General features: G+C 40.7%; 1 protein-coding gene across 1 annotated transcript; it reads right to left on the bottom strand.

The window, feature by feature from the left end:
* Positions 1-51395: 51395 nt before the first annotated feature.
* LOC126092629 (dynactin subunit 5) lies at positions 51396-105661 on the bottom strand. The gene is made up of 4 exons (XM_049908354.1): positions 105491-105661; positions 99156-99343; positions 63013-63124; positions 51396-53259 (listed from the first exon to the last, which is right to left on the bottom strand). Exons 1-4 carry the CDS (start codon positions 105536-105538, stop codon positions 53065-53067), a joined length of 543 nt encoding a protein of 180 aa, XP_049764311.1. The 5' UTR covers positions 105539-105661; the 3' UTR covers positions 51396-53064.
* Positions 105662-133013: the final 27352 nt, after the last annotated feature.

The raw sequence follows: 133013 nt of genomic DNA, 5'->3' as shown, positions 1-133013 counted from the left end.
CAGCATTCTTCTGTAGCACCACATTTCAAAAGCTTCTATTCTCTTCTTGTCCAAACTAGTTATCGTCCATGTTTCACTTCCATACATGGCTACATTCCATACAAATTCTTTCAGAAACGACTTCCTGACACTAAAATCTATACTCGATGTTAACAAATTCATCTTCTTGAGAAACGCTTTCCTTGCCATTGCCAGTCTACATTTTATATCCTCTCTACTTCGACCATCATCAGTTATTTTACTCCCTAAATAGCAAAACTCCTTTACTACTTTAAGTTTCTCATTTCCTAACCTAATTCCCTCAGCATCACCCGACTTAATTTGACTACATTTCATTATCCTCGTTTTACTTTTGTTGATGTTCATCTTATATCCTCCTTTCAAGACACTGTCCATTCCGTTCAACTGCTCTTCCAAGTCCTTTGCTGTCTCTGACAGAATTACAATGTCATCGGCAAACCTCAAAGTTTTCACTTCTTCTCCATGAATTTTAATACCTACTCCGAATTTTTCTTTTGTTTCCTTTACTGCTTGCTCAATATACAGATTGAATAACATCGGGGAGAGGCTACAACCCTGTCTTACTCCTTTCCCAACCACTGCTTCCCTTTCATGCCCCTCGACTCTTATAACTGCCATCTGCTTTCTGTACAAACTGTAAATAGCCTTTCGCTCCCTGTATTTTACCCCTGCCACCTTCAGAATTTGAAAGAGAGTATTCCAGTTAACATTGTCAAAAGCTTTCTCTAAGTCTACAAATGCTAGAAACGTAGGTTTGCCTTTTCTTAATCTTTCTTCTAAGATAAGTCGTAAGGTCAGTATTGCCTCACGTGTTCCAACATTTCTACGGAATCCAAACTGATCTTCCCCGAGGTTGGCTTCTACCAGTTTTTCCATTCGTCTGTAAAGAATTCGCGTTAGGATTTTGCAGCTGTGACTTATTAAACTGATAGTTCGGTAATTTTCACATCTGTCAACACCTGCTTTCTTTGGGATTGGAATTATTATATTCTTCTTGAAGTCTGAGGGTATTTCGCCTGTCTCATACATCGTGCTCACCAGATGGTAGAGTTTTGCCATGACTGGCTCTCCCGAGGCCATCAGTAGTTCAAATGGAATGTTGTCTACTCCCGGGGCCTTGTTTCGACTCAGGTCTTTCAGTGCTCTGTCAAACTCTTCACGCAGTATCTTATCTCCCATTTCGTCTTCATCTACATCCTCTTCCATTTCCATAATATTGTCCTCAAGTACATCGCCCTTGTATAAACCCTCTATATACTCCTTCCACCTTTCTGCCTTCCCTTCTTTGCTTAGAACTGGATTGCCATCTGAGCTCTTGATATTCATACAAGTGGTTATCTTTTCTCCAAAGGTCTCTTTAATTTTCCTGTAGGCAGTATCTATCTTACCCCTAGTGAGACAAGCCTCTACTTCCTTACATTTGTCCTCTAGCCATCCCTGCTTAGCCATTTTGCACTTCCTGTCGATATCATTTTTGAGACGTTTGTATTCCTTTTTGCCTGCTTCATTTACTGCATTTTTATATTTTCTCCTTTCATCAATTAAATTCAATATTTCTTCTGTTACCCAAGGATTTCTATTAGCCCTCGTCTTTTTACCTACTTGATCCTCTGCTGTCTTCACTACTTCATCCCTCAGAGCTACCCATTCTTCTTCTACTGTATTTCTTTCCCCCATTCCTGTCAATTGTTCCCTTATGCTCTCCCTGAAACTCTCTACAACCTCTGGTTCTTTCAGTGCGGACTATGCAGCTCTAGTAGCGAACACAGAAGATGAGCTGCAGTATATAATCAACAAATTATCAAATGCCTGTGAAAAATTTGGTCTACTCATCAGCCTTCAAAAGACTAAGATCATGGCGCAGAGCACTACCAACCTTCCATCCATCAGCATTGATGGGAATCCTCTCCAGGTAGTTGATGACTTTACCTACTTGGGATCCACAATATGTAGCAACTTGTCAATGGACACTGAAATTACTAACAGAATCGCAAAGGCATCATCTGTCATGGCTAAATTGAAAAACAGAGTATGGAACAACGGACTGCTTACCACAAAAACTAAATAAAAAGTCTACAACGCTTGTGTTATAAGCACCCTTCTCTATAGCTGTGACACATGGACATCTCTTTCTAGGCATGAATCTCGACTTAACAGCTTCCATCTCCGCTGTCTCCGGAAGATCCTTCAGATCTCTTGGAGAGATACCGTATTTACTCGAATCTAAGTCGCACTTTTTTTCCGGTTTTTGTAATCCAAAAAATCGCCTGCAGCTTAGAATCGAGTGCAAAGTAACCGGAAGTTCTGTAAAATGTTGGTAGGCGCCGCCACAATTGACTTCTGCCGTCGAATATATGTAGCACTGCAGAGGCATGCTTTGCAGACACAAAGATAAATACTTGCGCCAAAACCTCTGCGTCAGTAGATAAATTAAGGTGGAAGACGAGATTTTTTCTCCGCCCCAAGTTTTTACCACTGCATTTTCATACATTATCCAATGAAGTAAATACAAATTCCTTATTGTTCATCTTCGAATGCAGCAGCCTTTCAATGTACTACGAAAATCCGAGTGGCAAGACTGTTTGGGATGTTTGTCAATATGGCCAACTCTATGTTCTGAATTTTTTCTTACTTGTGACGAGAGATGGTTGCTAATAGGAACTTTTATGAATTGTGAATCAAATGCAGTATTCTCTTCACCATCAGAATAATACGAATATAAACATTTTGCCATGTACTCTTTCGTGTTTGCTGCTATCTCATTTAAATCCTCTCTGCCTAATAAACTACGAAACTAGAGAGAGACAACAGCAAACGCAGAAGAATGTACATATCATGCCATGTTTATATTTGTATTATTCTTACACCGAATAGTGATACAGTCAGAAATGAAGCACGACAACTGACTAGATTTTTAAATCTAAGATGATTCTAATTTCTGTGTAGAATGTAATGTACTAAAGAGGTGTCTGAAAAGATTGTCAAACGAAGAAAAATTTTCGCTATACTCTCCTTCACAACACCTATCACACGCAGTCTATTATTTGGTTCTTGTTGATTATTATCAAAGAAAGCAGCAGTGTAAGTAACAACAGATTGCAGTCTCTTGCCATTGTTTCGCTAATGAGACGATTCCTCTCTCTCTCTCTCTCTCTCACACAAAAAGGCAAGACATGCCGCGAGCGGTGACAGGTCGTAAACACGCATTATAAAAATGTGACAAACAATGCATGACACAGTAAAATAATGCATTTTCAGCTTAGAGTGACGTAAACACCTATAACAAAGAGAACGGCACTTAACAGATCAAAGAAAAATAAGCAATAAATTCAAACCAGACGAAGCACGTGAAAAAGGAAGGGTACCTGTATAAATACGGACGGAGCGCCTGACGCATAGCAATGGCTACCTGGTAAAGCTTAACTGCTAAGCTTATGACTCGAACCAAACTACTGTAGCTGTATCGTCATTCATTCGACATAAATTGTGTCTCATATTACAATGGACCAACTTTGTTTAGATTTGGAGGTGCGGCCTAAAACTTTTCTCTCCCCTTGAATTTCGAGTCTCAAATTTCAGGTGCGGCTTAGATTCGGGAATTTTTTTTTCCCTTGATTTCAAGTCTCATTTTTCAGGTGCAGCTTAGATTCGAGTAAATACGGTAGAGTACCCAACACCGAAGTCTTTCATCGTGCAAGCACAACCAGCATTTTTGCACTCCTGAGTCATCAACGTCTAAGATGGTTGGGACATGCCAGGCGCATGGATCGTGAACGGATACCGAAACAACTGCAGGAGGGTGTGAGGCCAGTGGGACGACCGCATCTTTGTTTCAAGGGTGTCTGCAAGAGAGACCTGACCAAGACCAGAATCAATCCAAGTCGCTGGGAAAGCATTGCAGATGACCGTGTCAAGTGGCGAGTAACTGTGTGCAACGGCGTCAAGCTCTCAGAGGACGAACGCACACAGGAACAAATCAGGAAGAGGACAAAGCAAAGAGACAGAGCGGCTTCTGTTCGAAGTCCCTCAAATTTCACATGTCCAAACTGCAGTAGGGACTGCCACTCTCGAGTGGGACTTTTTAGCCACAGCAGACGCTGCAGACTCTGAACTAAGCATGTTACACCACCATCCCTCAAGGATGGACGGATGCCATTATATTATAATTATGTGAATGTATTTTAATTTACTTGATAGCTCCCAGCCACAGAAATCAGTTTTGTTTTCATTTGACATGAGAGCTGTAAATGAAAACGTGGGTCACGTGGAGGCTACTCCCCTCCACACTACAACTCTGCTCTACTTATGCATGAATCTGACAGCTTGGGCACATGAGAAAAATTTTTCTGGGTAGCATCTGGCTGGCTTGTTGCTACTGCTTATACAGCTAACAGCCACACTTCGAGTAGTCAGAAGTGGCAGAAGGTACTGCACATACCTAACTCAACTGAGCACGTACATGAGCGTGCTGGGAACTGCTCAGATGAACCTAATGCAAACAGTTGTGATGTCACGCTTATCAGAGGCAGTTTGTTGTTATGAAGTATTGCATGGTCTTTGTCCTAAAGCCTTTGACCCATTTTGCTGTTGACAAACACTAGCACTTTGTTTTGTTGTTGTAAATGATGCATTTGCTTTGCAACTGAAGTTTAATTTTTTTTCTCCTGTTTATGTTTTATTGATGCATTATTATTCTCTAGTAGCAGGATACAGTAAAATCCTTTGTTAGGGTATCAGTTTTTACAAGTCAGAATAACAAAAATTTAACTGAAAACAAAAACAATGAAAAATCCCTTGTTTTTGCCGATTTTTCTTTCAGATGAAAAAATTTCCAGGTTCTTCCTGGATTTCCCAGTTGTCCCAAGGCGTATACATCCTGTAATATGAATGCAAAATGAACCAAAGACTGCTAAATCCTGTACACCCTCAAAGGCGGCACCAATATGAAAACACTCTTGATTAATTGTGAGTTTTGCTTATTTCTATTGACACCCTAAATATGGAGCAGCTCAAAGTATCAGTACATATTAAATTTCTGCATCCTATTGTAATGCGTTTCACTCAAAGCCAGTGCTCAAGACACTTGTACTCAAGAAGAGGAACAGTTGACAAAGAGGCTGAAGATGGAAGATTGGGTCTTGGCAGTTGGTCAGTAGACAAGCCAGTGAAAACAGTACTGAAGTAGTGTTCCCCAAAATATCAACTCAGTTTTTAATTTAGCTTGAAAATATGAAGAGTTCAGGGTTCTTAAAACCTAACAGGCAGCACTCTGCTTTGAATTCACATATACAACATGAGTGCCAAATTTCAGATCACTTTGTATTCAAAGTCCATGTAATTTTGTTATCCTTCCAAATAAGATGACTTATGGTGCTTTCCACTTGTACTTTGGTTACACGTTTTCTTTTCAGATGTTCCTTTGTTTACTAATGTTGCACAATCACTATCAAACATTTTAATAGATTTTTTAAAATGATTGATAGTGATTTTTCATGTGAGGCAACACTGAATATTTCTTAATTTGTGGAGGTAATAGCTGGGCACAGAGGAGTCACTATGTTCAGAGAGCAGTCCAACATAGACAGCTGTAGAAAACAATGTGTAACCTTACATGCAGCTAAAAACACTTTATGAGCCTGTAGAGTGCTAAACCCGCCATGTTTGCTTGTTAACACATACACAAAATTATTTATTTTGATTGGATGTATTTCACTATGCTTTTACAGTCACAGTCAAGAGGACAGATGTTATAGCAAAAGCTCTGTAACAGTATATACTGGTAGAAGCCATGCATATAACAAGAAACTACATAGAAAATTCCGAATTTTGTTCCTCATGCCCAAAACTATATATTTGTACTATTGTGCCTGTACAGACTATGAAGATAAAATTACAATATAAAATCTTGCACAAACTGGGATAAACATTAATTTGTCCCAACGTGAAAGAAACAGGGAGACACATTGATATACGGTACCGCAAACCCAAGTAAATTTGTTATCTTGCAATGGGTTATGTACGACATCAAGTAATTTTGAGAACTGTTTCAGGCTATGTACTATTTTTTGTAGTTTATTGATGTGTGGGTTGCTTGTTGGCCAACCAAGGGTGAGGGATTGAGTTGTAATCAGACCTGATCATAGCCATCGCGTTATTGTATCCCACGGAATTCCATTTACATAAATGCAGTTCACATGGTCATATCTTATCAAAAGAGCTTCACTGTCTGCTTTGTTATCAAAATTATTTTGATATAGGAATGTTGATTGCACGGACAGAAATCTACACTACACTCTACAGATAAATGATTATAACGTCATTATTAAAGAAAATTACAAAAGTACTGTTAATACATTTTTATGGAATGTCTTACCTTTGTGCAGTTGCTTTTTCTTATGTCAAATTTGTCCAGCATAAAAGACATGGTATTGAAAGCAAGTCACTTGGAGTGGTATGCTTCTCTGGCACACATGCCTGAACTGATAACCTGCTTTATTTCATTTGCGTTGGAATGAAGCTATTAAAGATACCATCTTCTTCTTTGCTTCCTCAGACAGAATTACTAGAATCTTGGTAATTCCTTGCCAAGTATCTCTTTTTTTTGTTCAGAATTTTAAACTGCTGATACCTTGGATCCCACGGGCACCTCTGGGATCAATGTACTTCAGGGGGGAATGAAATGTGATCATCTGGCCACTCTATTTCCTGCAACAAGGAGTTTCAGTTCCACATATTGAAAAAAAGAAAAAAACTACAAAAGTGAATGCTTTCTGTGCTGTTTACACCAAAGGTAGTTTCGAAGCGGGGTGAATGCAAACTTCCTTTGATGATTCACTCCAGGACCGACAACTGGTGGAACACAAGTGAACACTTGCGAATGCTGAATGAACATGAAAGAACTCTGCTCGCTCTCTTTAATCTATCCTCTCTACAAACCCTACCACACAACCACTGTCATGTAACTCATATATGTTGACCAGCCACTTATTGGTAAGCTGAGTGTTGCTGTTGTTACTCACATTGTCTCTTACTGCAGGCTAGCTTCCAACAAGAGATGTAGGTGGAACTGCCTCTTGTGTATCCCTTGCAGGCTGAGCGGCCCATACAGATCAAAGTGCACTGGCTCTTTGGATCAACTGTTGCTCCTTCCCCTTTTACCACTTCATAGGTTGACTGGTGACAGGCATCCCTTGGTTGATGTCTAAGTTGACTTTGATGGATTCATCCATGTGGTCTTCATCATTGTTCAGGAACTGGAGAGTACTATGAATGGTGTTGGAATCCCCATGTTGTGCCTGCTACTGCCAAATAACAGCTAGTGTTCAGAAGCTCTTCACCTTCAGTGTACTGGCCACCATCCACCCCCTACCAGTGACAAGTTATCAGATCACTTTAGCAAATGTACATAAAAAATGGTGAACACACTGTTAAGTCTAGGACCAGGAAACCTAAATATCTTGAAATAAGGTAAACCCTGTAGTGTGTGGAGCAGTCATTGCTGGGCAACTGATAAAACTTTCTATACGTATAACCATATTTTCTGCTAAACTGAAGTGGGTGGCAAACATGTCAGGTTGTGTATTCACATTGCATCCTCACTGTGTTCAGCGAAAGTGTGTTTGGTGGCAGGAAACATAGTATGGAAGACTTGGGAGGAATAATACGTTCTGTGAACTGAATTTGGAAGGTAGTGCTGCTCTTCATATCTGTATCAAGATGTCACTCTCTGATTGTGACGCATTCGGGAGGACGACGGTTCAATCCCGCGTCTGGCCATCCTGATTTAGGTTTTCTGTGATTTCCCTAAATCGCTCCAGGCAAATGCCGGGATGATTCCTTTAAAAGGGCACGGCCGACTTCCTCCCCCGTACTTCCCTAATCCGATGAGACCGTTGACCTCGCAGTGTGGTCTCTTCCCCCGAAGATCCCAACCCCCATCTGATTTTGAAAGTCTAATGAATGTGGTAGAGCTATTTTTTGTAAAGAAAGAAGCCCATCAGAAAAGCAGTTCCTGTAATGCAAAGATTTGACTCTTCAATTTTTGCCAACTGGAAGTTCCTTTCAAAACTCTACATCTACATCTACTTACATACTCCATCGTATGGTACGTGGTGGAGGGTACCCTGTACCACAACTATTCATTTCCTTTCCTTTCCTTTCCTCATCCTATCGTAGATAGTGAGGCAAAAAGTTACTATCTGTATGCCTCTGTATGAGCCTTTATTTCTCATATCTTTTCTTCGTGCTCCCGACTCAAAATGTATGTTGGCGGCAGTAGGATCGCTATGTAGTCAGCATAAAATGCCAGTTCTCTAAACTTTCTCAGTAGTGTTCTTTGAAATAAAAGTCTTCATCCCTCCTTCTCTCCAGGGATTCCCACTTGACCTGCTGAAGCATATCCATAACCCTTGCAAACTGATTGAACCTGTTGGTAACAAATCTAGCAGCTCCCCTCTGAACTGCTTTGATGTCTTTTTTTCAAGCTGACCTGGTGCAGTCCCCAAGCACTCAATCAATACTCAAGAAAAGGTTGCACTAGCATCCTGTATGCGGTCTCCTTTACAGACCAACCACACTTTCCTAAAATTAACCCAATAAAGCAATATCGATCATTCACCTCCACTACCACAATCCTCACATTTTGGTCCATCTCATATCACTTCGCAATGTTACGCCCAGATATTTCAACAATGTGACTGTTGTCATTTGTGTGCCATCTCTTGAATCAAGAGTTCAACAACCTTTGGTTCCCCAGCATTTTCTGAATTTCATTTTTATACCATGGTGGGTCTTTTCTGCCCTTAATATGCTTACTAGGTACATACCTGTCAAGAGCATGATTTACAATCTCTTTAAATTTTGCCCGTAATTCCTCTATGGTCACCATTCTGGAACTAAATGATTGCAGCTCATTGTCTAAGTGAGATGCTAATAACCATTTATCTGCTCTTTCTAGCAGAAATGCTCTCCTAGCCCTTTTGACTGATTCATTAACTTTTGTAACCATAGTTGCTATGATATAATGATCATAATCCTCATCTCTACACTGACGCCATTGATAAGGTCCGGCCGGTTTGTAGCTTCAAGGTCCAAATTCTATTGCATGGCTGCCGAACTAGCTGCGCAAGACAGTTTTTGGAAAAGTTTTCAAAAGTACTTCACTAGACTGTCTGTCTGTACCCCCTGCAATGAATTCACAAACATCCCTGGCTATACTAGATGGGTTAAAGTCGTCTCCAACTATTATTGCATGATCTGGGTATTTATGCACAACTGACCATAGAATTTCTTTGAATAACTCTAGAACTGTCAAGGCAGAGTCGGGTGGCCAATAAAACATCCAACAATTAACTAGGTTTCACCTATACCTGTTATGTGTGACCATATAACTTCCCTTTCACACTCCATTTCAAACTCAATATAGACAATATTTTTCTGATTGCAATGAACACTCCCCATCCTACGGCATCTAATCTGTCAAACCTAGGTAAACAACTTGTTAACCTCCTGGTATGTAACAAAGGGATGCTGATACCTCAATGAACTATGTAGCTGGCTGTTCAGAAAAAATGACAACTGAGCTACAGACTGCTTAAATTTACACATACAGCTAACAAAAAAGCGAGGCTAAACTTCTTAAATACCAAAACACGCAAGCATTAGAATAGGCCCAAGGTATTCCTGACTGTCATACAAGGCAACTAAAAGGAGTTTCACACGTTTCAGCCTTTATGTGATGGTCCCCCGTAGGGTTTGACTCCACTCTTCAAAATTTTCCCGAAGAGCGAGCCAATTGGGGAAGGGTGCCTTACAAGGTGCATCGTGTCCATCATGCATTGAGATCTTTAGCCCACTTCCTCGTTGTCGCATTGCAGTCCTGCCCAATCTCCATCTCTTGGGCGAGGACACCTTCCTGGGTGCGTTTTCCACCATGCACTATGCAGTGTCGATTTCTGCGTCGACGATGACCATGGACTTCTTTGCACCTGATATCCAGCACTGTGACCACACAGGGACTGCTCTGCTGATGCCTGCACCGTGAACTCCACATGTATTTCAAGGGGTAGATGGACATCCCCCTGGGGCATCGGAACTCCCGGCAATGGCCACCCTGCCAGGTGGCGCCCGTGTGGAGGGCCCCTGGTCGGAGTGGGTGGCATCAGGGCGGATGACACATGATGAAGCTTAGTTCATCATCTCTTGCTGGTGGTGAAACACCAGCAGTCTCTAAGCAATCACGAGCTCAATTCAATGCACAGAAGTACGACCCCAAATCTTTCCCCTCCCTGGCCACGCCACGGGAGGAACGTCAGGCTAAGGATGGCTGCGGATCTTATTCGCCCTGGTACCTTATACGTTCGAGAGCTTATGGGGAATCTTTCATGACGATGAAGCCTCAGTTTTTTGTTGAGCATCTAGACAACAAGCTCGGGGAGGTGGAGGGCTTGTCCAAAATGAGATCTGGGTCAGTCTTGATCAAAACAGCGTCCTCCCCAGCCATGGGAATTACTCACTTGTGACAAGCTGTTCTGTAACCATCACACCCCATAAGAGGTTGAATATGGTCCAGGGTATCATGTTTCACAGAGACCTTCTTTTGCAATCCGATGATGAGCTGCGCGCCAGTTTAGAGCGGCGATGTGTACATTTCGTCCGACGTGTCCACCAAGGTCCGGAGGATAATCAGGTTGCCACCCGTGCCTTCATCTTGGCCTTTGAGGGTTTTACATTGCCCAAGGAGGTCAAGGTGATGGTCTACCGGTGTGATATAAAGCCCTATATCCCTCCCCCAATGTGGTGCTTTAAGTGCTGGAAGTTCGGCCGTATGTCTTCCTGCTGTACTTCCAGCATCACATGCTGAGGTTGCGGATGCCCATTACATCCCAATACTCAATGTGCCCCGCCTCCCACCTTTTGTCAACTGTGGAGAGCACCATTCGCCTTGCTTGCCTGACTGCAGGATTCTCCAGAAAGAAAGGAAAATCATGGAGTACAAGACCCTGGACAGACCGACCTACACTGAGGCTAAGAGAAAATTTGAACACTTGCATCCTGTGCATATTACATCATCTTACGCTGCCGCTTCAACAGTTCTGCCAACCCAGGTCACCTCTCTGAGTTGGAAGACTACACCTGCCCCCTTGATGGTGGGGGGCATTTCCCTCCCTGTTGTTCCTACACCAGCTACTTTGGAAGCAACATCCCCCAACCATTGGGGATGTCCGTCTCCACTTTTAAGCCACAGAAGCATAAGTCTTCTTCAGCTTCTCTCGCTAGGAAGGGGTCCCTTGGGTCACTCCCTTCCCAGGTTTCTTCTAGTGGGAAAGACGACACCCACCAGTGGCTGAAGAGCCCAAAAGCAGCTGGTCGTAGGACCTCACGCTCATTCTCAGTCCCGGAGACTGAGCCAGTGAAGTCCTCCCAGCCAGGGAAAACCAAGGAGCAGCGAGAGAAATCCAAAAAGAAAATTCCTAAGACCAAGGATATTGCGATGGCACCCACACCACCACTACCTACAAGCTCTGCGGCTGAAGATTTTGGTGTCCACTGAGGACCTAGATCTCGTCAGACCCTCAGACACAATGGATATAGACTGCTCAGGCAATAAATCAGTGGCAGCAGGTGACTCTGAGGCATAAACTGCCTCATTGAATGTTCCATGCCTTCCCAGTCTCACGATGTCATCCTCTAGTGGAATTGCGGCAGTTTTTTCCACTGCCTGGCTGAGCTACGGCAACTGTTAAGCTTTACGCCTGCTATCTGCATTGCCCTCCAGGAAACCTGGTTCCCAGCAATGCGGACCCCTGCCCTCCACGGCTATAAGGGATATTACAGGAACCATAGCAACTATAATCGAATGTCGGGTGGAATTTGCGTTTATGTCCTAAACTCGGTCTGTAGTGAACATATGCCCCTTCAAACCCCTCTTGAAGATGTGGCTGTCAGAATAAGGACGACACAGGAAATAACTGTCTGCAATCTATATTCCCCTCCAGATGGTGAAGTACCCCTGAATGTATTAGCTGCGCCGGCCGGTGTGGCCAAGCGGTTCTAGGCGCTTTGGTCTGGAACCGCGCGACCGCTACGGTCGCTGGTTCGAATCCTGCCCCAGGCATGGATATGTGTGATGTCCTTAGGTTAGTTAGGTTTAAGTAGTTCTAAGTTCTAGGGGACTGATGACCTCAGATGTTAAGTCCCATAGGGCTCAGAGCCATTTGAACCATTTTTGTATTAGCTGCATTTATTGATCAACTCCCTAAACCTATCCTACTTCTGGGAGATTTTAATGCCCATAACCCCTTGTGGGGTGGTACCATGCTTACTGGCCGAGGCAGAGATGTCGAAACTTTACGGTCGCAATTTGACCTCTGCCTCTTAAATACCAGGGCCTCCACACATTTCAATGTGGCTACATGCTGCAGTGAATCCTGTAACGCCCCATCTACAGAGTGGGAGCTCCTCAGTGCCCTTGCACAGTGCCCCGACACAGCTCCTGGGCCTGATCGCATCCACAGCCAGATGATTAAACATCTCTCATCTGACTACAAGCGACGTCTTCTCATCATCTTCAACCGGATCTGGTACAATGGCGTCTTTTCATCGCAATGGGGGGAAGCACCATCATTCTGGTGCTCAAACCCAGTAAAGACACGCTTGATGTGGATAGCTACCGGCCCATCAGCGTCACCAACATTCTTTGTAAGCTGCTGGAACGTATGGTATGTCGGCAGTTGTTGGGTCCTGGAGTCACGTGGCTTGATGGCTCCACGTCAGGGCTGCTTCTGCTAGGGTCACTCTACCACTGATAATCTTTTGTCCATCGAGTCTACCATCCGAACAGCCTTTTCCAGATGGCAACACCTGATTGCTGTCTTTTTTGACTTGTGTAAAGCATGGCATATCCTTGCCATATTGTATGAGTTGAGTCTCAGGGGACCACTCCTGATTTTTATCCAAAACTTCCTGTCGCTCCATACTTTCCATGTCCAAGTTGGTGACTCCCATAGTTCCATCCATATCCAGGAGAATGGAGTGCTGCAGGGCTCTGTATTGAGTGTCTCTATTTTTAGTGGCTATTAACCGTCTAGCAGCAGCTGTCGGGCCCTCCGTCTCACCTTCTCTGTATGCAGACGACTTGTGCATTTCGTACTGCTGCTCCAGTACCATTGTTGCTGAGCGGTGCCTCCATGGAGCCATTCACAAGGCGCAGTCATGGGCTCTACCCCACAGCTTCCAGTTTTCAGCCGCAAAGTCGTGTGTCATTCACTTCTGTCGGCGTTTTACCATTCATCCAGACCAAGAACTTTACCTTCATGGCGATCCATCACTGTAGTGGAGACATATAAATTCCTAGGACTGGTTTTCGATGGTCGATTGTCTTGGCTCCCTCATCTTTGTCATCTTAAGCAGAAGTGCTGGCAGCACCTCAATGCCCTCCATTGCCTGAGCAACACCAATTGGGGTGCAAATCGCTCTATGCTGCTGCAGCTCTACAGAGCCCTTGTCAAATCCCAAGTTGACTATGAGAGTGTGATTTATGGTTTGGCAGCGCCTTCAGTATTGCATTTACTCAGCCCTGTGCACCACTGTGGGGTTCGATTAGCGACAGGAGCTTTTAAGACGAGTCCGATGACCAGTGTACTGGTGGTGGCTGGTGTCCCTCCACTGCAGATCAGACATGCGCAACTGCTTGCCAGTTACACAGCACACATTCATAGTTCCCGTGAGCATCCGAATTACCGTCTCCTTTTCTCGGCCGCAGCAGTCCATCTCCCACATTGGCGGCCCAGATCGGGGCTAACGATTGCGGTTCGCGTGCTGTCCCTTCTCTCCGAACTGGAGTCCTTCCCTTTACCACCTCTACTTTCGGTCTGTTCATGTACACCTCCATGGTGTACGCTTCGGCCGCAGCTTTGTCTGGACCTTTTGCATGGCCCTAAGGACTCCGTTAACCCCGCCACTCTCTGCTGTCACTCCCTCTCGATTCTTGACATGTTCCAGGGCTCTGAAGTGGTTTACACCAACGGCTCAATGGCTGATGGTCACGTAGGTGTTTTCACTGCAGAGCTGCTGGCCATATCTCGTGCTCTTGAGTGCATCCGCTCATGCTCTGGTGAGTCATTTCTCATGAGTACTGACTCGTTGAGCAGCCTACAAGCTATCGACCAGTGTTACCCTCACCACCCTCTGGTAGTGTCCATTCAGCAGTCCATCTATGCCTTGGAAAAGTCTCGCCATTCTGTGGTGTTTGTGTGGACCCCAGGACACGTTGGAATCCATGGCAATGAACTTGCCGACAGGCTGGCCAAACAGGCGACATTGGAACCGCTGCTGGAGATAGGCATCTCCGAAGCTGACCTGCATTCTGTCTTACAATGCAGGGTTTTCTGGCTTTGGGAGACGGAATGGCATAACAGCATGCACAAGAAACTGCGTGCCGTTAAGGAGACTATGAATATGTGGAAGTCTTCCATTCAGGCCTCTCGCAGGGAATCAGTTGTCCTGTGCCGGCTCCGCATTGGCCATATGTGGCTAACGCATGGTTGCCTACTCCGTCGCGAGGACCCACCTCAGTGTCGCTGTGGCTCCCAAATGACAGTTATCCCACCTCTTGCTGGACTGCCCACTTTTAGCCGCTCTGTGGCAGACTTTTAACTTTCCCAGCACCCTGCCTTCGGTGTTGGGTGACAATGCCTCCATGGCAGCTTTAGTTTTATGTTTTATCCGTGAGAGTGGGTTTTATACTTCTATGTAGGTTTTAGCGCTTCTCATTTGTCCCTCTGTGCCCTCCATCCTAGTGTTTTTAGGGTGGAGGTTTTAATGTGTTGCAGAGTGGCTGGCTTTCCCTTTTTACTCTCGTGGTTGCCCAGCGACTGTAATCTGCTTTCGCGTTTTACTCTCTTCTTGTTCCAGTGTCTCTCTGTTGTTTTCTTGTCCTCTCTTCTTCCTTTTAGTCTTTGTTGCCTTCCCTTCAATCTTGTAGCTTTTCCTTTCTTTCCTTTTTGTGTTATATGTTTCGTCCGTTTTATTCTCACACTTGCGGCATTGTTTTATTGGGAACAAGGGACCGATGACCTCATAGTTTGGCCCCTTCTTCTGCCTTTAAACCAACCAACCTACCAACCAGCAGTCAACTAGGATGAAAAGCCACCACCAAACTGTGGCGAAGAGCAAAGTAGACCACCCTGTGGTGCAACATTCAGCTGAACATAACACACTTGATTTCAATGGCTGCTTCACTACCTGAGCAATCTGGATCCTTCCCTCCCCCACCAGCTCCTGAACTGCACAGATGTGAGTTATCCTTACAACACATTCTCCCTCCGTAATTATCCGAGCCTCAAACTACAGTAACATACTGCCCCCCCCCCCCCCCCCACCCACCACCAAACAGTTTCCATTCCCTCTCTCTGTCATCTCCCCCCCATTCTCATCCTTCACCCTGTTTATTTGCAGTCCTTTGCCAATGCGTCTAGCCATCTTTCCCTGCTCCTCTCCTTCCCCCCCCCCCCCTCCTACCTCCCTGCCCCAAAACATCGTTATGCTGCTCCTGTTGGCAGTCTAGTCCCTGCTCCTCCACCAGACAGCCTTCGTCTCTTTTCCAACCCGCATGCTACTGTCTGTTCCCATTCCCTGACCCCTCCAGATTACTATTTGTATCCCACGTGATGTTGCATTACGGTCCGAGATGCTGAGTTGAAGGTCGTGTTGGGGGGGGGGGGGGGGGGGGGAGGCGGAAGATATATGTGAATGTCTTTTAATTGTGCTGTCTGCAACTTGACGTGTCTTCCTTACAATAATTATTTAGAGATGCAGACCACTAAAGAGGACTATCTTGTACAAGCAAGTGTTTTCAGCTGGTTACTCCAAGTCTCCCATTGTGTGGGAGTAATTGATGGGAACTATACTGTCCTCCCCCCATGAACCATGGACCTTGCCGTTGGTGGGGAGGCTTGCGTGCCTCAACTATACAGATAGCTGTACCGTAGCTGCAACCACAATGGAGGGGTATCTGTTGAGAGGCCAGACAAACGTGTGGTTCCTGAAGAGGGGCAGCAGCCTTTTCAGCAGTTGCAGGGGCAGCAGTCTGGATGATAGACTGATCTGGCCTTGTAACATTAACCAAAACGGCCTTGCTGTTGTGGTACTGCGAACGGCTGAAAGCAAGGGGAAACTACAGCCGTAATTTTTCCTGAGGGCATGCAGCTTTACTGTATGATTAAATGATGATGGCGTCCTCTTGGGTAAAATATTCCGGAGGTAAAATAGTCCCCCATTCGGATCACCAGGCGGGGACTACTCAAGGGGACGTCGTTATCAGGAGAAAGAAAACTGGCATTCCACAGATCGGAGCATGGAATGTCAGATCCCTTAATCGGGCAGGTAGGTTAGAAAATTTAAAAAGGGAAATGGATAGGTTAAAGTTAGATATAGTGGGAATTAGTGAAGTTCGGTGGCAGGAGGAACAAGACTTCTGGTCAGGTGAATACAGGATTATAAATACAAAATCAAATAGGGGTAATGCAGGAGTAGGTTTAATAATGAATAAAAAAATAGGAGTGCGGGTAAGCTACTACAAACAGCATAGTGAACGTATTATAGTGGCCCAGATAGACATGAAGCCCATGCCTACTACAGTAGTACAAGTTTATATGCCAACTAGCTCTGCAGATGACGAAGAAATTGAAGAAATGTATGATGAGATAAAAGAAATTATTCAGGTAGTGAAGGGAGATGAAAATTTAATAGTCATGGGTGACTGGAATTTGACAGTAGGAAAAGGGAGAGAAGGAAACAAAGTAGGTGAATATGGATTGGGACTAAGAAATGAAAGAGGAAGCCGTCTGGTAGAATTTTGCACAGAGCATAACTTAATCACAGCTAACACTTGGTTCAAGAATCATAAAAGAAGGTCGTATACCTGGAAGAATCCTGGATATACTAAAAGGTATCAGATAGATTATATAATGGTAAGACAGAGATTTAGGAACCAGGTTTTAAATTGTAGGACGTTTCCAGGGGCAGATGTGGACCCTGACCACAATCTATTGGTTATGAACTACAGATTAAAACTGAAGAAATTGCAAAAAGGTGGGAATTTAAGGAGATGGGACCTGGATAAACTGACTAAACCAGAGGTTGTACAGAGTTTCAGGAAGAGCATAAGGGAACAGTTGACAGGAATGGGGGAAAGAAATACAGTAGAAGACGAATGGGTAGCTCTGAGGGATGAAGTAGTGAAGGCAGCAGAGGATCAAGTAGGTAAAATGACGAGGGCTAGTAGAAATCCTTGGGGAACAGAAGAAATATTGAATTTAATTGATGAAAGGAGAAAATATAAAAATACAGTAAATGAAGCAGGCAAAAAGGAATACAAACGTCTCAAAAATGAGATTGACAGGAAGTGCAAAATGGCTAAGCAAGCATGGCTAGAGGACAAATGTAAGGATGTGGAGGCTTATCCCACTAGGGGTGAGATAGACACAGCCTACAGGAAAATTAAAGAGACCTTTGGAGAAAAGAGAGCCACCTGTATGAATATCAAGAGCTCCGATGGAAACCCAGTTCTAAACAAAGAGGGGAAAGCAGAAAGGTGGAAGGAGTATATAGAGGGTATATACAAGGGCGATGTACTTGAGGACAATATTATGGAAATGGAAGAGGATGTAGATGAAGATGAAATGGGAGATATGATACTACGTGAAGAGTTTGACAGAACACTGAAAGACCTGAGTCGAAATAAGACCCCGGGAATAGACAACATTCCATTAGAACTAATGACGGCATTGGGAGAGCCAGTCCTGACAAAACTCTACCATCTAGTGAGCAAGATGTATGAGACAGGGAATTAGATTAGGAAATGAGACACTTAAAGTAGTAAAGGAGTTCTGCTATTTGCGGAGCAAAATAACTGATGATGGTCGAAGTAGAGAGGATATAAAATGTAGACTGGCAATGGCAAGGAAAGCGTTTCTGAAGAAGAGAAATTTGTTAACATCGAATATAGATTTAAGTGTCAGGAAGTAGTTTCTGAAAGTATTTGTATGGAGTGTAGCCATGTATGGAAGTGAAACATGGACAATAAATAGTTTGGACAAGAAGAGAATAGAAGCTTTCGAAATGTGGTGCTACAGAAGAATGTTGAAGATTAAGTGGGTAGATCACGTAACTAATGGGGAGGTATTGAATAGGATTGGGGAGAAGAGAAGTTTGTGGCACAACTTGACTAGAAGAAGGGATCGGTTGGTAGGACATGTCCTGAGGCATCAAGGGATCACAAATTTAGCATTGGAGGGCAGCGTGGAGGGTAAAAATCATAGAGGGAGACCAATAGATGAATACACTAAGCAGATTCAGAAGGATGTAGGTTGTAGTAGGTACTTGGAGATGGATCTTGCACAGGATAGAGTAGCATGGAGAGCTGCATCAAACCAGTCTCAGGACTGAAGACCACAACAACAACATATACTGTCCTACGCTCTGTTGTTAGTAGGAGTGGATTTTACAATTGCATAGGGTCATTTAACATTGTGCTGTATGCTTTGTTGACATTAACTAAAACTTTTTGTACGATGATGTTTCCTACCGAGGAACAATTTCATGTGTATTTGATGATGCTTCTGTAAGTGAACTAATTCAGAAAAATGAGAATCCTGAACCAGTTGCCTAATTGATTTTTACCATGAGGGACAAAGACACTATTGTATGTATTCCTGTGAGATGACGCTTTTCCATCATGAATCCATATCCACTAAGGTACAATTCTGAATGAGAAAAATAATTTTTAGCCACTGATTGTCGAGGGGGCTGTGATCTGCTCATGTGAACTGTCTTGTGTTCGCGCCATAGCAGTGAACAGCCAGACAGTTGCTGATGACTAACAGTGGGGGAAGGGAAAGGAGGAGGAGGACTCAGAACGAGTAAGCTCGGCACAAAAAATTGTTGTCAATGAGTCTATATTCTGCAGCCACTACAGTCAGTTCTGCAGGGGAGTATCTCTTCTTGGTGGCTAATTAATACCTTCTGTGCTAAATTTATGGTGTAGGACTGTTGAATTGATGAAAGTGACAAATGAAACATACATTTCTTTTAATTGATGAAGCAAAGAATATGGGTCAGCCTAAGCTTGGCATTTCTTACTGCTGATACTGCCTCATGGTGAATGTCCTCTTCAGACGAAGTTTAAACAGACATAAGCTTTTATTTTGTAAATATTTTATTCTTACAGTATACATAAAACGTAGAATACTATTTATCTTGCCTTTCATTAAAGTGTCAGTTTCTGGTACAATTTTCTGAGCGCTACTTATTTGAAGATAACCTTTCAGGTTGAAGCCTGTCTGTGAGATTCTGTAGGTAGATTTTGTTCTCTTCAATGTGGAAAAATTTATGTAGGGCCAAAGATTGACAGATTCGTAACTGCAAACTTGTAAAGTCGTGCAGATTTAGTTGGGGTAAATTTTTATACCAGTTTATGAAACCGACTTTATTGTGAAACTTACCAGACAACTGTCTGTCACACTTTAGATCTATAAATTCTAACTGCAGCAGCTAGGCATCCTACACTGACAGACTGTAAATTTATGTTTGTTTGCCAGGCATTCACTTTGAGGTTCGTAATCCAGCCATCATACTGCTTTACATTGATTTAAAATGAGTTACTCTCCACTTTAAGTATTGCGCCATAAGTATATTTGCTTGCATGTACAGCTACAGGATCCTAACACATGATCGTTCCTCTGAAGAATGTGCACAGTTTGCACATTCCCTGCACTACATAATGATGTCTTACTGTCCCATTCTTATCACAAGCACTCACTTCCCGTGTGGCAAGCTTGCCTAGCTGCCTCACGAACAGGCCTGGGCTAGGATGGTTGTAGAAAATACCTTGGGTATTATGACCTGGGCAATTCATGTCTTTAAAAATAAAAAAAAATAACAGATACCTCAGTTTCTTTTCTGGAGTTAAGCACAACAGCTATGTTCTGGATGGTGTCATGCTTTAACTTTTATTTTTTATAGCCTGAACTTTGTACATTACAGAGGCACTCCTTGGCCAGATAGTGTGTGATACATGTTGCCTTGCCCACTGTATTAGGCAATATACCCTGCGACACAAAAATGTCCGAACATGAACAAACACTAACACCATATAGTGACATTTAATGGTAGCAGACCATAAACAATGTTTCCATTGATCTTTACCAACACAACTGTGGATAGCAGTTCTTGTGTTTGCAACATGTTGCAAACATTGAAAAAGTCCACCCATTCTTTTAAGTTAGATTTAAAACTTTCATTCTTTTTGGTGAATAAGTGTTACATTACAAAGTTAATAAATACGTGATTCATATGCTTTTGTGTAATATTAAGTCTATGTAGTTATTGTTTGCAATCCTTTTTTTTCTTTTACCTTTCTTTGATTTCTGATTTGTGTATTATCATTGATTGAAGGTAATTAAGTTTTTCTGTTTCACTGTAGTCTGTACTGTGATCTGTTGTAAAAGTTAGTTATCAAAGTTCTGTGTTTCCATGTCTTGTGTGAACCACCAATGCATACTTTTACACCAGCTTTTGGACAACACTTATTTAATATGTTTAAAAGTTGACAAAACTGTTAAATATTAATGAAGCTTTCAACAGTTTTGGAAATAGTACATAGGAAGTAAGGACACTTTTATTGTATATAGCTGTGATACGAGATCTTTAATAACTTTACCATTAACAATCCATGTGTATATGAGTGATTCATGTTTCTACGTGGGATTTGTTGGCAATGATTTTAGACTAGTCTCTCATGATTTGATAGTAAGTGATCTGAGGTCATCTAGCATGAGCATGTGCTTTGTGGTTACAATCTTTATGTCCATATTGAAATGTCAAAAAAATGAAAATCGTATTTGCTTCGTTTTTCTAAATGAAAAATATTTTCTGGGAGCTCTCACATTACCACCAGTTTGAAGACTACCAGTACTCGTATTAAAGCAGTTAACTCATATACACTTTCAGTGCAGTTACTATCATTAAGGATAGTACATTTTGTTTCAAGATCACTACTGAAATAAACGGAGGTACCTCCACAAAAACCTCTACAAAAACATGATAGGCTTACTAATCAATAGCCAGATAAATCTGTAGTCTGTTCTCATTTAACCAGTGTTCATTAACACAAAACAATATTTTCTCTTAGTGAGACACAAGCTCACGTACCTAATTTTTTTAAAATCGAACATTGAAATACAAGAATAATATAAAACTATTACACAATAGGAGGAGACCTGTTCAGTTAGCAAGGTATTACAAATTTGCATTGTGTTGGCTTTAGTAAATTATTTACTAACCTCTTCATGGAGGCATGAGCCACGCCGATGGATCCTTGATTGGTTTGATGTCGCTTGTAAAAATCTTGTCGGCATCTATTTTGGGTTTTCTGACAGTTTGACAGATTTGTCTTCGGAATTTTCTTGCAAGTTCTGAGTGGGAGGTGTAGAAACCTGCAATAAGATACAGGTTGTAGCAGATAAATATGTCTTAGCACAATCCAAACTGGAAGGTAAATTTGAGTTTGAGTTGTTATTCTTATGGCGCATGGAGTTGTGCAGCATGATGAGACTATTCCGTTGGCTTCATAGACGCTGGTGTCTTTCACTACAGATATTTTAATATGGCAGTGATCACCATTGGATATGGAAGAGAAGATGGGTTTCCACAGCTTTTCTCTTTGAAAGCATTGTAACTATGGACTCATTGTTTCTGCTTTAATTTATTCTTTCCTTTTCTACTGTGGTATAGTCCCCGACCTTTACAAAAAAGACTGTTTACAACAGTAACATGAACATTTTTTGTAATGAATCTATAACAAACCTATTAACTTTATATATAAGTTTCTTATTTTGCAGTTCATCATGTCATTATGACGTGATGCACATAATTAGTTTTACATGATGTATCACTGATGGCAGCTTATCCACAGCAGCCTTGAATTTAATTATATTTTGGTCAGTGTAATTAGTTTCAACTAGGATAATGATAGTGTCTTTGAGATTGAATTTCTGACATGGTTATTAACTTCTTTGGGAACCTCTTCTAGAGGCAAATTGGCTTCATGGTTGATGAGTTACATATGTTAAAAGTGACACCCGTGGCTGTTGGACAATAATATACTTTCCTTTTTTAGTTTTCTTATTAAGTCTAAATGGCTTTTCTGTAACACATATGTCACTTAATGTCTTATTGCATCTTTCAGGGAAGCAGAGTGAGTGATTTGCAGAAGTTTGTTTTGCCAGGAATATTAGTATTTTTTGTCTGATTATGTTCACTTTTCTCTGGAAAATTAGTGGAATAGACTTTACTTACAGTTAGTGTTATTTTGCCTATTCTGATGACTTAAATTCTCACATTTCGTTTTCCATGGTTGTATTTCCTGTACTAATAACGCATTTTGTAGATGTTTCTTACAGTAATTTTGCTTTGAGACCATAATTGCTTTTAATGTACTCTTAATTTTCTTTGTTTTAGCAACATACGTGAAGTTGTATATACACTTCTTTTACATAGGCTGTTTATTACCATCTTAGTGGTATGGCAGTACATAATACAATAAAAATTCTGGTAAACATTGCAGACCTCACATGTTGAACATTTTTCTTCGCAATTTTAATATTATTTTTGGTGCTTATACGGGTTACAACATTAAGCTCTGTAAACTGGGGTTACATTGGCCCAATTTTTACCTGCCTGTTTACATGTGGCAAGAACACAAAGGATAGTGGCAGAGAAAAATTTCGAGTACATTTTTGTAGTGTTGTCAAAGACGTGTGCCATCAAAAACAATCTGGAACGGTCTTCCTCTTTTTCTTTTGATGGTATCAGCTACATCTCTGCTATGACAGGGCTGTACTATGTCTTCTGGTGTGATACTTTTCCCTGTAGTTGCATCAGTTTTGCTTCTGTAATTTCTTATTGATGCGCCCCCCAATACACTTTTATGTTTACTGTTAAATGTCTTAAAAAATGTGTCTCCCACAATAAAACTGTCAACAATATGAAATCTTGGTACTCAGGACTAAAACTTAATATTGTCAACGGCATGGATGAGCAACCAGGCCTGCAGGCCGCAGGGTGAAACATAAAATTAATGTACTTGTAAAAACTTGTGTTTTGAGACATGACTTGTTAGTGTGGCATGTCAGGGAAGGGGGTTCTATTCATATTGGTGGGTTACCCCACAAAAATTAACACCACGGCTACTATTGTTTTGACTTTATACAATTGGAACACTGGTATCACATCAAATGATGAGGTGCCCCGTGAGCTTAAGTATGTGAATCAGACCTGTGGGGCACCAAAGGTTACCCGCACCGGGTCTAAGGAATAAATTTTACATTTCTTACAACCAGCTTTCAAATTTTCTTCAGCTGCAGATACCAGGTTTGATAGCACAGAAATAAACACATCTTTCGTAAGAACTGAGAAGGAACATTGTCGCAGGAGTCTTTCCATGACCTGAGAATCTTTCTTATTCCCGCTTCATGGAAGAAAAGAATACAGCATCAAGTTGCTGTGTCAGGTGAGTAGAATTTGACGGAAGACAAATTTGATGTTAATGTACTTGACACAAATTTGTTACTGATACACTTACATGAGATGAAAAGTTATCTCCAGTTGAAACCTTCGTCCTTGTAAACAACGTAACCAAGGCAGTGCAAGTGATTTAAACCAGTCTTCAAACACTACACTATCAACCGTCCATATCTGGTACAATTATACCGCACTTCCCGGGGTCCGTGTTCCATCCAGGTACTCTACAAATGTTCAGCTTTGTAGAAGACAAAGCTTTTCTCCAACTGCACTGCCACCAAACGTGATAGAGATAGCAGATTTTCTATGGTTGCAGTTTCCCTTTTACATAACACTTTGAACACTTGGATTCTCACTCAGATTAGTTTCATCAAAGTTCCATATGTTGCCAGCAGGAACATCTGAAAGTGTAATTTCTAGATGGGTCAAATATTTGTTCAGGTCATTTTCATAAAATATGGCTGTAACTTTCGTAATGTTTTTGCTAAGTCTAGTGGTAAGTTCACTATGTTTTTTTCAGAAATGATTTACACTGTTCGTAACCTTGCAAATTGTTTTTAAATGGGTCAATAGTTGCACCTTTTATTCATAGTTACTCCTTCACTGTCAATCGAAAGTCAAATTTAGTAATTGGATCAGCACATTCACTTAGCTGTATCAAGTGATGGATGAAACTTTGTTCCTCTGCATCATTAAATACTGTAGGAAGTCCATTGTGTTTCTGATGAAGTCCTTTTAATTTACATTTGATTGTACTGCGTAGAACTGAGTATGCAGCAGCAGCTCTTCACTGTGCCTTGATCTTACATTTTCAAGGCATTCTTCCAAAATTTCTGGTTTATAATTCACATAGCTTCATGATCAATGGTCTTTCCATATCCTGTGGGTGAACTGCAATGTTTAAGGTCTTAAAGGAGAGGTAAACAGAACAGTATTAGCTATGAGAAATATGTAAAATAAGGGAAAGGCAACCACATCCCTATAACAGATCAATATGTGGAGCACAATAACACATATCAGAAAACAACATTCATCTTAGCTTTTGAGAACTAGCTGTTTTGCTGGCAATAGTAAACATATTCACATGCCCAACCAGATTCCCAGCCAAAAGCACACTCCTGTGTCCTTGACAAGACTAATTATTGATACTTGATTATTGAAAGCTGTTGCCTGAGCTGATGGAGGTGGCAGGGAAGGATGCAAAGAAGGGGTGGCGGGAATGAGGCATGTCTTGGGCAGATGACTTCACAGCTGTACAACAAGTTGAAAAAAAGTACAGAGGGTGCAAGAAAAGCAGATGTAAGAAAAGGCTGGAGGGGGAGGGGGAGGAGAGAAAGGTGAAGAGGGAGAGAAGGAAGAGAGTTGGAAATGGGAGGGAAGGGAGAACACCCATATCAAGGACAGGGGGCAGGAAGAGTATGGGTGAAAAAGGCGTGGTGTTATGTTTTAATTGTAATTTCTATAACTTAAACATCAAACAATGTGTAGTTTCAGTGCCTGTTATTGTGAGGATATATAAAGGCCCGATTTTTGGTCCCAAGTCAGTCAGTCCACGGCAGATTTTCAGATGGGAAGTCTATATTAGTTGAGTAACAATAATGCCTTAACTTAAAAGTGGAATTAGTGTAACATAAATAGGCTGTGTTTTAAAACAATGACAGTGTCTGTTCAGTTTATTTGAGAAATGGTGGACTGTGTGGTTAGAATTTACTTTTCATAGATATTCAACAGCAAACTATAGTAGCAGTATGCTGATGTTTGCCTGAAAACTATTAATGAGGTTATCAAAAGTTAACTAATAGTGAACTGGCCATATTAACTGTGTAATATTGGTGGGAGGGGGGGGGGGGGGGGTTGTGAAGAGTGAAAGTCATTATTTAAAGTAGTCAGCATTGAACTTCCATCCCCATTTTTCAGCCAGTATAACAACGCAGTACACCGACACCGAGGACTATCAACGAAGAAATGAAGCAGGGGAACGCCACAGCTGTCAAAATAGAGGTACTGTTGTAGGTTGGAGTGTTTGCTATGGAAAGACACAGTTACGGAACTGTCTATGAGATACACATATTTAACCACAACAATTGCTGGGGTTACTTTGGCCCAGACTAAAGTAACCTGATATTTTGCAAAAATGTGAACCATTTTACAGAATGATTAATTATGTTATCTAAATTCTATTTCACACAAATGGCAGTTTCTCAACTTATTACGTAATAAAGGCAGAATTACATTCACCTTATTTTTAGCTTCACTGGTGTGCTATCTTCATTAGATGTTTTTTTAAGACTAACAACTGCAAAAAATTTTACCGTCAACTTACAAGTCCAGCTCAGTCTCAAATCATTAAGCTCACAGCCGTCTAGATCATCCATTGCAAATTGTGAATGTGTACTATCTTGTTTATTATGTGCTAATGACTTGACTTTTGCAGGGAAAAAATTAAAACTTTTTTTGACAAGTAGGCCAAAGTTACCTGCAAAGGGCTAAAGTAACCCTGGCTTATGGTACGATCTTAAGTGGAGGAGTTGAGGGAGGAGAAAAGAGAGTGAAAATGGAGGAGTTAAGGAGCTGGAACAGGGTTGCGTTCTTACTGACACGTGATGTGAATGGGTAAACAGATTAGTCAGTTTTCTTTTATGCAAAAAGGGTGTTAAATTCGCTCATTCCATGGACGTTGAGTCATGACTTTCTCAGATTGTGATGATTTTGTAGAAGTTAAAACAGCATCTTGAAGATATAGTTAACAATTACGTGTTTTATCACATTTGGTGTATGTTAATTAAGACTGGTGTTTTAGAGTTTTTGTTCAACTTTTGTCGCCCTCGCCAAGAACCGAGAATTCATCAGTTGATCCTCTTGACCATCTCTAGTGGCTCATTCTATGTGTGGATGCATACAGCTCCAGAAAGAATACATAATTTTGATCAACATTGATTCCAAGAAAATGCCAGAAACAGAGCAAAATATGTGCTGATCCACAGTGAAAACAGTATTTAAACAACCAAAATGTGGTTTAATCTCACAAAATATGTGCTGATCCACAGTGAAAACAGTATTTAAACAACCAAAATGTGGTTTAATCTCACAAAAGTGCCAGCACTCTATAATGAAGTAAAATATAGGATCTTGTATAGTTTTAAAGATTGTGGCCCGAGGTGTTAATTCTTCTGAACTGGAAATTCATTAAAATGGTGAAATCTCAAAACACTATTTATGATAATTACTCATGAAGGAACATTTATCTTGAGCCATTAATGTTTATGGACAATGCCAGAACAATATGGGTTTCTTACTTTGTACTTAATTGTCAGACATGTTAAATTCAATAGCATTTGATATAAACTGATTTACACTGTTTTATGTCTAGCACATGTTCGTAGGTGCTAAAGTGTAGGAGATCACACTCAACTACTCCAGGAAAGTTGCAGTGTGATGTATAAAATCTACTATAGTCAGAGCACATTGGAATCTGTTGTTTAAAAATTCTAACACCATCCCTGCACAGAAATACCTTTGTGGAATTTATGGTTAATGATATCAACTCGTTAAAAGGAACTGACATAATTCATGAACACTAGATGGAGAATGTTTTGCACTTTGACAACACTTCTTTAACCATAATTACAGAAAGGTGTGAGTATTATGAGGCTTCATATACACTTCTAGCCAACTGAAAATTTTGAGTGATAGATTCCAAATTTCGAATGTGTGCTTGAAGTCTTTCTTGTGAAACGCTACTTTTATTCCGTACGTAAGTTCCTCACATTAGTTTTGAGCATAAAACTGTAACTTATAGTTCACTCTATACACTATTGTATAATCATTTGTGTGTATTTTTTGTGCCGTGTGTCAGTGATTTTAGATAGTGTCTTATTCTGTGAGCAAGTAGTTTTGGCTGACATGATCCCAAGGAAGGCCTCTGTTAAGGCGCATTTGTTTACCATCTCTTTAGCCTAAGGCTTGCTTGATATTGCCAAATTCAATGCTATTTTTGTTTCAGGTTATGTTTTCCGCCAAATAAAGTGTTAAAGATGGTGTTGCATATTTTATACTGTTTCTTTCACTTTCTCTGCTGTTGAGAAATTGAATTTCCCTCCTATCTTTGAAATTAATTTTTTTAAAAATTGTGATACATATTCCATAGATCCATTTTAGCTTGGCAGTGTATGTATGTAGATCAAGTCAAAACATTTAATTCATTATTATGTTCATATCATTAACAACCACAAACACAGATTAAGAATGCAAATTAGAAAGTAATAATCAAAAAGCACAATGAGTAAGTTCTAATTATGCTTACAAACAGGGGTTAAGATACAATATTCATACATAATCTAAAAAGCTAATTACACTCCTGGAAATGGAAAAAAGAACACATTGACACCGATGTGTCAGACCCACCATACTTGCTCCGGACACTGCGAGAGGGCTGTACAAGCAATGATCACACGCACGGCACAGCGGACACACCAGGAACCACGGTGTTGGCCGTCGAATGGCGCTAGCTGCGCAGCATTTGTGCACCGCCGCCGTCAGTGTCAGCCAGTTTGCCGTGGCATACGGAGCTCCATCGCAGTCTTTAACACTGGTAGCATGCCGCGACAGCGTGGACGTGAACCGTATGTGCAGTTGACGGACTTTGAGCGAGGGCGTATAGTGGGCATGCGGGAGGCCGGGTGGACGTACCGCCGAATTGCTCAACACGTGGGGCGTGAGGTCTCCACAGTACATCGATGTTGTCGCCAGTGGTCGGTGGAAGGTGCACGTGCCCGTCGACCTGGGACCGGACCGCAGCGACGCACGGATGCACGCCAAGACCGTAGGATCCTACGCAGTGCCGTAGGGGACCGCACCGCCACTTCCCAGCAAATTAGGGACACTGTTGCTCCTGGGGTATCGACGAGGACCATTCGCAACCGTCTCCATGAAGCTGGGCTACGGTCCCGCACACCGTTAGGCCGTCTTCCGCTCACGCCCCAACATCGTGCAGCCCGCCTCCAGTGGTGTCGCGACAGGCGTGAATGGAGGGACGAATGGAGACGTGTCGTCTTCAGCGATGATAGTCGCTTCTGCCTTGGTGCCAATGATGGTCGTATGCGTGTTTGGCGCCGTGCAGGTGAGCGCCACAATCAGGACTGCATACGACCAAGGCACACAGGGCCAACACCCGGCATCATGGTGTGGGGAGCGATCTCCTACACTGGCCGTACACCACTGGTGATCGTCGAGGGGACACTGAATAGTGCACGGTACATCCTAACCGTCATCGAACCCATCGTTCTACCATTCCTAGACCGGCAAGGGAACTTGCTGTTCCAACAGGACAATGCACGTCCGCATGTATCCCGTGCCACCCAAAGTGCTCTAGAAGGTGTAAGTCAACTACCCTGGCCAGCAAGATCTCCGGATCTGTCCCCCATTGAGCATGTTTGGGACTGTATGAAGGGTCGTCTCACGCGGTCTGCACATCCAGCACGAACGCTGGTCCAGCTGAGGCGCCAGGTGGAAATGGCATGGCAAGCCGTTCCACAGGACTACATCCAGCATCTCTACGATCGTCTCCATGGGAGAATAGCAGCCTGCATTGCTGCGAAAGGTGGATATACACTGTACTAGTGCCGACATTGTGCATGCTCTGTTGCCTGTGTCTATGTGCCTGTGGTTCTGTCAGTGTGATCATGTGATGTATCTGACCCCAGGAATGTGTCAATAAAGTTTCCCCTTCCTGGGACAATGAATTCACGGTGTTCTTATTTCAATTTCCAGGAGTGTATAAATTAAAAAAGCCCTTGAGTTATGGATCACAAGTTAATGCAGTTACAGTGGCAAGCTACATTAAAGCAGAAATACACCAAAACACATGGGAAATGTCTTCTATGCTAAAGAGTCCATCTAGAGAATAGAAACTTTTTTCAAGCAAAAACTCTTTAGCTTACTTGTAAATAGTATATCATTACCTCATAGGTGCTTAATGCTACTTGGAAGTGTGTTGAAGATTTTTGCACTTGTGTATTTTACTACTTTTTGCACCAGGGGCAAATTTTTCAGGTCACATTTCTTTCTTGTGTCATGATGATGCAGTGACTCATTTGTTTCATATTGAGGAGAAATGTGAAGCATGAATGAAATGATTGAAAGGAGGTCTTCTGATGTAGTGTTTAGTATCCCTATTTGCTCAAAAAGATTACAACATGAGGTTCTTGGAGGCACTCCACACAAAATTCGCACAATGTTTTTTGGACTTGCAAAGATTTTTTCGACAGTGGCCAATTGCATCAGAAGATTATTCCATAACACATAAGTGAATGGAAGTAGGCAGATTTTGAGACATTGATGTCTCTGGTTTTGTTGATTTTACAGATGGCAAATGCAGTTGAGGTAAGTTTTTTCAGGGTTTGCTGGATGTGATGTTCCCAGTTAAGCTTGTTATCTATATGGACGCCTAAGAATTTCGCACAATGTACCTCCTGTATCTCCTGACTCTCATGTGCGATATTTGTGTCCTGTGGGCTTTTGTGTTGAGAATGGAAATGAATTTAATTGGTTTTGCTGAGGTTTGATAGAGAATTTACTATGAACCAGTTCAGAACATCTGCAAGTAATTGGTTGGCATTTAAATCTAGGTTATTGGATGTTTTACTGCCTATATCAATACTTGGGTCATCAGCAAACACTGTAGAGTTGCTTGCTTTCTTTGAGGACAGAGGGAGGCCATTAATATACATGAGAAATGGCAGGGAACGAAGGACAGAACCTTGTGGAACTCCATATGTATTGTTCTACAGTCGGCCTTTACCCGTGCTATCTGTATGGTATAATCATCTAACACTATTTCCTGATGTTTGCCCTGAAGAAACAATTTGAACCAGTTGCCTGTTTGATCTCATATTCCATAGTATGTAAGTATTCTACAATTGACACTGTGGAAGGGTGTAGACAGGTTGTAAAATATGCCAGCAGGTAATGTTTTCTTGTCAAGACGTTCCAAAACATTATTGGTAAATGGAAATATAGCTTCGATTGCAATGATACTTCCTCTGATTCCAAACTGCTTTTTACTAATTATTGCAAAGCTTTTTAGGTGATTGACTATCATGGAATATATTAATTTTTTGATGACTTTAGAAAATGCAGTCAAAATAGAGAGAGGACTATAGTTCGTATCATCTAAGACATTGCTTGTTTGTAGAGGGGCTTTACAATGGTATTCTTCATCCTGTCAGGGAAGATAACCTAGTTTGGGAGAGGTATTTAATATATGAGTTAGGAATATCTGATTACAGGAGACTTTTAGCAGTTTGCTGGAAATGTTGTCAGCACCAGTTGCATGTTTACATCTTAAAGAAATGATGATTTTTCTTGCTTCGTGTACTGCTTAGGGGCTTCAAGTATCTGCTGTAAAGAATTTATGGCCTTTTCTAAGGAGCCATTGTGTCCTGTTATCTCAAGACCACCTAAAAAGTGCTCATTAAAAATGTGTGCCACAAGCTCTTGATTTTGTACTTGTCTACCTTCATTGTTGAGTACAATGTTTTGGGTCCTACTGGGGCAATTTGCACCAGTCTCACTCCTTATCACTTCCCATACAGTTTTGATTTTGTTACTAGATTTATTAATTTTGAAGCATACACTCCTGGAAATGGAAAAAAGAACACATTGACACCGGTGTGTCAGACCCACCATACTTGCTCCGGACACTGCGAGAGGGCTGTACAAGCAATGATCACACGCACGGCACAGCGGACACACCAGGAACCGCGGTGTTGGCCGTCGAATGGCGCTAGCTGCGCAGCATTTGTGCACCGCCGCCCTCAGTGTCAGCCAGTTTGCCGTGGCATACGGAGCTCCATCGCAGTCTTTAACACTGGTAGCATGCCGCGACAGCGTGGACGTGAACCGTATGTGCAGTTGACGGACTTTGAGCGAGGGCGTATAGTGGGCATGCGGGAGGCCGGGTGGACGTACCGCCGAATTACTCAACACGTGGGGCGTGAGGTTTCCACGGTACATCGATGTTGTCGCCAGTGGTCGGCGGAAGGTGCACGTGCCCGTCGACCTGGGACCGGACCACAGCGACGCACGGATGCACGCCAAGACCGTAGGATCCTACGCAGTGCCGTAGGGGACCGCACCACCACTTCCCAGCAAATTAGGGACACTGTTGCTCCTGGGGTATCGGCGAGGACCATTCGCAACCGTCTCCATGAAGCTGGGCTACGGTCCCGCACACCGTTAGGCCGTCTTCCGCTCACGCCCCAACATCATGCAGCCCGCCTCCAGTGGTGTCGCGACAGGCGTGAATGGAGGGACGAATGGAGACGTGTCGTCTTCAGCGATGAGAGTCGCTTCTGCCTTGGTGCCAATGATGGTCGTATGCGTGTTTGGCGCCGTGCAGGTGAGCGCCACAATCAGGACTGCATACGACCGAGGCACACAGGGCCAACACCCGGCATCATGGTGTGGGGAGCAATCTCCTACACTGGCCGTACACCACTGGTGATCGTCGAGGGGACACTGAATAGTGCACGGTACATCCAAACCATCATCGAACCCATCGTTCTACCATTCCTAGACCGGCAAGGGAACTTGCTGTTCCAACAGGACAATGCACGTCCGCATGTATCCCGTGCCACCCAACGTGCTCTAGAAGGTGTAAGTCAACTACCCTGGCCAGCAAGATCTCCGGATCTGTCCCCCATTGAGCATGTTTTCATGGTTTAACTGGCTGGGGTTGTCATAATTTTTGAGTTGATATACAGCTCTCATTTCCTTTTACATGAAATCTTAATGCCATTGGTTATCCAGGGCTTTATGGTAAGCTTTTTGGTTTGAGACTTCTGTATCCTTTTTTGGTAGATATAAGTGCCACTTCATTCTGAAAATGATTGCACTTGGAATTGGTATCATCTAATTATACACAGTCTATCTTGGAGGTGTGATTGAAAAGTCTGGATAGTTTCATCTATTTTCCAGTGGAGGCCACTTTCACTCTCATAGATACTTGTATGGGTTAGTAGTGAGTCTTTGTCTATCATGATCAGTTAGATCATTTAGGACTTGCCTGGTACTCGTATCACCTAATATGGCCAAGTCTATAAACAGGTTATCAGTTAGTATGCTTGTACATGAAGTGATTGTAGTTAGGAAGCCACCTACAGAAGCAAGATTATATGAGGACATCAATTTTTCTAGGTGTGATCTGTCTCTAGAATTTGTTAGAAACTTTACATTGAAGTCCCCAAGCAGTATCACATCTCTTCTGTGTTTGAATATGAGAGGATCTCCTCTGTGTTTGAGTATGTATATTATGAGAGCATCTAACTGCTTCAAAAAGAGACTGAAGTTCCCTCAAGGTGCTATGTGTACTGTTGCTAGTGAGATATGAAAATTATGTAAAGACAGTTCTATGGCTCACATTTCCAAATAGTATTCCAAACATTAATTCTGCACACCAGTTGCTCTACATTTGGTACTGCTTTTCACGTAGATGGCAGCACAACCTGTTTCTTTATATTTTCTACAAAATGATGATGTTAAGTAATAACTATCAAAAGTTTTTCTATACCAGAATTAGTAAGGTGCTCAGTAAAGCACAAAACATGGGCACACTCTATACCCTGTGGAAACAGATTATAGGTTCAAGGTTCATTGGCCTTTGGTGTCACAGTGCCACCTGTGGGACTGACAGTATCTTAATAGGCAATTCAGGATGATAATTTGCTGTTTAAAATGGTCATTATCCACATTCCAGTATATACTGGTAAAGGATATTCATTCTGTTGAGACTCACCAACAAAGGTGGCACAGTGTTTGAAGGCAGCTGTCTTGCTTTCGCGAGGACCAGTATATAATTTCTCACACAGACAAACTGTACAGGCATAGAAGCGAAGCCTGATCAGGATGGAATAGGATAGGCATATGAAGGGAGTTTTTAAATTAAAAGAGTAAAATAATGTGAAATTTGTATATATATTTATGTACTCTGGATACACAAGGGGTCGTCTGGGCCGAACTGTAAGGGCATCAGCCAGTCTAGGTGGTCATAGAATAAGGGAATAAGAAAATGGAGAGAAGGTAGTTTGCATTTGAGTTCACTGGTGGCCAGTCTAGAAGAACAGTTATAGACATTTGGCCTAAGCCTTCTGTTCTGTAAAAAGCTAAAAGATAATAGACAGTACAAAGCAGTCCATTCTGTAGTGGATCTGGAGTACAACAGAGTGACCAGACTGTGTGCTGCACTCCAAGAAAGGGCCAGCAACCACCACATGACACATGTTTCATGCATCCAAATGGCTAGCTGTGGTGCTGCATGTAGCTGGTTTTGTCAGCAAAGTATCAGAGACAGTGGTGTGATTCTGATGCCACTTGTCTATCAGGCACTTAGACACAGTAGGAACTCAGGGTTGTAGCAGGCCAGAGTATAAATGAATTATCAATGAATACTTCTTGTAATCCAGACTATTTACGCGCCCTGTACAATATAGATTTAGGCAATCTGTGATTTCCCCTCGGTCAATTAAGGCAAATACTGAAACGGTTCCTTTGGAGAGCATACAGTCTATTCCTTCCCACCATCTCTAGTGGCCTTTCCTGTTGAGATTCAGAAACAAATCACATACTAATAATTTATTATTAGTATTTATTATCAGTTTGCATCATTCATCAGTCATGCCTGGATAGACAATGTCAAATATACAGTATTAATGAATTACAATACAAATAATAAATGACATTTAAACAAATTAAACATTTCGATCCAGAATACATTTTCTTCAACATATATTTCATTAATAGTTTCGCTAAATTTGCGGAAAGTTCAGCAGAGCCATTCACTGTGATTAGGGTCAAACATTACTATATTGAACAATGGAAGATCCAAGATGGAATAACGACAGTGTTGTGAAAAGGGCAGATTCCTGCTCACTATATAAGGACACATTGCGTTGCAGAAGGCCGCCTTCTCAAATAGAAACACACACACACTCACTCGCTTTAATACAAACACAACTCACACACACAAATTACCACTGTGTCTATCCAGACTGATGGCAGTAACTGCATAGTTATTTATTCATTGACTTTTGAGAGTTTATTAACTATTTAATCATTTTTTATGTGAAACAAATACTATCAAAGAGATAGAGGGGCTGGCCAGTACTTTCCTCAGCTCAGTACAGCCGATAGATTCACAAAACAGAACATAAAATTTACATTCCTAGCTTTCAGAACTTTGTTCCTTCATCAGGGAGGAGAGAGGTGAAAAAAGGGAAGAAGGGAAAGTGGATTCAGTTACTCACAACCCAGGTTATGAAGCAACAGGGAAAGGTAAACAGGGAGGGTAGCAAGGATGGAGGCATGGTTGTCAGAGGGAAGCCAAAGATATTCTACTGTTAAGTACTGTGCCAGCTTCAAACCAAAGAGGATGCATACAGAAGTAAAGAGGTATATAGTATAAAGATAAACACAACTATGTAGGATAAATAGATGTGTGAATGGCTAAAGAGGAGAGGGAAAAAGGAGAAGACTGAAGAGTAAATGGGAGTGAGGTTGGTTAACGTAGGTTCAGTCCAGGGGGATGGCGGGATGAAAGGATGTGTTGGAGTGCAAGTTCCCATCTCTGCAGTTCCGAGGGACTGGTGTTGGGTGGGAGAAGCCAAATGGCATGTATGTTGTAGCAGGTTCCTAGGTCCCTAGAATTAAGCTGGACGGCATGCTCTGCTACTGGGTATTGGACATCTCCTAGGCGGACAGTTCGTCTGTGCCCATTCATGCGCTCAGCCAGTTTGGTTGTCGTCATACCGATGTAAAAGGCTGTGCAGTGCAGGCATGTCAGCTGATACATAAAATGTGTGGTTTCACATGTGGCCCTGCCTTGAATTGTGTGTGTTTTACCAGTAGCGGGACTGGAGTAGGTGGTTGTGGGGGGGATGCATGGGGCAGATTTTGCAGCGGGGTCAGTTACAGGGGTAGGAACCATTGGGTAGAGAAAGTGTTCTGGGAATATTGTAGGGTTTGACAAGGATGTTACGGAGGTTAGGGGGGGCGACGAAAGGCAACTCTGGGTGGTGTGGAGAGATTATTGTCAAGGGATGATCTCATTTCAGGGCTTGACTTGAGAAAGTCATATCCCTGGCGGAGTAATTTGTTGATGTATTCGAGGCCAGGATAATACTGGGTGACAAGGGGGATGCTTTTGTGTGGTCTGGGGGTAGGACCATTGTTGTTGATGGGGAGGAATGTATTGCTCAGGAGATCTGTTTGTGTTTGTGGACAAGGTCTGCAGGATAGTTGCGGGAGAGGAAAGCACTAGTCAGGTTATTGGTGCAATTGTTGAGGGTTTTTCGTCACTGGAGCAGATACGTTTGCCATGAATACCTAGGCTGTAGGGAAGGGAGCATTTGATGTGGAATGGATGGCAGCTATCAAAGTGAAGGTACTGTTATTTGCGGGTTTGATGTGGACAGAGGTGTGGATGTGAGCTTCAACAAGATGAAGGTCAACATCCAGGAAGGTGGCTTGGGTTTAGGAGAAGGACCAGGTGAAATTCAGATTTGAAAAGGAGTTGAGGTTATGGAGGAAATTAAGGAGTGTTTTTTCACCATGAGTCCAGACCACAAAGATGTCATCTATAAACCTATATCAGGCTTGGAGAAGCAGCTGTTGGGTCTTCAGGAAAGTCTCCTCCATGCGGCCCATGAAGAGGTTGGCTTAGGATGGAGCCATCTAGGTTCCCACGGCCGTTCCCCTGATTTGTTTGTAGGTCTGGCCTTCAAAAGTGGAGTAATTATGGGTGAGGATGAAGTTGGTAAGTGTGATAATGAACAAAGTTTTTGGAAGATCTTCGGGTGGGCATTGGGAGAGATAGTGTTCAAGGGCAGAGAGACCATGGGTGTGTGGGATGTTTGTGTAAAGGGATGTAGCATCTATAGTGACAAGAAAGGTTTCAGGTGGGGGGGGAGTGGGAACGGATTTGAGGCGTTCTAGGAAATGGTTTGTTGTCTTTTATTTTGTGTTTTTTATTTTTTATTATTTTTATTTTATTTTTTTATTATGTTTTATATTTTGTGTCTTTTATTTTATGTTCTGTTTTGTGAATCTATCGGCTGTACTGAGCTGAGGTAAGTGCTGGCCAGCCCCTCTATCTCTTTGTTAGTATTTGCTTCACATCTTAATATGAGATTTTCCATTAACCATTTTTTTACAAACTCAAGTAAGTTCATATAATGTTTTGTATTATTTTCATCACGAGTAATAGTTTCACTCACTGTCTCTATTTCACATGGTTTGCAGATAGTTTTTGTGAGTTGTTCTGGTTACCATGTGCAGATTCCATTGCTGATGGTATTTCTTTTGTCAGTTCAAAACATAAGCCACACTATCATGCTTCTAAATAGAACTTTAATTATTCTTTGAGATTCTCACAATGTGGACTCTGCTGTTGCTTAGACCAACATTGTTAAGGCCTGTAGTGGGTGATGAATGCTACTAATAAACAGATGTGCCCAGTTAGCCAAAGGGCATTGAAACTAGCACAACACCTCAAGCATGTTCAACAGAAAACAGATTCCGAATTAATGCAACCAAAAGAACTACAGCTACATCTACATACATACGAGGTCTGTTAGAAAAGTATCTGACCTTTGACCGCGAAAAAAAAAAAACTGGATTATCTGGAACGTTGGACACCTAATCACCCTCAAAGTAGTTCCCTTGGGATTCCACACACTTCTCCCAGTGATTATTTCATTTTATTAGTGCTTACGGGTCTGTTAATTGATATCCCAAAACCAAGCTTGCCTCTACATTACGTAAACTTGCATATAATAGAGGTCAGACTTCCGTAGGCAAGCCAACGAAATAAGAATACACAAACAGAATAAAATACTGGCTTCGTATTTATGTTTTGTTGGTGTATTTATGTTTTGTTGGTGGGTTCACTTTTATCATACAAGGTGCCTAAACAATTTATATATTTTAAGAGTCTTTCGTTCCTAGTCAGGGCCAAAGCTGCTGTATCTAACTTGATTTAAAATATTGTAAATACTGACACTGTAATAAAATAAACTCTTTGCTATGCAAGCTATTATTAAATGAAGTGAAGTGCTTTAAAGTGCTTTGTGGCTGCTGCTGTGGAAAAAGACATATTTAAAATGGCCCATTAATGCCATCTGATTGTTGTATATCAGCGATGTTCTTGTTTTCTGGCGGCGTGGCAGCTATAAGTGTATAAAACACTGACATGAGGGATCAGAAGGTTACTTTCAATAATAACAAGGCTAACATGTTATACATATATTAACAATTACAACATACACACCTCCTCAATGTAAATGACTCTTTCTCCAAGAATAGTGAAAACAGAAGTAAGACAGAGAGAAGAATAGCGGCTATTACGACTGCTTCTTTTATAGAACAAGAAATGATATTATTATTTATAATTGCAGTTGTCAAGGATAGTAGATTGTTCAGACTATGTCTTAGATGAAAAATAATTACTGTACATTTCAGACATTTTAGTAGTAAGTTACAAAAATTACACAGTCTTTAATGTCCAGATTTGAAGACAATTTCGCCCCCTGGAAGTCCAGGAACACTCTTATTCACAGTTTGTGTGAGTGGCATTACACTTAAGCATTCAATCTCATTTTATTTCAAAAATAATATGAGTTCTTGTCTTCACAAGTTCAAAAATTCACATACATTACACATTGTTTGTACACACCTTTTGAAACATATTTGAGTTGATACTGTCTTAGAGTCTAGAGTTGATTTCATTGGTGTTATGTAGTCACAATGATTAAAAACTTTATGTATTTCTACATTGTTATTTGTTGAATGCTTTATGCTGGGGACTAATCTTCATTGTATGCTTCTCCATTTCGATGCGGGCTGACAGGAAAACCCTGGCAGACGGGACTGACAATACCACTCATTTCTTTCATTTTATGCTTTTGTTTGCCATACATCAACACAGGATAGAGTAGCATGGAGAGCTGCATCAAACCAGTCTCAGGACTGAAGACCACAACAACAACACATCAACATGAAATTAAAACAGTTTTACAGAAACAGATTGAAGATGTTACGCAAAAGATATTAACTCAACATTACATGGCACATGACAAAAAGTATTTCAGTTTACAATGTTAAGATTTAATTTTTCTTAATTTCGGTTTTTGTTCTGTGTTGGCAGTTTATTCAGAATTTATTACTGTAGGCACAAATGTGATCAATATATTTTCAAATTAAAGGTTTTTTGTTGTTATTTGTTTCCAAAAGTTCTTATATGGTGAAAGTGTCTAATTCTCTCTTTGAGCTTCTGCACATTGATGTGTTTAAATATTTTCTTGAATGGCGTTGTCTTGATGCATCACTACGGTCATTGAATGTCGTCATAAGTCTACGCTGAATTGAGTGGTGGTGCATTAGCTGGAAACCAATGTCGTCGGTGAGCCAATGTCTGGCTGGAACGCACGTTTGTGAACTCTGACATGCTGCGACTGGTCTGAAATGTTGCTCACAAATGAGTTCATGAAAATAAATTTAAAAATGGTATAGAATTATGGCCACACACAGATGTTATTTTGCTGCAGGATAGAATTTGATTAATGTACTATTTATTGTTCTGCACAGGCCCAGTTTCTGTCACTGTCTCTTACACTTGTGTGAGGATTTAGTGCCTTCATTATCTCAAATGTGGTTGTTTTAATTCATACTACATAAATCAGTTCACAAATAGGTTTTAAAACAGTTATTAATTAGTTATGTTTGTGAAATTATAATGCACATCACTATGCAGGCACTTAATAAGCGTTCCTCATATTGACGGTTTGCATCCTATATGTGGTTCCACAAACATTTCCACGTGCACCTGCTTACTGTTTATTTCAGCTAGAATCAGCAGCGAAGCAGAAATTTACATTGTTGCTGTGCTGCAACTCGCATCCATTCCAAACACACTGAATTCAATGTTTTGGTTCTACTATCATATCACCTTCTTAACATCTGACATTTTTCTGTGCATAGTATGGCTAAAGTTCAAAATTACACTCAATTTTCAATAACCATAGTTTATTCACCATCACTGTTACTACAAATGTTAGCTTTTTAATTGCTTTCACCAACATACTTTGTATTAAAGTTCATGTCAGCTTAGCATGATTGATGGCTTTGTGACGTTATGTTCCTTTATATGCCACAGCTCACACTTTTTAGTGCATCTCGTGTGTGAACATCTAGACACATACTTATTTGTATTTCCTTGTTATTACTTATAGCACACCATGTCAAGGTTTTGTGTGATCAGTTGATTATTAAGACTGGTAACAAGACTCTGGCCTGACTTTACAATATTTCTACCTTATTTTCAAACCAAGTCACATTTTTATAATTTCATTTATCCTTGTAAGACCACCTTGCTTTGTACTCAAGTAGAAAACTGAAGATCCTATCGTGAAGTTAAATTTAGATCACAGTGCCAAAAATCAGCAAATACGTGTGTGTGCAAATAGTATGACACAATTAAAATGGATGATCCTACATGTTTTATTATCATAGCATCATAGATCATTCATGGTGTTTGTTATTCCCACTGCATTATACAAGTGATCATTTCCTCCACTGATTTCATTAAAGTCTCTTTCTTAGCATGATTGCAACTTAAGGACTTATAACTGCAAGTAATGAAAATCTGACATAACTGCTATATCTACTGTTTCAAGGACTAGAATTACATTTGAATTGCAAATAATAACCAAAGAAAATTAAGAAAAAACATAAGATCCCTTTTACTCATTGACTTCTTAATCCTCAATAATAACTACTACTCTCAAAGGTAATATGTGGTTGACCAGCTGTCCATTGCAAACTTATCTGCACAAATACACTAGACAATTGATACAAAACAGTTAATGAATAATGCAATTATCAATTAGAACTTACAACTTCAGTCAAATGATGAAGATTCATTGAATACTTGTGTACTAGCACATAAAAAGAGTAGAAATTTTCTATATGTACTGTACAAAACACATTGTATATACATTTTAAGATCCTTATATGGATAGAATCCCTTTATCTTACCTGTCTCCACATAGCTACAGTTGTGTGGCATATGTACAATTTTGTAAGGTCCTGCATACAGCATTTGCCACTTCTTATTTCTCTTATCTGTTAAGGACGACATAGGGTGGCTTGTAAGTAAGAATAAGTCATCTACTTGGTAGTTAATTGTCTTTTTCACAGTCTTTTATCATATCTTGCTTTCCTCTTTTGAGGACAACTAGTCAAACTGACTAGAGCTTCTCTCACTTTTTCATCTCTTGATTTGTTTGGCCTTGGTAATTTTGGCAATGGCATTAGCCACTCCTTTGATTCAATTACATTAAAGGCGAGCTCAATGGGTGTGTAACCCATCACTGGATGTGGTAAGTTATTGTACATGCTTTCAAATAAAGGTACCAATTCAGACCACCTCATATGTTGTTTAGAAGCATAAGTGTGTACAAAACAATGTGTTCCACTGGGCTTGCTTCTGGGTGGAATCTAGCAACTAGAATGTAAAAACTTGGATTTTTCTAGATTGGCTATTAACCCAGCATCTGCAAATTTTCTGAATACTCTTTCTAAGATGTCAACATGTTCTTCACACAGAGAGACGGCCACTAACAGATCGTCCACGTACGAAGTTACTCTGTCAAGTAGATCTGGTCCTAACACTATATCCAAAGGGGTTATAACTATTCCCAAGCTCACAGTGGGGCCAAAGGGAAGCATTTAACTGATAATTTCTACCTTCAAAAATAAAGGCAGAAAGTGGGACCTGCCAGTAACTGGATTTTAAATCAAAATCGAGCTTAGATACTTAACTACAAAGAATTTATGTACAGGTACGGGTTTTGCTGGTTGATTTAGGGGAGGGGACCAAATAGCAGGGTCATCAGTCCCATCAGATTAGGGAAGGATGGAGAGGGGAGTCGTCTGTGCCCTTTCAAAAGAACTATCCTGGCATTTGCCTGAAGTGACTTAGGGTTGCCTGAAGTGACTTAGGGAAATCACGTATGGCAACAAAGAGAGTTCTATTATACCGAGTAGTATTATTATTCTTATGTCTTTGGTAACTGCATCTTTTTTCCATGAGTCAGAGGACATAACCTTTAATTACACTAGGCTTCTCAGAAAAAAAAACCATCTAAATGACGATTTAATAGCTGAGTCAATTGCTTTTATTATTCCATAGCTAAATAATACGATTGTTGCGCCTTGGACTTAATCAGATTTATCGTACCAAGAGCTTCATCTTCCACTGTGTCAGAGTAGTAAAATTCCTAACTGTTAAGTCGGTGCTAATCCGTAGTATTTGCAGCCCCCTGCACTTTACTTGGATACTCCGTAGTATTTGCCGTGTATCTCCTTGGTTCGCACAAAAAGCAAACAATTCTCCTACCTTCATTCACAATGCTGAATTATCCATTTTGCATTTCTCTCGCGTAAGAAGTCACACCACAGGTCACCATTAATCACTTAACCACAAGAAATGTGCATTTCATGGCTTCTTTACCAAATTCCTTCACCTTGATATGCTACTTAGTAGTTTGTGCCTGTGCACAAATGGCTCTAGTCAGCTTACAGTTGAACACTGGATACGTGGGCAGTTTTTCTGATTACTTATGGCTTTAAAAAAATGATAGCTCAGTACACTGGTCATTGCTCCTGCGTCAATATATTGGTCCACAGGTATGCTGCCTATACGTGCCTTGACTATTGCTTGCTTTATCTCAGCTCCAGTGCTCTTGCACCTATGTGGTTCCATTAGTACATCTTTCTGCATCTCAATACCATCATTGTATATTCTCATTATTGTCAAGAGGTGTGCCCTCTCTCTGCCCACCGACCAACAATGGGGAGCTTATTGCAGTCAATTCTAGTTTGATGGCCACGAGGGGTCCGAATAACTTTCGTTCTTCACCTCGACAATTCTTACATTATGATTTGGATCAGGCCATGGTGGTTGGTTGAGGTTTGCGTTCTGTCCTGTCCTGATTTCCTACTGTCAATACATGATTATTATTCTGTGGTGTTGGTGGTGGTCGTCCTGTGCTATGGATCCACTGTACTGGATAATTACTGTTACTGTTGTTGTTATTATTCCACAGATTTCTGTTATTTCTCTTCCACTGTTTACTATTGTTGTTGTTATAACCTGGATTAAATGTCACTACAGCACTATTTTCTGTTGAACTGCACATGACCATTTCCATTTTGCCATCCACCATTACCTTGTTGTTACTCATACTTCCTCTCATTACTATTTCCTTGGTTAGATTGAGCATGTTGGTTTTCGTGTTTGCTAAGAGATGACTGATTATTCCCATGCTCTCTGCTTGCTTTTGTGTCTTCCTGTGCCATGTCAGTGGCATCTATCACTGGAAGATACATTTCTAGATCATCTTCCAGTACATTTATTAATTTATCTTCGATGTGACTTCGTAGTCGTAATTCCAATATCCTAATCACACCTCGATTCGAAATTGGTTCGGCCCAGTACCAGTCTCATTTATATATTTCTCAAAATACTTTCATAAAATTCCCTGTTTGGGATCGTATATCTCAGGGTTGTAGACTTCCATTCTAAGTCTTTCTAGTATTGAATGCGACCAGTACTTCGCTAAAAATGCTCTTTCAAATTGGTCAACAGTGTGACACCTATCTATCATCTCCTTTTCCCATAGTACTCCATCACCTTTTATATGGGAAACAATGAACTGGATTTTTTGTTTCTCTAGCAAAGCATTAGGTAGTATATTCGTAAACCCACTGATAAATATAACACGATGGACAGACTTCTTTTCTGTATTGAACATTAGAAATTATCCATGCTTGATGAGGCTTTCTTTTATCACCATGTTAGGTACAGATGAAGCCCCCATAACATTAGCAGTTATTTGCGGTTCCCTTTGTGGGCTAAAACTCCCTGTAGTATATTCATATGGTGGTTCATGAGTGCCAAAAGCACTTGTTGCATTGCCGTAAGTATTGCTACCATTGCAGTGCTACTTTCAGGTTTCATGTTAAGTGAGCTTTTTCATTCCGAATTGGAAATATGCTGTACCACGTCACATCATTGGTGTGTTCTAAATCAGTTTTGCTCACTTCAGCTTCATTGTCGTTACTGAAAGCTATACCATTACTTGCTTGCTGTATAGCATCTTTTAACTTAATGTCAATCTGTTCCACAACTTTGTTATCATTAAATTACGTTTCTACCTTCTTTGCTTGTTGAGAAAGGTGGTTTCCCTCTCCACAAGCTCTAGATTTTCTAAACGATTAGTCAACATTTCCATGTCATCTTTAATAACTGCATGGGCAGTCTACAAATTTTGTATATCACTCACAAGGTTACTGACTAAATTTGGTAGCTCGCAATACGCTTTTTTCGTTTTAGATATCTCTATTTTAGCTTTTTCAAACTACTTGTTAATCTGTTTGGCAAGTTCCTTATCCCTTCCAGCATGCCACAGTTCTTGCAGCCTGCTACTCATTAGTGTATGTGTCGGCTGACTTATCTGATCTACATCCTTGCTAGTCATCGGTAGAGTGAATTGTAACTGATTATTGTCACTACCTCTCCACAAAGTACTAGCTGCGGTACTGACTACACTTTCGTTTCCTACATTGCTTATTTCTTGCATGTTTTCATGCATCCCTAAATCTGAAGTAAACTATAAACCCATATTCTGTCCAACCCTAACCATAACTGATCAGACTTCGGTAGGCAAGCCAATGAGATAAGAATATATAAAGAGAATAAAATACTGGCTTTGCATTTACTTTTTGCTGGTGGGTTCATTTTTATCATACAAGGCACCTAAACAATTTATATATTTTAAGATTCTTTACAAAATTGTTAATGGTTTCGTGGCCACTTGTTGACAAACTGCCTATCGGCTTCTGTCTCGGGTTCTTAGGCCAACATTCATATGATGATTTTACTGACATTTCGCCAGCACAAGTGGCTGGCATTGTCAAAGCTTCACCCTCCATTGCTGGTGGTGAACTGGAGCTGAGCTTGCGGCCGCAGACTATATGTCCCAGGTTTTCGCCATCCCTTGTGATGTGCTGGTCACAAGGGATGGCGAAAACCTGGAACAGAGTGTGTATCGAAAGCCAACACACACCTGCACAAACTATCAAACCACCATCCGAGCCAGAAAAGAGGCATGATTAATACGCTCATAATTCGAGCAGGACAAATATGTGAGCCGCAGCACCTCAGATGCAAAATGCAACACCTGGAAAGTGTTCTGAGGAGCAATGGGTACTCCAGAAATTATATTAGAAGTGTAACAGAGCCAAAAAACTCGGCAAAGTAAGAATCAGCAAAAGATATGTCAGGTACGGCCTTTCTGCCATACATCCCCAGAGTGACGGCCTTATATTGTGCAAACACGGTGTAAAGACAATTTTCAAACACAAGTAAGATCAAAGAGTGTCTTAGATTGGCAAAGGAGAAAAGGGACCCAGTTGCAATGTAGGGAATATACCGCATACCATGCACATGCAGAAAAGTTTATGTCGGAGTGACTGGACAATCAATCAACACCAGGATCAAAGAACATAAGCGACATTGCAGGTTGGGGCAGGTGAAGAAATCGGCCGTGGCAGAGCACACACTGAGAGAGACCGACCACGTAATAAAATTTGCTTACACAGAAGTTCTGGCTGTAGAGAAGCACTATCACACCCGCTTGTTCAGAGAAGCTGTAGAAATACAAAAATACCTGAATAGCTTCAACAAGAAAGAGGAAAGCCTTAAGGAAAATGCATCCTGGCTTCCTGTGCTGCAGTGAACGACCGTCGCAGATAGCAAAGGGAGAACCACACTGGAAATGACTGCGGAGAAGCCCTCGGATGTTGGCACACCAGATACATATAGTCTGCAGCTGCGAGCTCGGCTCCAGTTCACCAGCGGCAATGGAGGATTAAGCTTTGACAATACCAACCATTCATGCTGGCAAAACGTTAGTAAAATCATCACATGAACATCAGCCGAAGAACCCGAGACAGAAGCCAATAGGCAGTTTGTTAAGATTCTTTCCTTCAAGGCCAAAGCTGCTGTATCTAACTTGCATATTGTAAATATTGATAATGTAATAAAATAAACTCTTTGCTATGCATGCTATGATTAAATTAAATTCTTTAAACTGCTTTGTGGCTGCTGCTGTGGAAAAAAGACATGAAATATTTCATAATATTTGAAACTGCTGTGTAACAGTGGCTGATTGTTGCACACCAGTGGTGCTCTGAATCCTGGCGGCAGGAGGGGGAAGGTGGAAAGAAAAAATCATTGGGATAATTTCTGTATTTAAAGTAAATTCTTTAAAACTTGCTTTACAGAATATCTCTCTCTCTCTCTCTCTCTCTCTCTCTCTCTCTCTCTCTCTCTAAAACACACACACACACACACACACACACACACACACACAGAGAGAGAGAGAGAGAGAGAGAGAGAGAGAGAGAGAGAGAGAGAGAGGGGGGGGGGGGGGGTGTCAATCAGTGCTTTTTTTTCTCAAGAAAGTACAGATACTCTCCTACGTGGATCTATACTAAAGACAAAAACAACATAGATTCCAACAGAATTCCACTACAGTCGAACAAAAGAATCTGATTACCTAACGAGGCACTTGTAAGGAGTACTGCTATCTTTGATGTTAAAACCTAGTGATACTGTACTCCGTACTTATCACTGGCTTCTGGGATTTTCCACGCTGTGCACGCCTTTTCTTTGGAGGGAGCACTGTCTTGCTGTATAACACTGACAATGCCCCAGCACTACTGGTCATGAGAGAGTTGTTGAACTTCAGCATGTAGCTGTCACGCACAACCATGTCACAGATAAATACTATTAAGAATTTACTAGTAAGTACAGTTAAAAGCTGAAATTTTATGATGGTTTGTACAAAACAAGTGTTTGAGTAATAAATTTATTTCACAGAAAGGCATGTGGGATTAGTTACGAGATTTATGGTTCAAATAGTATTGTGTTTTTCTTAATCAATAACTTACATGGAAAAACATATCGATAGTGGAATGAAGATGAAAAGGCTTCCCTGATTAGTGATTACCCATTTAATTAATGTGGATATGCAACACACAAATGGTTACTTTAGAATAAATGTGAAATGAACTTAACTGATAACACAAGATTTGATGAGTTTAGCCATTGTAAGGGAAGTAAGTGTGTTATGTGTTAAAAGGCCAAGAAAACAAAGTAATATTAATTTGTTCTGTTGTTATTTCAGAGTGACATTTTTCAACTGAACAGATTTTTAATAATTGAAAAGTAGAAGAGAGAGACATGTTCGTACTAGGTACATAGTCAGGTTTCTTTCATAACGAAGCACATTCTCTATGTAAAGCTCCCATACTCGAGTCCAATAGCTGCAAAGTTAATTAAAACAGCTGAAAAGTGGAGCCTTACATCTGTCACCATGATGGGATAGTAATTTTATAATCTCATCATTTTTCCAGCTAACTGTAACACACTGACATTATCATGTAGTAGGACACTTATGGGAATGTCCTAAGCCGCCAGTACCTATATTTTTAACTACTGTCATGTTGGGTTTTACAGATGAGTGCAAATGGTCAGTTATTGATGATAAGAATGCTCACAATTCCACTATGGAGAGCCAGAACTACTTATCATGTCCTGGCAGTACAGTGGCTGCAGACAAAACTGGAAGAAAAACTAAACTAAATTAAACAGACCTTAGGGCATTAAAATGACTGTTATCTTGAATAAGATGATGTCTGCCATGAAATACACTGCTGAAATTCATGTGGACAGAGGACATAGAGGCAACAAAACCATGCCTCAGTGACAATGTAAATAAAACATTCACAGTGCAGCTGCTATATCCATATTCCTTGTAATACTTATGAACGCCAGCATAAAATGCAAGGGGTAAAAAACCTGAAGTACTGCCAGTCAAAACATGAAAAGACAGACCAATGCATTTACTTTCACACAGTTGCTTATTTCAGAATGTTTTGTGTGTAGTAGTACATACAGGCAATATACAACTGAGAATGTCTTTTTCCGGCTGTGGAAATGCAGCAGCTTTGGTATATTTTGGTTCGTAATAAGAGGTTTTCAGTGGATCCTGCAGGTGTATTGAAATGAAAGGTAATTGGTAACATCTGCAAAACTGTTTTAGATGAAAATGTTTGTCAAACAGCGCCATCAATATTTCTGCCAGGGAGTTGCTTTGCCTAATATGATAATGTCCCAAAACTTGTGGCTGAAAATGTCGTGGATTTGTTTGGTGAACGTAATGATCAGATGACTTGTATTTCCTGACCTGTACCATCACCTTAGATTATATCACTGTGGTTTGCACTTGTGCAAGGAAAAAAAAATCTATCAAGGAATCAGAAGTTAAAGAGGGATTTATAAGATCCCATTAAACAGCATTAAATTTTTACATATACATCAAACTCCAGTTTACGGTGAGTTGTAGGTGAACAGTGATTCTCATTACGTACATTTAAGTTAATATCTTGTCTGTCTGAAAAACTTAAGATCATTGCCACCTAAGTGCACTACTTGTAAAGTGCATTTTAACCAGTGCCTGTATTTTCAGTCTTGACTGCTTAAAGGATAACTGGTGCTGCAGAGGATAACAGATGTTGTCCTTAACCCACTGGGTTAAAATCTCAAATACAATTGGAACAAAAGACTTGTGAAACTATGAATGACATCACACCAAATTTCTGTGTTTGTATGTTGTGCGAAAAAAAAAAAAAAGTGAGAATTATTTATGGCAAAGTAAACACTGCACTGATAACCTAATGTTAATATCCCTGCTAGAGTTCATGTGGGCTTTGTTAAAGCCTCGCACAGGAAACAAATTCTTAAGCCTCATTTACACCAGAGTGACAACAATTTGCCAATCTCCGTAATCACTCAGTCGTATGCCTCCACCAATAATAATCATCATACTGATTTAACTCAGTATAACACTAGTCATAGCCACAATACAAAACTGAGATATTCAGACAGGATCATTGTACGCAGTGAGTGCACAGTACCTGACAAAACGAACAAAATGTCAAAGTAAAAGAAAAATGCAGTTGTTTGAACTTGTATGTAAGCATGAAATGCAAGCAGGTAGTGCACTTAACACCGAGTTTCACCTCCAGCTTTCCTTAATTTATTCTGAAACTTTACACATATGTCAGTTGATACTTTTTGCTGGCTTCTCATTAAAACTGACGAGGAAAATGTAAAAGTGGAACATCAATTACCAGTGAGCAACATAACCTGGAGAAATTACACTATTAGCAACTGGAGACATCTATGTTAGTGATTCAAATGGCTCTGAGCACTATGGGACTTAACATCTATGGTCATCAGTCCCCTAGAACTTAGAACTACTTAAACCTAACTAACCTAAGGACAGCACACAACACCCAGCCATCACGAGGCAGAGAAAATCCCTGACCCCGCCGGGAATCGAACCCGGGAACTCGGGCGTGGGAAGCGAGAACGCTACTGCACGACCACGAGATGCGGGCTGTTAGTGATTGTTTTGCATATCAGTAGTGATAGAAGATATGTATTGATACTTGTTTAATTTCAAAGAAATTCATTGTACTTATTTTTATTAAAAAGGAACAGCACAAGGTTTGCACTTATTTAGTCAGTTCCTGCCTGTAGAAGCATCTCATGCATTTATTTCTTTTCATGCAGCATGTTGCTGTGGATCTCTTCAGCCTCACAAGCTCTCATTGTATCTGTATTCTTCTGTCACCAACATAACATTCCCTTCAAACCACTCCACCACTCACGCTACACATGTCAACAATAGTAGTTCGTGCAAAAAAACAGTAGACTAATGTTCTGCATGCTGTTAGCACTGATGCGCAGAGGATGTGAACTTCCTTTGATGGTTGACAGACCGACAATCAGTGGAACATGAAACAGTGAATGCGAACTCAATACAGCTGAATGCTGTTTGTTTGCCTACAGTTTACAGCAGGTGAAATGCTCATTTGCTGACACACATTAGTCTGTGTTTACTTCAGTGCAAACCAGGCTTTAATAACACCTACAGAACACTGACAAAACAAAGAACACCTCAGTTGCCTCATACATCAAGTAGTACATAAGCATTTGTCTTAATGTTTAGTAACTCAATGCAGAATGCATGTTAATAACAAATGACCTCTACAATTACTAACTCCGCCCCCTCCCCACGCCCCATACATGCCTTTGAGCACCAGTGTAAAATATAATTGTTTTTGACAAAAGACAAGATTATAGTTGGCAGACTAAAGCCCATTAATCAATTATTTGAGTTAGCAAGCTGCTAAACTTACTCAGCACAAAGTATTTTTTTAATTTACAGACAATGTTTATATTCTTGTACCTAATTTAAATGAGAATTATGATGTGTTACATGGTATTGTTTGAGTTATGAATCAGTTTGAGACCATAACACATGAACTAAAATGTAATGTATAAAGCGGATCTCAACACACACGTCTACATACGTACGTTGCAAGCCACCACAGAGTGCATGGCGGAGAGTACTCTGTACTACTACTTGATATTTCCTTTCCTGTTCCACTAACGAAAACTGCGAGGGAAATGTGACTATCTACAGACCTCTGTATGAGCCCTAATTTCTCATATCTTATCTTCGCAGTCCTTAAGCGAAATGCATGTTGGTGGCAGTAGAATCATTCTCCAGTCAGCTTCAAATGCCGTCTCTCTGAATTTTCTCAATAGTTGCCTTCACTCTAGGAATTTCCATTTGAGTTCCCGAAGCATCTCGTATTACTAGTGTGTTGTTCACCTACTGGTAATAAATATAGCACCCAGCCTCTAAATTGGTTCAATGTCTTCCTTTAATCTGACCTGGTGCAGATCACAAACACACAAGCAGTACTCAAGAATGCATCACTGTAGTTACCTATATGTTGTCTCCCTTACAGATGAACCACACCTTCCCAAAATTCTTCCAATAAACTGAAGCTGACTGTTCACCTTCCCTACCACAATCCTCACATGCTTGTTCCATTTACTATTTCTCTGCAATGTTATGCCCAGATATTTAAACGACATAACTGTGTCAAGCAGGATACTACTAATCCCGTTTCCAAAAATTACAGAATTGTTTTTCCCACTCATCTTCATTAACAATTTTTTCTACATTTACAGATACCTGCCCTTCTTCAAACCAACTAGAAATTTTGTCTAGGTCATCTTGTCCCTCTTATAGCCACTCAACTTTAACATCTTGCCATACACCATAGTATCATCAGCAGACAACTGCAGATTGCTGCCCACTCGGTCCATCATATCATTTATGTATACAGAAAATAATAGTGGTCTATTACATTTGCCTGGGAGTGTATATAAGGCATGGATTGTTTTATATAATTTTTTTCAATCATAATCATTGTATTTGCAAAAGCCTTCAATTTTATGACTATACAGAAAAAAGTAAATAAAAGTTCAATGATCAGTGCTTACAAACACACAAAGATTGGCTGCTAAATAGTTGTCATTTGTAACATTTGAAAACTTTGTGTTCAAGCTCCTTAATATAACTTCCTTCAGTACACATCGTCCTCCACATTTTGTACACTAAGAACACACACTGTCTTCATATCATACGATTTTCTTTTACAATAGTACTGAAAGGAAAGGCTTCAGCAGGTATTTAAAAAAAAGTTTTATATGTATGCTGCAGTAAGTAGTACGAATAAAAGTAGTATAAATATCAGATGACTGTTTCATTTTATGAGATTTCTAGACCATTTGTACAATTCCTCTACTGTTACATGAGCCTCTTCACATTGATTTGTTTTACAAGATTAAATAGCGTTTTTCATTATATACTGTATGTGAATCCCCAAAGCAGCAATTTTTACCGATGCATCTGATAAATTAGTGGAATATTTAACTTTATTCAGCCCCGTACCTTTAGTTGTAACACATTCATGTCACTAAGTATATGTGTCTGAACCAGTTTTTTATTCCACTAATTGATAATAATTTATAATGGAAAAATCATTCACTAAACACTCATGAGATGTTAATGGTATGATTCTGATAGAATATTAATGATATAGTTGTTAACATTGTCAGTTTTAGATACTTAAACAGTGTTTGGTATGTAAATCAAACATAAGCTCACCAGACAAAATATTAATCACTCCAACGCACAGACACAGACGAATCGTCACACCTTTACAGGTGGTGCAGCGATTGAGTCATGTGCTCAACAGTGCAAGCACTGCCTCTCAGTGAGTTTGAGGCAGTAGTGATTAGTGAGACATTTATGTTTGAAGTGGACACTGTACATAAACATGGGTAAATGTAAGGGTATGACAGAGTGGCAAAAAGGGGCAATTGTATTTGGCCATGCCCATGGTCATATCATGTGTGAAGTTACTGAATTTGTTTGTATTTCACAGCAGACTGTTGAACATGCCTACAGGCAGTGGTGTAATGCATGTGGCCACAAAACACATCAGAGTTGTGGTCACAGAACGATCCTGACAGAGGGATCGGAGACCCGTTTCAAAGCTTGTGAATCAAAATTGCTTCCAAACCCAGCAGGAATTGCTTCAGGCAGTGAATGAAGGTCCATCCTAGTCTGTCAGTGAGAGAACCTTCTGACAAGAACTGTATGAAATCAACATTCAGAGTCTGTCACCTTACAAGATGCCACTACCCACGCAAGCACATAATAATGACAACAGCACAGCACATCAGGCTGAAAGTGTGTGCCACTGGTTTTATGAACACTCCCCCACACTATTACATCTCGTCTGTACTGTAAAGTCACCTATAACTTGCATCCCATTCAAAATCTGTGGGATATAGAACACCACGTAAAATACCGACATCAGCATCCCCACATTTGGTGGAATTGCAAGATCAAATCCTCAGCAAGTGGCTTAATCTGGACGCTGTGTACCCGCACAACCCCGTGGTCTCACTTTCTAATCAAATCCAGATAGTTTTTAGGTCCAGGTGTGGAATTAGAGGGTATTAAATTTTGCTTCTTTTGTCCAGTGAGCTTAGTAATCTGCAGATTTCTTCCTGCGGCATAAACTGCTCAAAGAAGAAAAATTTCATAACTGATTGTAGCGTTCTTTCACACACACCTTTCAGTGTAAATGGACATATGTTAACGAAAAGAACTAACATGAAACTACTATAAATAAAGGTAGAAAAACGAAATTGCTTTAACATGGCAGCAGACAAAAGTATCACAAAATTTTGGTGCAAATTCCTTGTAAGGAGAACTTGCACATCATTCCAATGTAACTGCTGTTATTTACACTTCAATTGTACACTTGAATTATATGAGTAAATATCAACTTTGAAGCAATCTTGTAACAGAAAAAGTGTCACACAGTAGGTTTACACAAATGCATGTCTTATTTTGCTGGTAGAAAATGCTGATAATAATTTCTTGTAAATTCTATCATTAGATCCTGTGTACATTCTGGCAATTCACCAACACAGACACCAGGTGATCCAGAGTAGCGCGTAAATGATGGAACAACTGTTTCTGGCGGTAGTACGGTGTCATCTTCAATCATGCAGCAGTCTTTGAGAACACATCGTCTGCCCTGTAGAACACAAACATGAACTTACTTTTCTGTCTTTCGAATTACATTTGCAAGTGAAATGATATACAGACAAAGCATACGTGTGATAGATCATATGAAAAAAAAGATGCCGACCATTGTCACTTTAATGATCATTGGACAGATGTACAGAGCTATAAGCCTAGACTTAGTATGTCAGTGTGATGTAGAATTATGGGATCACATATTACGACCTTTTTGACCTGCCATGGTAGCTGAGAGCACTAACGCGCCACTTCCTGGGCTTGGGTAGGCGCATTGACCCTAGATCAAATCTGCCTGGCGAATTACTGACGAGGGCCGGTGTGCCAGCCAGCCTGGATGTGGTTTTTAGGCGGTTTTCCACATCCTGTTAGGTGAATACCGGGCTGGTCCCCACGTTCCGCCTAAGTTCCACGGCTCACAGACATCTGCACACCTTCGCACTATTCCATGGATACACTGGACACAGACAGATGGGGTACACTAATTCCGTCCCGGGTGGTGGCAGGAAGGGCATCCAGCCACCCCTTAAAATTAACATGCCAAATCCGATTAACCATGGCCAACCCTGCATAACCGCGGAACAAGGCACAAGCGATAGATAGATAGATATTACAACCTTTTTGGAGACCAGAAATCTCATATGTGAGAATCAGCATGCAGCTACCTTCTGAAACTCAGAAAGCGATTTTCAAGGGATCCAACAATCCAGTGGATAGTGGTGCCTAGGCTAATACCACATTCCTTGAATTCTGAAAGAAGTTCCACACAATTCTAGTGAGCAACATATTATAGAACATTGGATCAACTTTGTCACTGGATTGCGGAGTTGCTAACAGATAGAACTCAGCACATTGTTCTTAAGGGGAAAATCATTTTATGTGAAACTAGCTTTGCTTTTACCCAATGGACAGTTTAAAGCCTTTATTGTACAGAATATATGTAAGTCACCTGGTGAACACAATCAGGAATTCTATGAGGTCGTTTGTGGATGCTGCTGTTGCACAGAAACTAGAAGACATGCAGAGAACAAACACTTCGTGAATGGATTGGCACTTGACCTCGAGTATTCACAAATGTAACATACCACACATAAATAGGTGCAAAGACTCATTATTGTCTGATTACGTTACTTGAGACAGTCACAATGGTACAAGGCATCTTGAGCAATTTAAACAGCTGTAGAAATATAAAACCAGTTGTAGAAAAAGCACATGACATACTGAAATTCAGATGGATTCTAAGGAAAGGTAATTCATATATCTTACAGTGCCCTTGTTTAATCAAATCTTGAATATTGCACGTCACTTCGGGACCTTTACTGGGTTGGATTAACAGCAGAGAAAGGAAATATTTGAAAAAAAACCAACACGCTTCATCATGGGTTTATTTAGGAAATGTGTTATCATTGCAAAGACACTCAAGTGGCTGGTTCTGCAAGAGAGGCACTGTGCTGCTAAAATTCTGAGAATGCATATTACAACCAAGTAACGTATTACTTTCTCCTGTATGTCTCTCACAGAAGGATCACATCAGTACCTACATAGAAATTTGCCCTCAGCCGTCTATCACAGTGACTTAGATAGAGTATGGTCAAGGCTTTGAACTGTACTTCTTCAGTATTTTAACCATAACATGTCTTGATATGGTATCTAAATTAACCATAAGAAGAGCAGTGAAATGAGGTATAAGGAATTGCTACTGATAACTGTAAATACAACAAACTAAAAGTATGTTGGAAGTGTAAGACCTGGCTGCCATGCCTTAGGTGTTACATTGCCATCCCTCTCACTATGCAATGGGTGCTGAATATTAGAAAAAAAACCTTTGCAGATTTCCCCCCCCCCCCCCCCCCTTATGGATGGACACTTTTTACTACAGTCAACACCAATACAGCAAAGCGTGAATATGTGTAATCAACAGAAATCATTTGATTAAAACATTATCTATTGAACTTATAACAAACTAAAAAGTGATGTGAAATGCTGCCTTAAGTGCCGACATTGAACTCACAATGAAATCATTTACTGACAACTGTAATGGCATATGTTAGGTTTACAGTAAACTACATAGATCAGTGTTAATCAGTCATCTACAGCACTGACATAGATCTGACAACAAAATAATCTACTGCACATTCAAAGGCCATCTTTAGGTTTACGCCAAATGATGTGGTGCAGTGAGAGTCCACCAATAGAACTACATTCAAACTGATCTTGTATTCTGCCACAGCTAAGAGGTAAACGTGCAAATGTCTTAAAACTTCAACAGCTGTCAAGCAGACTATGGGCAAGACAGTGCTGAGCTGTTCTAACAGTCAACAGCACTCAGGACACAGCAAGCTTAGACTACTATGGCAGTCCATTGCAGTAAAATGGAACTAATTTGCAGCATTTGTGTTGAACACATACAGCTTGAATGCGGATCTAAGCAAATAGAGATATGGTACAAAATTCATTTAGTGTTGCTCTCTGAGTTTCTTGTGGCGGTGTGCATGACAATCTCTTCTTGGATTACGAGTTGTGTCACTTCAAATAAAAAAACTCAATGATTTATTCGAAATGACACAGTCTGTAAAGCAAGAAGAGTGTTGAAATAATTACTGATGAAACACACTAATTTTGTGTATTACAGGTAACACACTCTGTATTCATTTTGTTAAGCCATAAGAGAGTGGGTTGCTGGGAGTAGAAGAAGCAAGTTCTATTCTGCACACAGACTGGCACAGGAAGAGAAATGGTTCCTGTCTCCCTCAAACAATGCCTGTACTTTAGTCTTGTATGGAGCATCTCCTCTCACTTTTCGAAAAAGAGTTGCAGGTAATGCCCTCAATGGAGTAGGTACTGCTTCAGCACTCATTCTGGTAGTAAACATATTACTCCACCCGAACAGGCCTTGGAGAAGGTCGAATGATACTGACCAATCACCAAGTCACCCTCAGCCAACAGGCATCACTGGATGCAGGTATGGAGGGGCATGTGGTCAGCACACTGTCCTCCCTGCTGTTGTCAGTTTTCTTGACCAGAGTAACTACTTCTCAATCAAGCAGTTATTCAACTGGCCTCACAAGGTCTAAGTGCACCCTTCTTGCCAAAAGTGCTTGGCAGACTTGGACTGTCACCCATCCAAGTGCTGATCAAGTCAACAGCACAGAGCTACCACTACAGTCCTCATCATGAACATTGATATGGCAATTTTTTAAATCAATGCACCATTGCCTCACTCAGCTTTCACTCTTTATTCCTTTTCTATACACGCCACAAAGGTCCTGATACATTTCAAGAGGTTTGCAGCTTTTTGCCAACAAAAACATGATTACAGAACACACCTCACAAATGGCAGGATTTTCTATTGCAGCGCATATTTTAACACATCACAAGTAGCAGACACACAGACCACATGCTACCACCACTAGATGTGTACTGAGTGTAGGAACATTATGGCATCAACATGGCGGCTGTAGCTCTGCCCAATGCCACACTTGACCATATTGTCTGTTACTTTATGGATAGCCCTCATATTATTCTTCCATGGAACTGTGTTAAAGACAGAATTATAAATTTCAGCACACACTGGTCATGGTCTGTTTTGGTACATGTAATGTGAACAAGAAGATGTTTTTGCCCTGTTAATTAACTTTAAATAAGTGCCATAATTGTTGGCAAATTCTGAGAATTCAATTCTGCTTTAGTGCACCAAGTACAACTTTTATGCTATATTTGTGCCCACAACTTTTATGCTATATTTGTGCCCCACTTACCTATTTAGACTTAGTTTCTTGGCAAAACTTTGGTTTCTTTTCAGTTTGTGTTCATAGTAACTTTCTGATACTATCATCAAGCTTTCACTACAACAATTTTGTGATTGACATTTCAGAGTTGGGCACTAGTGACCAGCTACACACCATTCATAGTTGTTCCTCAGCTGCCAAATGCTTGCTGTGTTTTGCATGTGTATGCAGAGCCTTGTCAAGTGTGACTGCCTGCATACTTTCAACACTGTCTCCAGGTACTGCAATCTGTCAGTCACAAACATATTTTATTCAAGACATAACTTGCAGTGAATCTTTCTGATTCAACATTGCCTTTTGTAATATACATCTGAAAGTTGGGCCCTTCATATTTTCAGTCCCTTAGTTGAAAGTTTGCTTTTGGTTTTGTATTTACTAATAAGTTACTTGTTACATTCTACAAACAAAGCTTTGTTCTGTACCTATTAGATATCTTTCAATCAAATTTACATTGAGAATAATAATCAAAATGATGAAATTAGAAAAATTCAGACCCAGAGTTCTATAGCTGGTATTTCATCTTCAGCACCATTCACAAGTGGAACAAGAAGAGTAAATGACAACAGTAAACTGTGCTTCCTGCATCACAGCCACTTGTTGACTTGCAGAAAACAGGTGAAGGTGTAGGTTAGCCTGTAAACTTTTTATTGAATGCTCCACTCCCAACTTCTAGATCTATAAAAGTTGGGAGACTTTGGTCACATCATGTTTTGTATCTAGCCACTGCCAGCATTAGTGATCAGGCAATGCTGTATACAGCAGCACTGTAATAGCCACTGTTGAAGGCCATTTTACAGTTTGCTGTGCTGTAATGAGTTTGGGCTGTTAGTACTGGAATAGGTGATGAAGCAGTATCAGTCCAATGTAAGTATTGTCTACAACACTTTTTGGAAAAGAAAGCTCATTATCCACAGTGAGGACAGAGGCTCAGTACAAAGTCAAACTACAGGCATTGCCTGAGAGAGACAGGAGATGCTATCTCTTCATTATACCTCTGCCTGTGCAAGTCCTGTATGTAGGATAGGACTTGTTTCTTCCACTTCACTCCCTCTAATAGTATTCAACAAAAAATCACATACTGTATTTCCTGTCCTCCTAAGGGGACACCGCCTTAACGTAGCACTGTCCGTTCTCTGGATCCGAAGGGCTATCCAGCGGTAGCTTAGCTACCAGAAGGGTCACCCAAACCGGACAGGCCAAAGGGGAGGAGCCAGACAAAGTGTGTCCCACCACAGCCTATCGCTCCCCCTTTCCTAACCCAAACCTGTCCTCACCATGTCATTCTCCTGTCATTTCCTGTTATATGTATAAGACCTCAACAGCGGAGAAAGAGTCTTTCGGAATGGTGAAGCTGCCGGAAGAGGCACCTCTTCTCTTTGGGTACAAAAAGAGTACAAGTAGCGACTGTACCCCAGAGTGATGGCTACAGACAGTGTCTGACTCATAGTTTGTGGCTGATTTTACACTGGGCAACCTACTGCCTATGTGGAAAGAAATGGGAAACTACCACATTACATTCCCAAGCAGTACATGGTATGGCTCACCATGTGAAAGATTGCGGAGTTAAAACTTCTCTCATTTGGATACCCGAGAGGGGAACACATTGAGAGTAGACATATTGAAAGGAAGAAAGGGACAATGACTGAATGAAAGATAAGGTTTGGTACATGGAATGCGAGGACACCACTGCCAGCGGGAAAGTTAGAGAATGCAAAACAGGAGATGAAAAGGAACAGATTAGATGCCCTTGGTTTGTGTGAAATGAGATGGGGAGAGAATGAGGAGATAGAAAGTGGAGATTATAAACTCTTTTACTCAAGGGAAATCAAGAGTGGTGAAAACAGAGTAAGAATATTGATAGGGCAAAAGCTGAAAAATAAGGTAATGAAGGTACAATATATTGATGGAAGACTGATGATGATACGACTGAAGGGTAGTTCAAAAGATTTGGTGTTAATACATGTATATATGCCAACCAGCCAGCACAGAGATGAGGAAGTGGAAGAATATTACGAGAAAATACAAGAACTCACTGAAAAAGAAAATAGAAATGCCTGCATTATCATCATGGGGGACTGGAATGCAGTGGTGGGTGAAGGAAGAGAAGATGATACAATAGGGTAATTTGGATTACGAATAAGAAATGACAGGTGAATGACTAAGTAGTTTCAGTAAAGAAAATTCATTAGCAGTGGGTAACACATTATTTGAACACCACAAAAGGAGATGTTACACATGGATATCAAATTTGAGTAGGGAAAGATATCAGATGGACTACATTCTGATACAAAAAAGGTTTAGGAACTGTTTGAAGAATGCCAAAGCTTATCCAGAAGCAGATATAAATTCAGACCACAACCTAATAGTGGAGAAATAAAAGTGAAGTTGAAAAAAGTCTGGAGAGGTAAAGCAAAAGAAAGACTAAACATAGAAAGACTCAAAGAGGTAGGAAAGGTATCAGATTCAGAAAACAGATTTATGGAAAAATGGGACAGACGTAGTGTTGATGAAAGTGTTAATGATAAATGGATAAAAATGAGGAAAGGACTCATGGACTCTGCCAAAGAAGTACTGGGAATTACAGTATCCCATAGGACCAGGAAAGAATGGATAACAGAACACATGTTGAAAAAGGTGGAGGAGTGGAGAAAGTGGAAAAATTTAGAAACTGAAGAATGCAAAAAGAGGTACAGGAAACTCAATAATGAATTAAGAAGAAAGGGAAAAATAGATGGTTTTGAACAGATGGCAAGAATATACTGAATGTCTGTATAAAGGCGATGAAATACAAAGTGAAATTAAAGTTGAAGAGGAGAAATTTGTGCCGGAAGATAGAAAGAGATTCACCATCTTGGAAGTAGAAGTAGAAAAGGTGCTGAAGGAGATGAAGAATAGGAAGGTATGTGAAATTGATGATTTCCTGCATAACTGTTGAAGAGTCTGGGAAACAAGGCAAGAAAAGAAATAGTCTACCTCTGTAATGAGATATATGACAAAGGGGAATGGCCTGAGGACTTCCTTGCAACAGGTACGATACCAATAGAGAAAAAGAGAAACACTAAAAAATGTGAAGAGCATAGGACCATCAGTCTAATGTCTCATGCAGCTAAAGTGCTGCTGAGAATGTTGAATAGGAGGCTATATGGCACACTGGATAGAGGGATTGCAGAGGAGCAGTTCGGATTTAAAAGAGGAAAAGGAACAAGAGATGCTATTGGCCTGTTAGGAACTATAGGAGAAAGATATATGGAAAAAGATAGAGAAATCTTTGCTGTTTTTATATATTTAGAAATGGCTTTTGACAGAGTTCAGTGGAACAAGCTGGTGGATATTCTGTAGAGGAAAGGTGTAGATTAGCAAGAGAGACAACTGATACAGAATCAGTATCTACACCAGAAAGTAAGGGTAAGGATTGGAAATGAAATGTCAGAAGGACGCAGCACTAGACGAGCTGTTAGACAAGGTTGTTGCCTTTCCCCACTGTTGTTTAACGCATATCTTGAAGAGATTACTGAGAAAGGCTTAGATGGGAAAAGAGGAGTATGTATTGGTGGAAAGAATAGAATGTGTAAGATTTGCTGATGACATGGTATTAGTGGCAGAAAGTGAGCAGACAGTGAATAACGTGCTGAAAGATCCGAATGAAGGTTGTGTGGAATATGGGATGCAAATAAACACAGCAAAAACAAAGAGGACAGTCATCAGTACAAGACACAGATTGTCCAATATTAAAATATGACAAGCTACCATTAGCCAAGTAAGTGCATTTAAATATCTTAGAAGAACAATAACTGAAGATCTGAGATGTCACCAGGAGGTGAAAACTTGAATTACCACAGCGAAGGAGGCATTCAACAAAAAGAGGAGACTCTTATGTGGCAAATTAGATGAAGGTCTAAGGAAAAGGTTTGGCAAATGTCTTGTCTAGAGTGTGGCACTATATGGGGCTGAAACATGGACACTGAGACAAGAGGATGAAAAAAGGTTAGAAGCATTTGAGATGTGGATGTGGAGAGGATAGGCTGGATGGAAAGAGTGAGTAATGAAAGAGTATTGGAAAGGGTTGGTAAGAGAATCATGGAACATATTTTGTGGTCATACATAATGACCTTTCTAGACTCTGAGAAGCTCATCTGCAGAAACCAGCACGGTTTTAGGAAACAGCGGTCATGCGAGACACAGTTGGCCCTCTTCGTGCATGATACCGGCTTCCAGGTTGATGTCATATTTCTTGACTTTCAAAAGGCGTTCGACTCAGTTCCGCACTGTCGCTTGCTACAAAAAGTGTGCGCTCCCGGTCTATCCATTGACATATGCGGTTGGACAGAAATTTTTCTAACAGACAGGGAGCAGTATGTTGTCCTGTTCAGAGTAACTTCAACAGAAACAAGAGTAATTTCAGGTGGGCCCCAGGGCAAAGTCCTCTGCTTTTTACGATTTACATAAATAATCTGGTTTATGGTATTGACAGCAGCCTTAGACTGTTTGCTGATGATGCTGTAGTCTACAGGAAAGTAGTATCACACAAAAGTTGTGAACAAATCAATGAGGATTTGCAGAAAATAAATGTGTGGTGTAATGACGCAGTTATCTCTCAATATTAGTAAGTGTAATCTACTGCGTATAACAAGGCGAAAATCCCCATTAATATATGAGTACAAAATAAATGATCAGTCTTTGGAAGCGGTAACATCAGTCAAGTATTTGGGCGTGACTATTCAAAATGATCTCAGATGGAATGATCAGATTACACAAGTAACGGATAAGGCAAACTCTAGATTGCAGTTTATTGGTAGAATCCTGAAGCGATGCAGTCCTTCAACAAAGGAAATAGCTTTGCTTACAATATGTTAGTTCGTCCAGTCTTAGAGTATTGTTCGTCTGTATAGGACCCTTACCAGTTGAGTCTGATTCAAGAGACTGAGAAGGTCCAAAGAAGAGCGGCAAGATTCGTGACTGGTACATTTAGCCATTGCGAGAGCGTTACAAATCACATAGAAAGTTTGAAGTGGGGCATACTCGCAGATAGATGATACGCTAAACAGAAGGGGCTGCTCTCTAAATTCCGAAATCCAATCTTCACCGAGGATGTAGAGCATATATTATTATCACCAACTTTCAAATCGCGTAATGATCATCATTCAAAGATAAGGGAAATAAGAGCTTGTATTGAAGCAATCAGACAGTAGTTTTTCCCTCGCGCAATCCGTGAGTGGAATAGAGGGGGGGATATATGACTTTGGCACGAATTGTGCCCTCCGCCACACACCACTTGGTGACTAGCAGAGTATATATGTAGATGTAGATGTAGAAAATGTCTGCTGAAGGTTATAAGAGAAAGGAAAAAGTACTGGATGGGGCATTCATTGAGAAGGGAGTGCTTCCTAGCAGATGCTTTGGAAGGACTGGTTTGTGGGAGAAGACTGAGAGGAAGAAGGAGATACAAGATGATAGATGACGTAAAGGGAAGAGGAAATTATGTAGACCTGAAGAGGATGGCAGAAGACCGGACAGCCTGGAGAACTACTATGTGAAAACCTGCCTTTTGGCAGAACACTAATGATGATGATGAATTTCCTGTAACATAAAAATTATTGTGTTTCATTAGTAATTATTTCAATATGGAAGAACTATATTTGCTTAAATTTTCATTCATTCTATACATGTTAAAAACAAGTGCTGCATATTAACTGTTTGATTGCAATGGGCTGCCAGAGTAGTCTGAGCCCACTACATCCTAAGTGCTGCTGAGTGGCACAGCAGGTCAGCACTGACGTGCCCAAGGATTAGCTGACTGCTGTTGAAGTTTTGAGACATCATTTATTTGTTTCAGAAATACTTTCCAACATACACTGAATCCTTAGTTATGAAATTTATTGAAGTATGCCAACTATTTGGAAAACAAGCACTAATGTAAAACACTACACTGTCAACTACTGTTTGTAACTTTATACCATACTCACAATAACACAGTTTTTGCCGATGTAAACGTATGAACCAACATTTGCTGCATTTACCACTGAGCGTTCACCAACAAACACATGATCACCCATGTGTATTGGGAAAAAGGCCACACTGTAATTAAAGTGGTATTTATTAGTTCACTGACTTAACAATGATTCACACACATGTATATGCTACTGTTATAAACAGATGATCAAGACATGCCAAATTTACAAAGATCTTAAAAGAATACAGAACATGTTTTCATCCTATGACAGTAGTGTTCAATATGACCAAGAAGTGAGGCCTTTTAGTGTTCAATGGCTATAACATGTGCTCATGACAATCTGTGTACCACTGAGCTCCAAATCAATTTTAACATTGTAGATATCACATACAAGACATAATATATGTCACTGATAATGAGCTGTATGCCAGAATACCATTCTGAAAATTATATGTATCTTACATGCACGTCATGGTATACAGCACACCAGGCATACAAGATTTTCATAATATGTATCATCTGGAACTAATAGTGTAAAGTAGTCAATCAGATGTCAGAACTTTGTCGCACCCTTAGTCACATATCAGTGGTATGATCTATTAAGATATTTTCCACAAATATTTTAGTTCAGTCAGTCTTCTCTCTAACAGAAAATGGTTGATGTGACCCTTATATTAACTTATTTTTGACAAATCTATCACTCCTTTATTGTCACGCAAAAGATGGATAGCACCATCTTCAAAAAATGGAGATGAACTCATTAATCTTTGCAGTTATAATGCCTTTAGACATGATGAAGTCAATGCCAGGTGCTGAAAGAACTACTGTTTGTTGTTCCTGGCTGATCCAGAACATGACTGCTCCATATTATGTTGCATATTTTTCATCTTCAGAATCTTCTGCCCAATCTACATCATAATATTTAACCATGTGGAGGTCATCTTCTTTCATGACATGTTCTTTCATGTCTTTGATCACTTTGAGATAATCCCAAATCATCTACACTGCTCACCATACCAGGATTATTACTGGATGGACTTATAGCAACAGCATATACACAAGATTCAGTCTGGTCACAGAACTGTGCATGTCTGAGATTACAAACAGGTTCCTATAAAGAAGATTCCTCATTGCTCCTCTTTGCTCTTCAGTTTTAAAACCAAATCAATGGGCAAGGGGTTGATTTTTGCATTGTGGTACTGAGATAAAATTACAGTATTTCATCCTGTGCTTACCCAGAATTTGCTTCACATAATGAGCCCTCTCTCATAATGTCTTAGCAGGTTCCAATTTCCCCAGGATCCACAAATTCGAATTTTTCATCCAGCTTCTCTTGAAAACTGTTCTCCTGTTAGGAATCATTAAAAAAAGTCTGTGTCAACTGCAGTGTGGACATTTTCTTTGTTCAATTTCCATTATAAACACAAGGATCTGCACTTGATATCTTGAAATTCAGAGTTATCAGTATTATGTCCAGCATTAAGACTCCAGCAACGGCCTCCTCGGTTCAAACCACAAATTACCTTTTTCAGTATGTAGTCACTTATATCTTTAATTCTTTTGGTAATTAAACTGAATTCCATAATTTTCCCAAGAGCGTGCAGCTCTACTGTATGGTTAAAAAATGATAGCGTCCTATTGGCTACAATATTCCTGAGGTAAAATATTTTCCAAATTGTATCTCCATGTGGGGACTACTCAGGAAGTCACTATCAACAAAAGCAAAACTGGCATTCTACGGGTTGGAGCATGAACTCTTGGATCCCTTAGTCGGGCAGGTAGGCTAGAAAATTTAAAAAATAAAATGGATAAATTGAAGTTAATAAGACTTCTGGTCCAGTGTGTACATGGTTACAAACACAAAATCTGACAGGGGTAATGCTGGAGTAGGTCTAATGATGAATAACAAAGCAGGAATATGGGTAAACTCCTATGAACAGCAAAGTCAATGCATTATTGTAGCCAAGTCAGACATGAAGCCAACACCCACAACAGAAGTAAGAGTTTATATGCCGATTATATCCCCAGATTATGAAGAAATAGAAAGAATGTATGATCAGGTAAAAGAAATTATTTAGATAGTTAAGAGGAAGGAAGATTTATTTGTGCTGGGGAAATGGAATTCGATAGTTGGAAGAGGAAGAGAAGGACAGATAGTAGAAGTACATGGACTGAGCGCTTGAAATGAAGGAGGAAGCCACCTAATAGAATTTTACACATCACTGACAATTGGATCAAGGACCATTAAATAATACTGCATTTAAGGAAGGGCCTGGAGGGGTGGGAAGCTTTCAGATTGATTATATAATGCTAAGGTAGAGATTTCAGAACCAGATTTTACACTGTAGGACATTGCCAGGAGCAGATGTGGACTCTGACCACAATTTACTTGTTATGAACTGCAGATTAAAACTGAAGAAATTGCAAAAAGATACAAATTATAAGGAGATGGGACCCTGATAAACTGACAGAACCAGAGATTACTGAGAGTTTCAAAAGGAACATTAGGCAACATTTGACTGAAATAGGGGAAAGGACTAAAGCAGAAGAGGAATGGGTAGTTTTGAGAGCTGAAACTGTGAAGGCAGCAGAGGTTTACAAACATAAAGAGAGAAGGCCTAGTAGAAAGCTTCGTTATTATAGGATTTAAATAACAAAAGAGAAAAATATAAAAATGCAGCAAATTAAGCAGGCTAGAGGAAAGATGCAAAACTATAGAAACATTTATAACTTGGAGAAAGATAGATAGCACCTATAGCAAAATTACAGAGTCCTTTGGAAAAAAGAGATGCAGCTGTATGAATATCAACAGCTCAGACTGAAAACCAGTACAAAGCAAAGAAGGGAAAGCTGAAAAGTGGAAGGAATATATAGACAGCCTATACCAGGGAAATGAACTTGAGGGCAATTTTATAGAAAGGGAAGAGGAAGCAGATAAAGATGAGATGGGAGAAATGTACTACAAGAATAATGTAATAGAACACTGAAAGATAGATGGAGGGCTAACCATGACAAAACTTTTCTTCCTGGGGTGCAAAATTTATAGACAAAATACCCTCACAGACTTAAAGAGGAATGTAATAATTCCAACTCCAAAGAAGTCAGATGCTGACAGGTATGAATATTACCGAACTATCAGTTTAATATGTCATGGTCGCAAAATACTAACATTATTCTTTACAGAAAAGGAAAAAAAAACTGGTAGAAGCTGATCTCAAGGAAGATAAATCTGGATTCAGGAGAAATATAGGAACACGCAAGGCAATACTGACCCTACAGCTTCTCTTAGAAGATAGGTTAAGGAAAGGCAAGCCTAATTTTCTAGCATTGGACAATGCTGACTGGAATCAGTATGTTTAGATTAGATTAGTACTTGCTCCATAGATCACGAATAAGACACTTCGTAATGATGTGGAACGTGTCAGGTTAATAAAAGGTGTCTATACAAGATATTACATTACACAAACTATTACAATACACTCAATTTTTTTTTGTGGGGGTACATGACACTTAATATTATTAATTTTTTTGTGAGAGGTGGGGAAATTACCCACTTACTATATCCAAAAATTCATCTAATGAGTAGAAGGAGTTGCCATTAAGAAATTCTTTTAATTTCCTTTTAAATGCTATATGGCTATCTGTCAGACTTTTGATGCTATTAGGTAAGTGACCAAAGACATTTGTGGCAGCATAATTTACCCCCTTCGGAGCCAAAGTTAGATTTAACCTTGAATAGTGAAGATCATCCTTTCTCCTAGAGTTGTAACCATGTACACTGCTATTACTTTTGAATTTTTAGATTTGTTAATAACAAATTTCATACGTGAATATATATATATATATTGTGAGGCTACAGTGAAGATTTCTAGCTCTTTAAATAAGTGTCTGCAGAATGATCTTGGATGAGCTCCAATAATTATACTGATTACACGCTTTTGTGCAATGAACACTCTTTTACTCAATGATGAGTTACCCCAGAATATGATGCCATACGAAAGCAGAGAATGAAAATAGGCGTGGTAAGCTAATTTACTCAGATGTATATCGCCAAAATTTGCAATGACCCTAATAGCATAAGTAGCTGAACTCAAACGTTTCAGCAGATCCTCAGTGTGTTTTTTCCAGTTCAACCCCTCATCAATGCATACACCTATAAATTTTGAATATTCTACCTTAGCTACCGATTTCTGATCGAAGTCTATATTTATTAATGGTGTCATTCCATTTACTGTGTGGAACTGTATATATCGTTGGTTGTTTGGTTGGTTCATTTGGGGGAGGGGACCAAAAACTGATTGGAATACTCTCTTTGTAATTCTAAAGGTGGCAGGGGTAAAACACACAGGGAGAGAAAGGCTGTATACAACCTCACAGAAACCAGTTGGCAGTCATGAGAGTTGAAGGGCATGAAAGGAAACCAGTGGTTGAGGGTAGAGAAGGGAGTGAGACAGCTGTAGCCTATCTCTAATGTTATTCAATCTGTACACTGAGCAAGCTACAGGAATCCAAAGAAAAATATGGAGAAGAAATTAATGTTCAAGGAGATGAAATAAAAACTATGAGATTTGCCAGTCACATTGTAATTCTGTGAGAGGTATCAAAAAACTTGCAAGAGCATTTGAATGGAATGGACAGTGTCTTGAAAGGAGTATATAAGATAAACCTCAACAAATGCAAAACAGGGGTAATGGATTGTAGTCAAATCAAATCAGGCATTGCAATGGAATTAAATTAGGAAATGAGACATTAAAAGTAATAGATGAACTCTGCTATGTGGGCAGGAATCATCAATTTAGTGTTGAATGGAAATGTGGTGGGTAATAATTACGGATGGCGCCCAAGAAATGAATACAGCAACAAGGTTCAAATGAATGTAGATTGCAGTAGTTGCTTACATAGGATATAATAGGAGCTTGGAGAGAAGCATAAAATCAGTCTTTGGACTGCAGACCACAACAACAACAATTTTCATCAGCAAAGTAACCATAAAGAATTGTAGTAGTTACATGCTAACAATCAATATCTAAATCATATCTTATAGCAAGTCCAAACAATCTGAGTAAATTATACATTATCATTGGTGCATAGGTTTCATCAGATGCTAAACCTTTCTTTCATCCACTTTCTTTGTTGATAAGATCCACTTTACACTATATAGCATATAACATGTCTTTGAAATCTTTCTTGGTTTTGAAAAATCAATCTGGCATTGATTGCGTCCCTTCTTTCATATGCTCAGTTTTCTACATTTGACACTAATTACTCATGTATTGCTTGAAGCCATTTGTCAGAATCTTCCAACTGTAAAGCTTCATCCAGTATCTATGAATCAAAGGCAGACAAATCACTAGAATAAAAAATTTTAAAAAAATAAAACCTACTCATCCCTTTTCAAAGATGTTCACAGTGACTAAATTAGCTGAGGTGACTCAACATTTTTACTATCTGAATTCTTCTATGTTGAAACTACCTGACAGATTAAAACTGTGTGCTGAACTGAGACTTGAACTTGATGATGATGACGAGTATTTTAGGTGAGGAGCAAGCAACATCTTTGTCATCAGTGCCCTGACAAAACATCAGCATGCCAATCTCATGGGTGGGGACAAAGGCTATTTATAATGTATTAAAATCTGTCTCCCTTCCCAACCAATTTAGGGATGAGGCCTGACAGTTCACAAAACGTTACCACTCTTGTAACACTGGAATCAATATTGGTGAGGATGGTGAGGAGATCTCCATCAAGATTGAGGGCTGCCCTGATATCAGTATATAAGGCACACATCACCAAAATATGCTGAACTCAAAGTGGCATGCCACAAACCTCACCTCCCACTGCAGGAGGAAGCCACGCGTTAAAGGGCTATGTCCTATGTGCAGCCTGGTAAGCAGAACCTCCTTCCAGCGGTGAGGCTGATATGAAGTATGCCATGCCCGTGTGGTCGATTTGAGTGACCACAGTCTGTTTTCTGTCATCTTAAACCATTCAGTCTCCCACTGATGCATGATGTGTCTGTCAGACAATGAGATCACAGCATGAATGGGATGGGGCACTGACAGACACCACCATCCCGACATAATTCCTTGGCTGCTTTGTCAGCCATGTCGTTTCTCTGTATCCCAATGTGGACAGGTACCCAGCAAAAGATCACCCCTTGCCACAGTGTTGGAGCCACTCTAAGGAGTCACGGATGAGCTGAATCAACTAGTGTACTGGATACATCTGGTGAAGTGCTTGTAGTGCACTAAGCAAGTCGAAACAGACAAGAAACCTTATATGGTGATGTCTGAATCCTCTCCAGTGTCACCATAATGCCTTATAGCTCTGCATCATAATTTGTAAACTGTTCCGGAAGACACACTGTCAGGAAAAACAGTGGAACAACCGAGGACATTCTCTTGCTGGGATCCATCTGTATAAACAATGATAAAACTGTGGTACCTACCTAAAATGGAAGAAAACAAAGTTGTAAACATGAAATCTGGAGTATACGTTTTCTTGTATCACATCAAGATTAAAATCACTTTGGGCTCTGAAGACATCAAGGCAGCAACTTGTTCCATTCCTGGCTGTGTATTCAGAGGTCTGATAGATCTGGATCTTTTAGACAGACAGCAGCACTTATCCTGAATGGCTTCGTCGCATGGGGCCGATTCCTGAACTGCCATTCAAAGCTGGGTTGGCCCACTGCACCAAATGCCAATGACTGAGATGATGCTGATATTTTCAGTGCTTATGTGCCAAAAGGATATGTTGCCAAATCCTGAGTGGTAGTCCACCAGCCTCCGCACACTGACTCTGAACATCACTGGTCCAAAAGGCTCCAGTTGATATCGAAATGCCCTCACGGTGGATAGCGTCTAACATCTTGAGGTAGGAAGTACAGGCTGATCAATAGACCACACTGTCATAATCTAAACTGATCGAACAGATGCCCTATAAAACTGAGGAGACCAGACCCATCACCATGCTTTTCCGTTAAGGTATTTCAAAATATTCAATAACTGAAAGCCCTTTGTTCATAGGTCTTTCAGGTGTGAGCCAAGTTTATTTTGAGTCAAATAATAAACCCAAAAAGCGACCAGTTTACTGAAAATGTAAAATATTATCCCCCTTTGTGAATACTAGTCAGTTAAAACTTCAACAAGCATGGTTAAAACTGACACGCATAGTCTCCTCCGGGGAGAACCGTAAACCAGTTGTTTTGGCCCAGATTTCCAGCCTCTTGATGGTCAGCTGTAGCTCCCTCGTCATCACTGTAAGATTGGAGGAAGAGTAGAAGATTGCAAAGTCAACCACAAAAAAAAGAGCATTTGACAGGGCTTCTAACTGCAGACAAAATGCCTTGATAACAATGGCAAACAATATGACACTTAGTATGCTGCCTTGGCGGACCCCATTCTCTTGAACATAGCTGTCAGAGAAAGCATTACCAATGCAATATCGAAAGCGCCAGTCCTTGAGGAAGGATGGGATAAGAAGTGGCAGATGTCCACGTAGTCCCTATTAATTAAGTTGGTGAAGGATGTTGTACCTCCAAGTGGTACTGTATGCTTTTTCGAGTCAAAAACCACACAAACCAAATGGTTTTGGCATAAGAAGGACTCCTGTATCGCCGTCTCCAGTAGAATCTTTGTCATGGGTGGAATGCAAGGAACATAGAATAAAAAAGGTATGCCAGATTGGCTTAGTGTGCTCTCATTGGTCAGCGACCTGTTACGTCACCCGGCAACCAGACGGCAGCAGTCTCCGTTTGTAGAATATGAGAGATTGCAAAATAACTGTTTTCACGTCTCTTCTCATATAACTTAAAGTTTCGCACTCACAGGGTTGAACACACTTCATGTTAATATTTTATACAAGGTTTACGAAAGAAATACATTAAATATTAGTAGCAATGATGATATATCGCCACGCAAAACTAGTGGCCGATGTTCGCATCTGCATTCATGCTCGTTTTTTAGGCATCTGACTACTGTAAATGTTTTACAGTTGGGTACTGCCTATTTTACACATGTTTTTGTACATAAAAAGATAGTAATCTTCGAACTTACCTTACAAAGCTGATGCAGAAGCTATGTCGAAGATGCTGAAGGCAACGCTGACCAGAGCCGATTCTTCCTTGCCGAATTCCGTTTCATTGCATCAATTTTGGCTCTTTTGATTAAATGTCTAGTCCGTATAAAAGTTCTTGTTCTGACATATAACTGAACTATTTTGCTATTAAGTTTGGGAAATTTCGCACTTATATGATCTGCTAAGGTTGCCATCACTCTATTACAATGAGAAATATTTGAGCCATGAAAAGCAGCAAATATAATTTCAAACTCACGTGTTTTAGCAAACCAGTCAGTAGAGGGAGAAATGAGGCCCCCTTTTGAAATAATAGTAATCCAGTCTTGCTTCAGACTTAATTCTGTATCAACAACACACTGCCCTGCTAGATTTCCCAAAGAACTGTCAATGTTTTTGCACTTGAATGCTATATATCCTGCTAGATATTTTAAAACATCATCATTCACGTCTTCACTGGTACACACTGAATCACTGAGCTCGAAATCTAAGAGCAACTTTTCGTCATCTGTAGCGACATCAAATGATTTATCAGTTACTCTTATACATAATTCACTCGAGAGAAAACGTGCAAAATCTTCCCCAGTTTCATCAGCTGGTGTCAGGTAGTTTTCAGAAGCAGAATTCTCATTTCTGTCCTCTGAAGTTGAAGCACCAGAAGACAAAGGTGTTTCACTTGCACTTCCAGTCAGTATAAACAAATTCTGTTTTTGACCTCGAAAGGAGTGGGATTGTTGTAGAAGACACCAAGGCCACGGATTCTGGAAAAGAAATTTTCCAGACAATCTTGATTAAGTCTGGCTGTCAACATATAAGTAGCTCTGGAATTTTTCATATCATTGTGAAGTTCAAAAAGTGAATTTATTGATATAATGAATCCCTTCTGAAATGGGAGAAGACTGTTTCTTTTTCCTACTCGCATATTAGAACACATTTCAAGAAATCTTTTCAGAGAGTTTTCCTGACTTCTGATATTAAACCCGTAACCACTTCTAAGGGGAGCTTTCTCATCTTGAGAGTATCTCGAATTCAGCACAACAAAAACATCGTTCACGAGATCAATGAAGCTTCCTTCGCGATCTTCAAGCAGAACATATCTCACAGCTTGGGCAGTGCGACGTGAAAATATCTGTGCAGCCCTTTGGACATTCTGACGATCATGTCCACTAAGATTAAGATGAACCTCCGATATGTGGTGATTGATTGAAAGATCGCCTTCCTGATGTCGAAGAAAATCTTCTATAACCATTTTTGTAATCACAGTACCATCAGGCAAAGTGATTCCGTCATCAATAAAATGATTTCTTAATAACTTAAGCAAATGTGTAACATCAAAAATAACCCAGACTTTTCTGCTATGATCAACAGGGTTTGAAAAGAATGTCTTGGATGTAGACACACCAAGTTGCTTCAACACATACATATTTTTTGGTCCCATGTCACACGTAACAGCTACGATACGGAGTCCTGCTGTTTCAACTTCTTTTATGACATTCTGCAACAAATCACTAGACATTGCAACATCAAAGTCATAATACACTGGCTGCTTCCATTTTGAAAACAAACTGCGAACCGTGACGACTTGGACATTGTTGTGTGGTCCAAGTACTACATCGTCGGACGAATCGTAAGTCACACGACCGTCAATGCTCATCTCGTCGAAGCTTAGGACACCAATCGCCTCTAATGATGTGAACATTTCTGACCTACCTTTAATTATCTACAAAACTGGTTTTAAAATACCTTGTTGGCACTTGAACTGTTTCGTACATGTCTGGAGTGTTGACCTGCAGGGAAAAGGATAATTCTTCCTCCTCAGGTAGGCATATGCTTTAGGAGACAAAGCTCTCAATGTGAGAGCATTTGCAATGTCCTCTGAGCAACACTTTACTTGCTTCCTCTTCTTTAACAGACAACGAATTTGTCCTGGTGTGAAACACTGAGAAAGTGTACTTCTCACATCCGAGTATACACATTTCTGCTTCTTAGTGTGAGACACATTACGTTTTATAGATGTAGCTTGCTTTATAACTTCTTTCATGGACTTAATTCTTTGTTCCAGTCGAACATTTTTAATCTTCAAACTAACCAATTCTTTCTTCAGTGCTTGAATTTCCTGGTCTTTAAGTGAAATTAGCGGATCAGTAAAAACGTCTGTGTTGCTGGATTTGTCCAGCTTACTTTTCTTGGGAGATAAAGTTTTCAATGTTGAGAGAGCTCTTTTTTTACTGTTCTAGTGTCACAGTGATGTTCTCTCTCTGTTAGAACACTACCGGTAACATTCGCGGTGCTGGGACCTGGAACTTCGAATACATTTCCGTGCCAGTTTGGTAGTTTTAGAGACGGAACAGCATTATCCTGTAGCAGTTTCCATGTAGGTAGACCTAACAATTCATTCTGCAAGTCTCGTTTGTAATCGCTTTCACAAAAATGTTCTGAACAAACTCTTGCATTATTAACATTAATTTTGTCCTCTCGTTTACAACGAGCAATCCACTTACGCTGTAGTTCAACATTTTTTGGAAAACGATGATAAATTACGCCTTCAGTCTTACGTCCACTATTACGACATTCAGCAACCTCACAATACGACGTATTTATAGAATTACATACAAACTAACGTGTAACACGAACTCACATACACGCCTTCGATAGAAACACTGAGCGGCACCGTTGTAAACAAACTGCAGTAGCTGCCAGGTGACGTCACAGCTCGAGATTCATCATGGCGGATAAAGGAGTGGGAGGTTGCATTTGCACTCCCGTGGGTGGAATGGTAGTGTCTGAAACCATACTGGGAGTGGCTCACGTAACCTCAGAATTCTAGCAGCCAGACGAGGCAGTGGTTGACCATGCGTTCAAGAGTCTTATCCATACAAGTGGTAATGGCTTCACTCCGGTAACTGTTAGGGGTGCTAAGGCCCTTGCGTGATTTCCATAATGAAATTAATATTGCCTCCTTCCAGGTAGTGGGGTATTGTCCTCAACCAGATCTGACTGAAATGAGAGGCGCTATCCTTTCACTTCAGGGCACAGATGACAGAGCATGGCATACTGAATCTCATCAGGTCCTGGAGCAGTGTCTCTGGCTGCTGACAGAGCTGTTTCCAGTTCCCACATGGAGAATGGAAGGTTGTAGACTTCATTATGTGAGAAGAAATGGAGCTTCCTCATCTCCACTGTGCTACAACACCTGAAACATAGGAGCTTGGCTGGGCAACTTAGTGACTGTAAAAAAAGTGTTCAGCTAAAACCTGAGCCATATCTTAGGTGTGTCCGCCAAGACTCCATTTCTCAACAAGGCTGTAAGGGGACGCGTACTGCCCTTGTCTGAAATCCCCAAAATTGCGCAGTGGAAATGGATCAATTAATGGAAGTCATTAATTCCTTCCAGAAACATGTCTTCCATTCTTTTATCACTTGCCTCCCATGTGCTCTCCCATATCTGAAGGCAGGAAGGTTTTCTGTAGTTGGATGGTGTTTGAAGTTCCGTAGAGCTGTTCGTCTGGCTCTGACTTCAAATCAACAGTCATCATTCCGCCAAGGTACAGGTCGTCTTCTGAGATGGTTGCTAGGCTTGGGGTGGACTCTTGTTGCAGCCCATTGGATCTCACAAGTGATATGGGCCACCATGTCCTATGCACAATCCTTTTGTTAAAAAAATAATCTGTCAACTATACAGCAACCAATTTGCCCTTTAAACCATCCATCTTCATGGTCTCCTATCGACCACTATCCGAGCTGGCAGACGGATCCACACTGGGAAGTGGTCACTAGAATGTAAATCTGTAGCCACTTACCACTGAACCATGTCTGCAATAGCTGGGGAGCAAAAACAAAGGTCTAAGGCCATAAAAATCTCTTTAGCTGTGGAAAAGTTGTCAGCTGATCTGAACTCAAAAGGTAGATATTCTCAGAATGGAAGAGTCACTCGATAATATGACTCCTGGAGCAAGTGACAGCTGAGCCCCACAACACATTGTGTGTGCTGAAGTCCCCCACAAGGAGGAATGGGTGTGGGAGTGCCCAAAAGTATCATCAGGTGGAAGATGTAAGGAATGCATTGTGGCGTTAGAACTTTCGTGGCAACTGCTTGCATGGCAATTGTAAGATGTATAGGAGACTAGTGGCATCTGTCTTCAATGAAAACAGCCATTCCACCTTTAGCCCTGTCTCCTGTAATATTGTCCCTCCTGTAAGGCTGGTGACCCTTTGATGTAGATGTGTTGGTGACTTTAAAATGAGTTTTTTTGTACGTTTTCTCCTGGACCAGGACCCGTAATTCTTCCAAATGTTATCGGTATCCATTTAAATTCCACTGCAACACAGAAGTCCTGTGAGACTACTGATTGTTTTTTATTTTTCCAGTCTTTGATCACAATATCAATTCTTTAGACGATGACCAGTTTCAGTCCGTAATGATCATCCTCAGATCTGCAATATACAAATACATACACCTTGTGAGCAGTGTGTCTTTCAACATAACACAGCAATACGTATCACAATATACTATCATACAACCAGGGAAATGTACAGATAAAATACAGTAAAACGGACCTTTTTCACACCATGTCCTAAAGCGATAAGGCCATAATGGCATCGACAAAACATAGAATCAGTACAGCATCGTCACATATATCTAAAATTAACGTGTAGAGTAGGCCACATCGTCCACACAGTCATTATTGCAATTGGCTACTGAAGTACAATAGCTACCAGAAATCTGTTTGCCTACATTCTTCCTAGATGTCGCTACTGTGGGCTTAGATGTAGTCATCATTTACGCAAAAAAAAACATAATCTGATACAAACACTTAAGGTAAAATACATGTAGCAGACTTATAAAATTGATAACTATCATGGAAACCAATTGCAATACATTAAAAGACGAATACAGTTACCCATATAAAATTATTAAACGGAAATATATGAAGAGAACAGGACTGATCTTTTTTTATGGTGAATATATGGTCAACAATTAATATACATAATACATTGCCTGTAGCAACCTGTAAATTGCCTATGAAAGCTAAAATGTCTATATGACAGCTGAAAAAAGGACAGATCAATGATCAGCGCCCTCTGTTGGGTCGGCCGCCAGGCTGTTATGTAGACGTGCACCGATCTTAAGAACTTAACCACTAGAGGGCTTTACATAAAACGTGATATGTCTCCCACAGAAAACGTTTAAACAACATATTAACAGTCATTAAATAAAATTATATAGTCTGGCTATACATTCCATGAATAGGTAGCATAATCAGTTACAGAATTAGAGCGACTAATGTATGGAAGTAAGGCAAATGCCTACTGTTATCGACATGAATCATCAAGTAAGGCTAGGTATAATACGTGAGGCATTATTTGGTTATCGTAGTACATTATCACACAACACAAAGTAGGCGTTGGGCACAAAATTGCTTTGTCCATTGAGTACCCTAGTGGAGTCATGCTTTTTGACTTTGTAAATCTCCATTTCCTCCAACAAGCTGAGGGCGCAACCCTTCTCTGCCCTATGTAGAATACGCATACAACTCTCGATATTGCCTACAGTGTGGCCGGTTTCCGCCAAATGCATTCCCAATGCAGTTTTGTTATGTGCCTGGAAATGCTCCCTGAATCTAATTTTACCTAGCCTTACTTGATGATTCATGTCGAGAACAGTAGGTATTTGCCTTACTTCCACACATTAGTCGCTCTAATCCTGTAACTGATTATGCTACCTATTCATGGAATGTATAGCCAGTGTGTGTGTGTGTCTATATATATATATATATATATATATATATATATATATATATATATGAATATAATAGAGGGAAATGTGTGTCTATCGACCTGCCAGCGCTTTTGTTGGGTAAGTCTCATCATCTTTCTTTTTAAATATATATATATATATATATATATATATATATATATATATGGTTATAATAGAAGGAAACATTCCATGAAGGAAAAATATACCTAAAAACAAAGAAGATGTGACTTACCAAATGAAAGTGCTGGCAGGTCGACAGACACACAAACGAACACAAACATACACACAAAATTCAAGCTTTCGCAACAAACTGTTGCCTCATCAGGAAAGAGGGAAGGAGAGGGAAAGACGAAAGGATGTGGGTTTTAAGGGAGAGGGTAAGGAGTCATTCCAGTCCCGGGAGCGGAAAGACTTACCTTATGGGGAAAAAAGGACGGGTATACACTCGCACACACACACATATCCATCCACACATATACAGACACAAGCAGACATATTTAAAGACAAAGAGTTTGGGCAGAGATGTCAGTCGAGGCAGAAGTGCAGAGGCAAAGATGTTGTTGAATGACAGGTGAGGTATGAGTGGCGGCAACTTGAAATTAGCGGAGATTGAGGCCTGGTGGATAACGGGAAGAGAGGATATATTGAAGAGCAAGTTCCCATCTCCGGAGTTCGGATAGGTTGGTGTTAGTAGGAAGTATCCAGATAACCCGGACGGTGTAACACTGCGCCAAGATGTGCTGGTCGTGCACCAAGGCATGTTTAGCCACAGGGTGATCCTCATTACCAACAAACACTGTCTGCCTGTGTCCATTCATGCGAATGGACAGTTTGTTGCTGGTCATTCCCACATAGAATGCATCACAGTGTAGGCAGGTCAGTTGGTAGATCACGTGGGTGCTTTCACACGTGGCTCTGCCTTTGATTGTGTACACCTTCCGGGTTACAGGACTGGAGTAGGTGGTGGTGGGAGGGTGCATGGGACAGGTTTTACACCGGGGGCGGTTACAAGGGTAGGAGCCAGAGGGTAGGGAAGGTGGTTTGGGGATTTCATAGGGATGTACTAAGAGGTTACGAAGGTTAGGTGGACGGCGGAAAGACACTCTTGGTGGAGTGGGGAGGATTTCATGAAGGATGGATCTCATTTCAGGGCAGGACTTGAGGAAGTCGTATCCCTGCTGGAGAGCCACATTCAGAATCTGATCCAGTCCCGGAAAGTATCCTGTCACAAGTGGGGCACTTTTGTGGTTCTTCTGTGGGAGGTTCTGGGTTTGAGAGGATGAGGAAGTGGCTCTGTTTATTTGCTTCTGTACCAGGTTGGGAGGGTAGTTGCGGGATGTGAAAGCTGTTGTCAGGTTGTTGGTGTAATGCTTCAGGGATTCCGGACTGGAGCAGATTCGTTTGCCACGAAGACCTAGGCTGTAGGGAAGGGACCGTTTGATGTGGAATGGGTGGCAGCTGTCGTAATGGAGGTACTGTTGCTTGTTGGTGGGTTTGATGTGGACAGACGTGTGAAGCTGGCCATTGGACAGGTGAAGGTCAACATCAAGGAAAGTGGCATGGGATTTGGAGTAGGACCAGGTGAATCTGATGGAACCAAAGGAGTTGAGGTTGGAGAGGAAATTCTGGAGTTCTTCTTCACTGTGAGTCCAGATCATGAAGATGTCATCAATAAATCTGTACCAAACTTTGGGTTGGCAGGCCTGGGTAACCAAGAAGGCTTCCTCTAAGCGACCCATGAATAGGTTGGCATACGAGGGGGCCATCCTGGTACCCATGGCTGTTCCCTTTAATTGTTGGTATGTCTGGTTTTCAAAAGTGAAGAAGTTGTGGGTCAGGATGAAGCTGGCTAAGGTAATGAGGAAAGAGGTTTTAGGTAGGGTGGCAGGTGATCGGCGTGAATGGAAGTGCTCCATCGCAGCGAGGCCCTGGACGTGCGGGATATTTGTGTATAAGGAAGTGGCATCAATGGTTACAAGGATGGTTTCTGGGGGTAACGGATTGGGTAAGGATTCCAGGCGTTCGAGAAAGTGGTTGGTGTCTTTGATGAAGGATGGGAGACTGCATGTAATGGGTTGAAGGTGTTGATCTACGTAGGCAGAGATACGTTCTGTGGGGGCTTGGTAACCAGCTACAATGGGGCGGCCGGGATGATTGGGTTTGTGAATTTTAGGAAGAAGGTAGAAGGTAGGGGTGCGGGGTGTCGGTGGGGTCAGGAGGTTGATGGAGTCAGGTGAAAGGTTTTGTAGGGGGCCTAAGGTTCTGAGGATTCCTTGAAGCTCTGCCTGGACATCAGGAATGGGATTACCTTGGCAAACTTTGTATGTGGTGTTGTCTGAAAGCTGACGCAGTCCCTCAGCCACATACTCCCGACGATCAAGTACCACGGTCGTGGAACCCTTGTCCGCCGGAAGAATGACGATGGACCGGTCAGCCTTCAGATCACGGATAGCCTGGGCTTCAGCAGTGGTGATGTTGGGAGTAGGATTAAGGTTTTTTAAGAAGGATTGAGAGGCAAGGCTGGAAGTCAGAAATTCCTGGAAGGTTTGGAGAGGGTGATTTTGAGGAAGAGGAGGTGGGTCTCGCTGTGACGGAGGACGGAACTGTTCCAGGCAAGGTTCAATTTGGATAGTGTCTTGGGGAGTTGGATCATTAGGGGTAGGATTAGGATCATTTTTCTTCGTGGCAAAGTGATACTTCCAGCAGAGAGTACGAGTGTAGGATAGTAAATCTTTGACGAGGGCTGTTTGGTTGAATCTGGGAGTGGGGCTGAAGGTGAGGCCTTTGGATAGGACAGAGGTTTCGGATTGGGAGAGAGGTTTGGAGGAAAGGTTAACTACTGAATTAGGGTGTTGTGGTGTCAGATTGTGTTGATCGGAATTTTGAGGTTTTGGAGGGAGTGGAGCTGGAAGTGGGAGATTGAGTAGATGGGAGAGACTGGGTTTGTGTGCAATGAGAGGTGGTTGAGGTTTGCTGGAAAGGTTGTGAAGGGTGAGTGAGTTGCCTTTCCGGAGGTGGGAAACCAGGAGATTGGATAGTTTTTTGAGGTGAAGGGTGGCATGCTGTTCTAATTGGCGGTTGGCCTGTAGGAGGATGCTCTGAATAGCCGGTGTGGATGTGGGAGAGGAAAGATTGAGGACTTTTATTAAGGATAGGAGTTGACGGGTGTGTTCATTAGCTGAGTTGATGTGTAGGTGAAGGATTAGGTGGGTGAGGGCAATGGATTGTTCAGTTTGGAACTGGTATAGGGACTGATGGAAAGAAGGGTTGCAGCCAGAGATGGGAACTTTAAGTGTGAGGCCTTTGGGGGTTATGCCAAATGTCAGACAAGCCTGAGAAAATAAAATATGTGAGCGTAATCTGGCTAGGGTGAAGGCATGTTTGCGGAGGGAATGTAAATAAAACTTAATGGGGTCGTTGTGGGGGTGTTGTGAGGGTGACATGGTATTAGAAGGTGGAAAGTTTAACATGAGGTTGAAATGAAAAAGAAAGATAGAAATATATGGGGAGAGATGAAGGCGAACTAGAAAGCAATTGGAGATCTGGTATGAAAAACTGGTATGAAAAAAGGCGAAAAAGTGTTGGTTAAGTTGATCCTGTGGTGAACTTGGGTTGGTAGACAGCGATGTGCAAAAAGGTTAGGTGGTTGTGTTGCCGCTAAATCACGTTAAAAGACGGAGAAATTCGGGAAAATTTCGAGAAAATTTCGTAAAAACATATTAAAGGAGTGGTGTTGTGGTGAAAGATTACGAAAATGGGGCTAACAATTGTAGAAATAATGACGTTAAAACCTGTGGGGAGCGGCTAAAATGATCAGTGATGTGCGAAAAACGGAAGTGGAAATAAAGTTAAAGTTATTAGAACTAGCCGAAATGGTTGTTAAATACGTGAAAGCAGCTGTTATTGAACTAGAAACGGTGGATATTATAGCAGCGGTAGTGTTGAAAGCGGAAAATAAAATTTTTTGGTTATGGTTGGGAAGTGGGTTACGTATTGTTGAGCATATATAGGCGGGATAAAATTGTATAGTAGATTACGGTAAAAGGGGAAGGTGAATACAAAGTGAAACTACTGGTAAAAACAGAAAGAGAAAATAAAGAGAAAAAAGAGAAATAAGACGACAGGAAAGATTTCGAAATGTAAAGGCGACAATAACAAACGCAATTGTTGGGTTCAAATTAATGATATGGTTATAATAGAAGGAAACATTCCATGAAGGAAAAATATACCTAAAAACAAAGAAGATGTGACTTACCAAATGAAAGTGCTGGCAGGTCGACAGACACACAAACGAACACAAACATACACACAAAATTCAAGCTTTCGCAACAAACTGTTGCCTCATCAGGAAAGAGGGAAGGAGAGGGAAAGACGAAAGGATGTGGGTTTTAAGGGAGAGGGTAAGGAGTCATTCCAGTCCCGGGAGCGGAAAGACTTACCTTATGGGGAAAAAAGGACGGGTATACACTCGCACACACACACATATCCATCCACACATATACAGACACAAGCAGACATATTTAAAGACAAAGAGTTTGGGCAGAGATGTCAGTCGAGGCAGAAGTGCAGAGGCAAAGATGTTGTTGAATGACAGGTGAGGTATGAGTGGCGGCAACTTGAAATTAGCGGAGATTGAGGCCTGGTGGATAACGGGAAGAGAGGATATATTGAAGAGCAAGTTCCCATCTCCGGAGTTCGGATAGGTTGGTGTTAGTAGGAAGTATCCAGATAACCCGGACGGTGTAACACTGCGCCAAGATGTGGCTGAGGGACTGCGTCAGCTTTCAGACAACACCACATACAAAGTTTGCCAAGGTAATCCCATTCCTGATGTCCAGGCAGAGCTTCAAGGAATCCTCAGAACCTTAGGCCCCCTACAAAACCTTTCACCTGACTCCATCAACCTCCTGACCCCACCGACACCCCGCACCCCTACCTTCTACCTTCTTCCTAAAATTCACAAACCCAATCATCCCGGCCGCCCCATTGTAGCTGGTTACCAAGCCCCCACAGAACGTATCTCTGCCTACGTAGATCAACACCTTCAACCCATTACATGCAGTCTCCCATCCTTCATCAAAGACACCAACCACTTTCTCGAACGCCTGGAATCCTTACCCAATCCGTTACCCCCAGAAACCATCCTTGTAACCATTGATGCCACTTCCTTATACACAAATATCCCGCACGTCCAGGGCCTCGCTGCGATGGAGCACTTCCTTTCACGCCGATCACCTGCCACCCTACCTAAAACCTCTTTCCTCATTACCTTAGCCAGCTTCATCCTGACCCACAACTTCTTCACTTTTGAAAACCAGACATACCAACAATTAAAGGGAACAGCCATGGGTACCAGGATGGCCCCCTCGTATGCCAACCTATTCATGGGTCGCTTAGAGGAAGCCTTCTTGGTTACCCAGGCCTGCCAACCCAAAGTTTGGTACAGATTTATTGATGACATCTTCATGATCTGGACTCACAGTGAAGAAGAACTCCAGAATTTCCTCTCCAACCTCAACTCCTTTGGTTCCATCAGATTCACCTGGTCCTACTCCAAATCCCATGCCACTTTCCTTGATGTTGACCTTCACCTGTCCAATGGCCAGCTTCACACGTCTGTCCACATCAAACCCACCAACAAGCAACAGTACCTCCATTACGACAGCTGCCACCCATTCCACATCAAACGGTCCCTTCCCTACAGCCTAGGTCTTCGTGGCAAACGAATCTGCTCCAGTCCGGAATCCCTGAAGCATTACACCAACAACCTGACAACAGCTTTCACATCCCGCAACTACCCTCCCAACCTGGTACAGAAGCAAATAAACAGAGCCACTTCCTCATCCTCTCAAACCCAGAACCTCCCACAGAAGAACCACAAAAGTGCCCCACTTGTGACAGGATACTTTCCGGGACTGGATCAGATTCTGAATGTGGCTCTCCAGCAGGGATACGACTTCCTCAAGTCCTGCCCTGAAATGAGATCCATCCTTCATGAAATCCTCCCCACTCCACCAAGAGTGTCTTTCCGCCGTCCACCTAACCTTCGTAACCTCTTAGTACATCCCTATGAAATCCCCAAACCACCTTCCCTACCCTCTGGCTCCTACCCTTGTAACCGCCCCCGGTGTAAAACCTGTCCCATGCACCCTCCCACCACCACCTACTCCAGTCCTGTAACCCGGAAGGTGTACACAATCAAAGGCAGAGCCACGTGTGAAAGCACCCACGTGATCTACCAACTGACCTGCCTACACTGTGATGCATTCTATGTGGGAATGACCAGCAACAAACTGTCCATTCGCATGAATGGACACAGGCAGACAGTGTTTGTTGGTAATGAGGATCACCCTGTGGCTAAACATGCCTTGGTGCACGACCAGCACATCTTGGCGCAGTGTTACACCGTCCGGGTTATCTGGATACTTCCTACTAACACCAACCTATCCGAACTCCGGAGATGGGAACTTGCTCTTCAATATATCCTCTCTTCCCGTTATCCACCAGGCCTCAATCTCCGCTAATTTCAAGTTGCCGCCACTCATACCTCACCTGTCATTCAACAACATCTTTGCCTCTGCACTTCTGCCTCGACTGACATCTCTGCCCAAACTCTTTGTCTTTAAATATGTCTGCTTGTGTCTGTATATGTGTGGATGGATATGTGTGTGTGTGCGAGTGTATACCCGTCCTTTTTTCCCCATAAGGTAAGTCTTTCCGCTCCCGGGACTGGAATGACTCCTTACCCTCTCCCTTAAAACCCACATCCTTTCGTCTTTCCCTCTCCTTCCCTCTTTCCTGATGAGGCAACAGTTTGTTGCGAAAGCTTGAATTTTGTGTGTATGTTTGTGTTCGTTTGTGTGTCTGTCGACCTGCCAGCACTTTCATTTGGTAAGTCACATCTTCTTTGTTTTTAGGTATATTTTTCCTTCATGGAATGTTTCCTTCTATTATAACCATATCATTAATTTGAACCCAACAATTGCGTTTGTTATTGTCGCCTTTACATTTCGAAATCTTTCCTGTCGTCTTATTTCTCTTTTTTCTCTTTATTTTCTCTTTCTGTTTTTACCAGTAGTTTCACTTTGTATTCACCTTCCCCTTTTACCGTAATCTACTATACAATTTTATCCCGCCTATATATGCTCAACAATACGTAACCCACTTCCCAACCATAACCAAAAAATTTTATTTTCCGCTTTCAACACTACCGCTGCTATAATATCCACCGTTTCTAGTTCAATAACAGCTGCTTTCACGTATTTAACAACCATTTCGGCTAGTTCTAATAACTTTAACTTTATTTCCACTTCCGTTTTTCGCACATCACTGATCATTTTAGCCGCTCCCCACAGGTTTTAACGTCATTATTTCTACAATTGTTAGCCCCATTTTCGTAATCTTTCACCACAACACCACTCCTTTAATATGTTTTTACGAAATTTTCTCGAAATTTTCCCGAATTTCTCCGTCTTTTAACGTGATTTAGCGGCAACACAACCACCTAACCTTTTTGCACATCGCTGTCTACCAACCCAAGTTCACCACAGGATCAACTTAACCAACACTTTTTCGCCTTTTTTCATACCAGTTTTTCATACCAGATCTCCAATTGCTTTCTAGTTCGCCTTCATCTCTCCCCATATATTTCTATCTTTCTTTTTCATTTCAACCTCATGTTAAACTTTCCACCTTCTAATACCATGTCACCCTCACAACACCCCCACAACGATCCCATTAAGTTTTATTTACATTCCCTCCGCAAACATGCCTTCACCCTAGCCAGATTACGCTCACATATTTTATTTTCTCAGGCTTGTCTGACATTTGGCATAACCCCCAAAGGCCTCACACTTAAAGTTCCCATCTCTGGCTGCAACCCTTCTTTCCATCAGTCCCTATACCAGTTCCAAACTGAACAATCCATTGCCCTCACCCACCTAATCCTTCACCTACACATCAACTCAGCTAATGAACACACCCGTCAACTCCTATCCTTAATAAAAGTCCTCAATCTTTCCTCTCCCACATCCACACCGGCTATTCAGAGCATCCTCCTACAGGCCAACCGCCAATTAGAACAGCATGCCACCCTTCACCTCAAAAAACTATCCAATCTCCTGGTTTCCCACCTCCGGAAAGGCAACTCACTCACCCTTCACAACCTTTCCAGCAAACCTCAACCACCTCTCATTGCACACAAACCCAGTCTCTCCCATCTACTCAATCTCCCACTTCCAGCTCCACTCCCTCCAAAACCTCAAAATTCCGATCAACACAATCTGACACCACAACACCCTAATTCAGTAGTTAACCTTTCCTCCAAACCTCTCTCCCAATCCGAAACCTCTGTCCTATCCAAAGGCCTCACCTTCAGCCCCACTCCCAGATTCAACCAAACAGCCCTCGTCAAAGATTTACTATCCTACACTCGTACTCTCTGCTGGAAGTATCACTTTGCCACGAAGAAAAATGATCCTAATCCTACCCCTAATGATCCAACTCCCCAAGACACTATCCAAATTGAACCTTGCCTGGAACAGTTCCGTCCTCCGTCACAGCGAGACCCACCTCCTCTTCCTCAAAATCACCCTCTCCAAACCTTCCAGGAATTTCTGACTTCCAGCCTTGCCTCTCAATCCTTCTTAAAAAACCTTAATCCTACTCCCAACATCACCACTGCTGAAGCCCAGGCTATCCGTGATCTGAAGGCTGACCGGTCCATCGTCATTCTTCCGGCGGACAAGGGTTCCACGACCGTGGTACTTGATCGTCGGGAGTATGTGGCTGAGGGACTGCGTCAGCTTTCAGACAACACCACATACAAAGTTTGCCAAGGTAATCCCATTCCTGATGTCCAGGCAGAGCTTCAAGGAATCCTCAGAACCTTAGGCCCCCTACAAAACCTTTCACCTGACTCCATCAACCTCCTGACCCCACCGACACCCCGCACCCCTACCTTCTACCTTCTTCCTAAAATTCACAAACCCAATCATCCCGGCCGCCCCATTGTAGCTGGTTACCAAGCCCCCACAGAACGTATCTCTGCCTACGTAGATCAACACCTTCAACCCATTACATGCAGTCTCCCATCCTTCATCAAAGACACCAACCACTTTCTCGAACGCCTGGAATCCTTACCCAATCCGTTACCCCCAGAAACCATCCTTGTAACCATTGATGCCACTTCCTTATACACAAATATCCCGCACGTCCAGGGCCTCGCTGCGATGGAGCACTTCCTTTCACGCCGATCACCTGCCACCCTACCTAAAACCTCTTTCCTCATTACCTTAGCCAGCTTCATCCTGACCCACAACTTCTTCACTTTTGAAAACCAGACATACCAACAATTAAAGGGAACAGCCATGGGTACCAGGATGGCCCCCTCGTATGCCAACCTATTCATGGGTCGCTTAGAGGAAGCCTTCTTGGTTACCCAGGCCTGCCAACCCAAAGTTTGGTACAGATTTATTGATGACATCTTCATGATCTGGACTCACAGTGAAGAAGAACTCCAGAATTTCCTCTCCAACCTCAACTCCTTTGGTTCCATCAGATTCACCTGGTCCTACTCCAAATCCCATGCCACTTTCCTTGATGTTGACCTTCACCTGTCCAATGGCCAGCTTCACACGTCTGTCCACATCAAACCCACCAACAAGCAACAGTACCTCCATTACGACAGCTGCCACCCATTCCACATCAAACGGTCCCTTCCCTACAGCCTAGGTCTTCGTGGCAAACGAATCTGCTCCAGTCCGGAATCCCTGAAGCATTACACCAACAACCTGACAACAGCTTTCACATCCCGCAACTACCCTCCCAACCTGGTACAGAAGCAAATAAACAGAGCCACTTCCTCATCCTCTCAAACCCAGAACCTCCCACAGAAGAACCACAAAAGTGCCCCACTTGTGACAGGATACTTTCCGGGACTGGATCAGATTCTGAATGTGGCTCTCCAGCAGGGATACGACTTCCTCAAGTCCTGCCCTGAAATGAGATCCATCCTTCATGAAATCCTCCCCACTCCACCAAGAGTGTCTTTCCGCCGTCCACCTAACCTTCGTAACCTCTTAGTACATCCCTATGAAATCCCCAAACCACCTTCCCTACCCTCTGGCTCCTACCCTTGTAACCGCCCCCGGTGTAAAACCTGTCCCATGCACCCTCCCACCACCACCTACTCCAGTCCTGTAACCCGGAAGGTGTACACAATCAAAGGCAGAGCCACGTGTGAAAGCACCCACGTGATCTACCAACTGACCTGCCTACACTGTGATGCATTCTATGTGGGAATGACCAGCAACAAACTGTCCATTCGCATGAATGGACACAGGCAGACAGTGTTTGTTGGTAATGAGGATCACCCTGTGGCTAAACATGCCTTGGTGCACGACCAGCACATCTTGGCGCAGTGTTACACCGTCCGGGTTATCTGGATACTTCCTACTAACACCAACCTATCCGAACTCCGGAGATGGGAACTTGCTCTTCAATATATCCTCTCTTCCCGTTATCCACCAGGCCTCAATCTCCGCTAATTTCAAGTTGCCGCCACTCATACCTCACCTGTCATTCAACAACATCTTTGCCTCTGCACTTCTGCCTCGACTGACATCTCTGCCCAAACTCTTTGTCTTTAAATATGTCTGCTTGTGTCTGTATATGTGTGGATGGATATGTGTGTGTGTGCGAGTGTATACCCGTCCTTTTTTCCCCATAAGGTAAGTCTTTCCGCTCCCGGGACTGGAATGACTCCTTACCCTCTCCCTTAAAACCCACATCCTTTCGTCTTTCCCTCTCCTTCCCTCTTTCCTGATGAGGCAACAGTTTGTTGCGAAAGCTTGAATTTTGTGTGTATGTTTGTGTTCGTTTGTGTGTCTGTCGACCTGCCAGCACTTTCATTTGGTAAGTCACATCTTCTTTGTTTTTAGGTATATATATATATATATATATATAAAAACAAAGATGATGTGACTTACCAAATGAAAGTGCTGGCAGGTCGACAGACACACAAACGAACACAAACATACACACAAAATTCAAGCTTTCGCAACAAACTGTTGCCTCATCAGGAAAGAGGGAAGGAGAGGGAAAGACGAAAGGATGTGGGTTTTAAGGGAGAGGGTAAGGAGTCATTCCAGTCCCCGGGACTGGAATATATATATATATCGTCTAAAGAATTGATATTGTGGTTAAAGTCTGGAAAAATAAAAAACATTTGACAGTATTGGATCGCTGTTTGTATACGCGGCCATGTTGCAGTTGGTATTGACTGTTAATATGTTGTTTAAACGTTTTATGCGGGAGACATATCACGTTGTATGTAAAGCCCTCTAGTGGTTAAGTTCTTAAGATCGGTGCACGCCTACATAACAGCCTGGTTGGCGACCCAACAGAGGGCGCTGATCATTGATCTGTCCTTTTTTCAGCTGTCATATAGACATTTTAGCTTTCATAGCCAATTTACAGGCTGCTACAGGCAATGTATTATGTATATTAATTGTTGACCATATATTCACCATAAAAAAGATCGGCCCTGTTCTCTTCATATATTTCCGTTTAATAATTTTATATGGCTAACTGTATTCATCTTTTAATGTATCGCTATTGGTTTCCATAATAGTTATCAATTTTAAAAGTTGCTACATGTATTTTACCTTATGTGTTTGTATCAGATTATGTTTTTTTGCCTCCCTCCATGCGCCATGGACCTTGCCGTTGGTGGGGAGGCTTGCGTGGTTCAACGATACAGATAGCCGTACCGTAGGTGCAACCACAACGGAGGGGTATCTGTTGAGAGGCCAGACGAACGTGTGGTTCCTGAAGAGGGGCAGCAGCCTTTTCAGTAGTTGCAGGGGCAACAGTCTGGATGATTGACTGATCTGGCCCTGTAACACTAACCAAACGGCCTTGCTGTGCTGGTACTGCGAACGGCTGAAAGCAAGGGAAAACTGCAGTCATAATTTTTCCCGAGGGCATGCGGCTTCACTGTATGGTTAAATGATGATGGCGTCCTCTTGGGTAAAATATTCCGGAGGTAAAATAGTCCCCTATTCGGATCTCTGGGCGGGGACAACTCAGGAGGACGTCGTTATCAGGAGAAAGAAAACTGGCATTCTACGGATTGGAGCGTGCAATGTCAGATCCCTTAATTGGGCAGGTAGGTTAGAAAATTTAAAAAGGGAAATGGATAGGTTAAAGTTAGATATAGTGGGTATTAGTGAAGTTCGGTGGCAGGAGGAACAAGACTTCGGGTCAAGTGAATACAGGGTTATAAATACAAAATAAAATAGGAGTAATGCAGGAGTAGGTTTAATAATGAATAAAAAAATAGGAATGCGGGTAAGCTACTACAAACAGCATAGTGAACGTATTATAGTGGCCAAGATAGACACAAAGCCCATGCCTACTACAGTAGTACAAGTTTATATGCCAACTAGCTCTGCAGATGACGAAGAAATTGAAGAAATGTATGATGAGATAAAAGAAATTATTCAGGTAGTGAAGGGAGATGAAAATTTAATAGTCATGGGTGACTGGAATTCGACAGTAGGAAAAGGGAGAGAAGGAAACATAGTAGGTGAATATGGATGGGGGCTTAGAAATGAAAGAGGAAGCCGTCTGGTAGAATTTTGCACAGAGCATAACTTAATCATAGCTAACACTTGGTTCAAGAATCGTAAAAGAAGGTTGTATACATGGAAGAATCCTGGAGATACTAAAAGGTATCAGATAGATTATATAATGGTAAGACAGAGATTTAGGAACCAGGTTTTAAATTGTAGGACGTTTCCAGGGGCAGATGTGGACTCTGACCACAATCTATTGGTTATGAACTGTAGATTAAAACTGAAGAAATTGCAAAAAGGTGGGAATTTAAGGACATGGGACCTGGATAAACTGACTAAACCAGAGGTTGTACAGAGTTTCAGGAAGAGCATAAGGGAACAGTTGACAGGAATGGGGGAAAGAAATACAGTAGACGACGATTGGGTAGCTCTGTGGGATGAAGTAGTGAAGACGGCAGAGGATCATGTAGGTAAAAAGATGAGGGCTAGTAGAAATCCTTGGGTAACAGAAGAAATATTGAATTTACTTGATGAAAGGAGAAAATATAAAAATGCAGTAAATGAAGCAGGCAAAAAGGAATACAAACGTCTCAAAAATTATATCAACAGGAAGTGCAAAATGGCTAAGCAGAGATGGCTTGAGGACAAATGTAAGGATGTAGAGGCTTATCTCACTAGGGGTAAGATAGATACTGCCTACAGGAAAATTAAAGAGACCTTTGGAGAAAGGAGAACCACTTGCATGAATATCAAGAGCTTTGATGGAAACCCAGTTCTAAGCAAAGAAGGGAAAGCAGTAAGGTTGGAAGGAGTATATAGAGGGTCTATACACGGGTGATGCACTTGAGGACAATATTATGGAAATGGAAGAGGATGTAGATGAAGATTAAATGGGAGATATGATACTGCGTGAAGAGTTTGACAGAGCACTGAAAGACCTGAGTCGAAACAAGGCCCCCGGAGTAGACAACATTCCATTAGAACTACTGACAGCCTTGGGAGAGCCAGTCCTGACAAAACTCTACCATCTGGTGAGCAAGATGTATGAGACAGGCGAAATACCCTCAGACTTCAAGAAGAATATAATAATTCCAATCCCAAAGAAAGCAGTTGTTGACAGATGTGAAAATTACCGAATTATCAGTTTCATAAGTCACAGCTGCAAAATACTAACACGAATTCTTTAGAGACGAATGGAAAAGCTGATAGAAGCCGACCTCGGGGAAGATCAGTTTGGATTCCGTAGAAATGTTGGAACACGTGAGGCAATACTGCCCCTACGACTTACCTTAGAAGAAAGATTAAGGAATGGCAAACCTAAATTTCTAGCATTTGTAGATTTAGAGAAAGCTTTTGACAATGTTGACTGGAATACTCTCTTTCAAATTCTGAAGGTGGCAGGGGTAAAATACAGGGAGCGGAAAGCTATTTACAATTTGTACAGAAACCAGATGGCAGTTATAAGAGTCGAGGGGCATGGAAGGGAAGCAGTGGTTGGGAAGGGAGTGAGACATGGTTGTAGCCTATCCCTGATGTTATTCAATCTGTATATTGAGCAAGCAGTAAAGGAAACAAAAGAAAAGTTTGGAGTAGGTATTAAAAACCATGGAGAAGAAATAAAAACTTTTAGGTTCGCCGATGACATTGTAATTCTGTCAGAGACAGCAAAGGACTTAGAAGAGCAGTTGAATGGAATGGACAGTGTCTTGAAAGGAGGGTATAAGATGAACATCAGCAAAAGCAAAACGAGGATAATGGAATGTAGTCGAATTAAGTTGGGTCATGCTGAGGGAATTAGATTAGGAAATGAGACTCTTAAAATAGTAAAGGAGTTTTGCTATTTGGGGAGCAAAATAACTGATGATGGTCGAAGTAGAGAGGATAAAAAATGTAGACTGGCAATGGCAAGTAAAGCATTTCTGAAGAAGAAAAATTTGTTAACATCAAGTATAGATTTAAATGTCAGGAAGTCGTTTCTGAAAGTATTTGTATGGAGTGTAGCCATGTATGGAAGTGAAACGTGGACGATAAATAGTTTAGACAAGAAGAGAATAGAAGCTTTTGAAATGTGGTGCTACAGAAGAATGCTGAAGATTAGATGGGTGGATCACGTAACTAATGAGGAGGTATTGAATAGAATCGGCGAGAAGAGGAGTTTGTGGCACAACTTGACTAGAAGAAGGGATCGGTTGGTAGGACATGTCCTGAGGCATCAAGGGATCACAAATTTAGCATTGGAGGGCAGCATGGAGGGTAAAAATCGTAGGGGGAGACCAAGAGATGAATACACTAAGCAGATTCAGAAGGATGAAGGCTGCAGTAGGTACTGGCAGATCCAGAAGCTTGCACAGGATAGAGTAGCATGGAGAGTTGCACCAAACCAGTCTGAGGACTGAAGACCACAACAACAACATATTTTTTTTGCGTAAATGATGGCTACATCTAAGCCCACAATAGCGACATCTAGGGTGAATGTAGGCAAACAGATTTCTGGCAGCTACTGTACTTCAGTAGCCAGTTGCAATAATGACTGTGTGGACGATGTGGCCTATTCTACACCTTAATTTTAGATATATGTGATGATGCTGTGCTGATTATATTTATATGTTTTGACGATGCCATTAAGCCTTATCACTTTAGACATGGTGTAAAAAAGGTACGTTTTACCATATTTTATCTATGCATTTCCCTGGTTGTATGATAGTATATTGTGAAACGTATTGCTGTATTATGTTGAAAGACACACTGCTCACTAGGTGTATGCATTTGTATATTGTTTATCTGAGGATGATCATTACGGACTGAAACCGGGCATCGTCCAAAGAATTGATATTATGGTTAAAGACTGGAAAAATAAAAAACATTTGACAGTATTGGATCGCTGTTTGTATACGCGGCCATGTCGCAGTTGGTAAGACTACTGATTAGTGATGGTTGTTAGTCTTGTCTTACCCCCTCAGAAGCAGTGATTTATTTGGCAGTTCAATTTAGACTTGAGGATACATGACCAATCAGTCCTGTTTGTGTCATTGCCAAATTTAAATAAATATGCAGTGAAAAGTGTCAGGAACTTAAGACAAAATGTGAATTTGTCTCAAAACTGAATGAAACTTCTTTGTAATTCAGCAACCAGTGTTTAGTACACACTAACTACAAAGCTTTTGTATCAGAAATCAAGAGTATATTCAATGAATGTTTTCCTTTCATAAGAGTTCGTGAAGAATCTAGTACAAAAACTCAAGTATAACTGAAGGCATCAAGATCTCTAGCATCAGAAAGAGGAAATTTCACATGGAAGCAAAGACCAACTGTGATACAGAATTTCTCATATATGTAAACAAATACAAAAGAATATTTAGCAAACTTATTAAACATCCAAAGCAAATGGCAAACATTAAGCTCATCTCAAATGCCATAAACAAATCAAAAGCTGTATTGCAGATTATCACAACTCAAGTTGGTACCAAGAAAACTGTTGATTTTAACCCTAAATTACAAACTGATGAGGAAACTGTTACAGACACCAGACAGATCTTTGCAGAATTAAATAGGTACTTCATAATTTCAGATAAAATTACTGATCTGACCTCCACCTCAAAGATAGCTACACCAGTACCTCCATCCATATCAAACCTACTAACTACCAGCAATACCTCCACTTTGACAGCTACCACCCACTCCATACCAAGAAGTCCCTTCCATAAGCCAAGCCACCCATGGCCATCGCGTCTGCAGTGACGAGCGATCCCTCTCGAAATATATCGATGGTCTCAATGAAGCCTTCACAGACCATAATTATCCCTCCAACCTTATACAAAAAGGAGAAAGGAGAACCACTTGCATGAATATCAAGACCTTTGATGGAAACCCAGTTCTAAGCAAAGGAGGGAAAGCAGAAAGGTGGAAGGAGTATATAGAGGGTCTATACATGGGTGATGTACTTGAGGACAATATTATGGAAATGGAAGAGGATGTAAATGAAGATGAAATGGGAGATATGATACTGCGTGAAGAGTTTGACAGAGCACTGAAAGACCTGAGTCGAAACAAGGCCCCCGGAGTAGACAACATTCCATTAAACTACTGACAGCCTTGGGAGAGCCAGTCCTGACAAAACTCTACAGTCTGGTGAGCAAGATGTATGAGACAGGTGAAATACCCTCAGACTTCAAGAAGAATATAATAATTCCAATCCCAAAGAAAGCAGGTGTTGACAGATGTCAAAATTACTGAACTATCAGTTTCATAAGTCACAGCTGCAAAATACTAACGTGAATTCTTTAGAGACGAATGGAAAAACTGATAGAAGCCGACCTCGGGGAAGATCAGTTTGGATTCCGTAGAAATGTTGGAACACGTGAGGCAATACTGCCCCTACGACTTATCTTAGAAGAAAGATTAAGGAAAGGCAAACCTACGTTTCTAGCATTTGTAGACTTAGAGAAAGCTTTTGACAATGTTGACTGGAATACTCTCTTTCAAATTCTAAAGGTGGCAGGGGTAAAATACAGGGAGCGAAAGGGTATTTACAATTTGTACAGAAACCAGATGGCAGTTATAAGACTCCAGGGGCATGAAAGGGAAGCAGTGGTTGGGAAGGGAGTAAGATAGGGTGGTAGCCTACCCCTGATGTTATTCAATCTGTATATTGAGCAAGCAGTAAAGGAAACAAAAGAAAAATTCGGATTAGGTATTAAAATCCAGGGAGAAGAAATAAAAACTTTGAGGTTCGCCGATGACATTGTAATTCTGTCAGAGACAGCAAAGGACTTGGAAGAGCAGTTGAACGGAATGTACAGTGTCTTGAAAGGAGGGTATAAGATGAACATCAACAAAAGCAAAACGAGGATAATGGAATGTACTCGAATTAAGTTGGGTCATGCTGAGGGAATTAGATTAGGAAATGAGACTCTTAAAGTAGTAAAGGAGTTTTGCTATTTGGGGAGCAAAATAACTGATGATGGTCGAAGTAGAGAGGATATAAAATGTAGACTGGCAATGTCAAGGAAAGCGTTTATGAAGAAGAGAAATTTGTTAACATCGAGTATAGATTTAAGTGTCAGGAAGTCGTTTCTGAAAGTATTTGTATGGAGTGTTGCCATGTATGGAAGTGAAACATGGACAATAAATAGTTTGGACAAGAAGAGAATAGAAGCTTTCGAAATGTGGTGCTACAGGAGAAGGTTGAAGATTAGGTGGGTAGATCACGTAACTAATGAGGAGGTATTGAATAGGATTGGGGCGAAGAGAAGTTTGTGGCACTACTTGACTAGAAGAAGGGATCGGTTGGTAGGACATGTCCTGAGGCATCAAGGGATCTCAAATTTAGCATTGGAGGGCAGTGTGGAGGGTAAAACTCGTAGAGGGAGACCAAGAGATGAATACAGTAAGCAGATTCAGAAGGATGTGGGTTGCAGTAGGTACTGGGAGATGAAGGAGCTTGCACAGGATAGATTAGCATGGAGAGCTACATCAAAGCAGTCTCAGGACTGAAGACCACAACAACAACAACAACAACAACAACAACATGCGAACAATGTAATTTCGGCTTTGTTACTGTGAAAAATCAAAAGACTATATGATATACTAAAATGTCAAAAAATTTATTTACGTAAAAACAAAAATTCTTCAAATTTCATTAGACCAATTTAACCATGTGGATCTAAAATGTGACATTTTCAGCTTGAAGAATCAGACCCCTAGACAAGAAGAACTGGAGCCAACTCTACATGAAAAGCTAAGTAAACTAGAAAGTTTACTGTAATCTTCACTCATCTCAAATCTACATAAAAGACTAATGTGGACAATAGATGGAGTAAGGACAGAGGAAGGAGATTACAAGCTTCACTACCAGACAAAAAAAGTATCCTTAACAAAGTTCCCGAATGTACTGCTATTCAGGAAAGTTGCCACACTCAACTTATTCTCAGAACCGAAAGCTGGCTAAATCATGAGGAAGAAAATGCCGAAATATTTAGATAGGCATGGAACTTATATCATAAACACAGATTGGATGTCAGAGCAGGGGGAGTATTCACTGCAGTCGACAAAAATATTGTGTCTATCGAGGTCAAAACTGAGTCTCACTGTGAACTTATCTAGATGCGAGTAACAAGTCTAGGCAAACTCAAGTTAATTATTGGATGTTTTTACTGGCCACCCAATTCGACTGTGACAGTTTTAGAATCATTCAAAGAAAGTCTACACTGAGTAGAGCGGAAATATCTAGACCATGCAATATTAGTTTTAGACAACTTTAACATACCCAGGATAGATTGGAATGTCTATGGATTCATTGCAAATGGTATGGGCAAGCAATCTTGTGGAGTAATTTTGACCACATTTTCCAAAATCTATCTCAAGCAGTTAGTCTGACAGCTTACACACAATGAAAATATTTTAGACCTTGAAGCTATAAACAGGCCTGACGTTATTGACAATGTCAGTATAGAGACAGTGATTAGTGATCATGATGTCACCACAGTGACAATGGTTACTGAAGTTTATAAATTCATCAAGAAGGGTAGGACAGTACTTTTGCTAGGAAGAGCAGGTAAGTAGTTGTTAGCGTTCCACTTAGGCAATAAATAGATACCATTTAGTTCCAATATAATGGACATCTAGAGGAATTATGGGAAAAGTAAAACTGACTGTAAATTGGCTCTGGAGAAGTGTGTGCTAAGTAAATGGATTAAGGACAAAAAAAGCCCCACAGTGATTTAATAAAAAAATTCAGTAAATGTTGAAGAAGCAGAGATTGTTGCACTTTCCATTAAAAAAAAGTGCAAATGTTAACAGGCAAAAGTTAGCCGAAACTTGTGCACCAGTAAAAAGATGGATGTGTGAAGCATACAACAATTTCCACCATCATACCACAGCAAAAGATCTTGCTGAGAAACCAAGAAAATTCTGGCCAGACACGTGTAGCGATAGAAGACAGCAAAAAACGAAAGCTGAAGTTTTAAATTATGCTTTTAATAAATCATTCGTGCAGGAGGATTGAACAAACATTCCATTGTTTGACCGTCACACAGGCTCACGTATGGAGAACATAGTAACAGGTATCCCCGGTGTACAAAAGCAACTGAAAGAGTTGAAAACAAATAAGTCCCAATTCAGTTTTACAGAGAGTATTCTACAGCAGTAGCCCCTTACTTATGTTGCATTTACCACAAAGCTCTCGTTCAGCACAAAGTCTCATGCAACTGGGAAAAAACCATAGGTGACTCCTATTCTTAAGAAGAGTAAAAGAATAGACCTGCAAACATACAGGCCAGTATCTTGCAACTTGGTTTGCTGCATAATTCTTGACCATATTCTCTATCTGAAGACAATAAATTTCCTTGAGACAGATAAACTTCTGTCAACAAATCAGTACAGATTTAGAAAGTATCACTTGTGCGAAACTCAGCTTGCTCTTTTCCCCCACAATATCTTGCAGACCGTGGATGAAGGGCAACAGGCAGATCCATATTCCCAGTTTTCCGGAAAGCATTTGACACTGTGATCCACTGCAGACTGTTAAGAAAGGTGCGAGATATGGAACTGATGAACGCAGTGAGCAGCACTCTGCAGCTGGTTGCTAGTGATGCTGTGGCAAACAGGAAGGTGTCACCATTGAGTGGCTGTATGAGGATACAATATCACTCAGACAAAGTTTCTCATTGGTGTGATGAATGGCAGCTTGCTCTACATGTAGAAAAATTTAAGTTACACAAATAGGTACAAAGACAATACCGTAATGTCCGAATACAGCATTAGTAATGTGATATGTGGTACAGTCAAGTTGATTAAATATCTAGGTATAACATGGCAAAGCAACATGAAATGGAACGAGCATGTATATATGGTGAAAGGGAAGGAAAATGGTCAACTTCAGTTTATTTGGAGAATTTTAGGATAGTGCAGCTTACCTATAAAGAAGATCAGCGATAGAACACTAGTGTGACCCATTGTCGAGTACTGCTCGAGTGTTTGGGATGCCCATCAGGTAGCATTAAAGGAAGACCTTGAAGCAATTCAGAGGCGGTCTGCTAGATTTGTTACTGGTAGGCTAAAGCAGCATGTGATTATTATGGGGATGTTCAACATGTGAGTATTACGGGGTTGCTTTGTGAACTTAAATCAGAATTCCCGGAGGGAATACGGCATTCTTTCCTCGAAACACTAGTGGGAAAATGTAGAAAAATGTCATTTGCAGTCGTCTACAGAACGATTCTCCTGCCACCGACATACATTTTGTGTAAGGACCTCGAAGATAAGAAAAATTAGAGCTCATATGGAGGCATAGAGATGGCCATTGTTCCCTTGCTCTATTTGCAAGAAGAACAGAAAAGGTAATGACTAGTAGTGCCAGAATGTACTCTCCGCTATGTACCGTAAAGTGGCTTGAGGAGTATGTATGTAGATGTAGATATTTTTGGGTGCCCATACTGATGAAAACTTTAACTAGAAGAAGCATAGTAATGAGCTTCCTAAATGATTAAATTCAGCTACTTTTTCTCTTCATATAATTACTAATCTTGGAAACAAATCAATCAACCTCCTGACACATTTTGCATATTTTCATCCCTAATGTCTTATGGAATCATTTTCTGGGTTAACTCACCAGTCAGAAAGAAAGTACTGATTACACAAAAGTGAGCTGTAAGAATAATATGTGGTGTTCATATGCAGTTATCATGTGGGTAACTCTCCAAGGAGTTAGGTATTTTAATTGCACCATCACAATACATATATTTGCTAATGAAATTCATTGTAAATAATCCATCACAATTTGTGGAGAACATTGATGTCCATACCTACAATACTACAGGAAAGAATGACATTCATGACTCATTATTGAAGATGTCAGTGGTTCAGAAAGGAGTTCCGTATGCAGCAAAAAATATTTTTGATCATTTGCCCAATAACATACTATGTCTGACAGGTAGCAAAGTTAGTTTTAAATATAACCTAAAATAATTTCTACTGGGCAACTCCTTCTATTCCATGGATGAATTTTTATTTACAAACTGGAAAAATCTCTTTCTCAAGTGTACTTGAATGGTAGGACTAAAATAATAATGGGTTCCTAATTATGATGCTAATCATGTACAAATATCCTGTAAAATGTTGCATTCCACATCATTTTGATAAAAGAATCATTCAAATTATCTATGGAACATGTAACTAACTAAATATTAAATAAAGCACATTTCAGACTATATGTTGCCTTGTCACTGACAAAGCCTACAAGGCCTTGAACTAAGCAATAAAATATGATTGAAGTTCATGCACAACAAGGCAGAAACTACAGATCCAAACATTGTAAAATACTTAAATAGCAAATGTTATTACAGTGTGAAATATTTTATAAATGAGGAAGATAAGTACCATACGCTGAAAATTTTTACATTTTAATCTCCGTGAATATAAGTATCTTGTTTTAATTGATGTAAGTGTTCTATTTACATATATGCAAAACTGCAAAGGCAAACACTAAAAATGCTATAAAAGGAAATTTTATTAATGTGGAAAATTTTAAGAAAGAGGAAAACGTGTAATAGCCATTTAGAGTTTTACATTGTAATCAATATGTATCTGTGTGAGGTTCTTTTTCACATATGTATATGTTCTTTATACATATTTCTGTAGGCATACAACTGCATTCATTGACAAGTTACCAACAGTAAAGAATGATTTCAGTGTTATTTTTAATTCTTAACAACAATTATTTCAGCTAATAATCAATTTGCACTTACCCTTTACTGAATTTTTTGAATGGTGGTCGAATGACTGCATGCTTACTGATAATGCAATGCCGGCCTGCCCGTACATTAGCTAAATCTCCTCTAATTATGGCATCAGATTGAACAATTACTTTTCCACTCAGTACTATGTTTTGTGAGCCACACAAAACTGTCTGCCTGCTAACCTTGTTTCCTGATGCCTGAAAGTACAAGAGGTTTTATGTGAGGTCTTGAAATACCTTTGAATGGACTTCAACCATATTATCTCTTAGTTAGCAGTATGTGTTATGTAGTGTCACCCATCCCTTTTAACTGTTCATATCTAAAACAGTCTTTAATTTGTATTCAAATTCATTCATAAAAATAAAAAAGTAACAAACCCCTAAGAAGTAGCCAACACATTTAACAACTTTTTCACAGGTGTTGCTGATAATATGTTACAATCAAACTTTAAGAGCACCCAGGCAAATGAATATAGAATAAGTGCATGTAGAGGATCAATGTACATCAGTTCTGTTTCACAAAATGAAGTATCTAAAGCAATAAAAGGACTAAAAAATTCCAAATCGGCAGGTATTGATGGTATACCTGCAACAATGTTAAAGAAGAGCACATCAAACCTAATTGAAGTACTCACACACTTATGTGACTGCTCACTTCAGGCAGGCACTTTCCCGATGTGTTGAAAACATCAAAAGTTATCCCTGTATATAAAAAAGGGGATAAAGAGAATGTAAATAACTACAGACCCATCACAATTTCCTCCTGCATCTCTAAAGTACTGGAAAAAGTTATGTGTGACAAACTTATGAAATTTATAAATAAAAACAGCATCCTCTGTAATGAACAACAAGGATTCAGAAATAGGAGGTCAATGACAACTGCTGTCTATGAGTGCATCAATTCCATCCTAAACCTGATGGGCAAAAAACAGGAAACAATAGGAGTATTTATTGACTTGTCAAGAACTTTTGACATGGTGGACCATAAAATTCTGCTATCAGAGCTTGAAAGATATGGTATTCGAGGTTTGTCCAACAAGTGGATCAGTTCCTTCCTGACTAATCGTAAGCAGGCAGTGTGCATCAAGCACACAAATATTGAACTAAAAACTTTATATAATCACTTATCTGACTATAAACAAATTAAATGTGGTGTACCTCAAGGATCAGTAATGGGACCCCTTATGTTTCTTCTGTACATAAATGATCTAAGCTTAAATGTTGATGCACACAAAACAATCATATTTGCAGATGACACCACAATTCTACTAAAAGGAGACGGCGATGAACAGTTACAGCAGACAGTAAAAGCGGTCACGAAACAACTTAGCAGCTGGGCACAGAGTAATCAGCTTGTAATAAACAGTACGAAAACCATTGCTCTAAAATTCCACAATGTTCCTAACAAGGACATGTTTATCGCATCAGTCTCTATTCAATGATGAAACAGTTGGTAACAATACTGAAACCAAATTCTTAGCACTTTGGCTGCAGAGTAACATCAGATGGAATAAGCATACTGAATATCTCAATGCAGAACTGAGCAAAACATGTTACCTTCTTTGTTCATTAAAATCATGCTGTAGTGAGAAAACAGTATTGAATGTATATCATGTGTACTTTCATTCTCGTCTTAGATATGGGGTCACCTTCTGGGGAAACTCTAAAACAGCTAATAGCACTTTTAAACTACAAAAAAAGGGCCATTAGAATCTTGTTTGGGTGCAAGCCTAGAGACTCTTGTAAACCCCTGTTTAAGAAATCTGGTATTCCTCATTACCATGTGTATACATTATATAAAAACCCTTCTGATCTTTAAATTAAATGTAATAGGTAAGGACTGGAGACTGCAAAAAAAAACTGTGATATACACTCCTGGAAATGGAAAAAAGAACACATTGACACAGGTGTGTCAGACCCACCATACTTGCTCCGGACACTGCGAGAGGGCTGTACAAGCAATGATCACACGCACGGCACAGCGGACACACCAGGAACCGCGGTGTTGGCCGTCGAATGGCGCTAGCTGCGCAGCATTTGTGCACCGCCGCCGTCAGTGTCAGCCAGTTTGCCGTGGCATACGGAGCTCCATCGCAGTCTTTAACACTGGTAGCATGCCGCGACAGCGTGGACGTGAACCGTATGTGCAGTTGACGGACTTTGAGCGAGGGCGTATAGTGGGCATGCGGGAGGCCGGGTGGACATACCGCCGAATTGCTCAACACGAGGGGCGTGAGGTCTCCACAGTACATCGATGTTGTCGCCAGTGGTCGGCGGAAGGTGCACGTGCCCGTCGACCTGGGACCGGACTGCAGCGACGCACAGATGCACGCCAAGACCGTAGGATCCTACACAGTGCCGTAGGGGACCGCACCGCCACTTCCCAGCAAATTAGGGACACTGTTGCTCTTGGGGTATCGGCGAGGACCATTCGCAACCGTCTCCATGAAGCTGGGCTACGGTCCCGCACACCGTTAGGCCGTCTTCCGCTCACGCCCCAACATCGTGCAGCCCGCCTCCAGTGGTGTCGCGACAGGCGTGAATGGAGGGACGAATGGAGACGTGTCGTCTTCAGCGATGAGAGTCGCTTCTGCCTTGGTGCCAATGATGGTCGTATGCGTGTTTGGCGCCGTGCAGGTGAGCGCCACAATCAGGACTGCATACGACCGAGGCACACAGGGCCAACACCTGGCATCATGGTGTGGGGAGCGATCTCCTACACTGGCCGTACACCACTGGTGATCGTCGAGGGGACACTGAATAGTGCACGGTACATCCAAACCGTCATCGAACCCATCGTTCTACCATTCCTAGACCGGCAAGGGAACTTGCTGTTCCAACAGGACAATGCACGTCCGCATGTATCCCGTGCCACCCAACGTGCTCTAGAAGGTGTAAGTCAACTACCCTGGCCAGCAAGATCTCCGGATCTGTCCCCCATTGAGCATGTTTGGGACTGGATGAAGCGTCGCCTCACGCGATCTGCACGTCCAGCACGAACGCTGGTCCAACTGAGGCGCCAGGTGGAAATGGCATGGCAAGCCGTTCCACAGGACTACATCCAGCATCTCTACGATCGTCTCCATGGGAGAATAGCAGCCTGCATTGCTGCGGAAGGTGGATATACACTGTACTAGTGCCGACATTGTGCATGCGTCTATGTGCCTGTGGTTCTGTCAGTGTGATCATGTGATGTATCTGACCCCAGGAATGTGTCAATAAAGTTTCCCCTTCCTGGGACAATGAATTCACGGTGTTCTTATTTCAATTTCCAGGAGTGTACATGATCACTTTACCAGACAAAGCAGAAACTTACATATGACTCAAATCAGCACAGCACTGTGCCAAAAAGGTACTTTTCACATGGGAATTAAGCTTTATAATAAACTTCCAGAAAACATAAAAGCTATCACAGAGGTCAACACATTTGGAAAATCTCTAAAGTCCTATTTACAGCATCACTGCTTTTACTCCATTGAAGAATATTTAAATTTATGAAATGTGTTATACAAATACTTACATGTAAAGTGTATTATTGTAACCTTAAATATGTATGCCTTGAAATGACTTTCAGCCTGTATATTTATAACTTGACTTGTCCAATGTCTTATGCATAAGCTGCTATGTTGACAACAGGACCAATAAAAAATACAACACAATTAATTTTGCCAACTGCCAACCAAATTGTCACCTTCTAACCTAACTGAGACGACAGCCTGCACTACACATCAATCTGTCACCACAACCATCATCTCGAATGTGGCCACTATCACACTCAAAACTTTGCCAGTAAGCCCATATGCTTCTCTAATCTTCAAGCAAGTAGGTCATTGGAAAGAAGCGGACATGTCATAAATCTGCATGTTATTTCATCCTAATAAAAAAGTGAACAACTTCAAGAGGAAAGTCAGCAAGAAGAAGAAAAGTAATATACAAGTTCAGAAGGCAAATGGTTGAATCTATAATGACTGAATGATTCATCTGTTGAACAATACACATTGTAAGGCTGTTGTCAAATGTTTGTCAATATTTATTATAAAAATTATTTCTCTTACAGTTTTTATAGCTCATATACTAGGCCCTACTTTTCCAATCATGTAATACATGGTACAATGTTCATTAAGTTACTATCTGTAGTTATTTAAGAATACATTTACAGTATAGAAACTATTGTTTAGTAATATTATTTTTTCTCCTTTGGCTAAAGGTGTGGGGATCATTTACAGCTTTTACTTCTTGTAGCTGTCTATTGCACAATTTTATTCCATGATATAATACACTATATTGAGTTTTTCAATTGTTTCCTCTGTTTATATGCAAAAAGTATGTGGATTTTATTTTATGGTCATGCAGAGTGATGTTTGTGGTGTCCAGATTTAGAATTTTTCTTATACAGGGTGATTCACAAAGACATGCAAATATTTTAATGTGTTATTCTACAAGTAAAACTAAAGAAAAAAGTTCATATAAACATAGGTTTACAAATGTTTACTTATGGAGTCACGGGTAGCAAAAGATTTTGCCTGAAATTTAGCAACTTCGCTAATGTGAAGCCATTGCAAAACTGTACAAGATTAAGGTAAAGCACAATTTCCATTTATTTTCTTGTTATTGATCTGGTGAATTTAGTAAAACATGTCCCAGACATGTATATCTACAGCAGTTTTCCAGAACATCCAAAGAAGCAAAGACATAATTTTGTAATTTTTTAAATTTATTAACTACTTGGCACAACTTCATACAACTGCACAAAGTTTTGAACAGAAGAAGTAGAGAATTTAATTTTGGAAAATGATGGTAATAACATTAACTGAAACTTTACGAATGTGTCAGATAATCTGCATTTATTAATACCATAGCACATGTGAATTCATGTTAAACCAGAAAAAACAAAGCTTAGTGTTAAGGAAGTTGTACAGTGTACATACAAATTCACAACAAATGTTAAAAAATGTCTCCATCAAGTTCAAGGCATTTAGTTCTATGTGTATGAACAGATATTGTTGCTTGTTTCAGTTTCACAGGGTTGTTCTTAATTTCACCTATTGCATTCATAATACAAGCAAGTAATGCAGATACATGTGTGGGACATGTTTTATTAGATTCACCAGACCAGTAACAACAAAATAAATGGAAATTGTGCTTTACTTTAACCTCATATAGTTTTGTGATGGCTTCATATTAGCGAAGTTGCTAAATTTCGGGCAAAATCTTTTATTAGCCGTAACTAAACATTTGCGGACCTATGTTTACATAAACTTTTTTCTTTAGTTTTTCTTGTAGAATAATATATCAAAATATTTGCATATCTTCGTGAATCACTCTGTATACATTATGTTGTGACAGATGTATTCACACAGAACTATCAGAATTTCTAGTTTTTTTGAATAATTCTTTACAATGTGCCCTGTTTCTACCATTTGTACAGCTCTTTTCTGTATCTTGAAAATAGTCTGCATGTTCCCAGCACTTATTCCCCAAAATATTATCCCATAACTTACGACTGAATGCATATACACAAAGTACGCTACATTGAGACATGAAATATGTACAACGATTCGCAGAGCCTAACATGCTGAAGATACCCTCTTTGAAAAACTTGCCACATATTCTGTCTACTTCAATCGACAATCTACATTCACCCCCAAGAATTTGGTACCAGTTACACACACTAGTACATCACCGTTTACTTTGAAGGTGGTATCACTTGGCTTTTAACTTAATCAAAAGTTTATACAGTTTGTCTTTTTCACATTTAACGTTACTCTTTTCTTTCGTGATCAGCTGTGGACGTCTCAGTGAGTTTCATTGGATTTTTCTGTTAAATGCGTTGAATTTTTGTGTGTAGTCACTGTGATGCTGTCATCAACAAACAGTATTTTTACCCCACACCTGACTCTCTATGGGAAATTATTCATATATTAGTAAAAGGGAATATATAGTAAAGAAACAAGTTTTCATCACTGGAGTTGCTCTTGGAGAACGAGTTTTATGTTGTGTATGGGCTATGAAAAGCTCTGACTTCAGCTACATGGTCACCCTATCATTAATATTGTAAGAGCAGCAGCAGCATCCCAAACCGGACCTGCACAACATTACATTCCAAGCAGTAATTTATATTCACGGATTTAATCGCAAAAGTGATAAATTAACTTTTGACGGTAAAAATAAAATTTTTAAGAACATTATTTTTCGGTTTTTTCGTCTGTACACAGAGTCAGTGGTTGTAATGATTAGTAACAACATCCGCGTCTTTTAACTGATTAGAATCTGACAGTTGCCCCAGTCACTGAGATGCAATGGAGTAAGAAAACTACAGTAACACAGGGCAGCTAAAATATTTACCGTTTCGACATATTCAGACTTGTTGTAGTATGTATCTGTCAACTCCATTGTTGATGTTCGACTTCAGCAACACAACAAACACCCAACCATCACTTGGACACTATTTCCAGCTCAAAACACCAATATTTGCAGACTTGCACTGACTGACACATATTTCGATACAAGAAAATCGATCCATCGATACTCGCGATATTAATCGTGTATCATAAGTTCAGTCGATAGGCATCACAATATGAATGGTACAGTGATCTCTAGTGAGATCACTCGTCACTGCAATTAAATACTCCATAGTATCACAGTGTTAACACTGTTAACGTTATCACACACGATGGTCAGTTTCAGTTCACAGTTGGCCATGCCCACAGTGACTGTGGTGTGACTGTCATTACGTTACTGGACTGGTGCGTGCACGAAACCAATTTTTTTCCAAAATGTAACGAAAATGAATTTTTCTTCTGTTGAAGAGAGACATGAGGGTCAAGTGTTTTGGAATTGGCTAGCCCTTGACGTAGCGACCATTTGTATGCCAACAGTACAGGGGCAAAATTTAAATAGGCCTATTACAAACTTCCTCCAGCGTAGACAAATTGATTAAATCGGCGATTCTTTTGCATTACGGGTGATCTAGTGTGTGTCTTATGTATATAAAAGCGATTTTTGTTCATGGGCGTTTCTTAGAAAACTGCAAAACCGGCTTTTGCACAACGGGTTGCAATTATATTAATAACTACCATAGCAAACGGCTCAAATTTTAACTTTATATTCATTAGATATTTATCTAGAAACGCTGTTTTCCCGTTTTCGAAAACCTTCACATAATTTAAACCTCTATGAAACTTTTTCTCGCTGACACCGTCTAAATAATGATAAAGGAAAAAAATTATCCCGTACTACACGTTCGCTGTTCATTTACGCATCTGTTGTGAGTGTTGTGACGTTCATTTATTTCTTATTTACTATTACCATTACCAATATTCGCGACATATTTTGCAGACTGTTCACATATACCACCGAATGTACCTGCAAAATTAAATCATTATACAACACACAGTTCAGGATATATGACGTCATAAACATTGTTAATAACCATAAGCAGAAAAACGCTCCAGAGAAGTAGTAAAACTTGTATCAAGTTTGCTGTTGGCGCAATAGATATTTCTTTTTTGGTTATAAATTACTTAAATTCCAAGAGACTACTTTATATCTGTAGCATATCAAACTATTAAATTACAAGAGACTCGACAAGCTTAGTCTAAAGTTATTTGTTCACTGTTTGGTAAAATATTGCATCAGGCCTCGTGTAGCCCCACTGTGTTTGCTATTCTCTGGCAGGGAATGAGCTAGTTGCTATTCATAAGCAACCGGAAATCATCTTGACTACTGTCAAGTGATTGGAAGCTGCGTGAAATGTGTGTGTTGGGAGGGCTGTCGAGAGTTAAGGTTTCAATCTGCAGCACTGACCCTGGAACAGATTGTGGCCCCCCTGGTTTTTAGTCTAGTGGAATGCTTGAACCAGAGACTCTGAGTGTTCTGTGACAAGCTAAGCTGTGAATTCCTAGACCTGTGACATAGGGATGAGAGTTGTAGAGTGCATTACAAATCGGAGGCAGCTGATTGTGTGTGTGGGGAGGAGGGGGGGGGGGGGGCACACAAGGGTTTTTTTAGATTAGGTGACTCTCCATCCAATCCAGATTATGATAGCTGCGGGAAACCCAGAAGTATCAGTGTAAGAGCCTAAAAAATACCTTCCACAGATAAGAGTATAAAAATCATGGTGATTAACTGCTGAAACAATCGCAACAAAGTGGTAGAATTTGAAGGGCTCCTAAAAAGCATTGAAGCTCGTGTAATATTAGGCACAGAAAGCTGGTTAATTCCTGAAACTGAGAGTAGTGAGACTTTGAGGCATATTGAAGTGCATATTGAAAGAACAGAGAAACAGGAAGTGATGGTGGTGTATTTGTTGCAGTAGACAAAAAATTCAAATCTACCAAGATAGAAATTGAAGCTGTATGTGAAGAGTGTTAGGGTAAGACTTAGTATTAAGGATGGTCAAAATATTATAATAGCATCCTTCTATAGAGAAGCATCCTTCTTCAGAGAAAATCGCAGTTAGCTTGTACAAAGTTCCATAATAATACTGTAATCTTCTAGGAGACTACCATACAGCAATCAACTGGGATAATTAGAGATTAGTTAGTGGTAGGCATGACAAGACAGCCTGTGAAACATTACTAAACACCTTCTCAAAAACTGCCAAGAACAGATAGTTCAGAGCCCCCACTCACAATGGAAATATATTAGATAAGAGTGTTGGAACTTAAATTGTGGCAACTAATTATTCACAACCAATATAAAAGAGTTACTTGTTTGCACCTGTTACTGTCCTTCAAAGTAGTCACCAGCATTGTGTAGAACCTGTTGTCAGTGATGTGGGAGGCGTAGTATACCGTTTGCAGAGCCTGTTCTGTTGATGGTGCGAATGGAGCAGTCTAAAGTTATGTTGATTCTCTAACGCATTACGTTCCTCCACGGCAGGCCATTAATACACAGTATTACTGTTCATTTTTGGAGCATCACCTGCGACCAGCTTTGCGAAAGAAGTGGCGACACTTTCTGCAGAACCCACCCATCATTTTTCACAACAATGCGCAGGCGCATACAGCGCAAGCTGTGGCTGCTCTGTTCAGTTGATGGGACTGGGAAGTACTGTACCATCCGCCACACTCCCCAGACTTAAGACCTTGTGACTTTGATTTGATTTCGAAGATGAAGGAACCACTTCATGGCATTCGCTTCAGAACCGTTCAAGAGATTTGACAGGCAGTAGACTGCTCGATCCGCGCCATCAACAGAACAGGCTCTGCTAACAGTATACTACACCTTCCACATCGCTGGCAACGGGTTCTACACAACGCTGGTGACTACTTTGAAGGACAGTAACAGGTGCAAACATGTAACTCTTTTGTATCGGTTGTAAGTAGTTGCCACTATTTAAGTTTCAAGCCTCATATAATGGCAACAGGGTCATTCCACGAAAAGAGGACCAGGAATCTCCCACTTGACCATCTCCAAATCTAATGAAATTTGGCATAGAGGTTCTATACGGTCCTCCGTGGCTACATACCAAATTTCAGTTCAGTATCATCAGTGGTTGAATTCTTAGGGGATTTTAAAGAGAGGCTACTCACCTCTGCATCATGTACGAAGGTGCAAATGTGCCAGCTTTGCTAGGCTTTTGTGAAAGTTGTAGCAAATATCTGGTCAATTGCTTTAATATACATAGACAACTTTTTATGCTGAATTACACCATGGCAAAAATTAGGGATTTAGCCTTACCTACGTATAGATACAAGCCTCTAAAATGGCTAAAAATTCGTCACACCATTCTGAGAGCCATGGTTTAACCGACCACTGCTACATTTGTTGTGGACCAATAACACCAGGGGTTATTCATATCTATGATGCCTATATATTGGCCACATTTAATTAACATTGGACACCCAGATGAAAAGATATGCATCTGCAAAGTAGGCCAAAATTTTCTACTTGCAAATTTTAAGGTATTTTTGGGGGGCCAATATCTCAATTTTGTCTTCTTCAATCCTCTTTTTCTTTCTAAAGCTGGAAATCGCGTGCTTTAAGCTTCCAAAAAAATGTTGTTTAATTTCTGGATCATCCAGTTTGACGAGTTAGAATACATTTCAAAAGTTATTATTTTAGCATTTCGACAAGATGAAAAGTCAAATATTTTGCTCCTTAAGTCCCATAATTAATTTTTTTTTTTTTCAAATTTATACGTCAGTTTCAAACATTAATTTAACACATGACATAAAAACAAGTATAGTACAAAAAAAGCAAATTTTCAGAACAAAAGTACTGAAGAGTCAGTTCCATTTTTGGTTAAGCACCTCTACAATTTTGTCAATGACAGATTCTTATGTTGAGCAGTTGAATCATCACTGAAGTAATAAATGTGCTTAATGTTTTCAGTCTTTGTCTTTAAATATGCTATCAATTTTATATGAAAGGCATGGACAGCAATGGTATTATGACAGAACAGTCGCTAACCATATGAATGCTAATACTCTGGCATTCTTTGCCATCGAAATAGACCTGAGATGGATGAAATGTGGCCTGACTATTCTCCCAATGGAAACCTTGCACAGTATCCAGAACAACAAATGAATAATTCTCACCAAAATCTATCAATATAATTAATTCATTTTCTGCAAGGTTTCTTTTTAGCTGCTTAAGATATAAATTATGGTGTTCTGACACAAAGTGATGGCTTTAAAAGAGTCTCAAAGAAGATCCTCTAGCCACATTTTTCCTCGACATTCCTCATAATGTTGGAGCATACAATTTTTTGTTTCCGAACTGCATACAGTTTTCGTCACTAATTCCTTGTAGTCATCTTGAATGGATGTTGCTGAAGACATTTTGATGAATTGCACATACACATACTGGATTGATCCAGAATCACCAGCTGTACTACACCATTTTGGCCTGAGCTCACAAAATTTTGTGAACCTTAGTTCATTTCCATAGTGCTTACAATATGCAATGAACATTTCTTTAAGGTTACAAAGGAGTAGGCATTTCTCCTTGTGCATCTTTCCCTATTTATTCTTGCTACAACACAATACTTTTTGCCTGGGCATAAATGAGAAAACTCATCATCTTCAAAGAAAGTGAGGACATTTTGTTTTATTTCATCAATGAGCTTTTCCCCTTCTCGGTTTGCAGGTGTTGCCAAAATCCCGTCTTCCATCTTTAGTTTCCTAGCCTTCTTCACCATCTTAGTTGAAACAGAAAATTCTTTAGCCATTTTTTCAGTAGTGCAGCTGTTTGGGACTAGGGTCAACATTTGAACTTTACTACTACTGCTTGAAGTCTGAAGTTTAATCTTAAGTTGTTCAATTAAGATGTCCATACCTTTGCTTTTATTGCACTCTTCCATTTGTATCTGAGCAATAACTACTTGGCTCACACCAGCAGCTGTGGCAATTACCTTAGTAATGCTGCCTTGGGCTTTCAGACCTTTGCACTTTATGTATTCCATTGAATCCCTTTCGCTGACCTGTTGAAGCTTTAGTAGTGAGTCTCCAAGTGACGATAAGGAAGTGTTAACATTGAAGAAACAACAACCATGTCTTCAGGGGATAGTGATTCCTGCTTATCCTGGCGGGATGATTCTTTTTGGGCATTTCTTGTCTACATTTGGTACAAATTTTCTGACCAGGTTTAAAAACTTCAGTAGTAGTAGTAGTAGTAGTAGTAGTAGTAGTCAGCAACTTCAACCTATCAGACATTGCAGTGTTTACTGGTGGTCAAGCCTTCTTGGTTATATGTTTTTCTTTACCAAATGGATTGCAGAAATTCTGCAGGAATTGAAATTTTGTCATCAACAAGGCATTCTGGTATGAACGAATTTGTGCATCTTCAGTAAAACCAAGCCCATACCTACACTGAAGAAGCTCCTTGTCAATTGGTGACATTTCCTTAGCTGATTGCAGTTCCCTTTTGCCATGATAGAATGGTGATAACTTCCGACAGTATTCAGTGTTGTTTTTGCATACAATATACAAATTAGGCTATCAAAACATATTGTTTTAGCGCTTACCTTCAGCTACAACAGTGATAACTGATTATTCAAGCACTCAGCACTCAACAATAAGACTGTACAGTGTCAACATCAAAGATTACACCGCACAAAAGACTGAAACTGCGAAAATTCAGCAATGTATATCACTGCTGTGAGGCTAGAGCCTTAAAAAGATATTGCTGCTTTAAAATACCAATGGAAACAGAGTGACAATGCATTGTAGGGTTAAAACCTTCTAAAGCAACAGAACATTCCATTATGATCTTCTAGATCTTATGATCTTCAGCGCACTTTCTGGGGTTTTATTATATTTATATTCTACACCGTAAAATAATGTAAAAATACTTCTTGTTAGCATAGTTACTTTCCCTAAACCACAGGAAAATCATATACTGTTAAAAGGCGCTACAATTACACATTTTTTATTTACAACTTCAAATTGTAGTAATTTTGTATTTATCAGTAATCCATTTGCCCTACTTGTCGTAGGTATTCTTACTCATCAATATGCAAGCTCCAGAAATTAAACAATATAGCTTTGAAAGCTTAAAGGATGCTTTATCCACCTGTGGCAAGAAAAAAAGGATTGAAGAAGACACAGTTGAGATATTGCACACCAAAAAGACACTAAAATTTGCAAGTAGAAAATTTTGGCCAAATTTGCAGATGCATATCTTTTCATTTGGGCATCCAGTGCTAATTAAATTTGATTGATATATGGACTTTATAGGTAAGGATAGCCACCTGAAGTTTTGGCGTGATTGGCTCATACGAAAAGGAGCAGTGGTCGGTCAAACCATGGCTCTCAGAATAGCGCGACAAATTTTTTAGCCACTTTAGTGACTTGTATCTGTATTTACTTATGGCTAAATCCCTAATTTTTGCCATGGTGTAATTCAGCATAAAATTTTGTCTATGTATATTAAAGCAAATGACCAAATGCTTGCTAGAGCTTTTAAAAAAAGACTAGCTAAGTCGGCACATTTGCACCTTTGTACATGATGCAGAGGTGAGTAGCCTCTCTTTAAAATCAGCTAAGAATTCAACCACTCAAGATAATGGTCTGAAATTTGCTATATAACCATCAAAGACCATGTAGAACTTTCACACCAAATTTCATTAGATTTGGAGATGGTCAAGTGGGGACACTTTCTAACATTGGTCCCTTTGACGTTGAATGACCCAACAAACAGACCTGACCCCTTTGAGGAAGTCCACTCTGAAATTGGTATCAGTGACCATAAAGCAGTCATGGCAACAATGAGTACCAAAACACAAAGGGCATCTAAAATAAGCAGAAAAATTTATATGTTCAGCAAACTAAAGGGAGTAACAGTAGTGTCATACTTCAGTGAGGAACATGAAACTTGTAGCCCAGGACAGGAGCATGTAGAGAAACTATTGCCCAAGTTTAAAAGAATAGTCGACCATGCACTGGACAGATACTTATTCAGTAGAACAGTTTATTAAGAGATAGACCGTCCATGGTATTCAGTCACTGTAAAGAATGTGTGTCTAATGCTTAACAGGTATAAAACAAAGCATAGGGCTATAAGATAGAAAGATGCTGAAAGAAACATGTTTGGCAGTCAAGAGAGCAATGCATGAAGTCTTCAATGACTAACGTAGCAGAATATTGTCAAACAATCTTTTGAAATACCCAAAGAAATTCTGGTCATATGTAAAGGCTGTTACTGGCCCCAAAGTTAGTATCCAGTCACTCATGGACGAGACTGGAACTGAAATTGAGAGTAGCAAAGCAAAAGCAGAAATGCTTACCTCCGTTATCAAATGATTTTTTACAAAGCAAAACACTGAAGCATTGTCACCAACTTAATTATCGTACTACTGAAAAAAGAGTGAAATAGATATTAGTGTCAGTGGTACTGAGGAACAGCTGAAATCGTTAAAATTGAACTCATCCCCAGGACCTGGTGGGTCCATATTAGGTTCTATATGCAATTCGCTATGAAGTTACCCCTCTGATAACTACAAAAAATATCATAAATCTGTTGAACAAAAAACTGTGGCTATTACATGGAAGAAAGCACAGGTCAGACCTGTCTACAAGGAGGATAGCACGAGTGATCCACAAAACTACTATAAAATATCCTTGATATCATTTTGTTGTAGAATCTTAAGAGCTCATCCTGAACTCAAGCATAATGGGTTATCTCAAATAGAATGACACTCCATGCCAACCAGCACGGATTTCAAAAACATAGATCATGTAAAACCCAACTCACAGTTTTCAAACAAGGGAAAATCCAGGATGGAATGTAACAATACCAGAGAAGGAAAGTGGCTACTCAAAATATAGCGGAGATGCTGAGTCACGATAGGCACAACAAAAAGATTCACACAATTATAGTTTTCGGCCATTAAGGCCTTTGTCAGCAGTACACACACACACACACACACACACACACACACACACACACACACACACACACACACACACACACACATGCAACTTGCACACACGTCTGCAGTCTCAGAGAGCTGAAACTACACTGCGAGCAGCAGCACCAGTGCATGATGGGAGTGGCGACTGGGTGGGGGTAAGGAGGAGGCTGGGCTGGGGGGGGGGGGGGAGGGATAGTATGGTGGGAGTGGCGGACAGTGATGTGTTGCATATTAGACAGAGGGCAGGAGAGAAGATGCGGAGGGAGGAGGGGGTAAGTAGCGGAAAGGAGAGAAATTAAAAGACTGGATGTGGCGGTGAAATGATGACTGTGTAGTGCTGGAATGGGAACAGGGAGGAGGCTGGGTGGGTGAGGACAGTTACTAATGAAGGTTGAGGCCAGGAGGGTTACGGGAACGTGGGATGTATTGCAGGGTAAGTTCCTGCCTGCGCAATTCAGAAAAGCTGGTGTTGGTGGTTTTGGCAGCGTGTTCAACAACAGGGTGGTCCACTTGTTTTTTGGCCACAGTTTGTCGGCGTTCATGCGGACAGACAGCTTGTTGGTTGTCATGCCTACATAGACTACAGCACAATGGTCGCAGCTTAGCTTGTAAATCACATGACTGGTTTAACAGTTAGCCCTGCTGTTGATGGGATAGGTGATGTTAGTGACAAGACTGGAGTAGGTGGTGGTAGGAGGATGTATGAGACAGGTCTTGCATCTGGGTCTATTACAGGGGTATGAGCAGTGAGGTAAGGGATTGGGATCACGGGTTGTGTAAGGATGGACGAGTATATTGTGTAGGTTTGGTGGACAGCAGAATACCACGGTAGGAGGGGTGGGAAGGATAGTGGGCAGGACATTTCTCATTTCAAGGCGCGACGAGAGGTAATCGAAACCCTGGCGGAGAACGTAATTCAGTTGCTCCAGTTCCTGATGGTACTATGTTACAAGGGGAATGTTCCTCTGTGGGCCCCCCTGAGAAAATCTCTGCTCTCATAGACCAACACCTTCAACCTATTACCCGGAACCTATCCTCCTATGTAAAAGATACCAACCATTTCCTCGACCGACTCTCCACAGTTCCTGACCTTTTAACACACGGTGCCCTACTCACATTGATGCCACCTTCCTGTACACGAACATTTGTAATGCCCATGGCCTTACTGCTGTTGAACACTACCTTTCCAGATGCCCTATAGATTCCAGACCAACAACCTGCAACAAATCCGCGGTACGGCTATGAGCACCAGCATGGCACCATTGTATGCTAACCTATTCATGGGCCATGTAGAGGAATTCTTCCTAAAAACCCAGAATCCTAAACCCCTCACCTGGTTCAGATTCATTGATGTCATCTTTGCTATCTGGATTGGAGGTGAGGACACCTTATTCACATTCCTCCAGAACCTCAACAACTTTTCTCCCATTTGCTTCACCTGCTCCTACTCAACCCAACAAGCCACCTTCCTAGATGTTGACATTCACCTCAGAGATGGCTGCATCAGTACCACCGTCCATATCAAACATACTAACCACCAGCAATACCTCTGCTTCGACAGCTGCCACCCATTCCATACCAAGAAGTCCCTTCCGTACAGCCTAGCCACCCATGGTCATTGCATCTCCAGTGACAAGCAGTCCCCCTCAAAATATATAGAGGGTCTCACTGAAGCCTTCACTGCCCGTAATTATCCTCCCATCCTTGTACAAAAACAAATCTCCCGTGCCTTATCTTTCGAGTCTCCCACCATATCCCAAAGTCCCACAGTCCAGCCACAGAGGAACATTCCCCTCGTAACTCAGTACCATCCGGGACTGGAGCAACTGAATTACACTCTCCACCAGGGTTTCGATTACCTCTCGTCATGCCCTGAAATGACAAATGCCCTGCCCACTATCCTTCCCACCCCTCCTACCACAGTATTCCGCCGTCCACTGAACCTACACAATATACTCGTCCATCCTTACACAACCCGTGATCCCAATCCCTTACCTCACTGCTCATACCCCTGTAATAGACCTAGATGCAAGACCTGTCCCATACATCCTCCTACCACCACCTACACCAGTCCGGTCACTAACATCACCTATTCCATCAAAGGCAGGGCTACCTGTGAAACCAGTCATGCGATTTACAAGCTAAGCTGCAACCAATGTGCTGCATTCTATGTAGGCATGACAAACAACAAGCTGTATGTCCACATGGATGGCCACCGACAAACTGTGGCCAAAAAAACAAGTGGACCACCCTGTTGCTGAACGTGCTGCCAAACATGATATCCCTCATCTCAATGACTGCTTCACAGGCTGTGCCATATGGATCCTTCCCACCATCGCCAGCTTTTCTAAATTGTGCAGGTGGGAACTTACCCTGCAATACATCCTACGTTCCCGTAACCCTTCTGGCCTCAACCTTCATTAGTCACTGTCCTCACCCATCCAGCCCCCTCCCTGTTCCCATTCGAGCGCTACACAGCCATCATTTCACCGCCACACCCAGTCTTTTAATTTCTTTTTGTTTCTCTGCTTTCCGCTACTTACCCCCTCCGCCCTCCGCACCTTCTCTCCTGCCCCCCATCTAAACTGCAGCACTTCACTGTCCGCCACTTCCACCAGACTATGCCTCCCCCTCCCCATGCCATCCTCCTCCTTACCCCCACCCAATCAACCCTTTGATGCTCGCAGTGTAGTTTCAGCTCTCTGAGACTACAGATGTGTGTGCGTGTGTCTACTGCTGCCAAAGGCCTTAATGGCCGAAAGCTATAATTGTGTGAATCTTTTCATTGTGCCTATCGCGACTCAGCATCTACGCTATATGGTGAGTAGCCACTTTCCTTCTCTGGTATTGTTACAACTCACTTTTCTCATATGACATCCTGAAAGCCTTGGATCAAGGCACTCGGACAGATGCAGTACTTCTCAATTTCTGAAAAGCATTTGACTGAGTATAACACCTAAGTTAACTTTGCGTGTATCCCAGGGAAGTGTTCTGGGTCCCTTGCTGTTCATGTTGTAAATTTATGATTTGATATGATTTGATTTTTATTTGGTCCCATTTGAGTACATTTTGTACAAAGTGTGTACTTGTAATGTGGGACAAGTCAACTTAAAACTTATTTTCTTGCAATATTTAACCTACTCATTACAATTTAATACACCAAAATTATAATAATGTTGCATACAGTTATCACCCTTTTTTATGTCTTGAAAGTTATTTACATACTACATTATACTCATATTTACATTTTTCTCTCGGTATTCATGTTCTCATGTTATTTACATATCATAATATGTTCATTTAGTTACAGTACCTCTATAACAGTAAAGTTTGACACCCGAGTATCGAGGACCTTTCTCAGCAACTCTCAGTCGGTGTTGTATACTTCTCAGCTGACCTGTAGTTCTTGTTTATATGTATGAACGTCATCATTTCTTTCTAGTACTGCATTTCCTTTTATTAATGGTATTATTGTTTTGTAAATGTACAGAGATGGTTAGGTTGGGTTGTTTGAGGGAGGAGACCAGACAGCAAGGTCATCGGATTAGGGAAGGATGGGGAAGGGAGTTGGCCTTGCCCTTTTGAATGAACCATCCCGGCATTTGCCTGGAGCGATTTAGGGAAATCACAGAAAACCTAAATCAGGATGGCCGGATGCAGGATTGAACCGTCATCCTCCCGAATGAGAGTCCAGTGTGCTAGCCACTGCACCACCTCGCTCAGTGTGTACAGAGATGGAAATGCCAATATTTTTAGACTATGGAAAACAGTTTTGTATGAGTCCCTTTGTTTCTTGTTCAAGATGGTCCTAACAGTTTCTCTTCTTTCATTCTTTCTTTCATTTTTTTTCCCTCAATGTAAATATTCTTTTTGTATTTTTGCTGCTGGAATTTTCCCAAGCAGTAATTCCATATTGTAGGTATGGATCAAACAGATCATGGTATGCTGTACATAAAAGCTCCTTGTTGGCATATGTGCAAGATGCTTCATAACAAATATTGCAGTGCTTAATTTACAGCAAACATTATCTATATGTTGACTCCACTGGAGCTTGTTGCAAACTGTAACCCCCAAAAATTTAATAGTGGTAACTTCTTTCCAGTCTTGTTTCATCTATGAATATATCTACGTGTTCTACCTTTTCTCTATTTGTGAACACCATGAACATTGTCTTTTTTTAGATTTAAAATTAAGTTATTTTGTATAAACCATTGTGCTGTGTTATTTATTGACATAAATGCACTTCTTTCCAGCGTCTCCAGATTTCTTTGTACATTCATTAGTGTCATGTCATCTGCATATAGTATTTCTTTATCTTTCTCACTGACATCGGTATTGTTTACAAATAGGTTGAACAGAAGTGGGCCAAGTACAGATCCCTGAGGCACTCCGTACTTAATATTTCTGATTTCAGATCTGCACCCAGTTCCTGTTTCCAGATACTGCTTTCTGTTGCTGATATATGATTTTATCCACTTGGCTGCAAGTCCATGAATACCATAGCTATCAAGTTTTTCAATAAGTTTAGTATGGATGATCATCTCTAGTATTTTTGAGAAACCAGACATTAAAGACATTGGTCTGTAGTTATTTGGATCATTTTTGTATACTTTCTTAAAAATTCGTACTACTTTGCTTGCTTTTAATTTTTCTGGGAATACTCCTCTAAGTGAGTAATTTGCAATATCCAAAAGAGGTTTCATTATTTCTTCATTCACATGTTTTATTACATAATTTGATACTTCATCATCTCCTGCAGACTTTTTGGGTTTTAATATCTGGATTATTTTTATGAGTTCTGTTTTGTCGCTGGTTCCAGGAACATTGAGTGGGATGAGTGGCAAAGTGTTTTGCCTGCTTCGACCACTGATGATTTGTTTCCCCTTTTGAATTTTGTACGGCATCTATAAAGTTGTTGTTTAGTATATTAGCAATTTTTGTTCCATCTGTAACTACGTTTTCATCAGTTCTCATTGACTTAATAAAATTGTTGTTTTTACACTTTGTGGTTATATCTTTCACTGTTGGTTGTATGTCATGTTGTTTAATTTTATTTTTTTTATTTGAATTTGCTATGCCTCTGTTTACTCAGACGGCTTTTGCTTCTCTTATTAATTGCCTGTATTTCTGCTGATATTGTTGATATGTCTCCATATTCCCTGCTTGTCTGCGTTCCTTCACTCTAGTTCTGAGTTAAATTGTTTCTTTTGTAATCAATTTCATACTGTGACCCTGCTTTTTCTGATAGGCCACTTTGGGGAAGACTACATTAAAGTGATGCATTAGTGTGTTCAGAAAGCATCATACTTTTCATTTGTACTTTGTACTTACATTGTTTCGGCCATTCTTCTTTCCTCAATGTTGTTTTGAAAATGTTCATGTTTTGTACATTGATAATTCTGACTTCTTTCTTATCTCGCATTTCTTCTGTTTTTGAGCTCCTGTTTATGTGGATGTGAATTATTAACCCATGATGGTCAAAGACTGCTGTCTGTAGAACTTTTGCTTCACATTTACTATTTTCAGTATTTGTGATTATGTTGTCAATGATGGTCTGACTATGATCAGTCACTCATGTTGGTACATCTATTATTGTTTTCATGTTACACTGTAATAATGTCTCTTTCAGTTTTTGTTTTGGTTTTGATTCTTTACCATATCTATATTACAGTCTCCACATATTACAACATCTTTCATTTTAATCTCCAGTAATAATTTTTCTAGGTTTTTCAGAAATGTAATATTACCACTTCAGGACCTGCATACACAGATAATTCTGAGCTCTTCACTCATTACACCAGCAATTCCAAAATCTTTTTCAATGCAAGCTGGAAGGTTTACATATTTATGCACTACTGGCCATTAAAATTGCTACACCATGAAGATGACATGCCACAGACGTGAAATTTAACCGACAGGAAGAAGATGCTATGATATGCAAATGATTAGCTTTTCAGAGCATTCACACAAGGTTGGCACCGGTGGCGACACCTACAACGTTCTGACATGAGGAAAGTTTCCAACCGATTTCCCATACACAAACAGCAGTTGACAGGCATTGCCTGGTGAAACATTGTTGTGATGCTTCGTGTAAGGAGGAGAAATGCGTACCATCACATTTCCGACTTTGATGAAGGTTGGATTGTAGCCTGTCGCGGTTGCGGTTTATCGTAGAGCAATATTGCTGCTCGTGTTGGTCAAGATCCAATGACTGTTAAAGAATATGGGATCAGTGGGTTCCAGAGGGTAATATGGAACACTGTGCTGGATCTCAATGGTCTTGTATCACTAGCAGTCGAGATGACAGGCATCTTATCCACATGGCTGTAACGGATCGTGCAGCCACGTCTCGATCCCTGAGTCAATAGATGGGGACCTTTGCAAGACAACAACCATCTGCATGAACAGTTTGATGACATTTGCAGCAGCATGGACTATCAACTCGGAGACCATGGCTGTGGTTACCCTTGACGCTGCATCACAAACAGGAGCGCCTGCGATGGTGTACTCAGCGACGGACCTGGGTGCACGAATGGCAAAACGTCATTTTTTTGGATGAATCCAGGTTCTATTTACAGCATCATGATGGTCACATCTGTGTTTGGCAACATCACAGTGAACGCACATTTGAAGCGTGTATTCGTCATCGCCATACTGGCGTATTATCCGTCGTGATGTTATGGGGTGCCATTGGTTACACGTCTCGGTCACCTCTTGATCACATTGATGGCACTGTGAACAGTGGATTTTACATTTCAGATGTGTTACAACCCGTGGCTCTACCCTTCATTCAATCCCTGTGAAACCCTACACTTCAGCAGGATAATGCACGACTGCAAGTTGCAGTTCCTGTATGGGCCTTTCTGGATACAGAGAATGTTCAACTGCTGCCCTGGCCAGCACATTCTCCAGACCTCTCACCAATTGAAAACGTCTGGTCAATGGTGGCCGAGCAACTGGCTCGCCACAATACGCCAGTCACTACTCTTCATGAACTGTTGTGTCTACATCTACATCCATATCCATACTCCACAAGCCACCTGACGGTGTGTGGCGGAGGGTACCTTGAATACATCTATCGGTTCTCCCTTCTATTCCAGTCTCGTATTGTTCGTGCAAAGGAGGATTGTCGGTATGCCTCTGTGTGGGCTCTAATCTCTCTGATTTTATCCTCGTGGTCTCTTTGTGACATATACGTAGGAGGGAGCAATATACTGCTTGACTCCTCGGTGAAGGTATGTTCTCGAAACTTCAACAAAAGCCCGTACCGAACTACTGAGCATCTCTCCTGCAGAGTCTTCCACTGGAGTTTATCTATCATCTCCGTAATGCTTTCGCAATTACTAAATGATCCTGTAACGAAGCACGCTGCTCTCCATTGGATCTTCTCTATCTCTTCTATCAACCCTGTCTGGTACGGATCCCACACTGCTGAGCAGTATTCAAGCAGTGGGCGAACAAGCGTACTGTAACCCACTTCCTTTGTTTTCGGATTGCATTTCCTTAGGATTCTTCCAATGAATCTCAGTCTGGCAACTGCTTTACTGATGATCGAGTTGAAGCTGCATGGACAGCTGTACCTATACATGCCATCCAAGCTCTGTTTAACTCAATGCCAGGTGTATCAAGGCCGTTATTATTGCCAGAGGTGGTTGTTCTGGGTACTGATTTCTCAGGATCTATGCACCCAAATTGCGTGTAAGTGTAATCACATGTCAGTTCTAGTATAATATATCTGTCTAATGAATGCCCATTTATCATCTGCATTTCTTCTTGGTGTAGCAATTTTAATGGCCAGTAGTGTAGTATTCAGTATCTTGTAGACTTCCAATTTTCTTCTTGTACGTAGCAACACCTCTACATTTACATTTTGAGCTACAGAAATAATCAATCAGATCATAGTTTCTTGAGGCTGCTAAGTTCTGCTTCACTTAGCCCATGCTCACTGATACATAATATATCTGGCTGTGTTTCAGTCAGAACAACTTCCACTTCAAGTTTTTTGTTGCCTAATTACTGCATATTTTGGAACAAGATTTTAATGTTCTTTTAAATAAACTCATAAAGAAGTCCTGGTTTGCTGAATATCTCTTGTAGTTGGAGCTTGATATGTGACTATGCTGTATTCATTATTATTTATCTTGCCCTTCTTCTCTTTCGTTGCCTGTGGAATAAAAAATCTTATGCTAAATAGTGGGGAACTGTTCGTACTCTCTGCGAAGTCCACGCTAGTTTCCTTTCTGTTTTTTCACCTTCTGAAGTTGTTGGTTGTATGCTTTGAAGTATTTCACAATATTTTTGTGGTGCTGTGTGTGATGGTTCCTTTATTACATTTAATCCGCTGTCATTTGTTTTTGTTAACACATTGTGATCTTCCTGTTCTTTACTGTGTGTTTGCTACACTGCTGCCGTTAATCCTGCATCTGCTTCTATTTTTGTTGATTCAGTGTGGGCTATCTCATTGTTGGAATGTGATGGTCCAGTTTTTCCATATTCCTGGTTTTTGGATTCTATAAAAGATTTTTATACTTCTAGCATGATGGTTGCTGCTATGTTGTTTCTCATGACTATGGTCTGCTTTTTGGTTGTCACTGCAAATTTAATTCTCTGCATAGTTCTTTCTTCCTATTTTGTTTATATGCAATCCTTGCCATGTGAAATCTTGTTTTTTTAGGAATCTGTTTACATCAAGTACTGTGTCATGATTGTATTGTTCACCTGCTTTTACAATGTACTTGTTCAGCTAATATATGACATAATTTGTCTTTACCCTGTCTTGTTGGTATGGAATTGTACACAGTACCACCCTTGTGTGAAACGTATTCCTAATTAACCCTTCTACAGCATTTCTGAAATTATAGGTCTTCTTCCAGTTTCTGCTGCCACTTGATCAAGCACATACTACTGCAGTCATCATTAATAGTAACCTTAGACTTTTCACAAGTGATGCAGTTATCTGCAACAAAATATAATCTGAATGAAGCTATACAAATAGTCAGCCAGACCCAAGATTTCAAAGTGTGTTAATGATTGGCAGCTTGCTGTAAATGTTCAAAAACATAAAATTGTACACTTCAAAAAATGAAAAAGAGGTGGAATCCTGTGAATATAGTATAGTACAGTTGGAATCTGTAAACTCATACAAATACTTGGGTGTAACACTTAGCAGGGACATGAAGTGGAACAATCATGGGTAAAGCAGGTAGCAGACTTCGATTTATTGGTAAAATACTAGGGAAATGCAATCAGTCTACAAAGGAGATTGCTTATAAAGCACTTGAATGACTCATCTTAGAACATTGCTGAAGTGTGTGGGATCCACATCAAATAGGACTATCAGGGGATAGTGGACATGTGGAGAGTGTCACTGAGATTTTGAAGAAACTGAACTGGCAGACTCATGAAGATAGAAACTATCCCAAGAACATCTACTAATAAAGTTTCAAGAATCAGCTTTAAATGATGACTCAAGAAATACGCTACAACTTTGTACATATTGCTCCCATAGGAATGGGAAAGGATTAGATTAATTTCAGCATACTCAGATGCACTTAAACAATCATTTTTTTCCACACTACATATGTGAATGGAGTGGGTAAAAGCTCTAATAACTGTACAGTGGGATTTCACAATGGTTCAAAGAGTATAGATGTAGATGTAGAAGTAAATATGTACATGGGCAACACTGGGTACTCAGCTAGAATCAAAATAAAATGAATGTCTCAGCTGGACTCAAAACCATTTACTTGCTTTTTATGGGACAATTTTAGGAATGGTAGGTTTTTAAAATTAGCTGCACATTCAGATAAATGCCCAATAGAATTAATCATTTCGAAGCACAATTTTGGTTATGGGTGATATCTGTGCAAAATTTACATGCATTTAAGATATGACTTCAACTGAAATAATGGAAATAGATGAGCCAATAGTTGCATGAAGTTTTCATCATATATTAATATTTTGTTATTGTACTTCTAGCAGGTATTCTAATATGCCTGAACTGCTACTGGTTTGTCACAAATGGCCTAAAAAGGGCCATAACATGCCTGAAAACAACTCAAAATTACTGCCAAAAATTACATAAAACAGAAAATACTGTAAATTCAGTAAATTAATTCCAATAATATTTTACTTGTTTAAGATACAAATCATAAGCTGGGAATTTTTTATGTATCAATGAGCAAAGCAAACAATTTTGTGTTAAGCTTCTGTTATGTGTTCTGTTACCGAATTTTAGTTTACATGTGTCAAAGTATATAAATAAACTGTCAAAAGTTAGCTGGTGTGTAGAATTCATTTTATAGAAACAGTGCAATGTGCAGGGAAAAAAAGGAAACCAAGGGAAAAATGCTCCTGTTAGAGCACAAAAAGCTGAATATGGTCCTCTTTGAAAGACGTTGACAAAGAAGTGGGGAACCAGCTGTCTCAATCCTCATTCCCCCTTCCACGACAAATACACTCCTGGAAATGGAAAAAAGAACACATTGACACCGGTGTGTCAGACCCACCATACTTGCTCTGGACACTGCGAGAGGGCTGTACAAGCAATTATCACACGCACGGCACAGCGGACACACCAGGAACCGCGGTGTTGGCCGTCGAATGGCGCTAGCTGCGCAGCATTTGTGCACCGCCGCCGTCAGTGTCAGCCAGTTTGCCGTGGCATACGGAGCTCCATCGCAGTCTTTAACACTGGTAGCATGCCGCGACAGCGTGGACGTGAACCGTATGTGCAGTTGACGGACTTTGAGCGAGGGCGTATAGTGGGTATGCGGGAGGCCGGGTGGACGTACCGCCGAATTGCTCAACACGTGGGGCGTGAGGTCTCCACAGTACACTGATGTTGTCACCAGTGGTCGGCGGAAGGTGCGCGTGCCCGTCGACCTGGGACCGGACCGCAGCGACGCACGGATGCACGCCAAGACCGTAGGATCCTACGCAGTGCCGTAGGGGACCGCACCGCCACTTCCCAGCAAATTAGGGACACTGTTGCTCCTGGGGTATCGGCGAGGACCATTCGCAACCGTCTCCATGAAGCTGGGCTACGGTCCCGCACACCGTTAGGCCGTCTTCCGCTCACGCCCCAACATCGTGCAGCCCGCCTCCAGTGGTGTCGCGACAGGCATGAATGGAGGGACGAATGGAGACGTGTCGTCTTCAGCGATGAGAGTCGCTTCTGCCTTGGTGCTAATGATGGTCGTATGCGTGTTTGGTGCCATGCAGGTGAGCACCACAATCAGGACTGCATACGACCGAGGCACACAGGGCCAACACCCGGCATCATGGTGTGGGGAGCGATCTCCTACACTGGGCGTACACCACTGGTGATCGTCGAGGGGACACTGAATAGGGCACGGTACATCCAAACCGTCATCGAACCCATCGTTCTACCATTCCTAGACCGGCAAGGGAACTTGCTGTTCCAACAGGACAATGCATGTCCGCATGTATCCCGTGCCACCCAACGTGCTCTAGAAGGTGTAAGTCAACTACCCTGGCCAGCAAGATCTCCGGATCTGTCCCCCATTGAGCATGTTTGGGACTGGATGAAGCGTCGTCTCACGCGGTCTGCACGTTCAGCACGAACGCTGGTCCAATTGAGGCGCCAGGAGGAAATGGCATGGCAAGCCGTTCCACAGGACTACATCCAGCATCTCTACGGTCGTCTCCATGGGAGAATAGCAGCCTGCATTGCTGCGAAAGGTGGATACACACTGTACTAGTGCCGACATTGTGCATGCTCTGTTGCCTGTGTCTATGTGCCTGTGGTTCTGTCATTGTGATCATATGATGTATCTGACCCCAGGAATGTGTCAATAAAGTTTCCCCTTCCTGGGACAATGAATTCACGGTGTTCTTATTTCAATTTCGAGGAGTGTATTTTGGCACAGAAACATATCCACTTTTTTTTTTGTGCTGAAATAGAGTAGCAGAGAGACAGTGGTAGTGCAAGGGAGGGGAGTCAGTGCCAGTAACAGAGAAAGAGAGAGGAGAGAGTGATGGTGGGAGAAAGAAGTGGCAGTTTAATGAGAAAGAGAGAGGAACGAAGACAATAACAGTGGCAGTCACATAGAGAGGAGATATTGATGGTCAGTGAAAGACAGCAGCAGTGAAAGACAAAGAGAGATTGATGGAAACATTAGTACTCAAAAGAGAGAGGAGACAATGGCAAATAGAAAAACAGAGATGAGTGGAGAGCATACATAGGCTTGGGGTCTGGACTTCTCTGGTGCAGCGAACTCTTACCAAATAGGTATAGGGGAAAAAGTAAGTTAGAGCCCCTCATAATTTTTGAGCTGTCAAGGTATAGTGGAGATGTTGGCAGTCGGTAAGAAAATGGAGTGTGTGTAAATGAGAGAGGAGACAGTGGCAGCAGGATATTCTGAAGGGCAGGAGCAGAGATGTAGAAGAGACAGTGCCAATGGGAGCAGGAGCATTATAGTTAGTATGTTTGGCGCAGAACACTCTGTGTGTGTGTGTGTGTGTGTGTGTGTGTGTGTGTGTGTGTGTGTGTGCACTCGCGTGCAGTATTAACAATTGTATGTTATATTTTTTAAAAAAGAATGCAGATGACATCTCTGTGTACATCAACATTCATACTCTCCAAACTACTGTCAAGTGTGTTGCACAGGCTGCTTCATGTTAGGGTTTCTTTCTGTACGATTTGTGACAATTGTACAAGAAGAATCGCAGTTAAAATGTTATAATGTTATTGATTATGATGTAATTAATCTGATGTAATCTCACCTTTGCTGTCCCAATGGAAGCACTATGATACATTGTGATATGAACAATAAAATAAAGAGAATTTTACAGCTTTGTTAGTGGAAATGTATATATTGTTATTATTATTATTATTATTATTATTGTTGTTGTTGTTGTTCTCTTAGGTGCAAATACTGGTTTGCTAAGGCTCTCCACGTAAGGATCTTCATTTCAGCATAACTACTGCAATCTACAGTGTGTTAACTTTAACCCTAGAACACTAAAGGTGGGAGATGTTACTATGGTGCTAAACCATTATAAGTTTTACTAATCCACATTTTATTCAGAGTATGTCATAATTTATAGGTTATGCATTAGTTAATTACCATTATTAGATCTCCAATGTTATGTTACATACAAATCATCTTGTTTTATACCCTACTGAAATTTTAAATTTTACAAGGGTTTAGTTGTCAAAGGTTAAGTGGACCCACCTCTCACCATATGATGGTATGTAATGCATCCAGATACATTATAGAACATGATCATTTTGTTGGTCCAAATTTTATGGTGTGTGGGGAGGCATACTGACCTCCAAATTGCTGAACAAGGTACACTCAACATTCAACTGTATTGTGACGCTGTACTCCTTTCCCCTCTTTTCAGGGGTGCATTTGATCTGACTTCATTTTCATCTGTAGCCACATCAAACAGCACATCTTATCACATGTGTAGGAGCTCTGGGAACGAGGTGATATTTGGCAAATGGACTGGCGTGCCGGTTCGCCCCCTTCACTCTTCCGCCCCTCCAACTTAAATCCTTCCGCCCCTCCAACTTAAATCCCATTGAGTACATGTGGGATGCACTGGGGAGGTGGACTGCAGCACGTCCACATGCACCAGTGACCATCTAGCAATTGTCAACATTGGCAGAGGTATGGAACACCCTACCACAAGAACTCTTTTCCAACCTTGTAGCCATATTGCAGAACATGCACTGCTGTCTGTGATAATCACATGCCCTATTAAAAACCATGTTCTGCCTTTTGTAAAGTCCAGGGGACCGTCATGAATCACAGTGTCTCCAGTTTAAATATTGCCTTTGAATAAAAGTGTCATTTCTGTTCATCTCATTGCACATTTCTTTCAGTTACTTTCTATGCATACTATGTATAGCCCAAGTTTCATCTAGCCATGTTACTTGGCAGTGACACATCGTTACTTTTCTCCTTGAGTTTCGCACACCAGTGTAGTTGTACTTCACTGCATTTGTACTGTTTCCTTTCCTTGTGATAAGTGTATGCAGTTGCTGCAGTTCGGACCTTTGTTAAACATATCAATACAAAAGATGACTTCAGTTCATTTACAAACAATATTTAAGTGATTTTTTACTTCCATGCATGACTTCTGCATTTGTGGGAGCATGAACCACAGTTTATGGTGCCAGCACAGCAGGGATCAGGTGTGGCCTGTTCCCTCTGCACAGCTCCTCACCCTGTGCTGGCCAATGTCGGGGCAGGCTTACTTCTTCTGCACCCCTCTCCTCCCTTCTGAAATCTGCGAACTTACTATTAACACACTGTACATCCTTTTGAGTCCACCTCCAAAGCTGAGTGGTCAATGTAGATGGCTACTTCCTCTTTGGAAGTTCTGGCATGGCACATACTTAGTTTCATGATGCCAACTGATGAGCTACTTGACTGAGAAGCAGTGGCTCCAAGGTCTGATAAGTTGGCAACACCACCAGGAGAGGAGTGTGCTGACCACATTCCCCTCCATATCGTATCCGCGTGACACTGAATGGCAGAGGATGATGTGGTGGCCAGTCAACATCTTTTGGCCTCCAGAGCCCAGACAAAAAGTTCATTATTATAATAATTATAGTAATGATAATAATTATTATTATACGTCCATTTGACCCTGGTTACTGTGGTCAAGCTGTGATCTCTTACAATCCCCACATACACCATTACCAAATTAACCATTCATTGATGCCTCAAAATGTATTCAACAAACCAACTCATTCTTTTAGGTAATTTCTGCCATTAATTTATTTTTTCCCTATATCCACATAATCTTCAGCAATCTTCTGTAATACTACATTTCAGACACTTCTTTTCTATCATTGTGTGAAGTGGTTGTTGCCTATCTTTAGCTTCTGTACAGGGCTACACTCCAGACAAATATCTTCATAAAATGCTTTTAATTCAGTATTATCAAGTTTCTAGATCCCCTGTTCTGCCCATCATTAATTATTTTGCTGTTCAAATAGCATCCACTTGCTTTAAATTACATTACATTAACATTTGTTCCATAGATCATGAACATGACATTTATATGATATAATTCAATTTTGTTTCTTTTTTGCAATTACTACATCATATCTAAAAATTAATAAATTGATATGTTGAGTAAAAGGAGTTATATTCAGAATTTTTTTAGTTTGTTTTTAAATGTTGATTGGCTATCTGTCAGACTTTTAATGCTATTTGGTAAATGACCAAAGACTTTTGTGGCAGCATAATTCACTCCTTCCTGTGCCAAAATCAGATTTAACCCAGAACAGTGAAGATGATCCTGTCTTCTAGTGTTCTAGCTACACACATTGCTATTATTCTTGAATTGGAATGGATTATTAATAACAATTTTCATAAGTGAATATATGTATTGTGAAGGTACCATGAATGTCCCTAGTTCCTTAAATAAATATCTGCAAGGTGATCTTGGGTGGCCTCCAGCTATTTCTGATTACATGCTTTTTTGCAGTGACTACATTTTCTCTTAATGATGAATTACTCCAAAATGTGATTCCATATGAAAGCAGTGAATTAAAATAAGCATAGTAAGCTAATTTACTATTATGTTTATCACCAAAAATTGCAATAACCCTAATAGATGTAAGAAGCTGAAGTCAAAGCTTTATGCAGATCGTCAGTGTGTTCGTTCCTATTCAATTTCTCATCAATGCATGTACCCATAAATTTTGAATGTTCTGGCTTAGTAACAGACTTCTGTTCAAAGTCCATATTTATCAACAGTGGCCTGCCATTTACTGTGCGGCAGTGTACATATTGCGTTTTCTCAAAATTTAGTGAGAGTCCATTTGCAGAGAACCACTTAATAATTTTCTAAAGGTCATTATTAACAAGTTTCTCAGCTAATTCTTGTTTGGTGGATGTAATTACTATACTTGTATCATCAGCAAAAATAACTAGCATTGCAACTTCATGGACATAGTGTGGCAAGTCATTAACACATATTAAGAACAATAAGAGACCCAGGACTGAACCCAGTGGGACATCATTCTTGATACTTCCCCAGTTAGAGACTCTGCTGATTTTTGTAGACTATCTGTGCTGTTAATTTCAAACTTACGCATTCTTCCAGTTAAATATGCTGTAAACTGTTTTCGCCCTGTCCCACGCATACCACAATGCTTAAGCTTATTCAGAAGAATTTCGTGATTCACACTGGCAAAAGCCTTTGAGAGATCACAAAAAATCTCAATGGGTGGTGTCTGGTTATTCAGAGCATTTGATATGTGAATGGCATACGTATCATTATCAGTTGAAAAGCCTTTTTGAAAACCAAATTGACATTTTGTTGGTACTTCGTTTTTACAAACACGTGAGCTACTCATCAATACATTACTTTTTCAAGAATTTTGGATAAAGTTGTCAGAGTGAGATTGGGCAGTAGTTATTAGAATCAGACCTATCCCCTTCTTATGCCACAGTTTAACAACAGCATATTTCAGTCAATCCAGAAAATTGTCCAGTTTCAGTGAGCTACTGTTTATTTATTTATTCTTTGAATCATTTTTGTACAAGACATGTACATGGTGATACACAAACATAGAACTGATATTGGACAATAAATAGCATGATGTGATGGTTTGATGGCAGGTACAAATATGATTTTAGGTAGTTGTAAATTATTTTAGTTCCATTTCTTTCTCACATACACACAAAACACATGCCTGATTGGCATAATTAAAGAAGGGCACACAATTTGCATATTTTTAGATGGTATACCAGGTGTAGGATTATGAACCTGGAATTTTGCTACAGATGGTGCTAGACATCAGTGTAAGGCCTGTGAGACCGCATCTGCTGCACCATCTGCTTCCTGTGATGGCTGATGACGAATGTCGACACACAATAACCCAAGTTGCATACATTGGTATCTGTTTGTGCCTATGAACTACAATTTGCGGTCAGCATTGGTTTTATGTTATCATTTGAAGAACACTGCTGCAGAATCACATCGAATGCTTGTCAAAGCTTTCAGTGAACATGCTCTTAGGAAAACACAGTGTTGCAGGTGGTTCAAACAATTCAAAAGTGGTGATTTTGACGTGAGAAACTACGAGTGCGGGAAGCCACCAAAAAAATTTGAAGACAATGAATTGCAGGCCTTATTGGATGAATATGATACTCAAACTCAACAGGAACTCACAGAACAATTGAATGTGATGCAGAAAGCCATTTTGCTTCGGTTGAAAATTATGGGAAAGGTGCAGAAAGGGGGAAAATTGGTTCCACATGAACTGAATGAAACACAGCAAGCAAATCAAAAGGCCACTTGTGGAATTTTGCTGGCCACATACAAAACAAAGTCGCTTCTTCATCGAATAGTGACAGGTGATGAAAATGCATATATTCTGAAAATCCTAAGTGGCGTAAATCATGGTTGAATCCAGGCAAACCATCGACATCCACTGCAAGACCAAAGCACTTTGGACCCAGTCGTGTGTTTGGCGGGATCAGAAGGTTGTCATCTATTATGAACTGCTAAAACCTGATGAAACTGTTTACACAGATTGCTACCAACAGCAAATGATCAATTTAAATCAAGCATTACTTGAAAAATAACCAGAATATGGAAAAAGGTGACGCAAAGTCATATTGCTGCATGATAACAGCCTATCACACACAGCAAAACGGGTCAAGGGAATGATCGTAGCATTCAGCTGGGAAATACTAGGCCTGCAGCTTGCTGAACAATGCTTCAATTTGTATGAAAATCTACTGGTTCACTTCAAAAGAAGAAATTTTTTTGTGTGTGGCATTCATAGCCTGCTGGATAGGTGGGAGAAATGTATAAATACCAATGGAGATTATTTTGAATGAGATATTGTTTATCAGTTTCAAACAACAGACTTGTAATTATAGTAATCAAATTCCAGTTTCATACTTCTACATCTGGTAAACACAAAACTACTTTCATGTATTTTACATTAATGTTTAATTCTTGTACAAAATTCATTCCTGCAGTTGATTTCAATTTCTTTTTGCACATATGGACAAAAAATTCAGATACTGTGTAAAAGCAATGATCAGGAAGGTTTTCAGAGGCTTATTAAACAAAGGCAGAGATTTACTTCTCTCTCTCTCTCTCTCTCTCTTTTGGCAGATAGTTACAAAGTTGGAGAGAGTTAATGACAAGTTTTTGAAGGTGGAGATACCCATCATTTCTCGCATCTGAAACTGGCCTCACCTCCCTTTGTGATGTTTTTACCACATCCGATGTGGGTTCTTTATCTTCAAACTCATCCTCAGTCAATAGTGGACATCCTCTTTTCCTCAAAGTGGAGCTGTTCTTATTCTCCATTAGAATTAAAGCTTCAGCTACCTGGTTTCTGAACTTCAGCAGATTCATTTTCTCTTTATGTCCTTTTCCTTTTGCATCCAGATCTCTCGGGTATTGTAGCCATGAGTTGCATTTGGAGACATCAACCATGTGAAAAATTACTTTTACAGGTGACTTCTTAGTTTTTGTGTGTATTCTGTACAGAGAGATCAAAAAATCTATTTTATCAACGCCGTCCATAAATGCACGGTAATCCTTTACGATAGCTGGTCTTAGGACTGTTGCTTCTGTGCTGCACTCCACCTCTTTACTTTATCAATAATGTCTGCACCCACATATGAGGAAATGAGAATATTATGAGGAGAATTATCAAGCCAGCAAACGACACAGATATCTTCTTCTGTGGTCACACAGGCATCGGCAGACCCTCTTTCTTCCTTATTCAGTACAGTCTTGGATTTCAGTGGGCACTTTTGTAACCATTTAATTCTGATGGTCCCAACCGAAAAGATCTTTTTCAACAGTCCATGCACCAGTGACATAGATGTAAAATAATTACCAAAATATAGTTTGTACCCACAACCAGGTGGAATGTGTTCACTCAAGTCACATCACAATGGAACCACCAAGGCCCAGGTGCTTGTAGTCACTTAGAATTTCCATACTTTTGTCTTGATACATTTCAAAATCAGACAATTCTGGAAAGTACGTGACGAATTTTTTAGACCAACAAATTGCTTCATTACAGTCCTTCCTATGAAAGGGATCATTTGCTCATCAATACTTTGCCTTTCTACTTGTTTTAGACTGAGACAAGTTTCCCTGATTCTATTTAGCAGTGGTCTCACCTTCCAGAGTTTGTCTTCCGGAGAGCCACTTTCCATATTGTCAATTAAATGAAGATGATTCCTCTGTTTGAATATTCTGTTTACAGAAAATATGTCTGCAATCGAAGGTATTCTTGCATGAGGCTCCCAATGCATACGAAATCAGGGAAATCCTAATGTACCCATCAAAATATGTATGCCAATCAGTTTTCGTATTTCAGAGCTGGTACATTTTACTGGCACTCCATTTTTCTGCACTGAATATAAATTTCTTTCTCCTGAAAGCAATTACAGAAAATCATTAGTGAAGTATTCTGAAAAATATTCAGCAGGACTTCTTACTTCTTCATCAGCTCTAATATCTGGACCACTGAAAGTAGTGTCA

Source organism: Schistocerca cancellata, chromosome 1, assembly GCF_023864275.1.
Source record: "Schistocerca cancellata isolate TAMUIC-IGC-003103 chromosome 1, iqSchCanc2.1, whole genome shotgun sequence".
Lineage (NCBI taxonomy): Eukaryota > Metazoa > Arthropoda > Insecta > Orthoptera > Acrididae > Schistocerca > Schistocerca cancellata.
This window is presented reverse-complemented; position numbering and strand designations above follow the sequence as displayed.

Coding starts and splice junctions, on each gene's coding strand:
- LOC126092629 (XM_049908354.1), bottom strand. CDS start 105,538: ATGGAGTTGACAGATACATACTACAACAAGTCTGAATATGTCGAAACG. Junction 99,344..105,490: donor AGTCTGAATATGTCGAAACG/GTAAATATTTTA, acceptor TTGTACTTTCAG/GCATCAGGAAACAAGGTTAG. Junction 63,125..99,155: donor TTCAAAAAATTCAGTAAAGG/GTAAGTGCAAAT, acceptor CTTTAATTACAG/TGTGGCCTTTTTCCCAATAC.